Below are 134,751 nucleotides of genomic sequence, written 5' to 3'. Positions count from 1 at the left end.
TCTTAGAGGCAGTACCGTATACCCAGTCTCATACCCGAATTCTCCTGAAGGAGATTCTTTTTTAATGGAATCAGAATTCCGATTCCCTGGACAATCGGATCCGGTTGAGCGAGCGGACCAGGAAGTCTCCGATGCTCAACCAGGGGAAGTAATTTCTTCCGATAGTATCCAGATTACCAATAAGGGTATCGGAACTGAGAGCGATCAGATTTTGTCTGATTTACTGGATCGAGCAGCTCTAGAGCAGCCCGATTCGGATCCAATCGCATATGGCCTCTTCATCCAGAGGTTTTTTCCCTAGCTGTCCCTTCATTGGGACATCCCGGATGTGGATCTGTTGGCACCTTGGCCTAACAGGAAGGTGCGGAGGTTTGTAGCTCGCGCCACGATCCTCTAGCGGACGCAGCAGAAACGCTGATCGCCCCGTGGGGGCAGTATCAGCTACGGCATGCCTTCCATCCTCTCAAGTTGCTGCGGGAACTTCTTCGCAGGATAGAGGTGGAGGGAATTCCAGTTATTCTGGAAATTCTGGATTGACCTCGTCAAGCCTGGTATGCCGACTTGGCAAGGCTAGTCGCGGACGCTCCTTGGAGACTTCCTCTCAGGGAGGATTTGCGGTCTCAGGGACCGATATTCCATCTTGCTTTACAGTCGCTGGCTTAATGGCCTGGCCATTGAGACCCAGGTACTGAAGGACAAGGGAGTGTCAGCTTCAGTTATTCCTACCTCCAGTTAAAGCAAGGAAAGCGACTTCCAGCACATGGAAGTCTTATATTGCATGGTGTGAATCTATTGGATTTCCCCCACAGACCTATTCGGTGACCCGAATTTTGGTCTGTCTGCAACAAGGGGTTGAGCAGAAACTATCCTTGAGCACGATCAAGGGTCAGGTTTTCGGCGTTAGCAATCTTCTTTCAAGAAACCTTTGGCTAATCATTCCTTGGTGCGGAATTTCATCCAGGGGGTGCGACATCTGGCTCCGCCAGTGCGCGCACCCTTACCGCCTGGTATCTTAATTTAGTGTGGTCGGTTCTTCAGAAACTTCTCTTTGAAGATATTAGGGAGATTCCCTTGCTTACATTCCCAGAAGGTGGCCTTCTTGGTGGCCATTACTTCTCTACGCAGGGTGTCAGAACTGGCCGCATTATCCTGTCGTTCCCCAGATCTGGTGGTTCATAGGGATAAGGTGGTTCTTCTTCCGAATCCATCCTTCCTTCCTAAAGTGGTTTTCGTAAGACGGACTCACTTTTTGTGATCACGGATAGCCCTTGAAGGGGGTTGCCTGTGTCTGCCGCGACCATATCTACTTGGATCAGTCAGACGGTGGTACAGGCTTATTCTATTAAGGGTCGGAATCCTCCGTTCCCTGTTAGGGCGCACTTCACTCGAGCGCTCAGTACTTCCTGGGCCTTTCGCCATCAGGCGTCAGTGGTCCAGGTATGTAAAGCGGCCCTACAGAAAAGTTGGGGGGTAGAGGGGATAAAGATCCTCTCTAGAGGGTTGCAATAACTAGGCTCACTAATTGCTTTATGGTGCAAAATTAATTTTATTAGGTGATATCAAGTAACATATAATGACAAACAATTTAAAGAAGCTGCCTTTGCAGCAGATATAGTGTGAAGGTAAAATCGCAGGACCCTATGGACCAGGAAAGGTATACTGCTTTGTGAGCAGTATCCCTGCCTTACCAAGTCCACCCTGTGGAAGTAATCTTAAAGTGGTAAGATTCTTTAGAAGCTTGGGTGATCGATCTCTAAGGATCCTATTCACCTCTGCTTGAGTTTAGTCTTTAGGTATGCAGATATGCCTATAAAAGTGCACTATACAGTGTATATTGATTTATGCATAATTTATGCATAATTTATACCATTTGTACTCCATGGTACCCCAAGCCGCTGCATAGTGTCATACCTCCGGATACAACTAATCCGGATTACAAATATATTTATATTTCTCTATTAACGAGCTCCAACGATTATACCCATGTGCATTTGAGATATATATAAACACTCACCTTTTTCAAGGGACATTTTTTGATCCCCTACTTAAAAATAACAACATTTATCTATTGCGCATACTACTTTCTGGATTCAAAACCAGCAACATTCCTTATTACTCCAAGGTCGGAAGAAGCTTTATGCCTATGATTTAATGCACATAATGTGAATATGTATCTGACTAATTCTGTATAAATTATGCATAAATCAATATACACTGTATAGTGCACTTTTATAGGCATATCTGCATACCTAAAGACTAAACTCAAGCAGAGGTGAATAGGATCCTTAGAGATCGATCACCCAAGCTTCTAAAGAATCTTACCACTTTAAGATTACTTCCACAGGGTGGACTTGGTAAGGCAGGGATACTGCTCACAAAGCAGTATACCTTTCCTGGTCCATAGGGTCCTGCGATTTTACCTTCACACTATATCTGCTGCAAAGGCAGCTTCTTTAAATTGTTTGTCATTATATGTTACTTGATATCACCTAATAAAATTAATTTTGCACCATAAAGCAATTAGTGAGCCTAGTTATTGCAACCCTCTAGAGAGGATCTTTATCCCCTCTACCCCCCAACTTTTCTGTAGAGTCTTTCTTTGGTTGCCTGTGGTTCCTGGTATATACTACCAATTAATTGTGTTTACTTTCCCATTATAAGGAAAATTATTTCCTAGACACTCTGTGATCTTCCGGTTTCCCTGGATTTTATTCTTTCTTTTATGTAAAGCGGCCACCTGGTCGTCGGTACATACCTTTACAAAATTTTATAAAATTGATGTGATGGCATCGGCGGATGCCTCATTTGGCCGCAAGGTTTTGCAGGCCGCAATTTGAGGAGACCGGTGGTCTACCTCGAGGGTTTTTTTCTGTTTGAAATTTTTTTTGTTGAGTCTCATCATTAAGGATGAGCATTGTAAACTTCTAGTTGGCACCGGTTGGGCCTTCTAGATTTGGATTTGATTTCCATTTTCCCACCCCTCATTTGTGATACTGCTCTGGGACTTCCCGAAGGTGCTGTATCACCGAGGATTACGTCTGTCAATGAGCGATAGAGAAAAATGGATTTTTGTAAAATCTTACCGTAAAATCCTTTTCTCTTAGCTCATTGACAGACGTAGTACCCGCCCCTCTGTTTTTTTGAGTTGGGTTGGGTTAAATTCTCTAAAGACTGCTTTTATGACATAACTGATTTGCTGAGGCAGAGAGAGAGAGGATATACCCTCTGGGACTGCCCCTAGGGTGTGGCCAGAGCATTTTATTTCCTGTCTAGTCCTACTCCTGTGGAGGCAACATAACCCGAAGGTGCTGTATCACCGAGGACTACGTCTGTCAATGAGCTAAGAGAAAAGGATTTTACGGTAAGATTTTACAAAAATCCATTTATTTCATAGGAAAAACAACAGTGATTAGCCAATAAAATCCTGGACAATTTTACATACAAGAAGGGCAGGCCAGGAGATATCTTAAAATGTGTAGCAGAGCTCCATGTTTGCTTGTTTTGGAGTGGCTTCAGCAGTTGAGCTCTAGCCTCAGGTTTGCTCTGGAACCTAAGCAAACTTTCAATTCCAGGAACCCTAGCTCTGGCTCCAAAACGGCTCCAGAAATTACTGCTCAAGCTCAAAAATGATTCAAAGCATCTGTGCTCAGCTACAGCTGCCAAAGAAGGGGATGCTATTGGCCATTCCAGTTCAAGGGGTGGAGATTGGCATCCTTGTTAAAGGGTAACGCCACTTTCATAGGGAAAAGAAAATGGCAAAAATAAAATGCAAAATATACCATATGCAATTCCAACTCCAGTCATATTGTACTTGAATGTTGTTAAAAATTACCTTTCCTTTTCAATCTGCAGCTCTGTCATTTTCTGTAAAGTGTAATGCAGTATGGCTACCTGTAGGTGTTCTGTACACAGAATGTGTTAAGAACGCCCCCCAGAAACAAAATTTTCTGCTTGTGTGATTGGCTCATTGATTTTCCCACAAGTCTACACTAAGATACACTACAACTTGAAAGTCAAATATCAGGCATCCCCTGCAACAAAAATTTCATTTTTGGTGAGATACTCCCAATAGGAAATCACGTCTAAAGGGATGCAGACCCTGCAATTCTCCTCATTATGACAGCAGCTGGTTGATAATTATGAAACTACTCCCATTAGATTCACTTACCACATGGACGCAGAAGGTAGGGATCTACAACAGAGTTTGTTAAAATCCTTGTAATGCACATAGATCACCCAGAGGGAAATGTTTTTTTCCTCAACAAAAGTTGAGTTACTCTTTAAACTCTTAATTACCAGCCTGTTTTATACCCTTCCATTACCAGGCCACATTCAGTGCTGTGATAGTTTGATTGACCAATAATAGGTCCTTCAACGCTGTACCCAAATTAATTGTTGATCAGTTTTTGAAACATGACCTTCTTTTAGTGATATTAACCACTTGCTTGTTTTGTTTTTTTTTTTATATATCACGAGCTGATCCGCTTGGGGTACAAGATAGAATTCCGATCTTGATCGTCGGACAGGTTTTCCCCGTCCAATCTTCACCTATCTCCAGACTGGTTAAGGGACTTGGGAGGGGCGATACACGATTTGCTGTCGCAAGAAATAATTGTGCTGGTTCCTTCTCAGGAACACTTTTGAGGGTTTTATTCAAACCTGTTCACTGTGCCCAGAAAGGAGAGCAAGGTACGTCCAATCCTGGACCACAAGGCCCTGAACCGCTTTGTGCGAGTACAGAAGTTTTGGGTGGAATCTATCCGCTCAGTAGTGGCGTCGCTACATCAGGGAGATTTTTTTTGCCCTCAATGGATATCAAGGGCGCATATCTACACATCTCTATCTACACTGCACATCAGTGGTTTGTTCGCTTTGCAGTAACAGAAGAGCATTATCAATTTGTGGCATTACCATTTGGTCTCGCCTCCGCCCCCATTGTTTTTACCAAGGTACTAGCCCCAGTGTTGGCATTGCTGCGCCAACGGTGGATTGCAATACTGAGGTACTTAAACAATCTCCTATTGAGAGCGGACTCTCTTTCAGACCTGATGGGTGACCTAACGATCACTGTCCTAACCCTGCAGGAGTTTGGGTGGCCCATCAATTTCACAAAATCTGCCCTGATACCTTCTTCGAGACTGGATTATCTGGGCCTGACTCTGGACTCTTTCTTCGCCCGGACAAGCTGCAAATTTGCAGGACACGATTCGGTTGCTGTTGGGAACCGATCTACCCTCTCTGAGAACCTGCATGCGGGTATTGGGTCTGATGTTATCAACCTTCGAGGCAGTTCTGTTTGCTCAGTTCCATACAAGATCTTTGCGAAAGGAGATTCTTGTCAATTGGAACAAGAATCCAAAGTCCTTGGACACTGTGATTCGGTTGAGCCACAACACACAGTCTGCTCTGTTGTGGTGGCTTCAGTCACTGGCACTATGTCAGGGCTGGTCCTTCCTCCCATTTTGAACGGTGGTAACCACTGACGCCAGCCTGTCAGGCTGGGGCGAGGTGCTGAGGAAGCTCTGTGCCAAGGGAACCTGGACAGCAGAGGAGTCTTAACTGTCAAATGTTTTGGGGCTCAGAGTGATAAAGCTTTGTCTGCGACAACGGACGACTCGGCTGTGGCTTACATCAATCAGCAGGGGGACAACAAGAGTGTCTTGGCAGCCAAGGAGGTGGCCGAGATTCTGGCCTGGGCGGAACAGTTTGTTCCAGCTCTTTCTGCGGTGCACATCCCAGGTGTGGAAAACTGGCAAGCGGATTACCTGAGTAAAGTGTTGGACCAAGTGGAATGGTCCCTACACCCGGCGGTGTTTCATCTCCTGTGTGTTCGGTGGGGGGACACCCGAGGTTGATCTGTTTGTTTCTCATCTCAACAAGAAGGTGCAGAGGTTTGTAGCCAATGCCACAAACGCACTGGTGGCTCCTTGGGGTCAGTATCAGCTGATTTATGCCTCCCCTTCCTTAACACTTCTGCCAAGGCTTCTACTCAGGGTAGAGGTGGAAAGAATTCCAGTCATTCTGGTGGCCTCAGACTGGCCTTGCTGGTCTTGGTACACAGACCTGGTAAGGTTGGTCGCCAATGCTCCTTGGTTCCCCCCCCCGGGAAGATCAGCTGTCTCAAGGCCCGATCTTCCATCCTGCTTTACAGTCGCTGGCTTTAACAGCATGGCTGTTGAAATCCAGGTGTTGAGAGAGAGAGAGGTCTTTCTGACTCTGTAGATGTGTTGGCTGCTTCGGATGCCTCTTTTTGGCCGCAAGGTTTTGCAGGCTGCTGTTTAAAGAGAATCTTTTTGGTTCTCCTTTGAGGGTGTATGTTTTTTTTTCTGGGTGAGCTCCGGTTTTTCCTGGTTAAGCTCCTTTTTACCTGGTTGGCTAAGGTTAGCCTTTGGAAAATAACTTTATGCTTTGCATCGTTCTCCCACCCCTCATGACAATACTGCTTTGGGACATCCCAATGGTAATAAGAAACGGAGCTGCGTCTGTCGATGAACGATAGAGAAAACTGGACTTTTGTAAGCACTTACTGTAAAATCCTTTTCTCTGAAGTTCATCGGCAGATGCAGCACCCGCCCCTCTACTTTTGCGTTTTATGGTTTTTTTTTGTCTTCTAAACACTGCTTGCAACGAAACTGCAATCTGAAGCAGAGTGTGTGGGGTTATGCCTGCAGGGACAGCCCACATGGGCGTGGTAAATTTTTTTTTTTTTCCCTGCCTAGTGCCTATTCATGATTGGAGCTATGGAGCTGCGTCTGTCAATGAACTTCAGCGAAAAGGATTTTACAGTAAGTTCTTACAAATATCCAGTTTTCTTGGGCGACAGGCGTCGCACCACGTTTGGGGTGCCATTAAAAGTCACGGGAATGGTGCAGGCGTCCCGGGAATTGCGATGATTCTTGTCCTGCAGGGTTGCCATGGTTATGTTCCTCCCTTACTGGCAGATATATTTATATCTCTGGAAGGGCCTTGAAAGCATCCCATTCAATCTTTCACCTTAACTGACCCCTCATTTATCTGCCAAAACAAATATATGTGTGGTTTAAATATATCCTCCACCATAGGCTCCCCCACCCATCTAGCTGATAGTCTCCAAGACCTCTTTGATCTATGGCCCCCAATCTGTTAGATGACAGTCTCCAAGACAGTGACTTATGGACCCCAATCTTTAAGGTAATCTGAAGTGGGTTGCGGTCTGATACTCCCCCTGGAAGTTAAGTAACATCCTGCACCATACATAATAGATCCTCATTGGAAAAACCCAAATCTATTCTGGATGAGGAGTGAAGCACAGGGGATATATACGAGTAACATCTGTCCATGAGATTCTTCCTCCTCCATATTTTAGTGAAGCCAGCTGCCTCTGTAAACTGAGATAAGTCATGGTTAAGTGCTCATTGTGGATTAAAGGTATCAAGGGTGTAATCTAGGATATTGTTTAAATCACCTGCAATCAACAACCTGTAGGGGGAATGAGGTGCTAGCTTTTCCAAAATTTCATATAGAATGATACTGGAAAATGGAAGAGGAATATACATGTTCACCAGCGCTAGACGGTGGGTATACATTTCAATAATCACCATCACATAGCGGTCCCCTCAGGATCGGTTACCACTGTGTCTATAGAGCAAGGCAGAGACTTATGAAGTAAAATCAAAACCCTTCTGGCATACGAAGAGAATGTAGCATGTGTGGCTCGCTGGATCCAAGGAGGGTGCATTGCCAGTATTTTATTCTCCATCAAATGAGTCTCCTGCAGAAAAATGATTTGAGGGCAATGTTATTGTATGTATTTCAGCACTAGAACCCGTTTATATTTGGAGTTGATTCCTCTGACATTCCAGGAGAGAAACTTAATACTTCGTAGATCCTCAGAGCCATACAGTGCCACTGGTCATCCTGAAGCATTTCTCTACTTAAGTAACACTTAACACAGGCATGAAACCTAACAATAATGAAAAAATCCTTCTTCTGTGCCCAAAAGTAAAAGGTAAAAGAGTGCACAAAATATGAACGCACCCTTCTCCACTAGTGTGTCAAAAACTAAAAAAAAAAAAAACACAAAAACAATAAAAAAATTGTTTTGTAACTGAAAAAAAAATTCCCCAACTGAAAAATTGTAATTGCTGTCTCACCAGCATAACAAACATGGTATATCAAAACTGGCTGGAGTACTTTATTCCCATAAACTCTGAACTGTTCCTTTTTGGGATCAGTGCATGTACTCCACAGAAGATAAAGGGGAGGAATGCAAAGTTCTAGGGTCCATTCACTCCAAGACTCTAAAGAAGAACTTCCGGATCCCGCATTAGGTGTTGTAACAGAAGATTTAGGTAAGCTGCATTAAAAGGGGGAACATTTCTGACTTGAGGCATAACATGGGGCTTGAGGGATAGCTCCGTCGCAAGGCATAACATGGGGCTTGAGGGATAGCTCCATCGCAAGGCAACACCCCTCCTCTAACAGCTGTCAAAGGAGGGTCCCAACAGTAATAGAGGAATAAAGCTGCAAATTGCATGAGGATCAAGAAGGGGTATCATGCCACTCAGAGGCATCCGACGGATTCTCAAAGAATTTCACTGATCCCATATGCTCCACACATAACTTACTTGGGTACAGCATGCCATATCTGAGCCCCTTCTCCCTCAGCCGTTTCCTGACATCCACAAATGATCTCCGACGCCCCTGAAGCTCAGGAGAGAAATCCAGGGAAAAAATGCAGGGTGGTATTTTCATATTTTAAGCTGCGGTTGTATCCTTGCTTCAGCTAGGATGAGGTGTAGATTGTAATAATTGAGGAATCACACCAGGAACAGTCTGGGTGGTGCTCCCTGTGGCCTAAGCCCCGTTGGCACCCTGTGTGTACGCTCCATTATGTCTGCAGAGGATATTTGGGTCAGATTAAGGATGTCCTTGAAAAACCCCTCTGCAAAAACAGCAGGATTAGCCCCCTCAGAGCCCTCCAGGAGGCCCACCACTCCATTATTCCTGCGCAACCGGTTTTCAGCATCCTCTGATTTCGCCATTAGGAAGTTCACTGTGTTTTGTAGCTCAGAGACGCTGGGCCTGGAGGTGGCAGCAGCATCCTCGATATCCGATATGCGAGCCTCTGCTGCTGAAACCCTCCCTCTAAATTTCTCCATGTCTTGTCTGATGAGGCTGCACTCAATAACCAGAGTGTCGATCCTGCCCATCAGGGTAGTCTTACTAGCCTCTATAGCATCCAGGATGGCCGCAGTGGAGTAGTCACTCTCCGGGGGTCCGGAAACTAGGCTGTGAGGGCTCTCGCATGTCAGATGCCATATCCAGAAACAGCCTCTACAGATTCGCTCTCACTGCCTCTGCCTGGTCAGCCTCAGGAGAGAGAAGAACATCACACGTGTCTCCTCTGCTGAACTCCGAGGCCTAGGAGGCGGCTGTTTCTTGGCGGATCTCCCTTTGGATGGCATAGGGAGATCAGGGGAAATCCCCTACCTGGTAATCAGCAGCCCACACAGTAGGAAATCGCTCAGGAGTGAAGGATGGATCAGGATTCTGTGGCGGGGAAGCCAGAGCTCTCACTGAGACGTCTGCTCCCTTCTACATCCGGACACGCCCCCGATGCTGACTGTTTACATGGACTTTTAATATGTTTATTTCTTAATTGCTATTAGCACTGCACTTTTTTGAGTTTATGTTTATGTAATCCGGTGTCTGGATTGTGCACAGCTGCTGACAATTTATTGTATTTGTTTTCACCATTTGCGAAGATTTTGTTTTTTATATATAAAAAGTGAAACAATAAAAGAAATCCTAGTGTGAAAAACCTTGTGATGACTTTTACAGTGCTAATGAAACTGTAGCCCGGATGGGCAAATACCATATACATAGCGAGGGAAAAACTAAAGGAATGAAGAAGAAAGGTTAGGGAAAGCTATACAAGAAGATGCCTAGATTCCTACCTCTCTCACCATCCCACGAGTCCTATCAGGTATGCCAGTCAATGAAAAGGTAATGTATCCAAGGGTCCTTTGTTTTTCCAAATAGGGGAATCTTATCTTGTAAAGTAGCTGACATTTTCTCATTTATTATTATAACCTTAAAATGTATCAGAGGGAATAGGATAGAAGAGGACCTTCATGACATAACTATTCCTATCCTGGCAGCCAAAAATATGGGAGAGATCTGTATGCTGGTGTGTTTCAGGGCCTCCTCTAATGGTCGGCCTGGTAGTGCTTGCAATGGGGACTTTCTAGTGTTAGTCTTGGTCAAAGAGTATACAGAATTATAGACTTGAATCCAAAATCTCCTCACCCATGGGCATGTCCACCAAAAATGGTTGAATGTGCCATCCTGTACGCATCCCCTGAACTGTGATTTTGGTCTGTGGTTAGTTGGATACCTGTTAGTGTCAAGGTCATACCTTGCCCTCCTGTTGGCAGCCATCTTCGACATGTGCAGACTGCTGCCTCTTATAAACTCTGGTTAAATCATCACTTGCCTACTGCTTTGGTGTTGCACAGTGACGATGCTGCACACCTGACCATATCAATCATGTGATGGGTTGCAGTCCTTGCCTTTGCGTTTGCACTCCAAGGTGCATCTCTGCTAGCAGCCTTCTGTTTTCCGTGTACAACCAGGCTTGGCTGATGACTCTCCTGGCTCTCGACCCCCGCATTGGCAGACTACCCACTTCTGGACTCCACCCCGGCTTGGATGGCTACTTGTTCTGGACCCGACCCCGGCTTGGAAGACTACCCGCTCCTGGACTTACTCCGGCTTGTTCCTGATCTCGCTCCTCACTCTTGCTGTGCGTTTATTGTTATTTGCTCCAATAAAACTGCTTTATTTTATCTGCATCTCCATGTGGTCTGGTTTCCGAGTACACCTGACAGTTAGGAACTTGTGGTTAAGACAGGGCTGTCAGAACAGTGACTAGCACAGACTTTTACTCAAAATGTAAAATTGTTTAGTGTTGTGATGAAAGAAGTATGGTGCTTATTGTCCAATAAAGCTGTGGCCTTTCCCATTCCAAAGTAATCAGTTAAAGTCTTAACTAGACTCTCTGTAAATAATTATTTTTCATGCCTATGATTTTCAACCATCAGAAAATCTCCCTGTTGGGGAAATTTCACCGCAGTATTTGTCCCTGTGACAGGACAATGAGCTCAGGTCCACTTTTAATGATAGTCTCGTAAAGTAGCACTGAAAAGAGCAGCTAAACTCTGAAGCTTGGCTTCATTCTAATTACAACTCTGCTCTAGCTCCAGTCCAGTCCCAGTTCAGTGCTTATTAAAGAAAAACGTGATCAGCACTGCTCCAGTTTAAGGCAATGAAGCCAGCTCAGAACTCTGCTAAGCCATGTGCACAGACATACCAACCAGCCAAATCATAGTAACACATTTAAAGGGAAATTTATGCTTTACAGCATAACAAACTTTCACACAAGTGAGTTTATAATTTAATGTTATAAAAAATTAGATTTACGTTTCAATTGGAAGCCACTTTAATTTTCTAAAACTCTCCAAAAATGCTATACAAGATGGCAACCTGGTGGTGGTCTATACAACACCCCTAGAAATTTAATTTCCTGCTTGTGATTGGCTAACTGATTTTCTTAGACGTCTGTACTTAATTTCATTTTGGTGAGATAATTCTCAGGGTTTAATTACTCATAGTGTTATGTCAAACAAAATATTCTCTGTGCAACCCAATTAGTGCTTACAATAATTAAATCAATGGTGCAATCCTATTTACTGAAGTCATTTGTGTTGCTCCTTACACTGTGAAAACTAAATTACAACCTCGTATGCATCAATCTGTTAATCAAATAAAAAAAGTAAAAATAAAATGATCATAAAACAATAATATTGTGCTTCTTCTAATAATGATTCCTCTATGTGATAGATGCAATAAATACCAATAGATGCAGTGATTATATTGAACAAAAAATCTATAAATAAAAGTCCTTGATATACATTATCTCACAAAAGTGAGTACACCCCTCACATTTTTGTAAATATTTTATTATATCTTTTCATGTGACAACACGGAAGAAATGATACTTTGCTACAATGTAAAGTAGTGAGTGTACAGCTTGTATAACAGTATAAATTTGCTGTCCCCTCAAAATAACTCAACATACAGCCATTAATGTCTAAACCGCTGGCAACAAAAGTGAGTACACCTCTAAGTAAAAATGTCCAAATTGGGCCCAAAGTGTCACTATTTTGTGTGACTACCATTATTTTCCAGCACTGCCCTAACCCTCTTGGGTATGGAATTCGCCAGAGCTTCACAGGTTACCACTGGAGTCCTCTTCCACTCCTTCATGAAGACATCACAGAGCTGGTGGATGTTAGAGACCTTGCGTTTCTCCACCTTCCGTTTGAGGATGCCCCACAGATGCTCAACAGGGTTTAGGTCTGATTACATGCTTGGCCAGTCCATCACCTTTACCCTAAGCTTCTTTAGCAAGGCAGTGGTCATCTTGGAGGTGTGTTTGGGGTCGTTATCATGTTAGTATACTGCCCTGCAGCCCCGTCTCCAAAGGGAGGGGATCATGCTCTACTTCGATATGTCACATTACATGTAGGCATTCATGGTTCCCTCAATGAACTGTAGCTCCCCAGTGCCGGCAGCACTCATGTAGTCCCATACCATGACACTCCCACCACCATGCTTGACCGTAAGCAAGACACACTTGTCTTTGTATTCCTCACCTGGTTGCCTCCCCACACGATTGACACCATCTGAACCAAATAAGTTTTTCTTGGTCTCATCAAATCACAGGACATTGTTCCAGTAATCCATGTCCTTAGTCTGCTTGTCTTTAGCAAATTATTTGTGGACTTTCTTGTGCATCATCTTTAGAAAAGGCTTCCTTTTGGGACGACAGCCATGCAGACCAATTTGATGCAGTGTGCGGCGTATGGCCTGAGCGCTGACAGGCTGACCCCCCACCCCTTCAACCTCTGCAGCAATGCTGGCAGCACTCATACGTGTATTTCCCAAAGACAACCTCTGGATATGACGCTGAGCACGTGCACTCAACTTCTTTGGTCAACCATGGCGAGACCTGTTCTGAGTGGAACCTGTCCTGTTAAACCGCTGTATGGTCTTGGCCACCATGCTGCAGCTCAGTTTCAGGGTCTTGGCAATCTTCTTATAGCCTAGGCCATCTTTATGTAGAGCAACAATTCTTTTTTTTTTCAGATCCTCACAGAGTTATTTGCCATGAGGTACCATGTTGAACTTCCAGTGACCAGTATGAGAGAGTGAGAGTGATAACACCAAATTTAACACACCTGCTCCCCATTCACACCTGAGATCTTGTAACACTAACCAGTGACATGACACTGGGGAGGGAAAATGGCTAATTGGGCACAATTTGGACATTTTCACTTAAGGGTGTACTCATTTTTGTTGCTAGCAGTTTAGACATTAATGGCTGTGTGTTGGATTATTTTGAGGGGACAGCAAATTTACACTGTTATACAAGCTGTCCACTCACTACTTTACATTTGCTTTACTTTGTAGCAAAGTGTAATTTCTTCAGCGTTGTCGCATGAAAAGATTTATTAAAATTTTTACAAAAATGTGAGCGGTGTACTCACTTTTGTGAGATACTGTAAGTAAACTATAAAATCAAGTTTCTTGTACTTGGCCAGTATCCAAACGGAAAACTTGTGTTCTTGTTGAACAATGCAGTGGGAGTGCAACTGCAAATAAACCTTGTTAATAAAGTCGTTTCAGAAAGATCTACAATCTCTTCCTCTTTGCTGTTGTGTCACTTTCACGGTGTGCTGACTTGCCTCTCTAACAATGCTGTGCAGGAGGTGATACCATTCTGGAAACTGTACTGCTTATTTCCATCATTCTGGAGTTTAGGAATCAGAAGGCTGTATAATTCTAAAGGATGAAGCAGTGAAGTAAATGCCATCTCTGGCCAACATGTTCAAACACTGGTGCCTTGGTTGTTGTAGTACCATCTCACAGAGGGTAAAGCATTACTTTCATGAAAATGGCTTTGAGCTCAAGATGCTGTTATCATTTGCAGGGCCTCTGGTAAGTCAATGCTATATTATTATGCACTTTTTTAGATACTGATATTTTATGATGATTTATGTTTTTTTTATAACCCCACTATTATGTTTCCTTTGACTGTTAAGTTGTCCTACGCATCAGTTTCACCACATTTGGTAATATCATATAGAATTATTATAGAATACAAGCACCTTACTTTTTGCCTTTTTTAGTTTTTCATGAACTGTACCCATACCTGTTGTTTAAAAAAAAAAAAAAAAGATAATGCTAAACTTTCTTGTTACACTCTTATGGCCTTGGCTCTTGTCAATTTTCTTCTTTCTCCTTGAAGTCTAAAACCATGCAATTTAAAGCTCCTCTGAATACAGTAGAAATTCATGACAGATTATTATTATTATTATTATTATTATTTTTTGTTTTTACTGTAGTATCACAGCTGTTCAAATTCTTTACACTATTCTCTTTCAAGTTCAATGAAAATACATAGGTCTGAGAGTTACATAGCCCTGCCAGACAGCACAGTCAGCCTCTTGACCCAACTTTTCTCTACTGCAGATAAGCAAATGCATCCTAGTTACCCTCTTGCCTTCAACCTGTGGCTAGACAATGAACAAACAATAGCGAAATGTATAATAATAAAAGGAAGCAGTGATACATCAGTAAACGGGCGATTTAATCTTAAACCAATATTTGAGAATATTGAAAAAAATCAAATCTAAAAATGTGTTTAAAGTGACACCAAACTTATTTTGTGACAAACATAAAATATAAAGTGACACCAAATACTTTGTGACACCAAAATACTCCGTTTTGTGAGATACTGTATATGTTCTAGCGCAGGTTTTCCTTATAATTCTTGAAACAGCCAAAGCCTGGAAGGGCACAACTCTCCTTATTGCTTTGACTAGATCTAAAATCACTCAGGTAATGTTGCATGGACAAATCAAGGTCAAGATCTCACACACAATGCATAAACACTTAAGCCTTGTACACACAGTGAAAATATCAGACGAATGATAATCCGTTTTTTTTTTTTTTTTTTGCATGCTAGTCTCATCAAAAATGAAGAGGTTACTAAGCTTACAAAAATTTTCGTACGACCGAATACTACTTTGGATGTGATGTAATGTATCGTATTGTATTGTAATGTATTCTGAGCCTGTGTAGTCTTGTTCTTCTGATTTTGTTCAGGCGAACACTATACTGATTAACCACTTCTGGACCGGAAAGTTTTACCCCCTTAATGACCAGGCCATTTTTTGCAAAACAGCACTGCGTTATTTTAACTGACAATTGCGCAGTCGTGGGACGCTGTACCCAAATAAAATTGATGTACTTTTTTTTTCTACAAATAGAGCTTTCTTTTGGTGGTATTTGATCACCTCTGCGATTTTTTTTTTTGCGCTATAAACAAAAAAAGAGCAACACTTCTAAAAAACCTGTATTTTTTACTTTCTGCTATAAAATATTCCCAATAAAAAAAATTTAAAAATCAAATGTTTTCATCATTTTAGGCCAATATGTATTCTGCTACATATTTTTGGTATAAAAAATCCCAAAGAGTGTATATTGATTGGTTTGCGCAAAAGGTATTGCGTCTACAAACTAGGGGAAATATTTATGTCATTTTTATTTATATATATATATTTTTTTACAAGTAGTAGTGTTAAATAATTTCTTCTCTTCAGTCTTCACAAAAGAATTGGGGGGCTACACTAACCAAGCTTGTAAGGCCAAACTAAATAACACACCTCAGGAAGTACCGTCATGACTAACAGAAGATAGACTTAGAACTAAACTAGAGAAACTTAACATAAATAAATCACTGGGACCGGATGGCTTGCACCCGAGGGTTCTTAAAGAGCTCAGCCAGGTGATTGCCAGACCATTATTCTTGATCTTTAAGGATAGTTTACAGATGGGTATGGTGCCAGCTGATTGGAAAAAAGCCAACGTGGTACCAATATTTAAAAAAGGGCAGAAATATATCCCGGGTAACTATAGGCCGGACAGCCTAACATCAGTAGTCTGCAAGATTTTGGAGGGGATGTTAAGAGACTATCTACAAGACTTTAGTAATGAAAATGGTATTTTAGAAGTAATCAGCATGGATTCATGAAAAATCGTTCTTGCCAAACCAATCTATTAACCTTCTATGGTGAAGTGAGCTGCCACCTAGATAAAGGTAAGCCTGTGGATGTGGTGTATCTGGACTTTGCAAAGGCCTTTGACACCGTTCCACACAAACGCTTACTGTTCAAACTAAGGAAGGTAGGTATGGACCATAAGGTGAGTACCTGGATAGAGAACTGGCTCCAGGGGAGAGTGCAAAGGGTGGTGATAAATGGGGAGTACTCGGATTGGGCGGGTGTGGAAAGTGGGGTCCCCCAGGGTTCTGTCCTGGGGCCAATCCTGTTTAATTTATTCATAAATGATCTAGAGGAGGGGATATCTAGTTCAATCTCAGTATTTACGGATGATACTAAACTAAGCATGCCAATATCTTCTATGCAGGATGTGGAAACCTTACAAGCGGACCTGAACAAAATAATGGGGTGGGCAACTACATGGCAGATGAGGTTTAATGTTGAAAAATGTAAAGTAATGCACTTGGGTGCCAGAAACCAGAAAGCAAGCTACTCACTAGGGGGGAACCTCTGGGTGAGTCTAGGATGTAAAAGGACCTGGGAGTACTGGTAGACAACAGGCTTGGCAGTGGCATGCAATGCCAAGCCACTGCAAGCAAAGCCAACAGAATACTGGGATGTATAAAAAAGGGGATTCGCTCCAGAAATAAAGAGATTATTCTCCCTCTGGTCTGGCCACATCTGGAGTATGCTGTCCAGTTCTGGGCATGGGTCCTCAGGAAGGATGCGCTGGAACTGGAGAGAGTCCAGAGAAGGGCAACAAAAATAATTAGGGGAATGGAGGACATCAGCTATGAGGAAAGACTACAAGCACTGAACTTATTCTCTCTGGAGAAGAGACGATTGAGGGGGGATATGATATCAATGTACAAAAACTGTACTGGCAATCCTAGAATAAGGAACAAACTATTCAGAGAAAGGGAATACAATAAGACACGTGGCCACTCACTAAAACTAGAGGAAAGGCGGTTTAACCTTAAAATACGTAGGGGGTTCTTCACTGTAAGAGCAGTAAGGATGTGGAATTCTCTTCCGCAAACAGTCGTATCAGCAGGGAGCATCGATAGTTTCAAAAAACTATTAGATGGGCACCTTAAAGACCACAACATACAGGGGTATACAATGTACGGTTAACAGCAAACACACACACACATCATAGGTAGAACTGGATGGACTGATGTCTTTTTTCAACCTTACTAACTATCTAACTATGTATATATACACTAATATGTGTAATACAGTCTTGTGTTTCAATTCCTGTAAAATCAGGGAGAGAGTTCCACCACCACTAATATCCCGCACTTATGGAAACAATATACAACAACTACTTGGAATCTGCAAAGGCTTTTTATAACATGTGTTGCCATACACTTCCTTAAGTATAACTCCTAGTTAGTACCACCACCATTAACACTCTGTGCTTACTTCAATATAGTGACCTATTGGGGTTGATTTACTAAAATTGGAGAGTGCAAAATCTGGTGCAGCTCTGCGTAGAAACCAATCAGCTTCCAGGTTTTATTGTCTAAGCTTAACTGAACAAGCTGAAGTTAGAAGCTGATTGGCTACCATACACAGCTGCACCAGACTAGGATTACCACCTGGACACCTCCTCCTATCACGCTGATATGGACCATGGTATTCAAAGTACTTCCACTGACTCCTCTGCTCAAACAGGAATAAGAGCTCAACATGGTGTTTAAAACAAATGCAATTTTATTAAACATTTTTTTAGCAAAGACCCTGACATAAACAGGGTGTTACGAAACCGATTTCATGTGTTAACTACTTGCCGCTCGCTCACCGATAAATGACGACAGAGCGGTGCGGCTCTCGTTCTGGGAGTATGTCATATGACGGCGCCCCAGAACGGCGACCGCGGGGGCCCGCAGTGAGGAGATTGCTGCCGCGGCGGGTTCCTAGGAAACGGCGCAACCACGATCTTGGTAAAGAGCCAATGACGTGGCTCTTTACCCATGTGATCGGCTGTGTCCAATCACAGCTGGTCACATGTAAATGCGGAAGTGCCATTTATCAGCGCTCCTCTCCTCACACTGTCAAGAGTGTGTGTGGAGGAGAGCCGATCAGTGCCCTGATTACAGTAAAGAAAAAACAGTGCCCATCAGTGACCCCAATCAGTGCACATTAGTGATGCCAGTCAGTGCCCATTAGTGATGCCAGTGTCCATCAGTGTCGCCCGTCAGTGCTGCCCATCAGTACTGCCCATCAGTGCCGCCTATCAGTGCTCACCAGTGCCACCTATGAGTGCCCATCAGTGCAGCATATTAGTGCCATCTCAGCAGTGCCCATCAGTGCAGCCTATCAGTGCCCATCTGTGCCACCTCATCAGCACACATCAGTGTAGGAGAAAACTTACTTATTTACAAAATATATTGACAGAAATTAAGGAAAAATGTTGTGGTGATTAAATACCACCAAAAGAAAGCTCTATTTGTGGGAAAAAAAATAATAAAAATGTCATTTGGGTACAGTGTTGTATGACCGCGCAATTGTCATTCAAAATGTGACAGTGCTAAAAGCTGAAAATTGCCTGGGCAGGAGGAGGGTGAAAGTGCCCTGCATTGAAGTGGTTAATTTCTTCACTATGAAAACATATACTTTTGCGGCTTTATTATTTTAAATAAGTGAGCCAGAAAATCGAGTTTCTTGTACTTGGTTAGTATCCTCTTGTTGAACAATACAGTGGGAGAGCAACTGCAAATAAACCAGTCTTTCCAGTTTCAGAAAGTTCTACAATCTCTTCCTCTTTGCTGTTGTGTCACTTTCACGGTGTGCTGACTTGCCTCTCTAACAATGCTGTGTGGGAGGTGATACCATTCTGGAAACTGTACTGCTTATTTCCATCATTCTGGAGTTTAGGAATCAGAAGGCTGTATAATTCTAAAGGATGAAGCAGTGAAGTAAATACCACCTCTGCTCTGGCCAACATGTTCAAACACTGGTGCCTTGGTTGTTGTAGTACCATCTCACAGAGGGTAAAGCATTACTTTCATGAAAATGGCTATGAGCTCAAGATGCTGTTATCATTTGCAGGGCCTCTGGTAAGTCAATGCTATATTATTGAATTTTGTGAGTATTGATATTTTATGATGATGATCTATGTTTTTTTAATAACCTCCCTTTTATATTTCCTTCGACTGCTAAGTTGTCCTACTCATCAGTTTCACCACATTTGGTAATATCAGATAGAATTAACATAGAATACAAGCATTTTTTTTTTTGCCTTTTTAACATTTTATGAACTGTACCTGTTAAAAAAAAAAAAAGATAATGCCAAACTTTCTTTCAACACCCTAATGGCCTTGGCTCTCATGGTCAATTTTTTTCTTTCTCTTTGAAGTCTAAAACCATGCAATTTAAAGCTCATCTGAATACAGTAGGAATTCATGACCAATATATATATATATTTTTACTGTAGTATCACAGCTGTTCATTTTCTTTACATTATTCTCTTTCAAGTTCAATGAAAATACATAGGTCTGAGAGTGGCATAGCCCTGCCAGACAGCACAATAAACCTCTTGACCAGATTTTTCTCTACTGCAGATAACCAAATGCGTCCTAGTTACTCTTTTACCCCCAACCTGTGGCTAGACAATGATCAAACAATAGGCTAAGCCTGGAAGGGCACAACTCTCCCTATTGCTTTGACTAGCTCTAGAATCATTTAGGTAATGTTGCGTGAACAAATTGAGGTCAAGATCTCACACACAATGCATAAACACTTAAGCCTTGTACACACAATGAGAATGATTGTACGTTTTTATTTTTATTTTTTGCACGTTATGCCTCGTGCACGCGATCAGATAATCAAACGACTTATCGTTTGCATTTTGTTGCATGATACTAGCATTGAATTCAACAATGCGTACTAAAGGTATGATTTTTTTTTTGTACCATTCTGGAAAAGCTTCCTGGTTGCGCAGCTATGTGCAAAACAAAAACAATGGCAACCAGGCTTTGTCCGGGTTATTTCCGTGTTTCTGATCATGCGTGGTCTTTGTCTATCGATTTTTAGCGTACGCATACTGTACTGATTAAACGATTGTTGTTCGCTAGGCTATCGTACGACAAAAGTTTTCGTGTTTGTCCCTTCGGATTTTGTTGGACAAAATGTCTTGATCGGCTGTCAAAAGCTGTGTACTAACAATCAGATCATCATGTGATCAATTTGAAAGCAATTTTTTTCGTACGATTATCTGATCGTGTGTACGAGGCATTAGTCTCATACTGAAAATGAAGAGGTAACTAAACCCACAAAAATTCTGGTACGACAGAATAGAACTTCGGAATTGATGTAATTTATGGTATTGTATTGTAATGTATTTTGTTGTTTCTGAGTATGTGTAGTCTTGCTCTTCTGATTATTTTTGGACGAACACTATACTGTTTAAACGAAAATCGTACCATATGGTATCGTACAGAAACATTTTCGTGTTTTTCCCTTCAGATAATTTCAGATGAACTGTTGTGATGGGCTCATGAAAGTGGTGTACTAACGATCAAATTATCCTAGGATCATTTTGAAAAGCGGTATTTTTTGTCCAACTTTCTAAACGTGTGTACTAGGGTTTAGCAACATGGCACCCTGTTTTCATCCTCCAGGCTTTGAGCAGTTTCTTGACTTGTGACATAGAAGTTACTTGCGGAAACTTAACTCTCTTCTATCCCTCACAGAGATAATTGATTGGGTTAGATAATCCCTTGAAATATCACAGTTGGGTCATTGATTGTGTAGCAACAAAACATATTCTCCATTTGGAAGCAACTAGTTACCTTTAGTATCATTGTTCATCCAAATTGAATGAAAACTGTACTTATTTAATCCAATTACATGTGCAAGTGCTTTGTAAAACTGTACTTATTTAATCCAATTACATGTGCAAGTGCTTCGTAAAAGAAAAGGAAAAATAGCAAGATAAAAGAAAGGTTTTAGCTTTAGAAATACTTTAAATATCAGACAACATGGAGCAAACAGTTGGCAGAGTGAATGCAGACATCTCTGTCACTGTCCTTATCTCAGGGAGAATAAGCAGTCAGTTTAATAAAAAAAGAATGACTTTTGATGGCTTGACACTCAGAAAAACAGGACAACTGAAAGCTATGAAAAACTTTTGGAATAACTACAGCATATGGACAGTATATAGAAAAGCCTAAACGTTTACTGCGTAGTACAAAACTGAAAAATAAAGAATATAAGTTTCCATGAGACGCTGCTATATGTAATGTAATTTATTGATGATGTTGCTATTTATTTTAAAGGCCATTATACATTTTATGGATTTTGCTATGAGACGCTGCTATATGTAATGTATTTTAATCATGATGTTGCTATTTATTTTAAAGGCCATTATAAATTTTATGGATTTTGTACCAATCATCGTAACTGCCATGTTTGTTGGACATATTGGAAAATTACAGCTGGATGCAATCATGCTCGCAGTAGCGGTAAGTATAACTTACTATCTATGCCTTTTACTTTAGCAAGAACATTGGCAACAAAATTGGCTTTTAAATCTGTGTTTTAGTATTTTTCATATAATTTATATGATATTGAGCTATGGAAACTAATCCCTGTTATACAAATCTTCTTCTCATCCCCATTAGTATACCTCAGTGTTTGGAGTTGCGGTGGGACTTGGTTTAAATGCCGCCTGCGATACACTCCTTTCCCAGGTAAATAAAAATATATTGTAGCTTGTAAATATAAATGACAAGAAATTTAAAAGAAATTGTGTCACTGTCTTAAAATGGTGAAAAATAAGGCTTACCTGCAAAAAATAATAATAGTAATATTTACCTGTTCCCATTGCCTGCACCACCTGCCCCTATCTCACTACTTGCATTGACAGCAGTGAAAATCATACAGCAGTGCCGGGATTGCCAGCATACAGCAAAAGAAGAAGAATAGAATGCAGAACCTTCTATAATATGCTTGGATATTCAATACACAGGCAGTGGGATAGCTAAGAACTGACTGCTTTGTTTGCAAGAATGCCATTTTTTTCACTTTTTTAACATAGAAACAAAAGTCACTTTAAAATATAATGGTGGAAAACAAAATATACTAACCCAATATTTGTTTATCTTAGTACAGTCACTCTATTCGTGTCAAACATAAGTTTAATTTTATGTAACTGGTTCAATAAAGACTGAAATGTTCGCTTTTAAGGCCGTATATATTTTGCTGGTTGTCTGCTCTGTAAATTGCAGTGAAGTGAATCTGTGTTCACATTACACATTAAGGGTCCTTTCACACGAGCGCTCCGATCAGATCCACCTGTCAGTTTTTTAAGCGGATCTGATCGGATCCTCCATGGATCCCTATGGAGCAGCGGATGTCAGTGGAGACATGTCCACTGACACCCGCTTGAAGCAAAAAGAGATGACCGCACTCCGATGTAAATCAAAAATTGGAGTAAATTTATTCCACATCAAACAATAGGCAAACTGGAACAACACACTGTGGATGCAGGACACAAAGGCAGACGCGTTTCACGACTTAGAGATGTCGCTTACTCATTGCCAACTCTAAGAGTTGCCAATGAGTAAGCGACATCTCTAAGAGTTGGCAATGAGTAAGCGACATCTCTAAGTCGTGAAACGCGTCTGCCTTTGTGTCCTGCATCCACAGTGTGTTGTTCCAGTTTGCCTATTGTTTGATGTGGAATAAATTTACTCCAATTTTTGATTTACATCGGAGTGCGGTCATCTCTTTTTGCTTCATGTGATTCTGGATTGACGGATCCGACCGGCACCTGATACCTAGCCCACCTGGAGCGGTCTTTTCCCAATTGGATTTCAGCGCTGACACCCGCTGCTATCCGATTCCGATCCTGTCCGTGAAATCCGGACGGATGGAAACCCTATTTTCCATCCGTCCAGGGGATCGGATCGGATGGGATCGGATGAGAGCGGACAGGCGGTCCGCTCTCATCCAATTCCCCATAGAGAGAAGCAGGGCTCTGACACCTCCCTCTCCGCACGGAGAGGGAGCTGTCATCTGCCGGCTCAGCGGGGAATGGCATTCACTGCTAAACAGCTTCTGGGAAGTGACGAGCGGGGCCTGTGCAGTGCATTGTGGGACTCCGACGTCACAAAGAGGACACACGGACGAGGACACGAAGAGGGACGCTGCGGCTTCAGCTGCCCACACCTGAGATGGCAGTGCTGGAGAAGAAATTTTCAAGGTAAGTATTTCTTCTTACAGGTAAGTGTGACCCGGGACAGTTCAGAATCCATTATGGAATGTACTAGCCCTGACTGTCCCGGGGGTATTTTTAGCTCAAATTGACCCCCGAGGCCGGAACTCCGCTTTAACCACTTAAGCCCCGGAAGATTTTACCCCCTTCCTGACCAGGGCCTATTTTGCGATTCAGCATTGCGTGACTTTAACGGACAATTGCGCGGTCGTGCGACGCTGTACCTAAACAAATTTGGCGTCCTTTTTTCACACAAACAGTGCTTTCTTTTGGTGGTATTTGATCACCTGTGCGATTTTTTTGATCATGCGCTATAAACAAAAAAATAGCGTAAATTTTGCAAAAATAACAATATTTTTCACATTTTTTTATATGAAATTCCCCAAAAATTTTTTTTAACATTTTAGGCCAATTTTTTTTTTTTACCATATGTTTGGTAAAAAAAAATCGCAAAAAGCGTATTTTGATTGGTTTGCGCAAAAGTTATTGCGTTTACTAACAAAGGGAAAGATTTTTGTCATTTTTGTTGTTTTTTTTTTTAACGCTTTTGGGGTTACCAGTGACATTTCTACAGTAATCAGTGCTATACATATGCACTGTTACTGTAAAAATGACACTGGCAGTGAAGGGGTTAACTTTTTTTTGAGAGGGAGGGGTTAAGTGTGTCCCTAGGGGCGTGTTTCTAACTGTGATTGGCTGTGGCTTGAGCTGTAAGAACAGTGATCAACGGTCCTACATAGTAGAACCGTTTGATCGCCATTCTTACACAGGGGAGACTGACAGGCGGCTTTGTTTACACTAGCCGCCTGTCTTTCTCCCACTGTCACGGACGATCGCGAGTACCCGGCGGACATCGGGTCCGCTGGGCACACGCGCAGGGGGGTCCATGACCGAGCGGGAGTGGGAGCGCGCCTCCGGCGGCGCGCGCTCGCTCCCAAAACCCTTACAGGCTAGCGACGTAGCCCTACGTCGCTTTGCCTGTGAGGGGCTGACTGCCGACGTAAATAGTCGTGCGGCAGTCGGCAAGTGGTTAAACCATGCTGGCCAAAACCACTTCCTTTATTAAATGTCTGCGCTGTATAAACAGTATGAAGCATCAGTTAGACACTGTACACAATGCTGTGTTCCGGCATCAGAGCAAAGATTTTCCCATACCGTTCCCTGAACAAAAAGTCGAGTCAGGCTGAGCACTGCGCAGCCATTTACAGGAAACCTTGTAATTTATCAGTAAATGCAACACTTCCTCTGATTGGCTGAGGTGGAGAGGCAGGCAGATGACATCATGATCTCCACCTCAACCACTTAGAGTTTGCATTCATTGATAAAAAATACAAGACTCTCTGTAAATGGCTGAGCAGTGCTTAGGCTGTCTTGATTTTGCTCCAGCAGTAGATGGGAAGTCCCTGTTTTGCTGCCAGAACACAGCACTGTATACTGTGATAGTGGATGCTATATACAGTTTATACAATGCTGACAAGGTCACAAAACTTAGTAAAGGAAATAGTTGGCCCAAACAAACCTTTTAAAGTGATTGCAAAGCTAAAGTTAGGTTTTAAATGCGCCCCTTACTCTTAACCACTCAATCCTATCTAAAAAAAAATGTTGCTGAAGTCGGGCTTTAAAAAAATTCAGACCAGATTTACTTCACTAAGGGCTTGTTCACACTTGACTAAATTTTGAATGCCTAACCAGTGTTATTGTAGTGTTAGTATGGGCATTGAACTCGCGTTAATGAGCTTAAGTATGGGCATTAGACTGGTGTTTGACAAACGCTAATGACGTGTTAAAAATGCTCCCCAAACGCCCTATGGGCAGTTTTGAAGCGTTCGATGAGCGTTAAGGCCCGTTAAAACTGCTCCACAAACGCCTATTCTATTACAGTTAATAAACGAATCTTAACGTGCCGCAAGCGCACCGCAACTGCCTGCCAGAGCATTTGTGAAGTGTTACCATAGACTTAAATGGGAGGTGTTGAAAGGCAACAAATGCCTCATGACTCGACATGAGGCTTCAATTTTTGATAGTGTGAACAGCCCTGTGTGCTGTCCATTGTATCATTTGCATAGGCATTTGAGGGGCAGTGTGACGCCAGTGTGAACTCCGCCTTAACCTTACTTACAGTATACAAATTTATGCTCACTTTCACTTCACTCCTTCACTTGCACACTGGTTGAGCCCCCTAAAGAAAAAGGTCTGCCTCATCAGAGCTTTACACCTGCAGCTGGTCAAAGCAAAGTTTTTTTACTCATAGCTGTTTCCTGTGGACTATGAATTAATCATTTCAAACTGAATAATACAGTTTACCGAGTCCTTCCCATCTTAACACTTTGCTTTTTATGAATCTTAGCAAGCCTGATATTAAAGTACAATACAGGTACCCCTGGCATTCATATAAAGAAAATAAATGCAAATAACTCACCTTAAGATGCTCATCTTGTGGTTTAAATAAAACATGAATTATTTGTGCATAACATTTTTATACAACTAACCTTTTGTATGTATTTAAGATTTATGGAGGAAAAAATTTGAAATACATTGGGGTCGTTGTCCAGCGAGCAATCCTCATCCTGTCTCTGGCATGTTTTCCCTGCTGGGCCTTCTATATCAATACTGAGAACATCCTTCTGCTTTGTGGACAGGACAAACACTTAGCAAGGTACTGTTATTTACTTTAGAAGGACATATTGGATAATTACAAATATAGCAATACATGCTTTATTTCTTTAAAAACATTCCCAATCTAGCATAAGTTTGTTGGAAAATGTATCTGCCCTCATAGGCTTACTCAAATAATATATACAGTCAGGTCCATAAATATTGGGACATCAACACAATTCTAATCTTTTTTGGCTCTATACACCACCACAATGGATTTTAAATAAAACAAATAAGATGTTTTTAACCACTTGCCGCCCGCCCGCCGTCAAATGACGGCGGGACGGTGCGGCCATTATTCTGGGCGGACGTCATATGATGTGATCCCAGTAATGCAGGGCAGGCGCGCGATCGCGTGCGCCCCGCCGTGCACTGCCGGTGTCGGCGTGTCCCCGGGACACACCCCGTCACCGGCAGGGGGGAAACAGCCAATGGGCATGGCTGTTTCCCACGTGATCGGTTATGTTTCAATGACATAGCCGATCACAACAGTAACTCCCGGAAGAAGACCGCGCATGCGCGATCGGGAGCGCGCAGCGCGGTCATGTCGGTGGCTATGTGTTCCCTAGGAACACAGCTAGTCACCGACAGTGTAAAACAGCCAATGACAGTGGCTGTTTACCACGTGATGGGCTGTGAATCCATTCACAGCCCATCACAAATGTAAACACAGAGCAGTAACTGACTGTTACTAGCTCTTCTCCCCTCACACACCATTTCCAGTGTGAGGAGAGCAGAGCCAGAAACAGTGAGTTACTGATCTGTGTACCTGTCAGTGTAAAAGCACAAAAAAAAAGTGTTATCAGCCCCCCCCCCCCCAATTGCACCTGTCACCCAACACCATCAGTGCCCAAAAATCGCTACCTATAAAGTGCACCTGTCACCAGAGACTGCCATCAGTATCGCCAGCGGTGCACCTGTCACCCATCGGTGACCAGCGCCCGTCACCTGTCACCCCATCAATCACCGTCACCTGTCACCCCATCAGTCATTGTCACTTGTCACCCCATCAGTGATCGTCATCTGTCATCCCATCAATCATCGTCACCTGTCATCCCATCAGTGATCGTCATCTGTCACCCTATCAGTCATCGTCACCTGTCACCCCATCAGTCATCGTCACCTGTCAACCCATCAGTCCTCGTCATCTGTCAGCCCATCAGTGACCGTCACCTGCCACCTATCAGTCACCTGCCACCTATCATTCACCTGCCACCCATCAGTGATCATCCGCAGTCAACCGTCACCCGTCGCACAGCCCATCACAGCCAGAATGTCAAAAAGGATGTACACCAGCGAGGAGGCGTTTCAGATCCTCTCTATGACTAATGAGAGCACCGGGGCGCTCTCATCAGTATCTGAGTCCAATTCCGAATCTGATTCGGAATTTGAAGTCGCAAATAGTAGCGGATCGGAGATGGACTCGGAGGAAGAATGGGTCCCTCCCAAAAGGGCACGGCGCTCTGGAAACCAGGCAGCCACAAGGGATACACGCCAGGATCCTATGCCCAGTACCAGCACTGCCACCACCAGTACACCCCAGGATCCTATGCCCAGACCCAGTACCCGCACTGCCGCCAGCGAAACACCCCAGGAGCAAAGGCCCAGCACCAGCGCTGCGGCATCACTCCCAATTTCAAATCCCCCTTCTACCAGCACTGGAGTGTCACATCCCCCAAGAGCCAGGGCCACTACCCACCTCCCAGATGGTCTTGCCAACCCAAGATGCCTGCCCTCCAACTCGGGATCAGCAAATATTCCCCCTTTTCACTCATTTCAGTGACAACAGCCAGTGCCCCCCCCACCCAAATCATCCAAATTTTGACAAGCTATATAAAATTTGCCCCCTCATAAATTTTCTTTCCCAAAGTTTTGCAGAACTTTACGTCCCTGATCAAAACATATGTGTAGATGAGGCCCTGCTACACTTCACAGGCCGGCTAGGAATAAAGCAATACATTCCGAGCAAAAGGTCCAAATATGGGGTCAAATTATACAAAGCTACGGGATATCTGTATGCGTTCCGCATTTACGAAGGAAGAGATTCCCAGCTCGATCCCCCTGATTGCCCGGCCTACATCGGCACAAACGGAAAGGTTGTATGGGACCTGGCGTACCCACTGCTGAGGAAAGGCTACCACATATACCTGGATAATTATTATACCAGCCTGCCCCTTTTCAGACATCTGTACTTTGAAGGAACCCTGGCCTGCGGAACCACCAGGAAGAACAGGAAGGGCTTCCCACAGTCCTTGGTGAATAAAAAAATGAGAAAGGGGGAAATAGCAGCCTTGAGAAACAACGAAGTGCTGGCCTTGAGATAGAAGGATAACAGAAATGTGTACATGATGTCCACCATTCATAACGACACCACAGTTGAGGTTCGAAGAAGAAGAGGTCCCATTGAAAAGCCAAAGTGTGTCCAGGATTACAATCTTTACATGGGGGGGGGGGGTGGATTTTAAAGACCAAATGATTCAGCCCTACTTAGCCACAAGGAAATCCCGATTCTGGTATAAGAAAGTTGCAATTTATTTATTTCAATTGGCCTTTTATAACGCTTATGTAATCTACACCAAATCCACTGAAAGCCCCATCTCCTTCCTAAAATTCATTGAGGAAAATGTCACGACCCTCATCTACCCACAAGGACTCCCCTGAGAAAACCTTCGCTCTGAGGCTGTTAGCCGACTTAGTGAGCGCCACTTCCCAGACTACCTTCCACCGTCTGAAGCAGGCCGAAGACGCCAAAAAAGATGCTGTGTATGCAGCAGAAGGGGGTTTCGTAAAGATACCAGCTTCTATTGTCGGTACTGTCCCTCCCAACCTGGCCTGTGCATTGGAGAATGCTTCACACGTTACCATACATTCGTAAATTACTAGCCCATTTCCCCGTTTTCATCTGTGCTGACCAATTTTCCTTATATAACCATGCCACTGCCTTCCACATAAACTGACCCTGGCCTGTTTTTCCACTATGTATCACGTACCTGGAGGTGAGCCTGAACGGTGAGGAAGGCCTCTCTTACGCCTCTGACTCGGGACCCCTGATAGTGCAGACAGGAGGTGCCGAGTATAGAGTAGCACGAGTGCCTGATGTAGCTGGAAGCAGGCTGATGTCCACAGACAGGGATAGCCGGGTAGGTCCAGAGCAGGTATGCAGGCAACTGGTGCTGGTAGCAGGAGCGTAGTGAGACAAGCCGGGTCAGAAGCCAAACGGTCATACAGGAGCCAGAAGGAACAGACTGGAGCGGAGGTCAAGGGACAAGCCGAGGTCGGTGCAGGCGGAGAGCAGAGGATAGTCAGGACAAGCCGGGTCTGGTACTGGTAAACAGGATACAGGTAGCAGGTTCAAGTCAACAAGGCTGAAGACAAAGCAGCACTGAACCTGTGTGCTGATCCAGCTTAAATAGTGCTCTTCCTTGATGAGAAGGGTGTAGCCAGGATTAGCCTGTGAGTTTAACTCATCTTCTGCCAGAGCCTGTCTGACAAAACCTCTTCTTACATTGCCCCCTCCCAATGGGCAGCCTCCGGATGCCCAAACGGGCTAGTTTCTCAGGGTGATTACGTTTGAATGCTTGGATTAGGTCCTTTGCATGAATATTGGTTACTGGCTCCCAGGAATTATCTTCAGGTCCATAACCTTTCCATTTAATTAAGTATTGGACTAGGTTGCCTCTTTTCCTGCAATCAATAATGGATTCTACTTCAAATTCCTCTTCTCCATAGATTAGCATGGGTTCAGGAGGCCCATTGATCCGTCCAGGGAAAGGGTCTGGAAATGTAGATTTCAGCAATGATACGTGGAAGACAGGGTGGATTTTAAAAGACTCAGGTAACAGTAATTCATAGGTCACATCATTAATTTTCCTTTTAACTGGAAAGGGGCCTATGAACTTGGGCCCAAGTTTTCTTGATGGGCAGGTTAGTTTTAGGTTGGTTGTGGCCAGCCATACCTTGTCACCAGGTTCCTAGATCAGTTCTCCTCTTCTCTTTCTGTCATAGAACCTCTTGTTACATTCTTGAGCTTTGGCCATAGTTTCCTGTAGTAATCTGTTATTGGAAGTAAAAAAATTAACCGTGTCCTGGACAGCAGGAACAGGCCCTTCGGGAACTGTGGTGACCAAGAAGGAAGGATGGTAGCCATAATTGGCAAAGAACGGGGTTTGCTTAATAGCAGAATGTTCGGAATTATTGTAGGCAAACTCGGCCAGTGGTAACAGCGTTACCCAATCATCCTGTGAATAAGAGGAAAAACAGCGTAAATACTGCTCCAAGGTCTGATTAGTCCTTTCTGTCTGGCCATTGGTCTGTGGGTGGTAAGCTGAAGAAAAGGATAGTTGAATTCTCAATTTTTCACAAAGGGATTTCCAAAACTTGGAGGTAAATTGGACCCCACGATCAGACACTATGTTAGTAGGAACTCCATGCAATCTTACAATCTCCTTGATGAACATTTTGGCAGTATCTGCGGCTGATGGTGTACCCTTCATTGGCAGGAAATGTGCCATCTTGGATAGTCGATCTACGACCACAAAGATGGTAGTGTGACCCTCGGATGGGGGCAGTTCCACAATGAAATCCATGGATATCATTTTCCAGGCCCTGTCTGGAATTGGCAAAGGTCTGAGTAGACCCCAAGACTTAGTTCTGGTTGTCTTGTTCCGAATGCAGGTGACACAGGTCTCAACATATTTCCTACAGTCCTTCTCCAGGCTAGGCCACCAGAAGGTACGCTGGAGCAGTTCAGTAGTCTTGTGGATACCAAAGTGACCAGCGAGTGTGTGATCGTGGCAGAGGCCCAGAATATTGACCCGGAATCTTTCGGGAATAAAGATTTTATTGTTGTGCCAAAGAAGTCCATCCTTAATTTGTAGAGTAACTCCGGGAAGAGGTGGCATTCCTCTAGACGCCTGTTTGATTTGGGATAGTAAGTCTTCTTGTAGCAACAGGAAGTTCCCCGAAGACAGGATCGTATCTGGAATCACAGATTCTTCCGCCTCACAGAACATGCGGGAGAGCGCATCAGGTTTAGTGTTCTTTGATCCCGGCCTATAGGTAACGTGGAAAGAAAATCTTGAAAAAAAAAGAGCCCACCTGGCCTGACGTGGTCTTAAACGTTTCGCAGCTCGCAGGTATTCCAGATTTTTATGGTATGTGTATACCAGGATTGGATGAGCTGCTCCTTCTAGAAGGTACCTCCATTCTTCTAGAGCTGCTTTAATTGCCAAGAGTTCACGATCACCCACGTCGTAATTCCTCTCTGCAGGAGACAGTTTACGTGAGAAAAAGGCAACAGGATGCAAGAGGGCCTTGGCTCCTTGGCGTTGGGATAATACTGCTCCAACCGCTGACTCGGAAGCGTCTACCTCCAGGACATAAGGTAGAGCGGGGTCAGGATGTCGGAGCACAGGTGCGGAGGTAAACAGGGTCTTCAGGGTTTCAAAAGCGGCTTGTGCCTCAGGAGTCCACTGAAACCGAATACCCTGTCTGGTCAACTGGGTGATAGGAGAAATAATTGCAGAAAAGTTCTTGATGAATTTCCGATAAAAGTTTGCAAAACCGACAAACCGCTGTACCCCTTTCTTGTCTGTGGGGGCTGGCCAGTCTAAAATGGCAGACACTTTTTGCGGATCCATCTTGATGCCCTCTGTGGAAAGAACCAGACCCAAGAATTGAATGTCCTGTCGGCTAAACTCACATTTTTCGGGTTTTGCATATAAGCCATGTTGCCTAAGTCGGGCCAAAACACTCCTTACATGCCCATGATGATCCTCCAAGGTAACAGAAAAGATCAGGATATCATCAAGATATACAATGACAAATAAGTCCAGAAAGTCTCGAAAAATGTCATTTATGAAATGCTGGAAGGTGGCCGGGGCATTACAGAGTCCGAAGGGCATTACAAGGTACTCGAAGTGCCCAAAACGAGTGCGAAATGCAGTCTTCCACTCGTCACCTTCCCGGATTCGCACCAGATTATATGCTCCACGTAGATCCAACTTGGTAAACACGGTAGCAGAACAAAGTCTCTGGAATAGTTCTGGTACCAGGGGTAAGGGATAACGGTTTTTGATTGTGATCTTATTTAAGTCCCGATAATCCACACAGGGTCGGAGAGAGTGGTCTTTCTTCTCCACAAAGAAAATCCCTGCTCCTGCCGGGGACGTGGAAGGGCGAATAAAACCTTTCCTTAGGCTGTCATCGATGTACCCCTTTAAAGCTGTGAGTTCAAGCTCTGTGAGGGGAAAAATTCATCCAAAAGGTATTTCGGCTCCAGGGAGGAGCTCGATTGGACAGTCGTATGGTCTGTGGGGAGGAAGAGTCTCTGCTCCTTTTTTACTGAAGACGTCTAGAAAGTCATGATAGATCACAGGAACAGAGGAACGAACTTCATCATCAGACTCCATGCATAGCAGTGAAGGTGGTTGAAGAGGTTGTTGGAAGAAGCAAAGCTGTCGACAGTAAGGGGATAGGAACTCAATTTCTCCTGTTTTCCAGTTGATACAGGGGTTGTGCGCCTGTAGCCATGGCATTCCCAAAATGATAGGAAATAAGGGGGAAGTGATAACATCCAGGCGTAGAAGTTCCTTGTGGTTGCCAGATATGGTGGCAGGTAAGGGAAGAGTCTCTTGAGTGACAGGCCCAGATTTTATACGTGACCCATCTGCCAACTGGATTGCCATTCCATTAGATCTCAGCTTTAAAGGGACCTTGAGTTGGTTAGCAAACTCTTGGTCGATGAAGCAGTTACAGGCTCCAGAGTCAATAATGGCGGGTACCCGGATAGCCCCTTCTGGAAGCTGTAAGGAGACAAGGACAGTCAGGTGAGAGGAGTTATGGGAACTCGATTCCTGGTTGATAGAAGAGAGAGTTAAGCACTTACGGCTCTTGGCGGGGCAGGAACTCACATAGTGTCCACTCTCTCCGCAGTACAGGCATAGATCGTTCAACCAACGGCGTTGGCGTTCTTCTGGAGAGAGAGAAGGCCGAAGCATGCCGAGCTGCATCGGCTCTGGAGTGTCAGCAGTAGGTGGGGCAGAGACTGAGGGTGTAGGCCCTGAAGGGCGGTAGACTCGCGGCATTATTCACATAGGTCGAAGTTGCTCACCAGCCCTTTCTGAACGGCGTTCTCTTAGGCGCCGATCGATTTGGATAGCCAGATTAATTAGAGCTTCCAGAGAACCTGGCACCCCCACACGGGCCAATTCGTCCTTTAGAGGATTGGAAAGTCCCAATTGGAATTGATAGCGAAGGGCGGCGTCATTCCAATCGGTGTCAGCACTCCAGCGTCTGAAGTCTGACGCATAATCTTCTGCCGTTCTGCGGCCTTGCTGAAGGGTATGAAGGGCCGCTTCGGCAGTATTGGTCTTCTGAGGGTCCTCATACAACTCAGCCATAGCTCCGAAGAATAAGTTCAGATTTGATAGGCAAGGATCCTTATGTTCAAGTAGACGGTGGGCCCAGGACTGGGGTTCTCCTTGCAGAAGAGAAATAACATAGCCTACTTTGGTAGCCTCCAGGGAGAAGGTACGGGGCTGTAGGGCAAAGTATAGCTCACAGGCATTATGGAAGGATCTAAATTTGCTGCGATCGCCTGAAAACCTTTCCGGGGTTGGTACCCGGGGTTCAGGTGGCAAAAACATTACAGCCGGTGAGGCAGAAGATCCTCCAGGAGCAGGAGATGCAGGAGCTGCAGGAGATGACAAGGTTAATGACTGGACACGTCCCTCAAGTCGGTTATAACCCTCTTGCAGGTCCTTGACAGACTGTGTAAGTGCTGCCAGGTGATGGCATAATTCGTCCATTGGAGAGGTTCCTCGTTCAGGCTCTGACATTGGCTGCTTTGTACTATCACGTACCTGGAGGTGAGCCTGAACGGTGAGGAAGGCCTCTCTTACGCCTCTGACTCGGGACCCCTGATAGTGCAGACAGGAGGTGCCGAGTATAGAGTAGCACGAGTGCCTGATGTAGCTGGAAGCAGGCTGATGTCCACAGACAGGGATAGCCGGGTAGGTCCAGAGCAGGTATGCAGGCAACTGGTGCTGGTAGCAGGAGCGTAGTGAGACAAGCCGGGTCAGAAGCCAAACGGTCATACAGGAGCCAGAAGGAACAGACTGGAGCGGAGGTCAAGGGACAAGCCGAGGTCGGTGCAGGCGGAGAGCAGAGGATAGTCAGGACAAGCCGGGTCTGGTACTGGTAAACAGGATACAGGTAGCAGGTTCAAGTCAACAAGGCTGAAGACAAAGCAGCACTGAACCTGTGTGCTGATCCAGCTTAAATAGTGCTCTTCCTTGATGAGAAGGGTGGAGCCAGGATTAGCCTGTGAGTTTAACTCATCTTCTGCCAGAGCCTGTCTGACAAAACCTCTTCTTACACTATGCCTCTGCCTACTGTTTGGACTGCTTTCACGTGAACTGACCCTGGCTTGTTTTACCGATTACGCTTCTTCTTACTGTTTGGATTGCTTCCCTGTGAACTGACCCTGGCCTGTTTTTTCAACTACGCTTCTGCCTGCCGCTTGGATTGCTTGCACGTGAACTGACCCTGGCTTGTTTTACCGACTATGCTTCTGCCTACCGCTTGAACTGATCTGTTGCCCCCTGCTACTGTAGTACACAGGGGTCTCACATATGTGAGGGGCTCCAGAGTTGTTTTTCCGGATAGAGAAAACCAATTTTTTTGGTTCTCTCTGGGTTTCGTAAATTCCAGATTAGGATCTGGAGTCCGGAGGCTTCAAAGAGATTTGGGTGGGAGAAGCCTCTACCCCTGTCCCCAGGTCTCACCTGACCAAGGCCCTCAGCTGACTTACTACCATCATGCCTCTGCCTGCTGCATGATATTCGCTGGAGAGTGGTACAATGATTGTCTGCAGTGTACCGGGACCAATAGCTGTGCTGACCATGTCTCTGCCTGGAAAATTCCTTTGGACAAATGCTGCGGCAGTGCTGACAATATCCCAGTATTGACTATAGACTATATTCCTGCCTGCTGCCTGGAAAATTGATATTGTCGTCGCTAAGCATGTTCCTGCCTGCTGCCTGGACTAATGCTCTCCTCTGTGGACAACTGCACTACTAAAACCACAGGTAATAATTTTTTTTACACTTTCCTTTATAGAATGTATTTTGTAATGTATTTCTTGCTATGTACATGCTATGTGTTAAAAATGTGAGGGGCCTTCAAAAATGATAGGTTGTCAGGAAATTAGATGTGCATTTTATGTTCTCAGAATTCCTGACGGTGCTACTTGAATGTTGGGCCTCTGTATGTGGTCAGGCTATGTAAAAGTCTCACACGTGTGGTATTGCCATAATTAGGAGGAGTAGCAGAATGTATTTTGGGGTACAATTTTTGCTATATACATGCAACCACTTACCGACCGCCTAACAACTATATACATCGGCCATTTAAAGCTAAATACTGGGGTTATGGCAGCAGATAGCTGCCATAACCCCGGTATTTTTTTAAACGGCGGGCGGTCGGCTTTCAGATAAGGGTGGTCCCAGTGGCAGATTCGCCGCCGAATCTGCCGCAACGGTGCATGGGAAGAGGTGCCCCCCCCTCCCGCCGCGTCCTAGACGATTTCCCAGCTTACCGGACCCGCCGGCAGCGGGGAAAACTATCCGGTCCCGGATCCTCAGAGACAGGAAGTTGAGTGAGGGCAAGATGGCCCTCACTTGACTCTATGGTCTTGGAGGACCGGAGCTACGTCAAAAGTCGTTGCCTAGCAACCGGTTTAAAGGGCCGTTTTTTTTTCTTTTTTTTTTCTTTTTCAACAATTTTTTTTGTTTTTTTGTTTTTTAGTGTAGTTGTGAGGTGTGAGGTCTTTTTGACCCCAGATCTCACAATAAAGAGGACCTGTCATGCCTATTTCTATTACAAGGGATGTTTACATTCCTTGTGATAGGAATAAAAATGATCAAAACATTTTTTTTTTAAAAACTTTTTAAAAATAAAAAATGATTAAATAAAATAAATAGGAAAAAAAAATTAAAGCGCCCTGTCCCCGTTAGCTCGCGCGCAGAAGCGAACGCATACGCAAGTCCCGCACACATATGTAAACGGTGTTCAAACCACACATGTGAGGTATCGCCGCGATCATTAGAGCGAGAGCAATAATTTGAGCCATAGACCTCCTCTGTAACTCTAAGCTGGTAACCTGTAGAATTTTTTTAAATGTTGCCTATGGGGATTTTTAAGTACCAATGTTTGGCGCCATTCGGCGAGCATGTGCAATTTTGAAGCATGACATGTTGGGTATCTAATTACACGGCGTAACATTATCTTTCACATTATGGAAAAAAATTGGGCTAAATTTACTGGTTTCTTGTTTTTTAATTAAAAAAAGTGAATTTTTTTCAAAAAAATTGCATTTGGAAGACTGCTGCGCAAATATGGTGTGATAAAAAATATTGCATTGATCTCCATTTTATTCTCTAGGGTCTCTGCTAAAAAAAAATATATAATGTTTGGGGTTTCTATGTAGTTTTCTAGCAAAAAAATGATTTAGCTTATAAACACCAAGTGTCAAAAATAGGCCCAGTCTTAAAGTGGATAAATGGACAACTTTGTGTAAAGAGCTACTTGGATGTTGGGCCTCTGTATGTGGCTAGGCTGTGTAAAAGTATTACACATGTGGTATCTCCATACTCAGGAGGAATAGCAGAATGTATTTTGGGGTGAAATTTCTGCTATGTACATGCTATGTGTTAGAAATATTGCATAAATGGACAACTTTGTGTAAAAAAAATGCGTTTTTATTTTCTTTCCACATTTTCCAAAAACTTGTGGAAAAAAAATGAAATGTTCAAAAGACTCATTATGCCTCACAAATTATACGCTGGGGTGTTTGCTTTCCAAAATGGGGTCATTTTATGGGAGTTTCCATTGTCCTGGTGCTCCAGGGCCTTCAAAAGTGCGATAGGTTGTCATGAAATTATATGTGTAATTTCTGCTTCTAGAATGCCGGACGGTGCTACTTGAATGTTGGGCCTCTGTATGTGGCCAGGCTGTGAAAAAGTCTCACACATGTGTTATCAGCATACTCAGGAGGAGTAGCAGAATGTATTTTGGGGTGCAATTTTTGCTATGTACATGCTATGTGTTAGAAATATTGCATAAATGGACAACTTTGTGTAAAAAAAAAAAGCATTTTCATTTTCTTTCCACATTTTCCAAAAACTTGTGGAAAAAAATGACATGTTCAAAAGACTCATTATGCCTCAAAGATTATACGTTGGGGTGTTTGCTTTCCAAAATGGGGTCATTTTATGGGGGTTTCCATTGTCCTGGTGCTCCAGGGCCTTCAAAAGTGCGATAGGTTGTCAGGAAATTATATGTGTAATTTATGCTCCTAGAATGCCGGACGGTGCTACTTGGATGTTAGGCCTCTGTATATGGCTAGGCTGTGAAAAAGTCTCACACATGTGGTATCGACATACTCAGGAGGAGTAGTAGAATGTGTTTTGGGGTGTAGTTGCAAGTATACATGTGCTGTGTGAGAGAAATAACCTGTTAATACGGCAATTTGTAAAAAAAAAAAAAAAAAATCTTCATTTTGCAAAGCATTGTGGGAAAAAATTACAACTTCAAAAAACTCACCATGCCCCTTATTAAATACCTTGGAATGTCTACTTTCCAAAAAGGGGTCATTTGGGGGGTATTTGTACTTTCCTGACTTTTTAGTGTCTCAAGAAATGAGATAGGCCTGCAGTACATCAGGTGTGATCAAGTGTGATCAATTTTCAATGATACGCACCATAGCTTGTGGACTCTATAACTTTCACAAAGACCAAATAATATACACTTACTTGGGTTATTTTTACCAAAGATAAGTAGCAGTATAAATTCTGGTGAAAATTTGTGAAGAAAAATGACTAATTTGCAAAATTTTATGACAGAAACAAAGAAAAATGTGTTTTTTCACGATATTTTCAGTCTTTTTTTAGTTATAGCACAAAAAATAAAAAACCCAGTATTGATTAAATACCATCAAAAGAAAGCTCTATTTGTGTGAAAAAAAGGACACAATTTTTCTATGGGTACAGTGTTGCATGACTGAGTAATTCTCAGTCAAAGTGTGAGAGCGCTGAAAGCTGAAAATCGGTCTGGGCAGGAATGGGGTGAAAGTGCACTGTAGGCAAGTGGTTAAGGGACCAAAAGTAATGGGACAGATTAACAATCATAAATCAAACTTTCACTTTTTAATACTTGGTTGCAAATCCTTTGCAGTCAATTACAGCCTGAAGTCTGGAACGTATAGATATCACCAGACAATGGGTTTCATCCCTGGTGATGCTTTGCCAGGCCTCTACTGCAACTGTCTTCAGTTCCTGCTTGTTCTTGGGGAATTTTCCCTTCAGTTTTGTCTTCAGCAAGTGAAATGTATGCTCAATCGGATTCAGGTCAGGTGATTGACCTGGCCATTGCATAACATTCCACTTCTTTCCATTAAAAAACTCTTTGGTTGCTTTCGCAGTATGCTTCGGGTCATTGTCCATCTGTACTGTGAAGCGCCGTCCAATGAGTTCTGAAGCATTTGGCTGAATATGAGCAGATAATATTGCCCGAAACACTTCAGAATTCATTCTGCTGCTTTTGTCAGCAGTCACATCATCAATAAATACAAGAGAACCAGCTCCATTGGCAGCCATACATGCCCACGCCATGACACTACCACCACCATGCTTCACTGATGAGGTGGTATGCTTTGGATCATGAGCAGTTCCTTTGCTTCTCCATACTCTTCTCTTCCCATCACTCTAGTACAAGTTGATCTTGGTCTCATCTGTCCATAGGATGTTGTTCCAGAACTGTGAAGGCTTTTTTAGATGTTGTTTGGCAAACTCTAATCTGGCCTTCCTGTTTTTGAGGCTCACAATGGTTAACATCTTGTGGTGAACCCTCTGTATTCACTCTGGTGAAGTCTTCTCTTGATTGTTGACTTTGACATGCATACACCTACCTCCTTGAGAGTGTTCTTGATCTGGCCAACTGTTGTGAAAGGTGTTTCCTTCACCAGGGAAAGAATTCTTCGGTCATCCACCACAGTTGTTTTCCGTGGTCTTCCGGGTCTTTTGGTGTTACTGAGCACACCGGTGCTTTCTTTCTTTTTAAGGATGTTCCAAACAGTTGATTTGGCCACACCTAATGTTTTTGCTATCTCTTTGATGGGTTTGTTTTGTTTTTTCAGCCTAATGATGGCTTGCTTCACTGATCGTGACAGCTCTTTGGATCTCATATTGAGAGTTGACAGCAACAGATTCCAAATGCAAATAGCACACTTGAAATGAACTCTGGACCTTTTATCTGCTCCTTGTAAATGGGATAATGAGGGAAGAACATACACCTGGCCATGGAACAGCTGAGCAGCCAATTGTCCCATTACTTTTGGTCCCTTAAAAGTGGGAGGCACATATACAAACTGTTGTAATTCCTACATCTTTCACCTGATTTGGATGTAAATACCTTCAAATTAAAGCTGAACGTCTGCAGTTAAAGCACATCTTGTTTGTTTCATTTCAAATCCATTGTGGTGGTGTATAGAGCGGTGTATAGAGCCAAAAAGATTAGAATTGTGTCGATGTCCCAATATTTATGGACCTGAGTGTATGTTGTATAAACAAGTTTTTATAAGATCCATTAGTGTTCATATACAAAAATGTTCTAGAGGTGAAATAAAAATGAGTGTCCTGAAACATCTTCTGATGTTATACAGTATAGGCAAAGACTTAGCAGGCATTCCTTTAGAACTGGGGTGTCCAACCTACGGCTCTAGTGCTGCAGATGGTCCAAGATGGCTATAAATGCTGCGCAACACAAAATTCTAAACTTACTTAAAAATGTAGTTTTTTTTTTTTTTTTAAATGCATTTGCATTTAGCAAACGTGGCTAATATATGTAATGTGTGTCTTTTTTACTGGACTTTTAGAAGTTTTATCTTACCAAAGAAAAATATCCCACTCTTCACAATCACTCGCCGTCTGTTTTCGGCAGCACTTATATATGTGAGCAAGTATTTCCAAGGATGAAGCACACAAAGGGCAAAACTAGAACCACAATATCAGATGAACACCTTGAGAATTCACTTTTTTATTATTACTACAGTATCTCACAAACGTACACCCCTCACATTTATGTAAATATTTTATTATATCTTTTTCATGTGACAACACTGAAGAAATTACACTTTGCTACAACGTAAAGTAGTGAGTGTACAGCTCGTATAACAGTGTAAATTTGCTGTCCCCTCAAAATAACTCAACACACAGCCATTAATGTCTAAACCGCTGCCAACAAAAGTGAGTACACCCCTAAGTTGAATTGTCGAAATTTGGCCCAAAGTGTCAATATTTTGTGTGGCCACCATTATTTTCCAGCACTGCCTTAACCCTCTTGGGCATAGAGTTCACCAGAGCATCACAGGTTGCAACTGGAGTCCTCTTTCACTCCTCCATGACAACATCACGGAGCTGGTGGATGTTAGAGGCCTTGCGCTCCTCCACCTTCCGTTTGAGAATGCCCCACAGATGCTCAATAGGGTTTAGGTCTGGAGACATGCTTGGCCAGTCCATCACCTATGCCCTCAGCTTCATTAGCCAAGGCAGTGGTCGTCTTGGAGGTGTGTTTGGGGTTGTTATCATGTTGGAATACTGCCCTGCCACCCAGTCCCTGAAGGTAGGGGATCATGCTCTGCTTCAGTATGTCACAGTTCATGTTGGCATTCATGGTTCCCTCAATGAACTGTAGCTCCCCAGTGCTGCTGGCAGCACTCAGGCAGCCCCAGACCATGACACTCCCACCACCATGCTTGACTGTAGGCAAGACACACTTGTCTTTGTACTCCTCACCTGGTTGCCGTCACACACGCTTGACACCATCTGAACCAAATAAGTTTATCTTGGTCTCATCAGACCACAGGATATGGTTCCAGTAATATATGTCCTTAACCTGCTTGTCTTCAGCTAACTGTTTGCGGGTTTTCTTGTGCATCATCTTTAGAAGAGGCTTCCTTCTGGGATTACAGCCATGCAGACTAAATTTGATGCAGTGTGCGGCGTATGGTCTGAGCACTGACAGGCTGACCCCCCACCCCTTCAACCTCTGCAGCAATGCTGGCAGCACTCATATGTCTATTTCCCACAGACAACCTCTGTATATGACACTGAGCACGTGCACTCAACTCCATTGGTCAACCATAGCGAGGCCTTTTCTGAATGAAACCTGTCCTGTTAAACCGCTGTATGGTCTTGGCCACCATGCTGCAGCTCAGTTTCAGGGTCTTGGCAATCTTCTTATAAAGGAAAATGGACCGCACTCAGAAGTAAATGAAATTAGAAGTGTCTTTTATTCCTCATGAAGAATCAATACAGACAGTGCATCACAGGGATATGCGACAGGTTGACGCGTTTCACGATACAGAAGATCGCTTACTGGTTATGAGTAAGCGATCTTCTGTATCGTGAAACGCGTCAACCTGTCGAATGTCCCTGTGATGCACTGTCTGTATTGATTCTTCATGAGGAATAAAGGACACTTCTAATTTCATTTACTTCTGAGTGCAGTCCATTTACCTTTTGGTTTATCGAGTTGTGGATGGCGGATCCGACCTGCACCGGAGTGCTTTGTCTCATCTGAGCGGCTTTCCTTCTCAGCTTTTGCAATCTTCTTATAGCCTAAGCCATTTTTATGTAGAGCAACAATAGTTTTTTTACCATGAGGTGCCATGTTGAACTTCCAACGATCAGTATGAGAGAGTGAGATTGATAACACCAAATTTAACACACCCGCGCCCCATTCACACCCGAGACCTTGTAACACTAATGAGTCACATGACACCAGGGAGGGAAAATGGCTAATTGGGCCCAATTTGGACATTTTCACTTAGGGGTGCACTCACTTTTGTTGCCAGCGGTTTAGACACTAATGGCTGTTTGTTGAGTTGTTTTGAGGGGACAGCAAATTTACATTGTTATACAAGCTGTACACTCACTACGTTACGTTGTAGCAAAGTGTCATTTTTTCAGTGTTGTCACATGAAAAGATATAATGAAATATTTACATAAATGTGAGGGGTGTACTCACTTTTGTGAGATACTGTGTACAGGGTTTATATAGCTGCGCAAACTGTTGGCGCAATAATACACTGTATAATATTAATAATGATGACAGCTGAACAAGAAGATAGCTTTAGGCTCGGTTCACAGATATGTGAATCGGATGCATTTTGAACCGCATACGATTCGCATAACATGTGAACCGAACTGTCTTTTAAAAGGAGCACATGCCTGGGGTGGCGCGGTCTGTTTTTAAAGAGAGTCCTGTTTGATTTTAGGTCAGGTTCAGGTGCGAATCCAAGTAAAAATTTGCACCTGATTTGCACCTGCACCGGACTCCTTTTAAAAACTGACTGAAAGGCACAGCCAGACATGTGTGAATCTAGCTTTAAGGAGAGCTTAGCAATGACCCCCCCCCCTTTTGGGCGGATGGTGTGCTGGATGATCGGGCTACATGGTAGCTGTCAGCCTACAGCTGTCTTCTATGTGGCTTGACGCGTCTGGGCAAAGCTCCTTCCTCATTTATATGCAGTGAGGGGCAGAGCCCAGCAGCAGTCTGCCAAAAACAGAGATCCCGGAAATAAGTTAACCCTTCCCTTTCTGCCGGGCAGCAGCTGTGTAGCACTTTCCAACCTGCTTACAAGTAGGCACTGCTTTGTCACAGAATTTACAATGCCTGCCTTTTGAACTATAAAGTTGCTAAGAGGAGGATTTTCAGGAAGTAAAGTCAGTAAAAGAATCCCTTTGTGCAGGCAGCAATGTACAATGGGATATATAGTCCTTAGAACTGTAAAATAAAAAAGAGAGGAGACACTGCACAGCTTGCAGAGAATCCAGGAAGTTGTGGAAAGAGATTAATATATTATATATAAATATAGGTAAATTGTACATTCTGGAAATGTAGATTATTTGTGGTGTATATAATGTAAAGTAGTGCAAGACCTATAAGGTTGGGTTCTTTAACGGTTAATTAATTGTCTCCCACATGCAAGAAATTATCTGTGGGTGGTGATCCTTTTCAGAAATAATATTTGATTCCAGTATGATGCCCCATTTTTTCAGCAAAGAGAAGCTCTATTATAGGGTTTCAATTACCTCATTCATGCTTTTTTTTGTCACAAGGAGCTTAATCTGGTATCCCCACTTGTAAAGGATTTGGTTGTTTTCAAGGTCAGAAAAAAAGTGCTATTCCTGCATATTAGCAAGAAATAGGGATTTCCCAATCATTTTAGCAGTTGTTCTTTGACATGGTAAAACTGGATGTGTGTTAGAACATCATATGGGAGTTTTTGAGGAGAAAATTTGCTAATTATTTCTTCAGGTGGCAGAGAGATATAATTGTACCAATTAAACCATGTAGATATTGTATTAGTTCTGATGGGACAACAGATTCTGGGATGCCACCTATTTTTACTTGAGGTGAGACCAAGTCTACAAGCTTGAATTGATCCATGTAATGTCATTGTCCCATTTATTATGCACATCCACCATGTCATTAAATGTTAGGAAAATGCTCCCATTTGTTTTTCAATGTGGCTTACCCTGTTGACACTCATTCATTGATTCATTCAGGCGCAAAACTACAGGGTTTGCAATTGCAACCGAGCCCTTTGCTCCAGGGGGCCTGTGCGACTCCCCTGTACACATCTGTACACCTGGATCGGAGGGGCGGCGGGGGCAGCATGTAGAGAATTCACCGTCCTCCTTTTTCCTCCTGTAGCTGCAGGAGGAAAATGGAGGAGATTGGTTCCTCTGTATGCTGCCCCCGCCACTCCTACTATCCAGTTCACTTGTGTTCTGCTGTCTCTGGGCCCCTGTGTGCTCCCCTGGTCCCCCCACTGTGCTGCCTCCCCCCACTGTGCTCCTTCTCCTCTCCTGCCGGCTGCTGCAGGGGATGTGTCACAATAGAGAACCAGAAAGGGGTCGGTAAATATGTAATTTACCAGCTCCTTCCTTTTCTAAATGGACAGAGTATAGTCAGTGACATTGTAAAAAAAATAAAATAAAATGATAAAAAATAATACAATTAAAATACCAAAAAATAAAAACTACTGACACCAGTGGGTGAACTTCCAGGATCACAAAGGTCACACTTGCAACCGGGCCCTAGCATTCCACCACCGTGGGAAGGCCCTAAGATGGCAAGAAGGGGGCCCACTGCAGAACTTGTGAAAGGGTCCTGCTGCGGGACCATAATAATGGGCCCCGCAACTGGAGTAAAGGGCCTCAGGATCAGTGGGAAGAGCCCCAGGCGTGAAGGGAAGGGCCCTGGCCAGGGGTCTGGGGGGCCCTTCATGTTTTCTTGCACCGGGGCCCTGAAGGTTCTAGTTACGCCTCTGGATTCATTGTAGGGAATTCATTTATGAAGTCTGCAAAGCTCTTTGGTGTCCCAAAAAAAATTATTTGGTAGGGCTTACCCCTGCATATATGGCTTTCCAGGGTTTAGATTTTGCCAAGCTGCCTGTGGTAGATGAAGCAGGACAGGTGGTTGCTGCTCTGGAAGCTGGCCAAAAAACTGCATCAATTATTGGTATCTCTTCTGCTGCTTCCTATTTCTGGACATGCTGGCTGAGGTGGGGGGATATTGCCTTGGATGCACAGTGTCCCAGACCTGCTGTGCTTACCCTCTGGCACAGTTTAGGACAGAGAGCTCTGTTACTGTGCAGCCATCTCACATGGCAGTTGCCCATGCCGCAATTATGCCATTTTCAGAGTATGCTAAGTTAGACTTTGAAACCATTTAGTTTTATCTATTTACCTACAGAAATGTTGCATACCTGTCCACATAACATTCTTTTCCAATGGAAAAAGAAAAAAGTGTGGCTTGAGCAACAGCTTACCTACACAAAAATAGTGGCCTTTAACAGCTCAACATCATAGACATTATCTTCATTAAAAAAAAGTACAAAATTTTATTACAAACAGATTTGTTCTAAAAAAGTTAAAATGCCCCCCACATAATGGACTGATTTGCCATTAAATGGAGATGCAAAGTGATGCCCGCATCTCTAGTAACTAAATAGTATGGACAAATGACCCTCTAGTGGGATTTTTTTAGGGCATGAGTACAGTCATAGTTTAAAAGGTTTCAACAATATTTTATTAACAAGTGAGCATAAAGAAAAAGACAAAAAAGACGTTTGTACATCATAAAAAATGTGCAGTTGGACAAAATAGTGTGGGTAGATAAACAGGGATAACAATATTCAACTGTCAAAGATGCATATGATAGAAGAAATACCAACGCGTTTCGAAAATTTAAATTTTCTTTTTCAGTGGTACAGTGGGGCGAACAAGTATTTGATACACTGCCGATTTTGCAGGTTTTCCTACTTACAAAGCATGTAGAGGTCTGTAGTTTTTTTTATTATAGGTACTCCAACTGTGAGAGACAGAATCTAAAACAAAAATCCAGTCACATTGTATGATTTTTAAGTAATTAATTTGCATTTTATTGCATGACATAAGTATTTGATACATCAGAAAAGCAGAACATTTGGTACAGAAACCTTTGTTTGCAATTACAGAGATCATATGATTCCTGTAGTTCTTGACCAGGTTTGCACACACTGCAGCAGGGATTTTGGCCCATTCCTCCATACAGAGCTTCTCCAGATCCTTCAGGTTTCGGGGGTGCCGCTGGGCAATACGAACTTTCATGATCTACAAAGATTTTCTATTGGGTTCAGGTCTGGAGACTGGCTAGGCCACTCCAGGACTTTGAGATGCTTCTTACGGAGCCACTCCTTAGTTGCCCTGGCTGGGTGTTTTGGGTCGTTGTCAGGCTGGAAGACCCAGCCACGACCCATCTTCAATGCTCTTACTGAGGGAAGGAGGTTCTTGGCCAAGATCTCACAATACATGGTCCCATTCATCCTCCCCTCAATATGGTGCAGTCGTCCTGTCCCCTTTGCAGAAGAGCATCCCCAAAGAATGATGTTTCCACCTCCATGCTTCACGGTTGGGATGGTGTTCTTGGGGTTGCACTTATACTTCTTCCTCCAAACACGGTGAGTGGAGTTTAGACCAAAAAGCTCTATTTTTGTCTCATCAGACCACATAACCTTCTCCCATTCCTCCTCTGGATCATCCAGATGGTCATTGGCAAACTTCAGACGGGCCTGGACATGTGCTGGCTTGAGCAGGGGGATCTGCATGTGCTGCAGGATTTTAATCCATGACGGCGTAGTGTGTTACTAATAGTTTTATTTGAGACTGTGGTCCCAGCTCTCTTCGGGTCATTGCCGTGTAGTTCTGGGCTGATCCCTCACCTTCCTCATGATCATTGATGCCCCACAAGTGAAATCTTGCATGGAGACCCAGACCGAGGGAGATTGACCGTCATCTTGAACTTCTTCCGTTTTCTAATAATTCTCACCGAGCTGCTTGCCTATTGTCCTGTAGCCCATCCCAGCCTTGTGCAGGTCTACCATTTTATCCCTGATGTCCTTACACAGCTCTCTGGTCTTGGCCATTGTGGAGAGGTTGGAGTCTGTTTGATTGAGTGTGTGGACAGGTGTCTTTTATACAGGTAAAAGTTCAAACAGGTGCAGTTAATACAGGTAATGAGTGGAGAACAGGAGGGCTTCTTAAAGAAAAAATAACAGGTCTGTGAGAGCCAGAATTCTTACTGGTTGGTAGGTGAGCAAATACTTATGTCATGCAATAAAAGGAAAATTAATTATTTAAAAATCATACAATGTGATTTTCTGTTTTTTTGTTTTAGATAACGTCTCTCAAAGTTGAAGAGTACCTATGATAAAAATTACAGACCTCTATATGCCTGCAAAATCGGCAGTGTATCAAATACTTGTTCTCCCCACTGTAGATGGTTATAGTAAAAGACTTTTCAACAAATGTAGAGAGGTTACAGTTAGACATCATGTAACTATATTCATACAAAAATGGAACCCTTATGTGGGTATTTAAATACTGACCTTGTAAGTATAAACCAAACTCATGAAAATCACATCATTTAAAAATATTAAGATAAGTTTGCTGCTGCGTGCTACCAAAAGCTTGGCTATCAAGGACACTCGAACCCTCATCACTCCGCCCACAAGGGGCTAGGGGGGAAGACCCAATGATGACCGTTGGCCACCAAAAGACTAGTCTGCCAAAAATAGGCAGGGTGGTCACAAATAAAGTGCAGTATTAAACAGATGGATGCCAAATGGGTTTAACCCTTCCAACCCTTTGCCTACCTAAATTTCACCGTGGCTGTCAGTCAGAGGGGACCAGGAGAGAATAGGAGGATGAGAAGAGGGGAAAACACCAGGAGGAGGGGATCTTGCAAATGAATGGCTGGATAGATATCTATAAAGCAGGTAAATATCAGAGAACTAGGTTTATACAGTGGTCATGTCTGAAATCAACAAATATGCATCACAGGCTTCCTTAGATGTTAGGATTAGCCACTCAGGCTAGCCCCCCGATAAAAGGGTGAGACTATACAGGTATTTATTTGCCCCAGGTGGATTTAAGGTCCAAATTGTCTATAAAAGAAAAGGCCAATAGGTTGGGGTTATGAAGTATATGGCCTAAGTAGGCAATGAAGCATTAATCCATTCTTTCAGACACAGGTATATTCTGTGTATTACCTGATACTATTCAGTGTGGCCTTGCAGCAGTCAAATGAGTTGTTGCAGCTGGATTGTCATAGCCCCCTGGGCATTTATAGGGAGGCTGGAAGGAGATGGATGTGCCTCTCAATTGCCATCATCACAATGGGGGCCCCTCACGCCCCCTGAGCTGGCAGTGCCCGGCGCCTCCCCCACACACAAGTCCGCCAAAGAAATGATTGTGGCCAGTGTGAAAGACGCTGAGCACTCGAGCTGCGATGACATTATCGACCGGCCTGAGCATGTGCCCATCAACCGGGGGAGTGTCGTCCTGGGTCGGCTGCTCACCGATCAACAGATGGTCCAATGGCAATTGGAAAGCTACCCGGCTTGCTAGGCCTGGAGAGAGGCCGAGAGTGCTTACCTACACAAAAATAGCAGCCTTTACCAGCTCAACATCATAGACATTATCTTCATAAAAAATCCATAATTTTATTACAGGTAGATAGGACACATATATAAATAGACTTGTTCTAAAAAAAGTTAAAATGCCCCCCATATAATGGAAGAAAACAAAGAGATAGATACATTCCAGGTAATAAAGAATTCTCAATAAACGGGAGATACAAGCACTAATCACCTATTCTTAATTTCAGGATTGACAGAATGTTTCATATATTGATTGTGCTTTCCCAGTCGTAAGGTCAATGTGTTTCGTGAAACAATGGCTTCTTCAGGATCCAGTAGATTGAGAAGGCATCACTGTACTATATATAGAAAAATATAATAATAAATTCATATATAAGCACACATTTTCATTTGATGCACATAGTAAGACCTCTATGGAACAAGTAAATGTTTGTTTATATATGTGTCCTATCTACTTGTAAAAAAATTACGGATTTTTATAAAGATAATGATTTTTATAAAGAAAAGTCCGCTATTTTTGTGTAGGTGAGCTGTTGCTCAACCCGCAGTCTTTCTCTAGTTTCTGGATGTGGCTTTTGGATGTCTATATTTTTGATAATTTTTTTTCCAACCGTTTTTATTAAGTATTTAAAATGAAGTACAAAAGCCAAACATTGAAACATATGGCAAAGAGTATGCTCCAGTTGTATGCATAAGTATAAGACTGTAAAGAAATTAAATGTTTTCCAATGTGTACAGGTTTCCCCAGAGTGCAATGCAAGAAATATAAGTATTAAATCAGGGCTCAAAATTTAAAGTCCTGAGCTACTAGCCAGGCCTTAAGGGTTACTCGCCACCAGTTGCCCCACCCAACTCCTACCCTGCCCCGCCCCGCCCCTAATTCCGCCCCTAAACACGCCATAAAATTATACTGTTAAATGTTTTTGCAATAATGCAGAAGTTACAAAAATAAATATTAATAACAACGTTTTCATTGCCCATCAGTGCAGCCTAATCAGTGCCCATCAAGGGTCTGGAACCCCCACATCACCATCCTAGTACCCCCCCCCCCCAAATTTCACCTCCTAGAACAAATCCTACCCGTCAAATCCTCCCCCCATCAAAATTTTCCCCCTAGCACAAAAAAACCCATTATTCCTACTTACACAACCCCCCCCCCCCAATACCCCTTTTTAACAGCCCCAAGACTTCCTGTTCTGGCACAAATCCATCCCCCCACCCCATTCCAATAATCTCTATAAGGGCAATCCCCAAATCCCCACTCCTGGCACAAATCCTCACCCCCCCCAGCACAAATCACTCCTCCTAGCACCCTCCCCCCCAATTCCCCTGCTAGAAGAAATCTTATATTGTCACCTCTCAAATTCCCCATCCCAGCACAACCCCGCTCCCCCCCATATCGATCCCACTTAGAAGTAATCATCTTCTCCCCACCCCTCCTAGTACAAATACTTTTTGGGGGATTGTCCCTGGGGGGAGGGGGTTGGAATAAGAGAATTTGTAGCATGAGGGGTGGGGAGAAGATGATTACTTCTAGGTGGGATCAATATGGGAGGGGGGTTGTGCTAAGAGGGGGGGGGACTGTGCTGAGATGGGGGGGTTGTGCTAGGAGGGGGGATTGTGCTGAGATGGGGGGATTGTGCTAGGAGGGGAGGGACTGTGCTGAGATGGGGGGATTGTGCTAGGAGGGGGGGGCTGTGCTGAGATGGGGGGCTTATGCTAGGAGGGGGGGATTGTGCTGAGATGGGGGGGACTGTGCTGAGATGGGGGGGTTGTGCTAGGAGGGGGGGGGACTGTGCTGAGATGGGGGGGTTGTGCTAGGAGGGGGGGGGGCTGTGCTGAGATGGGGGGTTGTGCTAGGAGGGGGGGGGACTGTGCTGAGATGGGGGGGGTTGTGCTAGGAGGGGGGGGACTGTGCTGAGATGGGGGGGCTGTGCTAGGAGGGAGGGGGGGGATTGTGCTGAGATGGGAATTTGGGAGGTGACAGGATAAGATTTGTACCCCAGTGTAGTTCACCCTTTCCTCCAGCATGTCACAGACCTCAGATACAGCACCTGTGATACCAGATACATCGCTCTGTGATCCTCCTCTTCTTATGTCAGAGCGGAGGAGGAGCGGAGGAGAAGCCTATTCCTATTCCTAAAGCTTTGCACGGACAGCTGGCGGGAGAGATGCGGCTGCAGAAGCAGAAGGGGAAGAAGATTGCAGCTCAGGAAGGACACTGCATGTCAGATCGGGACTACGTATACAGAGTTTGTTACCCGCCCCCTTTCCACATTGCTTGCTTTGACTCGGAGGACAGGGGATAACAAACTCTGTATAGTCCCGATCTGACATCCAGTGTCCTTCCTGAGCCGCAATCTTCTTCCCCTTCTGCAGCCGCATCTCTCCCGAGCTGTCCGTGCAAAGCTTTAGGAATTAATTGTCTTCTCCTCCGCTCCACCTCCACTCTGACTCAGGGGAGAAGTCCCGATCTGACAGGAGTGTGTGAAGCCCGGCAAGAAGACAGAGAGAGCGCATCCCGCTCTCTCCTGTCACAGAAACACTCCTGGCAGCGCCCCTCCACCTCCCATGACACAGACGCCCAGCCAGAGCAGCCATCCATCCATCCATCCCACCCTACCTTGTACCGATGTACTGCCGATTTTTCCAACTTGGGCTTGAACCCCTCCATCAGTCCTGCTGGCCGGATAATGTCGGAGCGGCGGATCATCCCGCTCAGCTTTAATTGTAATTGGCGGGCGCTCGCTGACATACACAGTCCCGCCTCCTAGCCCGGCTTCTTTGATAGACAGAACACGTCCTGGTTGGCCAGGTGTTCTGTCTATCAAAGAAGCCGCGCTAGGAGACGGAACTGTGTATGTCGGCGAGCGCCCGGCCATTACAATTAAAGCTGAGCGGGATGATCCGCCGCTGACATTATCCAATCCTTCGGCGGCTTTCCTCTCCTCTCTTCCCCTGGCAGTAGCTCGCCATACATAATTTTCCACTCGCAAAATGCGAGTAGGCGAGTGGAAAATTTGAGGGCTGTATTAAACAATTAGGTTATTAAAACACAGACAGAAATCTACCCCACCTCTCAAAAAGTGTCACAGATGTGGGTACGGTATTAAACTGGAACAGAATTGTGGCAGAAATAGTCCTTCTCATGCTTTGCTCATTTAGTGTGTGAAAGGCAGAGCAAAATATATATCTAATGTAACTGCAATAAATAGGCTTCACATCCACTGTATGCAGGCCTATATCCATCACATGCTTCACAGTGTGCGGTAATTGTTCGCCTAAGAGCCATATAAATAAATCAGGAAGAAGAAAGGACAGAGAAAGAAACTGTTAAAGAAAATAGGAGGAAAAAGTGCACCCTATCTGGCCAAAATATGGGTCTCCTGAACCTTCCCAAGAGGGATCTGAAAGGTATATAATCCAGGGAACCCATATTTTGTCAAAAAAGGCCATCTTATCATGCAAAATTGCCAAAAATTGTTCGTTCACCATAATCCATGGCAAATTGGCCTTCAGTAGACCAAATAGAATCAGGGATTTCCATGACTTAGCGATAGAGATTCTGGCTGCTACAAAGATAAATGCTATCAGTCTTCTTGTGTGTCACGGTGTCCAATCCACTCCCAAAAGAGCCTGTTGTGGAGATTTAATAAGGTTAACCTGGGTAAGGGAATAAATCTAAGGCATTTAGGAGTGAAACATATTGGAAAATATTACTTCTCCTAAAGTTTACATTGCTAGTTTACTGTGAGTTTGCTGCTGGCAACTTCGAAATTTCTGCTACCAACACCCTACAGTTCTTCAGATTCCATGTCAGTTTTTCTTGTTCACTGGAATGGGGAAATTGTCTTTAACACTCAGCTCTGTTGCATAACAGAATTAAAACATACATAAGCAATATTTTTAAATGTTTTGTTTCTAATTTCCATTCAACCAAAACTCACAGATGGACCAGTATCTGGGTTGATACTACGATCGTTATAGCAATAATCCCTAGTTCTAAGTTTTAAGCTTTCACATTAGTCCCTTCTGTACTTTATTCAACATGTAAAGGTTAGAAAAATATCAGTGCTAAAAATATACTTTATTGAGTCCCTACATTTTACATGCTGAGCTGAAGGGTTGTGCCCAGCCCTAGGGCCATCTGGTGAGCTTTATTGGCTTAGATTAGATCTGCTGTACATATTTTACATAGTGCTAAAATGTCATCATTGAAAGTATTATTCTACTTTCTTGTCTATTGCTACATGTAAAATGCCGTGTAGCACCTGGGAATGCTTCATGAGAACACACCTTGGATCCTAGGATCATTGTTTATAGCGTCTGGAATGGTGAAAACCCTGTATTTGCTCTGTGTCCCATCTGTGCAAATTTCTCTGAAGTGTATTTTATCTAAAGTGAATTGAAAATAGGTTGCCACACTTGAACTGTTGATTTTACCTCATGCTTTGACTTCCTAAAGGATAGGTTCAACTTTAGCAACATGTTACATGTTACACCCATATTTGGGGTGTAACATATATAATGTTGCAAAGCTTCAGCCTCTAGCACACCTCACTCTCCATCCCCCCGTGACAGCAGGTGGAGGTTTTCATTCCCTTAAAGCCGCTCTGTCCGCACAGTCGCATCCTTCATTCACAGTGATCTGTGAATGAGTAAACTCTTGTAGGCCATTGACACTACCTGCCGCTGAGTAACTGAAAACCCATACAGAGGTATGGGTAGAGAGTTGTAGCAATTTCTGCAGAAGCCCGACATTGCACTAATAATCCACTAATTGCATGCACATCTTACTTCCAAAAACATGTGCATTTATTACTTTATTTACAAAGCTGAACTTATCCTTTAATCCCAGCTGAAGTCACAGAAATAGATATGCAGTCATACATTTTACTAACAACCCTCATTTAACATAAGAAAGTCTTGTCCAATTTCTTGTTAAACCAGTTCTGCAGGGTGTCTAAATATGATTGTGCAATACAGTTAGATGGAATCCACTCAGTAGTTCACAAAGACCTGGTTAAACATGACCCCCCTTTTTCTCTTCAATACAAGTCTGTATAGTGGCCAAGTCTGTATAGTGGCCAGTGGCATATCTGGGGATGGGGAAAGGATGAATGTGGTTGCTAGACAAATAGTTTATTGTTGGTGAGAGGGCTTTACTGATGGGGTTTGCTGGGGAGAAAGGGGATTTTTGCTGGTTGGGGTTTTCCTGGAGGAGAGGGAGATTTTGCTTGGGAGGAGGGTTCTGGATACGTTTTTACTTTTCTTGCTGTGGGGGCTGGAGGGGTTTTAGCTAGGGGTGGTGAGTGGGATGAGGGAGGGTTTTTTGCTATGGCAGGGCAGTTTAATAAGAGAAAATAGGCCTATAGCTGGCAATATATGGATCTACATTTAGCCAGTTCAGCAGGAACCAATCAAATTTCATTCTATCTAGGGCCATTCCTGCTCCAGAGAAGTCAACTTAATGATCTACATCTCTCGAACGGGACTATTGGAAAATGTTCATTTCATCAACGTATGCAGTCATTCGACTTCAGCGCTGATTAATGTATTCTGGTAGTAACATTCTAAACGTGACTTCTGACAAAAGCACATCAGGGCAGATTCCCCCAACCACTTCGATTGTGTGGATGGGAAATCTGTTCATGTTTGTTTTTTGATCAGTCGCTGGCTGATCAAATTATTATGTCCATGTGCAACTAGCCTTAGGTACTATGAATATATTAGCATAGTTTGTTTTATATCTTTGATTCAAGATCAGAGATCTCCAGGGTTCTAAAATGTGTCTCTCAGGGATGCCTTTAATAACACACTAGTAACAATGTAATGAACCTGCATAAGGCATTATACCTTTAGCCTAGTGTAAAAAAAAAAAGGTATTCGGGGCAGCTCCAACATTTTATTTATTTATTTATTTTGGCTGGTGTTGTGTTGGCATGCCATGTTGTGCAGAAAATTAAGGGGAAGAGAAGGGAAGGGAAGCTGTGGTACATAGAGTAGCTGTTGCAAGGTACATGCATGACCACATCAACCTAAAAAGTAGGCATGGTTTTAAGAGGCATGGTTGATAAGAGGATGAGCCTATTCACTGTATAAACTGCAATATGTGTTACAGTATATACTGCACTGTATATACTGTATCACAGCCACAGTCAATCTTCCCACAAAATATGCTTTAACCACTTTCCCACAGAGCCATTTTTTCAGTTTTTGCATGTGTAAGACCTGAAGATTAGTTAAACCCCCCCCCCCCCCAAACAATATAAAATTACTGAGAGCAAAGACCCTGGAAATTAAAATGGTGGCAGGTGCAATGTTTTGTTTCACATATTAATGCACATTTATCAAACACAAATTTTTAGTAAAACTACGGTACACTTAAGCTAATTCTAGTGCATACACACACAATATATTACCCATTTTTTTGTAAAACATAAAATAGACATTCTATCCAAAGCCAGAACCATGGATGCGGCTTTAGCAACTCCAAAATTTCTCTATTCCCTAATTTTTCTGCCAAAGTCCAGAAACAGAAGGCTCAATTCACTGATGTCAAAAAACAGCTGCGAGCATTGGAATGACAATACGACATGTTGTACCCAACCAGGCTGCAAGTAGTGGCAAAGGGAGAGATTCACTTTTTAGAGAAATCATCCTTGGCTCTGCAGTGGCTAGATCGTGAGGAGAACGCCCTCTGGGAATTTGCCGCAAAACTTTGCTTACCTACATGAGGATGGTACCTTTCTACAGTTTCACACTACCTTTATGTTTGTGCCCTAGACTCTTTTTTTGAGGCGGATATAAACCAGAGCCTGGCGATCTTCTACTGAATTGACAGCTGTATTGCACTCCATCACTGTGAGGCTAAATATACAGAGTAGGCTAGATAATATGTTGACCCCCCAAAGTTATCTCACGTGGATGTTGCAATGTGCTTTTCTCAATGTTTTGGGCCTGGTTGGTACGAAAGTTCTTTTTGTTCCTGGTTCTATATGCCTGTGAATTATCCCTCACTTTTCTGTTGCTTTACTCACCATGGATTTGGGATGCCCATGTATGTGCCCTGGTCTTCTCCAGTATTCCAGAATGGACCTACCCTGCAATATGTGGCTGCCTGGCCTGTGAACTGGGTCATGGGGAGATAAACTGTATGTGGTTTAGCTGGGTAAATCATTTTTCATATGAACCTGATGTCGAAATATTATATTATCTTTTCCTGGAATTGAAGAGGTCTGGGTAATCGGGTGAAGTGCCTGGCTGTTCAACGCTTTGCAAAATATCTTTGGTCCTCTGTGATTTGTCTCCAGGAGACCTGGTGGAGATTCTCTATTCTCTCAAAGACAGTACCACCATCAGTTTCATTCCACTTACTCCTCTTATGCTAGAGGAGTAAGTGTCTTGATCCCTCAGGGCATTCAATTCTCGTACATACAACAAGCCATAGATTTATTGGGTCGATATGTATTTTTACGTTGTGTACTGAAGGGTCTGCACTGTGTTTTGATAAACCTGTACATCCCTCCACCTTTCTCCGCAGAGGTATTAAGGTTGGTGGCCTCATTATTGGTGTGTCACCCTAGTGTCCCCACCCTAGTAGTGGGTGACTTTAATAATGTCCTAGATCTTTTCCTGGACAAATTTTCACCCACTGCCCTGTCAGGATCCACACCTTGGGGCCCAATGCCTTTCTCTAGACTTCTGGCAGAGATGGGGTTGAGGGATGTCTGGAGGACTCCAAACCCTATTGTTAAGCAATTTTCCTGGTATTCTATGACACATGGCGGTCTTTCTAGAATTGACCTTGGCCTGGCTAACAAAGCGATGCTCTGAGTGGTTTCATCTGCCAATTATGAGCCACAAACCATTTCTGACCTCCCTTATAGGTAAAACTGGATATGCTGGGAAAAGTGTGTTGGAGGATCAATCCTTTTTGGCTTGAATTTTTTTCCTGATCCTGTAATAGAAGCAGTATCTAATTTCTTTACTGTTAATCAGAACACTGCTTCTGCAGGTATGCTGTGGAATATACTCAAAACTTTCCTAGTAGGACAGTTTTTGTCAAACTTATTTCTACTAATAAAAATGGAACCAAAGAATGGGAAACTAAAGTTTTTGAGAAGCTGCTAGGGCAGAATCGAATTATGTAGCGCAACCAGCTGATAGAACTAGACGGTCTTGGTTAGAAGCACAAGCCATGGCACGGCAGGTTTCCTTAACGAAAGCTGAGAACAAACGTTTTTTCCAACTGCAAATATTCTTTGAGGAAGGAGAGGGTATGAGTTATATAAACCAAAAAGTAGTGTTATGCCAGTCATGTGCACACATAGTGTAATAAAACTCACAATCAGTGTCCATACATGTTCCAATGTTCATACAATCAATCAAATAAATGGTGAATCCACGTGTCCAAAAGAATTTTGTGCAAAACTTAATTAGTGCTTTCGTGATTAGTGCAATCCCACCACCAGGTGAATTGGTCTCTCACCTCCACTATAGACCCACTGCTGGGTCAATCACAGCGTTGTATATACACAGGGACCTTCAGATAGTAAAGGCTATGGATAGCCTATCACCTTCAGAGGGATTCTCACCGATAGACATATACATGGGGACCAATCTGGGCTATACTGACCAGATCCACTGCCTTAAAAATTTGACGTCTGTTTCTAAATCTCCAAATTCCTGTCCATAGCCCTGGCAAGCGTGCGATTTTACCGCTAGAGGCAGCCAAGGCCTTCGACAGCATCGAATTTACTTATCTTTGGGAGACGGGTTTGTTAATTGGGTAAAATTTGTTCTGTTTGCCCCAATAGCCTGGGTTTGTATTAATAGATATCTTATGGATCCTTTCCCACTTCATAAAGGGCACACAGTAGGGGTGCCCGTTGTCGTCTTTGCTGTTTGTGTTGGCCTTAGAGCCCCTAGCTGCTGCTATAAGAGCTTCTCCACATATAGTAGGGTTTAGAGGGGGTTTACGAGAGGATAAGGTGTCCATGTACACAGATAACACCCTATTATATTTGGGAGATATGGATGCCTCCCTTAGCAATGTCATGGCACTGATCACTAGATTTGGTGCCCTATCTGGTTACCCCATCAATTGGAGTAAATCTGTTTTACTCCCTTTAGATGGGCCAATCTTTCCCACCCACTTGTTACCCATGAACTTAAAATAGTCAAATTCTTTAGATATCTTGGGGTAAGGATTAAAGTAAACCCAACAGAATACTTGCAGTTGAATCTGCTTCCCCTCCTTAGGCAACTCCAACTTAAACGCTCTGCATGGTGTAAGCTTCCTCTAACTGTAATTGGTACATTGAGTAAATCTGATAAAAATGGCATTCCAAGACCTCTTTTGGTGGAAAAAGGCAGCCAGAATAAAACAAACTACTTTGCAATATAGTAAAGATCGGGGGGCTAGCGGTACCTATTCCTAAAATGTTTTTTTTAGCCTCTCCGCTCCAACACTTAGGGGTTGGGGGGCTACTTGATCCCGAAGAACCCATAGGCTTGTTCTGGGTAACTCCCAAAGTCAGTGCTTCTGTCGCATCTAGAAAGCTAATTTTTTACCATCCCACAGGGTGGTCCTACCTTCACGCTGATACAGAAATTATCGTCTACAGCTAAAAAAATGTTTAGGCATTATAGGGTTTCCTAAAAAAACTCCTCTGTGGCAAAACCCCTCCTATAGGGAGCTCCTTAAACTTGAAGGCTTCCAAACCTTGGAGGCTATGGGAATAAAGTACATTTCTCAAGTATATTATCAGAATGTGTTGAAGTCCTTTATGGAACTGCAGGAGGAATTTGCCTTACCTAGGCAACAATTTTATCAATATCTTCAGCTAAGGCATGCTTTTCAGGCTCAGGCCCGAGCTCAGGCTCTGTCTGGCCCTCGTATAAATTGTCACAACTGTTTATATTACACCGAACTTACCGTACGCTGCTGCAGTTATTGGGCTGATGGGAGTCTTCTCTTTGCCCTAAATGTGAGAGACAGGATGGTGACCTGATTCACTTGTTGTGGAAATGCCTGAAGCGTCTTAGGCCACCTAAAAGTTGCGCGATTTTGACTGGACTTGAAGCAATGCCTGTGTAATCTTGAGGTCTATGGACCTCAAAACGCATCAAAGTCAGACTAAAGTAGTGCAGGGACTACTTGAAGTGACACAGATATGTACTCAATAGAAATCATGGAGTACGACTTGTCATGCGACTTAGCGCTCCCAAGTCGCAAGACAAGTCTCACAAGTGTGAAAGGGGCCTTAGGTACTGGAGTGGGGTCACAGATACTATTTCCACTGCATTTACGCTTAAAGTACCCATGGACCCGTTGGTGTGTATTCTGGGAGCAATAATGAGGAAATATTTCCTACTCCACTCCACATTAGTGATTAGGCTACTGTATAAAGCCCGTAATCAGATTGCTAGACTATGGTTATCCCACCACGATCCCACAATCAAACAATGCATTGACCAGATCAATTTATTGCTGGTATGTGAAAAGCTGACGTACCAACACAGGTGGGTGCACCGCAAGTTTTTTTCGATATGGCATGCCTGGCTTGAAACACCAGGACTTGCTCCTCCTCAGTTGGTACTGGACCAACTGTTACTGCTGTAAGAACAGGGTGTATTATAGTATATTCAGGTTTTCCTTTTTCTGTGTGGATTGCAACACTAGTTGAATAGATTGTCTCTGAGTTATCTCCATTAAACGGTGTCTTTGGTGAGGAATGTTAACCAATCCTTATGTATGGAAAAGCAGGTGATAGGACTGTTACTAGCCTAGGGCTGGTAATTTTTTTTCTGGTTTACTTCTGGTTTTCTTTATTTTTAATTGTTAGTTTTCTTTGTGATCCTGCCTGATGTAATGTTAATGCCACCAAGCAGAAACGTATTGCAATCTATGACTTCTTACACTCCGCCTAATGTTTAAATGTCCTTTTATTTTATGATCTCTATTGCATATTTTTTTAAATTTTTCACAAAGTGCAAATACATCTCTGCTGTAAGATGATATCATTATGTATGCCTTTTGTGGCTTAACCACTTGCCGACCGGGCCATAGCCGAATGATGGCTACAGCTCGGTCTGCTTATTCTGGGAGGGGGTACTATGACGCCCCCTGGGGCACGCACAAGGAAGTGTCCGTGCTCGCCGGGTCCTGGGGACCCAGTGCATCACGGATCGTGGTAAAGGGCCAATGACATCGGCCCTTTACCACGTGATGGTCTGTCCAATGATGGAGCGATCTCTTGTCAACAAATTGGCGCATATTCGGTTAATTTCTCACAGCGTGTACAGCGTGTGAGGAGAGAAACTACAGCTGCACCCATCCTCTGCCCCCTCCATACCTTAATTATGCCCATCTGTGTCACATCCATGCCTCATCCATGCACATCTGTGCCACATACATGCCACATATGTGCCCATCCATGCCACCTCAGTGCTCGTCCGTGGCTCATCTATGCCACATCAGTGCTCATACATGCCACGCCATGCCACATCAGTGCTCATCAATGCCACATCAGTGCTCATCTGTGCCACATCCATGCCACGTCAGTGCTCATCCATGCCATGTCAGTGCTCATCTGTGCCACATTCATGCTACGTCAGTGCTCACCCATGCCACATCCATGCCACATCAGTGCTCATCTGTGCTATATCAGTGTCACTACAGTGCTTATCAGTGCGCTACAGTGCCTCACAAAATTGTAATGGGAAGTCAGAAAATGACGGTGCTCCCTGCATGTTGGCCCTTGTATCTGGCCAGGCTGTGTAAAAGTCTCACACATGTGGTATCGCCATACTCAGGTGGAGTTGCAGAATGTATTTTGGGGTGTCATTTTTGCTATGTACATGCTATGTGTTAGAAATATCTTATAAATGGACAACTTTGTGTGAAAAAAATGCGTTTTCATTTTCTTTCCACATTTTCCAAAAACTTGTGGAAAAAAATTACATGTTCAAAAGACGCATTATGCCTCCTAGATTATGTGTTGGGGTGTTTGTTTTCCAAAATGGGGTCATTTTGTGGGCGTTTCCTTTGTCCTGGTGCTCCAGGGCCTTCAAAATTGTGATAAGTTGTCAGGAAATGATAAGTGTAGATTTTGCTCATAGGACACCTGGAGGTGCTACTTGGATGTTGGACCTCTGTATGTGGTCAGGCTGTGGAAAAGTCCCACACATGTGGTATCGCCATACTCAGGAGGAGTAGCAGAATGTATTTTGGTGTGTAGTTCCAAGTATGCAAATAAAGTGTGTGAGAAATAACTTTGTAAAAAAGTTTGAAAAAAAAAATCTTAATTTTGCAAAGAATTGTGGGAAAAAATTACAACTTCAAAAACTCACCATGCCTCTTACTAAATACCTTGGAATGTCTACTTTCCAAAAATGGGTCATTTGGGGGGTATTTGTACTTTCCTGGCTTGTTAAGGTCTCAAGAAATGAGCTAGGTCATCAGTACATCAGGTGTGATCAATTTTCAATGATTGCCACCATAGCTTGTAGACTCTATCACCTTCACAAAGACCAAAAAATGTACACTTATTTGGGTTATTTTTACTGAAGATATGTAGCAGTATAAATTATGGCCAAAATTTATGAAGAAAAATTACTAAATTTGCAAAATTTTAAAACCAAAACGAAGAAAAATGCATTTTCGGTCTATTTTAATTTATTGAGCAAAAAATACAAAACCCAATGATGATTAAATACCACCAAAAGAAAGCTCTATGTGTGTAAAAAAAAAAAAAAAAGGACGAAAATTTCATATGGGTACAGTGTTGCATGACATTGTCATTCAAAATGTCATTTAAAATGTGAGAGCACTGAAAGCTGAAAATTGGTCTGGTTAGGAAGGGGGTTTAGGTGCCCAGTGGGTAAGTGTGTTAGAAAACTATTTTCTGGTAAAAAAAATATATATATAAAATAGACGTCAAGCCTTTTTTTAAAAATTGCATGCACCCATAAAACAGCTGCAGACTTTGCTACTCAAAATTGTCCATAGGCATCCCTTTAGAAGCCTTTACAAGTTATAAGTTTAGAAGTAACGGTAAATGATGGCCCTGTAATTATTGTTCTCACTCCGACGTTCGCAAGTGGTTGATACCAGATCAAAATCATTTATGTAAACTGCTTGCAATAAAAAATAAACAATGATGTATTAATGACAGAGCTGCATTTATTTGGCTATTTGTATATCTGTCTGGAATTCAGCTTTAATATGTTTTAGGTCAATAACTGAGTAGAGTAATAGAGATGAGCATATCAATCTGGCATGCTTTTGAGTGATTTATTAAGAGTAGATGTCTAAAAATGTCAACTAGCCCCATTAAACTAGGCTTGTTGTAATATTTCCTATAAATCAAAACAATGAATTGAGCTATTCTAGCATGAATATGTTCCAGTACTTAAGTAAATAGAGTAAACTAATGGAGCATTTTTAAGGCTAAGTTCACCATTTCCAGAAAATAGCCTATGCAGTCAAGGGGCCCTTAGTAGATGTTAAAAATCTGTGCCGCTTTAAAAAAAAAGATCTTTAATTTTATTGGTTTATCTGTAGGTCATTTTGGTCTCCTCGGAAGCTTGGCTAACAAAACTCCTAGTTACCAACTCTCAAATCCTGACTTGTTGCTAGGATGTGAAAATCGTTGGATGCTCCCTTCTAGAATGGCAGAACTGAGAAACAGTTTTCGTGTCCTAGCAATGAGACAGGATGTGGCGTTTGCTAACTAGGAATTTTTTTAGCCAGCCTTCTAGGGGACCCAAAAGGCCTACGGGTAAAACAATGAATATATGAATGATCGTTTTAGAAAGCTGCAGATTTGTATTATATACTGGGGCTCCTTCACTGCATAGGCTATTTCTGGAAAAGCTGAACTTAGCCTTAAAGTTGGGTTATCTAATGTGACACCAACCAGACAGAATACTCAGTAGGTTTTATTTTTAACACATTTGAAAGTTGAGGGTGGGATTTCTATATTCTTAATTCTGCTGTGGTTCGTTTTTGCACTTTAAACTAAAAAGTTTGAATATTTGAATATAAACTATTTATTACATCTTTATCCTAATAGGGAAACAGAATTATGTGTTTTGGTCCTAATTCCAGCCCTTCCTGTAAGTATTAACGGATATCGTTGATATTTAAATACGGATATAAAGACTGTTTACAATTACACCTCCCAAAATCTTTCCAAGACTTGGCCCAAATGTTTATATTTCAGAAAGACCTGGGACATATTATTAAAGCAGTGAATGTGACATTGGCAATTAATGTAGCACTTTATATACTGAACATTCATATCAGTCCTTGCCCTCAAGGACAAACACGGTCCCTATCTGACATGCATACAATGTACATACAAACACATATGCAAGGACTAAGTTAGACAGGAGCAGTTACCTACCAGCTTGTCTTTGGAGTGTGAAAGGAAACCACAGGTACCAGTAAGATACACCTGCAATAAATGTTTGATGAATGTCACATTTGCTGCTTTATAAATATACTCTGCTGTATTTTTGATCAGACCCTTTGATGCTTAAAAAAATCAGGACTTTGTACATTGTTACAGTAGTTACTTGTATATTCTTTATAGCCAAACTGTATATAGTTGACTTTTGGTCTACTGATCCTTTTAGAGCTGCCATTAAAACAAGGGTCCCCAACCCCCTCTTACCCTAGATACTTACCTCTGTGCCACAGAAAGACTCCCCTGCAGTCTGAGCAACAACAATCCCACCTATTTTTAACTTTGTCAGACATTATATTCTTGTGAAGTGAACACTTTAATCGGCTGCCATTGCCTAAACAGAGTTTTTAAAAGTCTCTGCTGTCACTAGGGAAATCGGCCTCAATTCTTAGTCTGCCGTGCCTACTGAGGGTCCCTGGACCTTTCCTGGCCCCCTACAATACAACCATTCATACGTTTACCAAAGTCTGTGAATATGATTCAACAAGTGAATGGCTCAACACATGCAAGCATGAGAAGCTAGTTACCTTGATGCAATTAACGTACCAAACGTGTCCAGGTAGCTGATGATGCATGCACTTGTTGAATAAACCTATTGTCTGAAGTAGGTCATATTCATGGACTTGTTTGTTTTCTTTGAAAGCAGTTTGGTTGAAGGATCAGCAGCCTTAATATTCAACTTTAGGTTTGCTTTAAAGCCTATCTCCATGTGTTTTTTTTTTTTAGTTAGTATGAGAAATAGTTAAAATTTCTGTAAGCTTTTTTTTTTTCAGTCGGTGACGCCATTGTTTCTTACCTTCTGTCCCTGTGATGCTTGAACAGTGAATTGGGGCTTTCATAGTTACTGGGATGACAAGGCAAAGGTGACAATAAAAAAAATTGCCAGAAATTCTAACAATTTCTCTCTAAATTTCTTCACTAAAAATGTGTTTTGTTTTGAGTTTTCACAGTGCCCCCCAATGCTGCATAGCACCCCCTAGCTTACCGCAGAGCCTCCAGCCCCCTATAGTGTCCCCAACAGTGTCCCAACAAGCCTCCTTAGAGCCTTCTGGCCACATTGCACCTGCAAAGCCCACAGCCTCCATGAGAGAACCCATGTCTAATGGAAAAAACAGGGACAACCTATATATAGTCTGTTTTTCACTGTGATCAAGGGGAAGGTTCGGTTCCTTTTTTTCTTTCACATTGGATTACATTGTATTTCTAATAAATTATTGTCATTTTGATACATTTCTGTGTCAGTATTTTTTGTTAGGGAACTATTTCATTTATACCCCGTTTACTCTTATATGGTGCTTTAGGGCCTTCCCCCTCTTTGGTTCTGGTTGTCCCTGTTTTTTCTATATGCCTTTTACCATTAAGAGTATCACTCATTTGCGCTGTACAATTGACACCGTTGTGAGTGAAGGGGTTTACCAGGACACCTCTATTTACACAATTTCCTAATTCTGTGTCCGTGGTACTGCTATTTGTGCTTGTGACTTTCCACTTTTTTCTTTTTTTGTTTGTGGAGAACCCATGTCTCCTCCAGGGATCCTATCCCCCACAGTTGCCCCAAGCTACCCCCCAGAATCATCACTCCCTACAGTGCTGTCAGGTCTGTTGCAGAGTCCCCTAAACCCCCTCCAGAACCTCCATCCCCCCATAGTCACATCTAGAGCCTTCCAGCATTTCAATACATACTTTGCATCCACGTATTTTTATTGTGTGAGTATAACTTTTTTTTTATAAAAAAACGAGGACCAATGCGCTACCTGAGGAGTTCAATATCAAGCGGACAAAACTAATAAAATAATGAAAAAAAAAAATATATATATAGTAACGAAAAAGTTGCCAATCGAAATCGGTGTCCCCACCGTGAATTGTACTGTGTATGGTGAATATGATCGGCGCTATTTCAAAGTGATCAAATTATATAAACATACAAAATAAAAACATAGATGTCTGTGAATCGCTGTGACCAAGTGTGTCTCCAAAAAAATTTCCCAAAATGAATAAAAAAATCTAGAAAAATCAATAATGCAATCAATCGCGAAAAAATATCCACAAAATGAATAAAGTCCCAAATCGATGAACAAGTTCAATAAATGCTGTGAATCATAATGCTGAAGTGTGACTATGTGATCAAACAAAGAAAAAGTCCCAAAATACACAATCCTAGACCATAAATCCTATTGCTGTGAAAAAATCTTCAAAAAGGTATTCAAATCAACCAATCGTGGAGTGTAACATAACAGGCTGGATACCGATCCAATCTCAGACACAAAGGGTGTGTAACTTTTTTTTTTTTACTGTTGGGCCATGAAAGATTTTGAAAGAACTGGGCCCTAGTCTTAATAAAGTTGTAAGAATACTGTATGTTTAGACAATTGATAATTTTAAATAACAGCACTTCGCTATTGTTTTTTTAATGCAGGCATTCTTCTTTTTCCAACTTGAGCTTCGTTACTTGCAAAACCAGGTACCTCTTGCTTCAAATGTTGTATACAGTAGCTTTATATTTTCCTGATGCCACCAAGCACGGTTTGCATCTTAACCAAATACAAAAAATAATTCCTTTGCTATTCAAAAGAAATGTGTGAAACATTGTGTATCATATTTCCTTACTTTTCTAAGGTCAGACTCAGGACTGCAAATTCATTTTAACTTTTTTTTTATTTATTTTTTTGGGTCATGTAAACATGAACTATTGCTTTAGGTTGTGAGAACATGTATTACTGTATCTCTTTACCTGCTGTTTACAGAGATCAATAGCTGAAACTGAGACACACAAGTGTCCTCCCCTTGTCTCTGAAAGGCTCCATCTGATGTTTCAGTCAAAGACAAGAATGTGGAATAGCAAGTTGTAAATTGCGAAAAACAACATTGACAGCTACGATATACCTTCATGCAACTGTCATGCAAGCCCTCTATCTGTCAAAAGTCTAAAGTCAATTGATCTTTGGGTCCCAATGCTGTCTTGCAATGCTGTTTCTCTTTCTTCAGTCAATGTACTGTGCATGTTTCAGTCTGTAACTTGGACTTCCATGGAGAGCCCATTTTACACAGACCTGAAAGAGAGGGGCAGCATGAGGCCCAGGGATGGGCTGATCAGATGTAGTGTTATTATAGACAAGAGGATGAGGCATTTGGGTAGCAATTGGACCCATCCTATAATAAGGTGAAATCACTGCAGTCTTATTATAACACTTGATGCACAGAGTATTTTTATGATAAAAGGATTGCTATGTACTACAAAAGTTGGCATTGTTCTAAACCCAAACAAGTTTCCCTGTATGGTATTGCAGTATTGCTTGTACTAGGATTATTTATAATGTATATGATTGTTTTGTTTACTCTTTTTTTTATAGGAGATAATGTGGCCTCAAATCCTAATAAGTTTATTGGGATGCATTGTCAATGCCATTGCAAATTACCTGATGCTTTTTGTTCTAAAGATTGGAGTCATGTAAGTGCTTTTACTACTGTTTTTTGCAGTTCATTAAAGAGTATAAAAATGTGAGGCTTACACGGCCAGAAAAAAACACTGTTTTGTATAGTTATGTGATAAATAATTGCAATACGTCATACTGGAAATGATGAAGGGAATATGCACTCAGATAGCAGCAATCTGAGCATATGGAATATATACTGATGGTGCCAAATCCTTAAAATATTTGAAAGAAGGAAGGATTGGGAGACCAGGATTTTTTGGCACAACAAGGTTACTAAAATTAATTTTTATTCATGAATTCATATAAAACCAGGAGAAAACATTCAATGTAAAAATATGACCTTATGGAAGGCCCAAAAATTATATACAAATTATGTAGCAGTTTGTTTAAATGTTGATTCCATATAGAATATACAGAGAGTATTGTAAACTTATATATAGGCAAATACTTGACATCAGAAGGATCTTGTCCAAGGATGACAGAGGTCAAGGACTGCCATCCAACCAGACCTGCTGATGCTGTATTCAGATGTTCATAAATACATATTCAACATTGCTCAACATGTTTCGCCTTTTTGAAAGCTTCATCTGGAGCATTTTAAATAGATACTCTGTATAGTATTATAGAACATGACATGCGCATCAACGTCATTCGTGACTAACGAGGAGGGTATCATGGATTTCAGGTGGATGGCTCATGTATTTAATAGAGGGTAGAAAACCTTGGAATTATAACAACCAAGGATTGACGAAAGCCTAGCTGGGGTCAATAGACCAAGCAGCAGTAATTTACTGTGGCTTAAGTCCAAACTGGAAACACATCAAATGGGTACATCCATAAACTCCTGAACAGGTAACCACAAAGTCCCTCCCCGGATGGTGGCGGTTCCCCATCCGGGAGGGGCTTTGTGGTTACCTGTTCAGGAGTTTATGGATGTACCCATTTGATGTGTTTCCAGTTTGGACTTAAGCCACAGTAAATTACTGCTGCTTGGTCTATTGACGCCAGCTAGGCTTTTGTCAATCCTTGGTTGTTATAATTCCAAGGTTTTCTACCCTCTATTAAATACATGAGCCATCCTCCTGAAATCCACGGTACCCTCCTCGTTAGTCACGAATGACGTTGATGCGCATGTCCTGTTCTATAATACTATACAGAGTATCTCTTTAAAATGCTCCAGATGAAGCTTTCAAAAATGCGAAACATGTTGAGCAATGTTGAATATGTATTTATGAACATCTGAATACAGCATCAGCAGGTCTGGTTGGACGGCAGTCCTTGACCTCTGTCATCCTTCGGCAAGATCCTTCTGATGTCAAGTATTTGCCTATATATAAGTTTACAATACTCTCTGTATATTCTGTATGGAATCAACATTTAAACAAACTGCTACATAATTTGTATATCATTTTTGGGCCTTCCATAAGGTCATATTTTTACATTGAATGTTTTCCCCTGGTTTTATATGAATTCATGAATAAAAATTAATTTTAGTAACCTTGTTGTGCCAAAAAATCCATGTCTCCCAATCCTTCCTTCTTTCCAATACGTCATACTGGTTGTAAAGTTATTAACCACAGAAAAAAACAAACCAATCGATCGGTCTTTTTAGGTACATAAATAAAAACAGCTATTTGAATATTAAAATTAAAAATTTTGATTTAGTACATGGAAAAAATGTTATAGAAATAAAAAACACATAAATTAGTGCATTATACCCATATAATCATATAACAAGGAATACAAGTATACCACCTGTATTAAAGTGTACTGTACTTGTACTGTCTACCCTCAAGTTGTAAAGAGCTGCGTAAACTGTCGGCGCTATATAAATCCTATATATAATAATACCACCTCAAAATTAGGCCTGGCCACACCTACGCTGTAAAAAATATACAAATCCAAACAGTATAATTACAATATGTTGACCTCTATTGGGCCGATAAACACTTTGACGCATTTTGTGGACAATCCACTTGTTCAGGAGGAATGTTGAGGGAGAATTCAGTCCTAAAAATGCACCCCTCTGTGGGTGTGATAAACACAGCAGGGACTCCAGAAGCTATAAAGGTAACTATGACCTAGCAATCAGTAGGAGGGCTAAGATGGATGACGTATACTAGAAAATAATGGCATTACTGTATATACAGTAAATGATGTGAGTTGAGGGGCTCCCAGGAACAAATGATCAAAGTAAAGAATATATGAAACCATTGACCACCAGTGCAAGAATATCTATCACTAAGTAGTAACTATGCCAGGTAATCCTCTATTCTAGTAAAACATGGCCAGACTATGGCAGCACAGGAGGATGTGATTGTTGATGGATGCTTGTGCGGACTTTGTTTTACGTTGGATTCTTCCTACTTTGAAGCTTGACTATATTATACTGTATATAAGGAATGTAACTTCATTTCTGCCTTATACTTATAATCTGACCATGGGAATAGAGTTGCATTTATTTGTGTATTTTAAATCTGTCTAGAGTTCAGCTTTAAGATTTAGCTATGTGGTCTCCTCTGCACAACAGCACTCAGAGTGCAAAAGGAAGGGTTAGTAGTCTTAGGCCCCTTTCACACTTGTGCAACTTGTCATGCAGCTTTGGACATCAGAGTTGCACGACATGTCAGTCCCCATGTTTTCCAGTGATACCCATTCATATATGTGAAACTTAAAATTCCAGCAACTTCAAATTAGTTCATGCACTACATTGGTCCAATTTTCACGCAACTTGAGGGCCATAGACTTCAATGTTAACCTTCAGAAGTTGCATGAAAGTCATACCTGAATGTTATACAATGCAACTTGTGTGCAACAGTTGTCCATTAAAACTGGTCAAAGGCAAAAGTCATGTCAAAGTTGCACCAAAGTTGCACTCCAAAGTCGGCGCAACTTTGGAGTCGTACAAGTGTGAAAGGGACCTTAGCCAATCAGGTCTCTGTTGCCAGCTTAGTACTGTCTAAACATGCTTACAAGGTGACACGATTACAAGATTACCAGTAAGCTACTGTTCCTTTAAGGCTTTTGCACATAGGCAAGTGAGCCTGTGCAACGTAAATGCCAATGCATTTCTCTCTTAGAAAGCCCACGGCTGTGCACACCCTCCCATGGACATCAATAGCTGGACTTGGCTTTACTATGATATATGCCAGTGCACACAAGTATAGTGTACAGGAGTATGCATAGAATAGAACATTTTCTATTTTTTGCGTATGCCTGTATACTGGATTCATGTTTACACAAACACTTGCATATACATGGGCGTCCGCATGGGGGGGCAAGCGTCCCCCCCCCCCCCTGGAATCTCAACTTTCCCTTTAAAGTGGTTGTTAAGCCACTTTATACTATCCTGTCTGGTCTGTTTAATATACCTGTGTGCCCGTGCCCTTGTGTCTGTGTTTTAGAAAAATAAGCCGTTCTTTACCAGTTTTCAGAGCGCTAATCGTCACTCACGTGACCCGCCAGCTCTCTCCTCTTCCTGTCTGACAGCTGCCTGCAGCGACGGGGCTGAGGATTCCCCACTGAAATCAGTTGGGAGGGGAGAACGAGAGTCCGAGAGGAGGAGAGAGGCAGCGGCGATGAGCGCTCTGAAAACTGGTAAAGAGCGGCTTATTTTTTCCCTTTAAAGATAGTTACTCGCGAGTCACGGCTTGCACAGTAACTGACATCAGCAGCCGCGCAGACCACTGTCCTCAGCCCCAGGCCCTGGTGCTATCATTCCAGGAAAGGAGGAGCCCGGGGCAAGGAAATTGAGATTTGTGGCCTCCGTGCACAGTGGCACGGCACGTGACGTCACAGCACGTACTGACGTCACGCCGCCTGCATGAACCCGGAACAGAGAGGGTCAGCTTTGCTTTTGCATCAGGTTTCTCAAACCTTTGAATGCATGCACTTTATGTAATAATGACTTAGCCCCTCCCCTTCATGACATTGTTGAAAAGGGGCGAAGCATGGCTGACCTTAAAATTATGCCCCCCCCCCCCTCCGGAAAAAGTTCTGCGGACGCCCATGTGCACATACCTACCTATAAGTACAGATACTAACAGCCATCTATTGGCGGAGGTACACAGCTCTTGGGCTTTCTGGGTGGAGCAAGTACATTAGAAAAGCAACAAGACTCCCTGTCACACTTTTGTAAAGCAGATTACTGTATACAATCAAATATAATTTGTTTGATATACCATGCACAGATGAGTAAAACCAAAAGGTTTGGCATTTACTTAACAATGGATTCCATTATAATTTTTTTTTTTTTTTTTGTAGAGAAAGCTTACTTTCTGTTTATGATTGCAATCTTTTAGGGGTGCTGCTTTGGCAATTACTATAGGAGCAGTTTTTGAATGCATCTTGTTGTTTATCTATATTCAAGTGAAAAAGCTGCATGTTAAATCCTGGCCAGGTAAGACATGTCTCATTTATGTGTACAGTTATATTACATCAATGAAATTAAAGGGTTAGTTCTCCTAATTCTTGCCCAAAACCTGCTTATGCATTACAGCATCCTCAATAAATTAACATGATGCACTCTGCAGCCCCAAAAACTCACAAACAAGCACTTTGCTTCGTTCCCTACCCACACATACGCAGTCCACTGTCTTTCACTCTTGCAGAATGCAGAGCTGCAAGAGAGAGCGGACTGCATGAGTTTCTGGGGCCATGCATCCAATGCTTGGTATTATCCTGCCATCTTCTGCCATCTGCAGGAGAGAAAGGGGAATGCAATGAAATGAGCATCTGAAAAAGTAAGCATTCTTTAAAAAAAAAATAAATAAGAGTACAGCATGTTACTGCATACCTCCCAACCATCCCGGAATGGGCAGGACTGTGCAGAGATATAATTGAAATGGTAGTGTCCCAGAGATCCAGGCAGAGATCCAGCAGTGGACTTCACTAATCCCCCTGCAGTGCAGCTGGCTTCTCCTTCTCTTCCTCCTGCTGGCTGCACTGCAGGGGGATCAGTTATTTACTATATTATACTGTATATAAGGAATGTAACTTCATTCCTGCCTTATACTTACAATCTGACCATGGGAATAGAGTATATCTGCACTCTGTATTACTGCCACCCTCATGCTCCTCCGCTCCCCCTGTGTGCCCCCCTGAAGTGCTGCTGGCTTCTCTTCTCCCTCCTGCCAGCTGCAGCTGTTGCAGGGAGATCCATAGGGGATCAGTTTTAGTTGTGCCACCCACCCCTTCCTGGCAATAACCTTCTTCACTTTCTGACCACCCCCCCCCCCCCCGCTTTATGCCCCCTTGGCAGCGCTACCGGCCTTTTCCTCTCCCTCACACTGGCAGAAGCTGCAGTGGGGCACGGGAAAATCGGGTTCAAGGTGGAGAGTGTTGGCCATGGCCAGCCCCATATTTGCAAGCCCCTACCTTTCCTGAATGAGCACAGAGAGCGACTGGCACCAATTGGTCCTGTATTCATTCATGTATATAATAAAAAAATCCTGTGCCTATCCCACTACCTCTCTATTGAATAATATAATCAATTAAGACAAGAAAATGACTTCAAACGTTATGAGAGCCGCACCTAGTGAGTCTGAACACAAGGCTCATCAAGAAAGAAATTAAGTAAAACTGGTACAATCCTCAAATAATTCAAATCATATGTGAAATGCCCAAAATCCTCAAATCAGTGTTAGGTATATAATCCAGAATCAAGTGAATGAGTAAAACATAAAAATTGTCCTTTATAACCAGAAAAAAAGTTCGTAAGTGACAATTCATGTGTATATATTTAAGCAAACGTCGGATGCTATAATGAATATCCAGTATGTGCCTGTGTCATAGACCAAACATGACAAATGGTGCTCATTTGAATGCCTTCACCACATATAGTGCACGCCTCTTACCAGACATATCTAATCTATATAATACAATTATAATTTATCTAACACAACCAAATTGAGCAAATCTATACATGGCACATTAGCTTTTCCATATTAAAAAAACACCTATAACATATCTTAGATTGAACAATTCAGAATGCAGGATATGCTATCCATGTTCTGCTAAAAGCTAAATCCTGTAACAATGAAATGATGTAACAAGGGGGTGGTTTGGTAGCTATGTGATTACACCAAATATAAATTTTCAATGCTTCAACTGATAAATAACCTATATATGTAATCATACACTTAGTTTCTTTTGTATGCAAGATTTTAAATCTCATTTTCATTTCTGTACAAGCAGGGTTTACATTTCTGTGTTTTATTTTTATTTACAGGTTGGACAACAGAATGTTTGAAAGACTGGTGGCCTTTCCTAGCATTGGGCATTCCCGGCATTCTGATAATGAGCTTTGAATTCTGGGCTTATGAAATTGCAATGATATTAGCAGGTAACCAAACAGTTTTGTTCAATTGCACACATTGGGGATTATTTACTAAAGGCAAATCCACTGTGCACTAGAAGAGCACGTGGAAGTGCAGTCGCTGTAGATCTGAGGGGGACATGCAAGGAAAATAAAAAACAGCATTTTTTATTGCACATGATTGGATGATAGAAGTCAGCAGAGCTTCCCCTCATTTCAGAAATTCCCTTCAGGATCAACAGTGACTGCACTTCCAAGTGCTCTACCAATGCACTTGTAGTGCACAGTGGATTTGCCATTAGTAAATCAACCCCATTGTAATAAGACTAACACAATCTCCTACACTGATGAAGATAATATACATTGTCCTTATTTTCTGTATACATCTAGGTCTTATTAACTTAGTGGAACTTGGAGGACAATCCATTCTATGTCAGTTAATATCCCTAGTCCAGAAGGTAAATGCCTACATTTATGTAAATGTGGACTGTTAAGTCTGTGTTCATTTTGCCTGTTTCTATATATATCTATTAATTTATAGCACTTTTCAGATTCCCTTTTCTGTTGGCATGGCTGCAAGCATCAGGGTTGGCATTTTCCTAGGAGCTGGAGAAACTGATCAAGCAAAGAGGTCTGCTAAATTAAGCATGGTTTTAGTAGGTATGTTTTCATGATAATTATGTTGACCATACACTGAATATAGTGATGCAGCCTTTAGATATAATAATCATTTCTACAAATCACTTGTACCTTTCAGAAATTTGATTGCAATAAATGGGTGGCGTTATTAATAAACAATCATCTTCATAGACTGGGCTTTAACCATTTGCTGACAGCCATATACAGCCTGTCAACAACTTTTTTACCATGATCTTGGTGTCATTTTTTTACAGCCAGCAATTGTCTATTTAGTAAAAGTGATCCAGACAGCTTTATAGCAGCCCAATCACTTTTACTGTACTAAGAAGCAACTCCCTCCTTCTCCCATGCTTTTCCCCTAGGGAGTCTGGGAATGTAATAAATGGCTGGCATCGCTTCACACAGAGGTGCTGTCTTGAGGGGAAAGTACTGACCCCCCTACTATTGGCCAGTGGCTTTCAGTGGTAAACAAAATCAAAGACTTGGAATGCCCATCGGCGGCTATGAAACATAAAGAGGAGCAATTGAATAAAACATGGTTTTATTGGCATGATTTCCAGTATTTATGGGATTATGCTTCATACATGTCTGGAGTAATTCCAAAGGCATCTTCTCAGTAACAGGTCTATGGTTATTTGGAAAGTTATCTAATGGCATAGTTTAGGTACCGGTTGTTAGAACTGCTCCCATTTGCTCTTTATCCTACCACCCAACCACCACCCTCTCCAGTCCCTTCCCCACATCTTTTTTATCCCCTCTCCCACTGTTTCCCTACCCTTGCTTTTATTTTGCCGCCCTTGGCTTTCTTCTTTTATTTTATACCTTTAGTCTAGTTTTTTTTTTTTTAAAAATAAAAAAAAGAGGGGAAAGCATCCAATGGGGGACACTAGTTCTGGTGACAACCCAGGACTCCCACACTTTGAAGGGATTTTCTCTATTTTCTGTTTTGACTATGAAATAGGAAAATCTCCACTATGGGACACAGATGTCAAAAAAAGGTGATAACCCTCTCTTGCTCTATCCAACACGAAAAAAAAAATGTTTTACCTATATGTACGCTTTAATAAAGGTCCGAAATGTCTGTATATTTGTGAAAGAAAGAATGGCTTAAATTCTTAAAGTATAACTAAATGCAAACCATGTTTTAGGTTTTTGAGTGGAGAGAGACTACAACAGTTATAAGGTTTTTATTGCTGTCAGTTCCGCTGCTAGGGAGATTCATCCTACCTATTTGTCCTATTTACCATTATTACAGAACGCAAAGTAAAAGAAAATTCAAAATTTAGAATTTTCCCTAGAACAGGAATAGTGAGGAAATCTTCCACTAGTTCTGGTGACCCTGGTGCAATCAGAAATTCTCTCACTCTCCTGTTCTGGTTACGAGACAGGGAGTGAAGGGAAATCTCCTTAATGGGACACAGATGTCAAAAATAAACCTTACAGCAGTGGCGGCCCGTCCATAGGGGACGCGGGGACGCAGGGACGCCCCCCCCCCCCCCCAAGGCTAGTCATCCTAGTCATCTTCAACAAAAAATAAATCAGTTCCCTTAGTGTGGGATCTTTTCCGTTAAGGCTCCATTCACACCTGGGCGTTTTTGAGCGTTTTTTCAGCTCCAAAAACGCTCAAAAAAGCGTTCCAAAACGCCCAAGTAAAACCTCATTCATTTAAATGGCCCCTGTTCACATCTGAGCATTTTAATGTCTGAAGCAAAACGCCTGTAGCTGAAAAAAGTACATGAGCTTCTTTTTGGGCTGATTACCAGCGTTTTTGATAGATGTCAATGCCTGCCTCCAAAAACGCCTGAAAAAAACGCCTGAAAATCACAGTAAAATTGCGGTAAAAATCGCTGTATAAAAAACGCGCGAAAACGCTAGGCTCAAGTGTGAATGCAGCCTAAGTGTGTGTGGGGCGCCGGACACACTGATGTCTATGGAAAGCGAGGGGTTTTGTTATCACGTGACTGGGTCTGGGAAGCTCATTGGCAGTCTTTAGACTGTCCTTGGGGCACAGAGCGATGCACCCCGAACACTCCCACTGTTGCATTGGCTTCCTGTGAATGGTCCATAGGACGTAGTAGGGCGGTGCTTTCAGCGGAAGCGTCACTTCTAGCTGGTGTGAGGCGCGCGTCACTGTCTTCTTCCCACTGTGGAACCGCAGCATTGAGTCTGCCTGTGCCTGACAGCCTCTGAGTCAGACAGTAGCACACCAGGCACCAGCAGTCACGCTCGCTTTTCCTGACTCCCTCCCTGTGTGTTGCTGCTGCAGCATCTTCTCGTGTGACTGATGTGTCTCAGACTCTGCACTTCTGTTCTTGACTGGTAAGTGACTTTCTTGTCTGTGTGCTCTCTCTGTGGGATAGGTGATGGGGAATATCTGAATATATTTGCATTGGGCAATTCTTGTACTAATGGGGAATATCTGAGAATATATTGAATGGGGCAATTCCTGTACTAATGCCCCATTAGTACAGAAATTGTCCCATGCAATCTATTCAGACATTCCCCATTAGTACAGGAATTGCCCTATGCTATATATTCATATATTACCTATTAGTGCAGGAATTGCCCCCTGCAAAATATTCAGATATTCCCCATTAGCTTGTGCATATCGATGGATCGGATCAGGCTCAGGTAAGAAAAAGGGGGGGGGGGGGGATCTGAGTGAAGCTGCAGTACAAAAGGTTTTTCAGCTTAATGCATAGAATCAGTGCTTTTTTTCAGCGGGAACGGGGGGGGGGGGGGGGGTGCAGTTCCGGCACCTCCAGCACTGAATGTATGTAATGGCAAGGAGTGCTGGGTTGTGCTACACTGTCTATTGATGCTGGCTGCTGAGGAACCTATTGTTGCTGGAGGGGATCTATTCCTGCAGGAGGATTTATTGCTGCTGGGGAGATCTAGTGTGGCTGCTGAGGGCCCATTGTTTCTGGCTGGATCTATTGTTGCTGGGGATCTATTGTTGTATTCCATACAAATTACTTAGTATTACAAATGTTGCTTTGTTCTGTATTTTCTAAAAGGGATGGTACTGGGAGGTGGGTAGTGGGTGGAACCAAGGAAAAGTTCACGGAGGTATGTAGGGGTGGAGACAAGGGGTAAGTCCAAAAGAGGGAGTTCCTGCACCTATTCTCTGAGAAAAAAAGCCCTGCATAGAATCCATTAGGGGGAAATACCTTGGGGCTTTACAACATTTTTAATGCATTCTTTCCCCTCCCAGTTGTATCTCCTCTTCCTTAGGGCTCTTTCACACGGTCCGCCTCCGTAGGCGGATCCGTGCTGCTCAGTGGGGATCGATCCGGGGAGGTGTCACAGCCCCCGCTGCTCTCTATGGGGAATCGGATGAGAGCGGACCACCTGTCCGCTCTCATCCGATCCGATCCCCAGGACGGATGGAAAATAGGGTTTCCATCCGTCCGGATTTCACGGACAGGATCGGATGCGGATGGTAGCGGGTGTCAGCGGACATGTCACTGCTGACATCCACTGCTCCATAAGGCTGAATGGGGCATCCGATCAGATCCGCCTAAAAAACTGACAGGCGGATCTGATCGGACCGCCCGTGTGTGAAAGAGCCCTTACGTTTACCTAATTTTAACATTCCTTTCTCTATCGCTCATTGACAGACGTAGTCTTCTTGATTCTCAAGAGCTGGGTTATGTTGTCTCCGCAGGAGTAGGACTAGGCAGAAAGACAAAATGTTCTGGCTCCACCTTAGGGGCAGTCCCTGAGGGTATATCCTCCCTCTCTCTGCTACAGGGAATCAGTTTTTTTCTGTCTAGTCAGGAGTAAGGACCTAAGTTCCTTGCTGGGATCTTTTGGTCCTGGCAAGATTTTTTTCTTTAGAAAAAACATTTTTTAGGTAGTTTTTCTCCAGTGTTTTTTCCTGTGAGATCTTCAAGCAAAAACGCCGGACTGGGCGACACTTGTGGTCACCCCAGCTGGCCTACGAGCGCGCGCAGACCATTGCATTGCGCTTGGTCGGCCGCGACACATTCAAGTAAGTATGCGGGGCCGGGCGACGGGCTGGATGTTGAGATCCAGTGGTCACCCCGGTTTCTGCCTACGAGCGCGTGCAGACCAGAGCTCCGCGCTGGGTCGGCCGCGACGGAGTCCCAGTGGAGGGACTGACCTTGCGAGTTAAAAGTCTCGCTTGGATGCCAGGAACCAGAGAGTCGAGGCGTCCGGAGTGGTCCACAACCCCCCACCCCGGTGGAGAGGGTATTGTGAAGAGAGGGTGCCTGTCGGTTTGGTATGGTGAGTAAACGTTCCCTTTTTTTCTTTCCTCGTTATGAGGCAGTATGAATTATGGGCCCCTCCATACATGGTCAGTATATATCTGACACTAAAAAGTCCCCCTTGTAAATACAGTATGTGTTTGTGGGAAGTGGACTTGGTTTGAGAGCTAACACTCTACCCAGCAGACTGTAACATTACAGCAGACATAGGAGGTATAATCCTACCTTATTTGTAGTGTATCTCCTGTAGATCCATAGATCGCCACTTAGCAGAGATGCAGGTGGATGTGCTGGGAAAACGATTTCGGCGGTCCGCCGCCATTTTGCCGTAGACCAAGTGCATGTATGTCCTCAGGTCACGCCGGCCGCCATGTTTTTGGAGTCTTATGTCTCTTGTATGGGGGCGGCCATGTTTCATGAGCCCAGCTACCTCGTGGAGAGCTGGGAACGCCGGAAGGCGTACACAGGGGGCGGAGCCACGTCCTTCTACCCGGGAAAAAGCAACAGCTCCTTCCAGTCTGTAAAAGACAGACGCTGACTGCAGTTGGTTGGAAACTTCACTGCATCGGTTGGTGAGCCTTGGGGGTCCCTCTCTCTCTCTGTGGGGAACGAGAAGCAGGTACTCTGAGGGGCGCTATTGCGCTAGGGGGAGACACATAAAAAAAAAAAAAAAGTTTTTTTGTTTTTTCTGGCAAAGGTGTCCTGAATTAACATGGACCCTGCCACTCATGTATCTCCTCCGGATCCCCTCGAGGGGTCTGCAGGATCCTCCAGCACCCCACTGACGATTGAATCATTGTCAGCTATTATGGAAACTTTTGTGTCCCGGGTGGAAGTGGCTTGTCAGGGACAGGGCGCAAGAAAGCGACCCCCGCCTAACCCCTTATTATCTGAAACCTCGGATTCAGACTCTGAGCCTATTTCTGCAGTTGCAGGTACTTCATCTGGGATTGGTGTCTCGGGTACTGTCTCTTCAGACAGTGAGGAGGATGTTTCGGCATCAGCCATAGCCAGAGAGGAAGCGTTGGTAAACGCACTCATTGTATCTGTTCAAGAAACCTTAAGATTACAGGGTATTCCGTCGGAAATAGCTGAAACTGAAATCCCTTTTGGGACTAAAAAACGCATCAAAGTGGCGAAGGTTTTCCATTGCCCAAATGTTTTGGCAATCCAATCGAAGAAGAATGGCGTCTGCCAAAACGCACTTTTACTATTTCTAAACGCATTAACAGGCGTTATCCGTTTGAGGAAACCCTCATTAAGAAATGGACAGAACCACCTGTGGTGGATTCACCAATCGCTAGATTGAATAAAGCCACGGTTATTCCTCTAGAAGACGCTCCGTCTTTTAAAGATCCAGTGGATCGCAAGATAGAAGCTATGTCTTGCACCATGTTTTCCTTGATTGGATCAGCTTTCAGACCTATAATAGCTATTGGTCTGGTTTCGCAGGCTGTAACTGAATGGACCAAGTGGTTACGCCGGGACTTAGAAGAGGTCCCTCAGGCGGTATCAGATTTGTTGGAACAAATGATACAGGGATTACAGTTTGTGTGTGATGCGGCGTTAGACGCCACTCCATTATTGGCGAGAGCATCAGTCTCAGCAGTGGTTCTCAGGCGTACACTGTGGCTAAAAGGTTGGTTAGCCGACCAAGGTTCCAAAAAAGCATTGGCCAATATCCCCTTTTTAGGAGAGCGTCTATTTGGAGCCAACTTAGATGAGATCATTAAGGATCTCACGGGTGGAAAGAGCACCTTTTTACCGCAAAATTTTAAAGGTAAAGGAACTCGTCAAAGACGAGGGCCTTCTTTTTCTGCTCACAAGAGGTTTTTTCGTCCCGCGGGTGAAAAAATTAAGTTCTCCAAAGCTCCTTCAGGAGGCGTCAGGGGTCGTTGGTCGGGCAAACAAAAGCCCGCCCCCGCCAGACCTGAAGATAAATCGTCCAAAGCCTGAAGGTGCGCCCCCACCCATAACTGGGGTGGGGGGACGTCTTCGCCGGTTCCCGGATCCATGGCTTTCCAGAATCCCGGACAAGTGGGTTTGCGAAGTCATAAGGTCAGGGTACAAGATCGAGTTTCGATCTCTCCCACCGGCGCGATTCTTCCCTTCCAATATTCGACTATCCCCGGATCGTTTAGAAGATCTGCGGAGAGCAGTCACAGATTTACTACAACAAGGAGTGGTAGTCCACGTTCCTTGGACAGAACGTTTTCAGGGGTTTTATTCAAACCTATTTACAATACCCAGGAAAGAGGGCAAAGTGCGTCCAATTCTGGACTTAAGGGCACTCAATTCTTTTGTCAACATAAGAAAATTCAGAATGGAGTCCATTCACACAGTAGCAGCCTTCCTGCATCCAGGGGATGTCCTAGCGTCCATAGACATCAAGGACGCATATCTTCACATTCCCATTTTCGCAGGACATCAGCGGTTTCTACGCTTTTCCGTAGAAGAGAACCACTATCAGTTTGTGGCGTTACCTTTCGGTCTCGCCACGGCTCCTCGGGTCTTCACGAAGGTGTTGGCCCCAATGTTGGCACTACTGCGCCAAAGAGGCATATCGATTCTTGGTTACCTAGACGATCTTCTGCTTCATGCAGAGTCTCCTCAGACCTTGCTACAAAACATAGAAATTACTATGATTTCTTTACAGGAATTCGGGTGGCTGGTGAACCAGCAAAAGTCATTTCTGGTTCCCACCCAGAGGCTCGAATATCTGGGTCTAATTCTAGACACAGTCAGGACAAGAGTTTTCCTTCCGGTAGGGAAACTCCGAAAGATTCAATCAGCAGTCCAGTTGTTACTATCCAACAGCTGGTCTTCCCTTCGGACTTGCATGAGGGTTCTGGGGTTGATGGTGGCTTCCTTCGAAGCAGTCCCATTTGCCCAGTCCCATACCCGAATTCTTCAGCAAGAGATTCTTCTCAGATGGAATCGGAATCCGGAATCCCTGGACAATCAGATCCGATTGAGCAAACAGACCAGAGAGTCTCTGGTCTGGTGGCTTCGGTCTCCGATGCTCAGCCAGGGAAAGTCATTTCTGCCAATATATTGGACGATAGTGACCACGGATGCCAGTCTATCCGGATGGGGAGGAATTCTCGGTCAGTTATCTGTCCAGGGACTTTGGTCCCCGGAAGTATCCAGGTTGCCGATAAATGTATTGGAACTGAGAGCGATCAGACTTTGTCTGATTCACTGGACCGAGCAGCTCCAGGGCAGCCCGGTTCGGATCCAGTCGGACAATGCCACGGCCGTGGCTTATGTCAATCACCAGGGGGGCACCAAGAGTGTCCGAGCGGCCAAAGAAGTGGCTTGCATTCTTCGCTGGGCGGAACGATTTGTTCCAGCGATCTCTGCGGTGTTCATTCCGGGGGTGGAGAATTGGCAGGCAGATTATCTCAGCCGTCAGACTCTGGATCAGGGGGAATGGTCCCTCCATCCAGACGTTTTCCACCAGTTGTGCCTACGGTGGGGCACCCCGGATGTGGATCTGTTGGCATCACGATTCAACAGGAAAGTACAGAGATTCGTGGCTCGCTCCCGCGATCCTCTAGCAGAGACCGCAGACGCACTGATCGCCCCGTGGGGGCAATACCAGCTAATGTATGCCTTCCCTCCTCTCGCGTTACTGCCAAGACTTCTTCGCAGGATAGAGGAGGAAGGAATTCCAGTAATTCTGGTAGCTCCGGACTGGCCTCGTCGAGCTTGGTATGCCGACGTGGTCAGACTGGTGGCGGACGTCCCGTGGAGACTTCCTCTCAGGGAGGACCTACTGTCTCAGGGACCGATCTTCCATCCTGCTTTACGATCGCTGGCTTTAACGGCCTGGCTATTGAGACCCAGGTGCTGAAGGACAAGGGATTGTCAGCTTCAGTTATTCCTACTCTAGTTGAAGCAAGGAAAGCGACTTCCAGAAAGATTTATCATCGTACATGGAAGTCCTACATTGCATGGTGTGAACCTCTGGGGTTCCGTCCACGGTCTTATTCGGTTAGTCGAATATTAGCTTTTCTGCAACAAGGGGTTGAGCAGAAACTGGCCTTGAGTACTATCAAGGGTCAGGTCTCAGCATTAGCTATCTTCTTTCAGAAGCCTTTGGCTACTCATTCCTTGGTGCGGAATTTCATCCAGGGGGTGCGACATCTTGCTCCGCCAGTGCGCGCGCCGTTACCACCCTGGGATCTTAATTTAGTATTGTCGGTTCTTCAGAAACCTCCCTTTGAAGATATTAGGGAGATTCCTCTACCTACGTTGTCCCAGAAGGTGGCCTTCTTGGGGGCTATTACTTCTGCACGCAGGGTGTCAGAACTGGCCGCATTATCTTGTCGTTCCCCATATCTGGTGGTTCATAGAGATAAGGTGGTTCTTCGTCCGAATCCATCCTTCCTACCAAAAGTGGTTTCAGAATTTCATCTGAATGAAGAAATTGTATTACCTTCCCTGTGTCCTAAGCCCAGTCATCCTCGGGAGTTTGCTTTACACTCCTTGGATGTGGTCCGGGCGATCAGGGTATACTTAAAAACGACAGACTCGTTTCGCAAGACGGATTCACTTTTTGTGATCCCGGATGGACCCAAAAAGGGGTTGCCTGCATCTGCCGCGACCATTTCCAAATGGATCAGACAAACGGTGGTACAGGCTTATTCTATTAAGGGTCGGGAGCCCCCGTTCCCTGTTAAGGCGCACTCCACTCGGGCGCTTAGTGCGTCATGGGCCTTTCGCCATCAGGCGTCAGTGGTCCAGGTGTGCAAGGCGGCTACCTGGTCGTCGGTGCATACCTTTACAAAACATTATAAAGTTGATGTAATGGCATCATCTGATGCCGTGTTTGGCCGCAAGGTTTTGCAGGCCGCCATTTGAGGAGACCAGTGGTCTGCCTCGAGGGTTTTTTCCGTTGGAAATTTTTCTTTTAGTCTCATTCTTTGTTTATAATGAGCCTTTAAAACTTCTAGTTTGGCACCGGTTGGGCCTTCTAGATTGGATTTGATTTTTGTCAATCCCACCCCTCATTTGTGGCACTGCTTCTGGATGTCCCAGCTCTTGAGAATCAAGAAGACTACGTCTGTCAATGAGCGATAGAGAAAAATGGATTTTTGTAAGATCCTACCGTAAAATCCTTTTCTCTTAAGCTCATTGACAGACGTAGTACCCGCCCCTCTATCATTGAGTTGGGTTGGGTTAAATTCTCTGTTACTGCTTTAGAACAGAACTGATTCCCTGTAGCAGAGAGAGGGAGGATATACCCTCAGGGACTGCCCCTAAGGTGGAGCCAGAACGTTTTGTCTTTCTGCCTAGTCCTACTCCTGCGGAGACAACATAACCCAGCTCTTGAGAATCAAGAAGACTACGTCTGTCAATGAGCTTAAGAGAAAAGGATTTTACGGTAAGATCTTACAAAAATCCATTTTTTCCTCTCCATTTGCTTTTCTTGTTGTTTCTGTACATGTTATATTGGCATCACTGTGCATGAAAACATTTGTAAGATTATATCTGTGTAACACTTGTTTTCACTTCCCTGCGCTCTGGAAAGACACATGAATGAAGAAATATTTATACTAAACATTGTCAGAAATTGTAGTTCATGCTGAAAAATAGCTTTTATTTTTTTTCTATGTCCCTGTGCCCCTGTGTCTGAGATTTTCTTCTCTCCTGGCAAAAAGCGAGGATACATCTCACTATCACGGACACAGACAGAAATACAAACCAAACAGAGGCTCTAATCCACCTTCTTCTACCCAAAATAAAATGTAGCACCCTCCTAGGTAGGTGTTAGGAAAACACATTTGGTGGCTCTGTTCTGCTTATCAGGAGAGCCAGATCTGTTAGTTTAGCCTGTCACATGCTTCCAGGTGAGATTTATTGGGTCTAAGGGAGTCTCCCCACTTGATCCAATAAGGGAGCTTGTTGGACAGTGGAGGAAACCTAACCAATGGCGCACCAGAGTTTATGTGGGTGGACATTGTGGCAGTGCATCCTGGGATTGCCCATAAATACGGAGGGAGCATGTGACAGGGCATCTTTTGGCGGGAGCAAAGTCCCAGGAGGAGGTGGACGGCTGTCTCTCCTCCTGCTGATGTGAGGAAGGTGGTTCAGGCAGTCGGCCTGTTGATGCCTGAAGTTGGTTCAGGCAGTTGGCCTGTTTGGTGTGGAGCTGGGCTGCAGAGGATCCAGTGTGCTGACCAGTGGAGCTGTTGGACAGAAGACTTTGGGAAAAACAGTATTGTGAGTACTGAGGGATCTGCTCAAGGGTCTGCCTAGGAGAGGAGACCACTCCAGAGAAGTCAGGGGATCTAGGAGCCAGCTCACACAGATTATTACAGGAAAGGGGGTGCCAAGTAGTTAACCCTGAAGATTAGGGACAAAGGGGGTGCCAGGAAGGGCCCTGAAGTTTTTCAGCAGTACAGTCTACCTCAGAGTACAGCTTAACTCAGGATACATTTTACCTCAGGAAGCTCTATTACTTCATTCACAGCCAAGGGAAAATTGAAGCAGCGGCCTAGCCGCGACTAGCTCTATTCATCGTTACTCAGCGTTATACAGGATTAATCAGCGCTATTCAGCTCTATTCAAGTTGTCCCAGCCTATTGTTCATAGTTCTTTACGTTGGAGTATCCCACTCATTCCTTTCTCCTATCCAAGTTCCAAATAAAACTTAAAAACCAAAGATAATGGACTGCTTCTTGTTTGAGGTAAAACACTTGGAAAAATGCCAGACTGTTCTGTTGTTGGTAATGGTAACCCAGGGGAACCCACACACAGCAGCTCCCATGGGAGTAGTGCTACAAAAATAAAATGTTTTAGCTGGATTTGGGATTTAAATTGCCCCGATTGCCACACTTACATATTTCTGATTGCCCCATTTCAAATATTGTGTTGTACTTGACATGATCAAGACCACCTAACTTTATACTCTGTTAAAAAATAAAATAATAAAAGTGCAAGTAGCTGAAATCTGGTCCCAGCATGTAACAATTTATTAGTCTTATGTGAGTAAGAAAAAAAAAAACTATACATTTAGCAATGTATAAAATGCTGAAATAATTGTAATTCTTTAAAGTTCTGTTGTGGCAGAGCATCCTAAATGTTGTCGTATATTAGAGAGTTCTTTGTAGACTTGTTTGACTGTGGAATCCAGCACTTCATGTACTTTGTATAATCTTTGTTTCTTCCAGCTTTATTTACACTGATAATCTTCATTTTATTCCTTGTCCTGAAGAAACCACTTGGAGAAATATTTACCAATGATAAGTATGTGATACTGGTATAATTTTATAAAAAAAAAGAACACTGTTTTAAGGGTGTTTTTTTTTTTTTTTTTTAAGGATAACTAAAATTAATGCCACTGCTTTTGATTCCTTTATATTGAAAGTCCAACCAAAAATTAAGTTTATTATGTATTATATCTGAACAGCCAAGCCATACTAAAAGATTTTAGCCTAATAAATGTGATTTCCTTGTAGACATTTTGGGGTATATTTATAAGGGATTTACTGGCAAATTCACACAGTGAGTTTCTTACTGCTATTTATCCAAGGGACATTCAAACAGTATTTATTTGGCATACTACAATCACATTTACCTTGTTTACAAAATGTGTAGCTGGTGAACGGTCACCAAATTTCACAAATAAAATGAAATATAAAAGAGAAATATAAAACATCCGCGCTTAGGATAATTTTAGGCTTCTAATAAAATATTTGATACTGGCTGCAGCCCACCTGTGCACTATATTCCTGAAAATATAGTAAGAATAAAGGTAAAGAGAAGGTGTATGGCGCTGCCAAAGTATACTGATGGTTCCGTATGTCCAACAACGATGCTAAATATGTATTCAATATGTATCTCCACTGTGGATTCTAAATTAATAAAGTGTCAAGTGCATCATATATGTGACAAGTAAAATTATGTAGTGAGTGCAATAATATAGGGGATCCAACCCTGTGAGGGGTTTCTAATAGTGCTAAAACCGTGAGGAAATATATAAAAATATATAGAAATGTGTGAGAAATAGGATGTGGGTAAAAATATAAAATGTGGGTGATGTCTGAACAATGAATAAGGAAAATAAGTAAAAAACGTAAAATCAATTGGATCCACTTAAATGAACTGTGAAAATCTGGAAGAATGTTCACAAATCTTGCTTCACTAATAGAGAGAAAGTTGCTCAAAGAATTCTGGTTGAATGTCAGGCAAAATTGCCCATCAAATCTTTTATAAGAAAAGACCCATCTTTCTTTTCTTTTTGAAAATTGTCTTTCATCTCCATGTTAGACCTAAAGTATATGTAAACCCTTGCCTTCAGTTTAAAATAGGATACATAGATAGACAGACAGACAGACAAACGTGAAAAAATGCTGTAAATAAACCACTTGCCCCCCTGAAGAGTTACCTTCCTTCATGACCAGGCCATTTTTTGCTTTTTGGCACTGCGGTATTTTTTTTTTTTGAAAAATTCTTTTTATTGTTTTATAACAAGAAAAAAATACAGACAGTGACAAACACCAGTCCCTAACATGGCGGGACGGCACAACAACCCTTCCCAACCCACCCCTCCCACCCTCCCAACCCTGGCAGCCTACCTATAGAACCGAGTAAAGCATAGGGGGCCGGGGGCGGCCGGGACAGCATAACCCGTCCAGACCGCCCCCCCCCAGGCCCAGGGGTACAGGACAAAAAAAAAAAAATACATGACAACTGGATCAGAACACAAAGTTACAGGTCAGAAATAGCAGAGGTTTCCTGACTGAAAGAAAAGAACCAGTGAGAGTGCGGGCCCAAATAAACCATAAGATACAGACACTTCCCATTCACAATTAGCCCGCCGTCTCGGTGGATTCCACCCATGCCTTCCACACCTTCTCGAACTTCCGGAGACAACCACGGGACTCGTAAGTGGCTTTATACAAAGGCAAAACAGCGTTCACCAGCCCCTTCCAGAAGGGTATCGAAGGGGGTGACACTTTTTTCCAGTGTAGTAGGATGGCCTTCTTGGCATAAAACAGTAGTATAATCAACAGCGTCCTATGAGCCACCGAGGGGACCACCTCCTCCACCAGGCCCAGGAGACAGACGCTCTGGGTCAGCGGAACCGGAGTCATAAGCACCCTTCCAAGGCAGGAGACGACCTCCGACCAGTAGCGCTGAACCAGAGCACAGTCCCAAAATACATGTCGGGCATCCGCTGGGGCAGCCGAACATCGCCAACACTCAGCGGACACCGACGGAAAGATCCTGGCCAGGCGGGCAGGCGTATAATACACTCTGTGGAGAAATTTAAATTGGATGAACTTATCTCTAGCCGCCACCAGGTGTTTAAAGGGATCTGTCCACAGGTCATCCCAGTCGTCCCCCTGCAAGTCAGGAATATCCTCCGTCCAGCGCTGCTTGCAGCGCACAATCCCCGGAGGGGTGAGGCGGAACAGTTCCTTGTAGACAGTAGACAGTGTTTTACTAAGGTCAGGGTTAGTCAACATCAATTCCAGGTCCGACGGCACTGGCTCGATCCGGAGATCTGCAAACTGACTCTGGAAAGAGTGCCGCAGCTGTAAGAAACGGAAGAAATAAGTCGTGGGTAAGTCATGTCGGGAACGTAAGGTGTCAAAGGGGACCAGTGCACCCTCGGTGGTAACGTCCCCCAACGTCTTTATACCAACAGCAGCCCATACCCCAGGGTCCGGGAGGTGGTAAAAATGGGGAAGTCTGGGATTCATCCACAAGGGGGCAGAAGGTGAGAAACCAAGGTAACTAGGGCACGCCAGCTTCACCGTCTGGCCCCACGCCTTGATCGTAGCCTTCATGGAGTCGGTCAACGGCAGATCGGTGCTCACCCCTCAAAATAATGCCAGGCGTAAACTCTCATAGGACCCCAGGTGTGCAGCCTCCAGAACCGTAGCCGAATCCTCCGCATCCGCCCTCAACCAACGTCTCGCAAATACCATCTGCCCAGCTAGGTAATATTTATGCCAATCAGGAAGAGCAAGCCCACCACTGGCCTTGGGCTCCTGGAGGGCCCGCAGGCCTATCCCAGGGGGCCCAGGGGACCACAAAAAGGATCCGATGATGCCATCCAACTTGCGAAAAAAGGCTCGGGGGACCCAGGTAGGGGAGTGCCTCAAAAAATACAATACCACGGGAAGAAACTTCATCTTCAATAAGGCAATACGCCCAAGCAACGAGAGCGGGAGCCTCCTCCACACCTGTACCAGCTGTTGTAGCCTAGGCACAAGCGGGAGGAGATTCAGGGAGTAATAATCCCCCGGGCACCGCGTGACTTTAACCCCCAGGTACGTGAAGGAGTCCACCCAACATAGGGGAGGATCAGCAGGGGAGACCGCCACCGGCGCCCCAGTAAGGGATAGTACGGAAGATTTCCCCCAATTCACCCGGAGCCCGGAGTAGGAGCCGAAAGTGTCCAGGATGCGTAAGGCACTGCGGTATTTTAACTGACATTTGCACAGTCATGCAAAGCTGTACATAAACATAATGTGTATCCTTTTTTACCCACAAATAGAGCTTTGTTTAGGTGACATTTGAGCACCTCTGTTTTTTTTTTTTTTTTTTGCGCTATAAACAAAAAAAAGGCTGACAATTTTTGAAAAAACAAAAAAATATTTTTACCATCCAGAAAGCACTTAATCCGTATCATTGGCATCAGGTGCCTGATAGCTGCTGCTAATCCAGGACTGATTCATTTTGATAAATGTCAGCTGCTCCACAGAGTCTGTGGACAGACGCACACTCTGTCAAAAAACCTCCAGCAGAACTGAATGCCCATTTGGAAAGCACGCAGAATGCAGGGCAGCCTAGCAGCTCAGTTGCATAATGGGCAAGTTCTGGCCAGTCGTCGATTCTCATGACCCAGTAACCCAGTGGATCATAAACTGGAAAGCTCTCCATGTCTGTTTTAGCTCCTAGATAATCTCCCACCATATGATGCAGACGCTGCCGATGGGATGTGGAAGCTGACAGCCCTGGGCGCTGAGGACTAAAAACATTTTGAAATGCATTACTGAGGCAGCCCCCTTCTCCACCGCTCCTCTCTTGACTAACAGAAACTATGAACAGAAACAGAACTAACTTCAAAACTATGTTTTCCACCAGACTGTAACCTGCCAGAGTTAGAAAAGGCATTTGTCAGGGACTCAGACGCCGCTGTGCAGCCTACGATCCATCTAGGCGAGTGCGCATCTGCGTGCATCATGACGCACATTGTACCAACCCAGCCTCCTCTTAAGGATCGCTCACCCTCTCATCCAGTGCTGGATTATCGTCGGCTTCCTGCTTCCTGTTTCCTGCTTCCTGTTTCCTGTTGTGACCTCGGCTTGCTCCATGGACTTGTCTCTGCCTGATAACCTGTGTACTGACCCCGGCTTGTTCCACGGACCTGCTTCTGCCTGATAAACCTGTGCACTGTCCCCGGCTTGCTCCACGGATCTGCTTCTGCCTGATAACTTGTGTACTGACCCCGGCTTGCTGTTACTTGGACTGACCATATGTGTATGACCCCCGGCCTGGCATTTACCACTGCACTGCTTGCTTTCACTGGAGCTTCTCAGAAGGGACCCGGATATCCCTCTCAGCCATCCACCTGCACCACCACAAACATCCAGTGCTACTTGGGTCGCGTCACCTCCTGTCTCACTTCCAGGGGTGATTCGCTCCGAGCTGCAAGGGAAGCCCTCTCAGCACTTTGGCCTCCATCCAGTGATCTGACAGTATAATCCAGCCATGTCAGAGGCCGACAGAGGCGCTTCCCAGCTCGAGGCACTGTGTCAGCAAGTTTCCAGTCTGACCCAAGCAGTTCAAAGACTGCAGGATGGCTACTTCCAGCTGGAGGGTCGAGTATTAAATCTCACAGGCTCACCACCTCCTGCTGACCCCAATCAACCTCCTGCCAGCTCGGTGCCTGTCTCCTCTCCGCGAGGACCAGTTATGGCTACTGCACCTGAACCCAGGGTCCCCACTCCTGAACGCTTTCGTGGGGAGCGAAGAAAATTCAGGCCTTTTAAAAACGCATGTCTTCTGTACTTGGCACTTCAACCTAGAACCTTCTCTTCTGAGACGGTCAAAGTGGGGTTTATAATCTCTCTGCTGGCTGAAGAGCCCCAGACTTGGGCTCATAACCTCCTGGAGCAAAAGAGTCCAGCCCTGAATTCCGTGACCTCTTTCTTTGAGGCCATGGCCCAACTATATGAGGATCCGCAACGCACAGTCACGGCTGAATCCGCTCTGCACGCCTTACAACAGAATAAACGTCCTGTGGAGGATTACACCGTGGACTTTCGCAGATGGGCCGTGGACACGGACTGGAATGAGGCAGCCCTTAAGTACCAGTACCGACACGGACTGTCTGAAGCCCTTAAGGATGAACTGGCTCGGGTAGAGGCCCCCGCATCTTTGGAAGACCTGATCTCACTAGCAATTCAGCTGGACAGGCGCTTGCGGGAGAGACGCTCGGAGCATCTTCAAGGGGCTCGACCCACTTGGGTACTGCCCAAGGTTCCAGTTGCTGCCGCACTGCATCCTGGGCCTCCCGCCACCACGGGAACTGAGGGGGAGCCTATGCAAATAGGGCTGATCCGTTCCTCTTTGACCCCTGAAGAGAGGCAACGTCGACGCCAGGCCAATCTCTGCCTTTACTGTGGGGAATCCGGCCACTTCTTGCGCAGCTGCCCAGTAAGGCCCAGTAAGTGCTACACCCGACCTCTGCTGAGTTGTCAAATTGCCAAACCATCTCCTGCTCATCTTGTTCTCCCTGTCTCCCTACAGGTAGCAGAAGAGAAGATTCCACTCCTGGCAATCATTGACTCTGGGGCAAGTAGCTGCTTCTTGGTCCACTCACTAGCCACGAGATTCGGTGTCCCTCTGCAAGCCAAGAAGCAACAACTCCATATCCTGTTAGCGGATGGCACCCTGCCCAGTTCTGGACCAGTCATTGAAGAGACACACCCCATCTTCACCACAACGGACTCCCATCACCAAGAGTTCCTTTGCTTTGATGTCCTGTCCTCACCTATGTTTCCTATCATCGTAGGACTTCCTTGGCTTCAGGCCCATAATCCGCAAATTGATTGGGTTAATAAAAAGATCGCCTTTACCTCTAACTATTGTCTGAATCATTGCCTCCCTTCAGGATTCAATATTCCTGCTGCCTGCCTGGCCGTCGGTCCAGTATTGGATCTTCCCGAGAACGTTCCCACAGTCTATGGGGAATTCACAGACGTTTTCGACAAGAAAAAGGCCGAAGCTCTTCCTCCGCACAGACCCTACAACTGTCCTATCGAGCTTCTTCCAGGTGCAGAGATTCTTTTCGGGAGGATATTCCCTCTGTCAGAAAAAGAATTGGAGACCCTCCGAGTCTATGTTAATGAAAACCTGGAAAAAGGTTTTATTCGCCCCTCTTCTTCACCAGCAGGAGCCGGCATATTCTTTGTGGAGAAGAAGGACGGTACCCTAAGACCCTGTGTGGACTACCGGGAACTTAATAAGGTCACTATTAAAAATCAGTACCCTCTACCCCTTATTCCAGAACTGTTCCAACGCTTCCGCTCAGCCCGGATCTTCACAAAATTGGATCTTTGCGGAGCTTACAACCTAGTCCGCATCCGGAAGGGGGATGAATGGAAAACGGCCTTTAGAACTCGTTTGGCCATTTCGAGTACTTGGTCATGCCTTCGGGCTATGTAATGCTCCGGCCACCTTCCAACATCTGGTCAACGATATCTTCCGGGAATTTCTGGATAACTTTCTCATCGTCTACCTGGACGATATACTCATCTTTTCTCCCAACCTTGAGCTCCACCGAGTTCATGTTAAGAGAGTACTGTCTACCCTAAGGGAACATAGTCTTTATGTAAAGGCAGAAAAGTGTGAGTTCGAAAAGAGCTCCATCCAATTCCTGGGGTTTATTATTTCCACCAACGGCATTTCCATGGACCCACAAAAGGTGAAGTCCATCCTGGAATGGCCAGCTTCCACCGATAAGAAGGGGGTCCAACGATTCGTGGGGTTTGCCAACTTCTATAGAAGATTTATAAAAGGATTCTCCACAATTATTTCACCTATTACCCAGCTGACTCATCAACAGGTCCGTTTTTATTGGTCACAAGAGGCTCAAATGGCTTTCGACAAGTTAAAAAACCTTGTTTATCTCGGCACCTATTCTTCAGCATCCTGATTCAGCCATACCTTATGTGCTTGAAGTAGATGCATCCGAAATAGCCACTGGAGCAATTTTGTCTCAACGTATAGGCCCAAAGGCCCTTCTTCACCCCGTTGCCTTTTTCTCCTGGAAAATGACTCCTCCTGAGAGGAATTATGATGTGGGGGACCGGGAACTTCTGGCCATAAAATGTTTTGGAGGAATGGCGATACCTACTGGAAGGGGCTGCTCATCCCATCATGATTTACACAAACCACAAAAACCTGGAATATCTCAGGACAGCTAAATTCCTGAGACCCCGTCAGGCCCGATGGGCCTTGTTCTTTTCTCGATTTAACTTTCACCTAACCTACAGACCAGGATCAAAGAATGGGAAGGCAGACGCCCTTTCCCGGATGTTTCCAGACATTCCAAATATGACTGAGCCTAACACCATTCTTTCGGCTCAAAATTTTTTACTTATCCAGACCGATTTACGGTCAGCAATCCAGCCAGCTTCCATTCAATGTATAGAGCCGGGTGTCTCTTCCTTGAGACGACAAGAAGGATTCTTATGGTACCATAAAAAGATCTTTGTCCCAGCACAGGCTAGACTACGGGTCTTGGAATCTTTACACGACCACAAGCTGGCCGGCCATTTCGGGGTCAAGAAGACGTGTGAGCTCATTCAGCGTCTCTTCTGGTGGCCAAATCTGGTCCGGGACTGTACCAACTATGTAAGTTCATGTGTCACGTGCCAGCGGAATAAGAGAGCTAAAACTAAATCCTGGGGTCTACTGAGACCACTGCCAATCCCTGAACAACCATGGAAGGGAATCTCTATGGACTTCATAGTGGAACTGCCACTCTCGGAAGGGTTTACCACCGTTCTGGTAGTCGTAGACCGTCTCTCTAAGATGGCTCACTTTCTGCCCATGATGGGCACACCCTCTGCAGTTGACACAGCCAATGCCTTTATAAAAGAAGTAGTCAGGCTACACGGACTCCCGGACAGCATAGTCTCAGATAGAGGTGTTCAATTCACTTCCAAGTTCTGGAGAGAACTCTGTAAGTCTCTGTCTATTGAGGTTTGCCTATCGTCTGCCTATCATCCGCAGAGTAATGGGCAAACCGAATGAACCAATCAGACCCTTGAACAGTATCTGCGTTGCTTCTGTACCTGCTCTCAAGATAACTGGGTCCCGCTTCTTCCCTGCGCGGAGTTTGCATATAACAACTCTTTGCACTCTGCAACTAACCAGACTCCGTTTTGGGCAAACTACGGGTTCCATCCCTCCTTTTTGCCCAACATCTTACCTGAGTCATCAGTTCCTGCAGTACAGGACCGGATAGCTACCATTAAAACCAATTATCGACTGCTACAGGATAACATCACAAAAGCAGGAGTACAAAAGATTCCACGATCTCGGGAAAAAGGAGAATCCTGCATTTAAGATTGGGGATGAAGTCTGGCTCTCCTCAATCAACTTAAAGATCTCGTGCCCTTCTAAGAAATTAGGACCAAGGTTTATCGGACCCTTCAAGATCAGGAGGATCATCAACCCTGTGGCCTTTGAACTGGCCCTACCAGGCTCCAACAAGTTTCATCCTGTGTTCCATGCTTCCCTGCTGAAGCCTGCAGTGCCTAGTCCCTTTCCAGTCCCAATCACGATGGAGGGGGAAACAGAATTCAAGGTCGAGTCCATCCTGGATTGTCGGAAGAAGGGTAATTCTACACAATACCTAATCAAATGGAAAGGATACCCCCCTGAGGACAATTCGTGGGAACCTGTAAGTAACATTCACGCCCCTAAACTCATAAAAGAATTCCATGACAAATTCCCTGAAAAACAAGCCCAGTTGGGCATCCGGAGGCTGCCCTTTGGGGGGGGCACTGTCAGGGACTCAGACGCCGCTGTGCAGCCTACGATCCATCTAGGCGAGTGCGCATGTCCGTGCGTCATGGCGCACATTGTACCAACCCAGCCTCCTCTTAAGGATCGCTCACCCTCTAATCCAGTGCTGGATTATCGTCAGCTTCCTGTTTCCTGCTTCCTACTGTGACCTCGGCTTGCTCCACTGACTTGTCTCTGCCTGATAACCTGTGTACTGACCCCGGCTTGTTCCACGGACCTGCTTCTGCCTGTTAACTTGTGTACCGACCCCGGCTTGCTCCACGGATCTGCTTCTGCTTGATAACTTGTGTACTGACCCCGGCTTGCTGTTACTTGGACTGACCACATGTGTATGACCCCCGGCCTGGCATTTACCACTGCACTGCTTGCTTTCACTGGAGCTTCTCAGAAGGGACCCGGATATCCCTCTCAGCCATCCACCTGCACCACCACAAGCATCCAGTGCTACTTGGGTCGCGTCACCTCCTGTCTCACTTCCAGGGGTGATTCGCACCGAGCTGCAAGGGAAGCCCTCTCAGCACTTTGGCCTCCATCCAGTGATCTGACAGCATTGCATAAACTCCTCTTTAAAGTGTCCTCAAGAGATTAAATTGGGGGTTTGGGATGAGTTCTGAGACTTTCCCTTTGTAACGGTGGTCAAGGAAGGTGGCCAACCAATAGTGATCCTTCTCTTTGATACCACGTATTCTCAGGTCCTTTCTCAAGCTTTGAAGAGTGAGGGAGCCCATGCACCTCAAGTTTGCGGAGGCATGAGAAGTAGACTCCTCCCTAGGGTTCTGGGGATGGAAAACCATCTGTTAAGAGTTGACATATGTTTTACTCTGCTTCAATGTCTCCAAAACTGCCAGAATACTCCTCCTCCCTCTCCACTCCTGTGTTCTGTGGCATTGCAAGAATGGTATCTGCATAAAGTGGGCCTTGAGAAGTCCTCCTCTTCCTCCCGCTGCCCTGCCTTGAGTGCCCTGTCCATAATGCCACACAGAGTCTGCTCCAGCAGGAACATAACAGGGATTGTGTCACTGATGCATGCATGCATGCATTGTCACGGTTTACCATCCTTGTGGGCTCCTCAAATGATGACATTACAGTGCATACATCCTTTATCAGCAGCCATTGATGTGGGGAATACAAGCAGAGCCGGCCTGACCCTGTCATTGTGCCATACTGACACAGGTATTTGTTGATGACCCTCTGCTGCATGTGCAGCTGCTGCAGCATTGCCAAAGTCTAGTCACAAAACAGGTGGTTTATGAGCAGGTGAAATTTCGGCTAAATTTCAGCCAAGCACTGGCTGTGTATGACCCCCAGAAATGGCTACAGACTCTTTTGGCCTGCTTTAGCAGATCTTCCTACCTCGGATACCTATTTAAGAAACACTGCACCACCAAGTTGAGGACAGTCAACTTTCCCTGTCTAGGAGCGGACAGGTGGTTTGTGCCATTGTCGCACACAACTATTCCTGGCTTCAGCTGGCATGGCGTAAACAACCTCTGGGCCTGCAGCTGCAAGAATCTCTGCTCCGATGTGGCTCCTGTCCCCTAGACAGACCAGCTGAAGTACTGCATGGCACCTTTTAGCCCAACTCATTAAAAAGCCCCTTGAATGCTTTGGGGGTACTTGTGGTTCACAGGACAACTCAGCAGAGGAGGGCATGGAGAAGGAGGAGGGTTAGGAGCTTAGGCATCATCACCAATAGCTGTATGGAGGCGTGGTGGCACAACAAGCTGAAGCACTGAGTCCTGTCCTGCATCCTCCTTACTCAGTGTTCTGTGAACTAGATATATCATCCCTGACCATGCTTGCTGTCCCACGTGTCAAAAGTAAAGTGGACCTTATGGCTGACTGCCATGCCCAACAATGCCACAACATTGCCTTCCACGTGATGTTAGAGAGCTGGAATGACCTTACATAAAAAAAAATGGCGACTGGGAACCTGCTCTTGTGGTACAGCACATTCTGCAAATTCACAGAAGGGGGCAGAATCCACCAGACCGAAAGGCAGGAGTTGTAAAGCCAGCAGGTTTGACAAGCTCTAATTTAGACGCTGGGCATGTGGGTGGCAGTGACTATTTTTTTTCCGCTGCAGCAGATGGGGCAGAGGAATGTTCCTGTTATATTCTACAGCTGTTTATGTGATACTGGCAGACGTACTGCAAGGACATGGGACACCCTGCGCTATACCATCATCCTGTATAGTTGAGGTTGGTGCAAGGTAATGGGGTATAGCGGGGGTAGATCGGAAAGGTGAGGAGTGAGGAGTAGCAGAATTGTGTCCCTTTTGTGTGGCTTTCAGGTGCTTTTGCCAACGGTGGGCTGGTGACTGGTGGGCGGTAAATGCACTATGTTAAACGTGCACTAATGCACTGAAATATACTGCGTTAAATGTGCAGTAATGCACTAGAATGTACAGCATTAAACGTGCAGTAACGCACTAAAATGTACTGCAGTAAACCTGCCCTGATAAAAACAACTGACACTAGTAAAAATGAATGGTCACACTACACCCACACTGCACTATCACTAGATTCACACTAAAGCTTTGTTTACACGTCAGAGGTATGGCTTTTGGCTGCAATTCTTCCATGAAGACCACTTCTGGCCAGATTCTCCGGTCAGTAAATGGGTGTACCTGGGTCATGAAGACCACTTCTGGCCAGACTTCTGTGGACAGTAGATGTGTGTACTGGGTCCAACTGGTTTCCGCCACTTCTGAGTTGATGGCACTGCTGGATATCTTTTAATGTTGAAGGGAAGTCAGCATTTGTTCCATTACGTTTCCTTGGCCAACCATGTCTACAGTCCCCAGTATTGCCCATTTCTTTGTGCTTGAACAGCACGTCTTGAAACCCCAGTCTGCTTCGATATCTTTGCCTGGGAAAGACCTTGCTAATGCAGTATAACTACCTTGCGTCTTGTTTCTGTGCTTAGTCTTGCCATGGTGTATGTCCTATGACATAAAACTGTCTTCCGCAACCTCACCTTATTAGCAGAGTTTGGCTGTTTCTCACCCAATTTTAAGCCTACACAACTGTTTATATTTCAGTTAACAGCTTAACGACCCCCAGCCGCAGTTATACTGCGGCAGGCAGCCGCTCCTGCATAGGTATACTTCGTTCGCATGCAGGCAGCTAGGGGACGAGTGCGTGCCACCATGCTCCTGCTCGTCAGCGGGAAAGCCGATGCACGGGGCAGGCGGCTCTGATTTGCTGCCTGACACCCGCTGAAAGAGAAGAACGGTCAGCTGTTTTAAACACAACTGACCGTTCTTCTCCATAGAATGATCACAGAGCTCCTGTGATCCTTCTATATAGGAACACAGGTCTCTGTGATCATTTCACAAGCCACGCCCCCCCCACAGTTAGAAACACACCCCTAGGTACACATTTAAACCCTTGATCACCCACAGTGTTAACCCTTTCCCTGCCAGTGTCATTATTACAGTGACAGTGCATATTTTTAGCACTGATTACAGTAGTAATGTCACTGGTCCCCCCAAAAGTCTCTAAAATGTTAGTCAGGGGTCCGATCTGTCCGCCGCAATGTTGCAGCCCCAAAAAAATCGCAGATAACCTCCATTACTAGTAAAAAAAAATAAAAACTGACATAAATCTTTCCCATAGGTAGTAGACGCGATAACTTTGCGTAAACCAATCAAAATACGTTTATTGCCATTTTTTTACCAAAAATATGTAGCAGAAAACAAGTTAGCCTAAAATGTTAAAAAAGTTTTATTTTTAATTTTTTTTTTTGGGAATGTTATATAGCAGAATGTGAAAAAATATTGTTTTTTTTTTTTTTTTTTAGAATTGTTGTTCTTTTTTTGTTTATAGCTCAAAAAATAAAAATCGCACAGGTGAGCAAATACCACCAAAAGAAAGCTCTATTTGTGGGAAAAAAAGGACATCAATTTTATTTAGGTACCGTGTCGCACGACCGCGCAATTGTCCGTTAAAGTAATGCCGTTGCCGAATCCAAAATATGGCCTGGTCATTAAGGGGGCAAATTCTTCCGGTCCAGAAGTGGTTAATGACTGCCTTTCGACCCACATATGAAATTGATCATTAGAACCTGATTGGTATAATTAGTTAATCATACAAAATCACAGACTTTGTGCAAGTGTAAGAATTGATGCTGGGTTGAAGCCAAAGGGTTGTCACACCAAATATTGGTTTAATTTAGATTTTTCTTCTGTTTGCTCACTTTACTTTTTCTAAATTGATAAAAATAAACAATTAAAATAAATATTTCTTTAAGCATTCTCACTTTACAACATTTCTTCACACCTTTATTTTTTTTATAAGTGATCACATAATCCCTGTTCTCATCTGCATAAAGTGCTTGGATAAACAGCAGTACATTGATCTTCCCAGTGAATGGCTGTGCAGGGGGGGGGGGCATGTCAGCACAGGTCTTATTTCTGGACGACAGGCAGGCTGTTTTCCCTGGGCAGCTATGAAACTGGCCACCCTGAGATGAATATGCTGTCATGCCTAGTGTGGTCAGTTTGACATAGGAAAGCAGAGGTACTGGCAGGATAACCAGGTATTTTAGGCAAAGGAAGCAATACAAAGAGTACGGGGTACTTTTTAACACAAGTACATGGTACAAAAGACACATGTCAGGGATATTAAATGTTGGGGTGAGCAAATATTTGAGTGAAGTAGCACAGCCAGGGCCGTCTCTACCGCAGGGCAAAAGAGGCAGCTGCCCAGGGCCCTGTCAACCTTTAGGGGCCCAAAGCAGAGCTGCCCCTTAAGCCACAAATCGGCGCTGACCGCTGTATTATAAATCTTCTGTTCCAAACTTCCGGTCCGTGGACCGCGGCGCTGCGTCTAGACAGTCTCAGACTGTCAGTGACTTACTTTCTGTGCGAAGAAGCCGGCATCCGTCTGGACCTGGCATCGGCGCCGCGGCTGCGCACTGAGCATTGCTGTCATGAAATGTAGCCTAGGACGGAGCAAGCAGAGAGGAGTGGGCAGGGCCTTGAGCTCAATGACACCGTAGCCCCGCCCCTTGGTGTGTCATGTGACGGAGGGCCTCGGGGACGGGGTAGGAGAAGGAGTAGACAGCAGGACTGCACAGTGGAGCCGACAGCAGAGTGCTCCTGTCCTGGCTGTCACGCAGGCCGCAGCTACAACAACTTACAGGCAGCCACTGATCAATGATCACAGCGGAGCTGGCCAGGACCAGACCAGGTAGGTCTTTCTCCTCTCTAGGCTCCCCATAGGAAGTAGTGATATCCCAATAGCCCAATATCAACTGTGGTCAGGGCATCAGTTGCAGTTGCACAGATACAAAGTGGAGGGGGGGGGTGGGGGGGCTAAACATGACAGCATTTAATACAGACTGTATTAAATGCTGTCATGTTTAAACCCCCCCCCCCATCCACTTTGTATCTGTGCAACTGCAACTGATGCCCTGACCACAGTTGATACAGTTAGTTAGTAAATCCTGACCATTTCAGGCTGTGTCCAGAAGGATTTATTTATAAAACCCCTTTCACACAGGCGGACCATTCAGACCCGCCTGTCTGGTTTTTTGGCAGATCTGAACGGTCCCCCCATGCATCTCTATGGGGCATCAGATGTCAGCGGAGACATGTCCACTGACATCCGATCTGATCCGTCAAATCTGAACGGATGGAAACCCTATTTTCCATCCGTCCAGCGGATCGGATGGGATCGGATGAGAACGGACCGACGGTCCGTTCCCATCCAATTTCCCCATAGAGATGCATGGAGATCTGAGAGCTGTGCCTCCGCACACAGCACGGAGACACAGCTGTCATCCTCCTGCTCAGCAGGGGATCGGCGGATCAATCCCCCGCTGAGATAAGCGGAGTCCGTCCGACGGACTCCATGTGTGAAAGGGGCCTTAGAGAGCACGCTGCATGGCACTGGGCCACCACCAGACCAGACACTGCTTGATGGGCCTACTTTAGGCCTGATTCACATGTATGCAGGTTGGGGGCCCACATTTTCAAAGATAATAATAAAAGTGTGCAGGATCAGCGCTAATTCATAAAAACTATGATGTGCAAATGAAATCAATGGTGGATGCAAAAAAAAGGGGTGATGTGTAATCACTACAATAGTGTCACACGGAAATATCACAAAGAAAATATCAAATAATTTAATAAAATCGATCGTGCTTCTAACAAAATGAATGTCCAAATCAATCAAATAAGATGAATCACTGTGTGAAACAACATGCACTCCTATGTGCAAAAAAAACTTTCACAAAAGAGTCCAAAATCAGGTGTGATGACTAAAGAAAGCGAAATCCAAAACTTGATGCTCTACAGTGTGCAGTGGCCGCTTACCTCAAACACACAGGGAAAACGCATGTGTGTAATCCATTATACAGGCAGAGATGTATAGTAACTAAGTAGAACTACTTCACTACTGTACTTAAGTACTGAAAGGCAGTATCTGTACTTTCCTAGAGTAGAATTTTTTTCTCCTACTTCTACTTTTACTTCACTACATTTTTTCAATGATTTCAATACTTCTACTCCAATATTTTTTTTTTTTGTGCTGCATAGTTACTTGTTACAATTATAAAAATTACCACTGCCAGAACAGTAGATGGCAGGTTTCATGAAGCTCGAAACATGTGTATTATCAGCGCATACGAAAATAAATGCTACTGTATGTATAAATAAAAGCTGCATTTGAAATAATAAAAAACAATAGGATGTTCAAACTTTTGACTTCTTTCTTGAATAACTACATAACACAGTACTTGTACTTTTACTTTCAGTACTTGAGTAGCAATTTTTTTTTTCAAAACTACTGGTACTTTTAATAGCAGGGGGGGAGTACCGCGCTTTAAAGGTGCTTAGTGAAAATAAATTAGTGCGTATTATTCATATAGATAAAATTGCTTTCAGTGCTTCCAAATATATTAATCATATAAATCCCTATGTGCTTGAATAAAATACTGTTGACTAATAAATAAATAAATTTATCTCAGTGCATAAATAATATCTAATAAGTGATGTAAATATAAATGAATAAATTAATTTTCTCTTCAATACATAAATGTTATCTTATAGGTCATGTAAAAATTAGTGCTTAATATAATCCGCAATCCTTATATAAAAAATTGTTATAAAAATTATTAATAAAGTGCCAGTGATAAAGTTGTATAATAGTGCTTTTTAAAATTATATAATTCAAAAGGTGGTAAAGTGCTAGAGTGTCCTTGAAATAAATTAAATAAATAAATAAAGCGGTGTGTGTTCAAAAAACTCTTCTTTTCCAATTCTCATGCAGGTGCTCTTCCACGCAGTGGCCACTAGGTGTCCTAAGCGCTCACCTCAATTGCCTTTACAATAAGCCTTGTGTTATTTGTTTTTGTATGGTATTTCCTCCTTCTCTATGGCGCGTAGGTCCCGCTAGTAATACCCGAAAACTCTCCTTTGTGGACCGGTATTCCAGGGGGTATGTGTGGTACCGTTGTATCTCCAAAAACAAATGGGCCACAATAGTGAAGTACCGTTGATAATTTATTAAAATAGATTTTGAAATCAAACTCACATTATATTCCGTCTTTCCAATTGCATAACACTCGTATGTGTAGGTTACCAATAACAGTACCTGCAGCATTAAAGGAGATAAGGAGTTCATAAAGAGTGACAGCGCGAGAATTTCACCAACCCATTACATACTGGTACTTTTACTTTCAGTACTTGAGTAGCAAATTTTTTAAAAAAACTACTTGCAATACTTAAGTACAAAAAATGTTGAATACTTTAGTACTTCTACCCTGGAAGAAGCTGTGTGGGCACGCAGCGTAACGCGTAGGACGACAAACTGGAAGTGACGTAGCGGCAATTGGAAAGACGGAATATAATGTGAGTTTGATTTCAAAATCTATTTTAATAAATTATCAACGGTACTTCACTATTGTGGCCCATTTGTTTTTGGAGATACAACGGTACCACACATACCCCCTGGAATACCGGGCCACAAAGGAGAGTTTTCGGGTATTACTAGCGGGACCTACACGCCATAGAGAAGGAGGAAATACCATACAAAAACAAATAACACAAGGCTTATTGTAAAGGCAATTGAGGTGAGCGCATAGGACACCTAGTGGCCACTGCATGGAAGAGCACCTGCATGAGAATTGGAAAAGAAGAGTTTTTTGAACACACCGCTTTTATTTATTTAATTTATTTCAAGGACACTCTAGCACTTTACCACCTTTTGAATTATATAATTTTAAAAAGCACTATTATACAACTTTATCACTGGCACTTTATTAATAATTTTTATAACAATTTTTTATATAAGGATTGCGGATTATATTAAGCACTAATTTTTACATCACCTATAAGATAACATTTATGTATTGAAGAGAAAATGTATTTATTCATTTATATTTACATCACTTATTAGATATTATTTATGCACTGAGATAATTTATTTATTTATTAGTCAACAGTATTTTATTCAAGCACATAGGGATTTATATGATTAATATATTTGGAAGCACTGAAAGCAATTTTATCTGTATGAATAATACGCACTAATTTATTTTCACTAAGCACCTTTAAAGCGAGCTACTCCCCCCCTGCTATTAATATCTGTATTGTGTAGGTTACCAATAACAGTACCTGCAGCATTAAAGGAGATAAGGAGTTCAAAAAGAGTGACAGCGCGAAAATTTCACCAACCCATTACATACTGGTACTTTTACTTTCAGTACGTGAGTAGCAAAATTTTTAAAAAAACTACTTGCAATACTTAAGTACAAAAAATGTTGAATACTTTAGTACTTCTACTCAAGTCACTTTTTGATCGAGCACTTCCACTTCTACTTAAGTCACTTTTTGATCGAGCACTTGTACTTTTACTCAAGTATGGGTTTCGAGTACTTTATACAACTCTGTATACAGGTAGTGTATTCCAGAAACGCTAATAAGGCAGCCCTCCTCGGATGGATGGATGGCGGGATCTCTGTAGTCACTGATCGACGATGGATCCTGCGCTACAGCCTCTCATATCATAGGCACATAGGAGTGCATGTTGTTTCACACAGTGATTCATCTTATTTGATTGATTTGGACATTCGTTTTGCAGCACCATTGTATTTTTGTAATTATGGATTTATTTATATTGTAATTGTGATATTGGCACTCTCGGATTACATTGCACACCAGCACATTTTGATTCATCACTGTTAGAAGCACGATCGATTTTATTATATTATTTGATATTTTCTGAAATTGCATGGGCGGGGGGGCCCCAAGAAAATGTTTGCCCAGGGTCCAATCCATATTAAAGACGGCCCTGAGCACAGCTCAACGATCAGTGCTTAGATGCATGCCAGCAGATAAAAAAACTGCCTCTGTTCACCTATATGGTTGATGAAGACATTGTACCTCAGGTCAGTACTGTAACACATTGCAGGAAATTGAGTTTGAAGGGAAGTTTGTTTCTATGTTGGTAAAGTTCCAACCCGCACTTTGTGTAACTATAAATACTATTTATTTACCATAGATAAATGGATGTCATAATCTGTTAGAATGCATTAGAGCACTGTGTATCAAGCTGTGTCTCTATGCTGGTCGTTGTCTTTCTAAAACGGTTTTACGCTCTTACTTGCCTATTCTTGTCTATAAATTGCAATTAAACATTTCCTTTTTTACATTTGATCTGTCCTGCATTGACCTGAAATTGTACTGGTGTCATGATTCATGTATTTCTTTTTTAGGGCTATTATAGTTCTGGTGTCCCAAACCATGCCAATCTGTGCCTTTTTTTATGTTGTTTGTTCACCGGCTGTAAGTATATACTTATCTTTGGCATTTTTACTTCTAGGGTACATAAGGGTGAGATGCACTTCTCTGCTATTTACTCTATTTAACATATGTAACATACACTACATTGTCAAAAGTATTGGGACACCTGCTTTTACACTCACATGAACTGTAATGGCATCCCAGTCTTAGTCTGTAGGGTTCAATACTGAGTTGGCCCACCCTTTGCAGCTATAACAGCTTCAACTCTTCAGTGAAGGCTGTCCACAAGGTTTAGGAGTGTGTCTATGGGAATGTTTGACCATTCTTCCAGAAGCACATTTGTGAGGTCAGGCACTGATGTTGTACAAGAAGGCCTGGCTCACAGTCTCCACTCTAATTCATCCCAAAGGTGTTCTATCGGATTGAGGTCAGGACTCTGTGCAGGCCAATCAAGTTTCTCCAAGTTTGTCTCGGTATGATGACGCCTTAAAGGAGTTGTGAAGTCAGAACGTTTTTTAAACCTAATGCATTTTATGTATTAAGATAAAAAGCATTCTGTGTGCAGCAGCCTTCTCAGCACCCCCTAATAATTACCTGAGCCCCATCTCTGTCCAGTGATGTCCACGAGTCCCTCAGTCACCTGGGACTCTCTCTGTCCTGATTGGCTGAGACACAGCAGCGGTGCCATTGGCTCCCCCGGCTGTCAATCAAAGTCAGTTAGCCAATCAGGGGAGAGAGGGGGCGTGGCTGAAGGGCAGGTTCAAGGGAACCTGTTGAGGGAACAGTCTGACACTGTTGGGGGTAGCTTTTAGTAAAAGACTGAGAGAAGAAAAGAAGAAGAAGAGGAGAAAGAATGGAGATAGGTTTAGTTCAGCTGGGACCTATTCCATATTTCTACTGTATATGTCTATAATGATGCCTACTGCTCCAAAGTCCATGCTTTGCTGTTTCCTTGTTTCATACTGGGTGTCTTACTTCTCTGAGTATGTTGACATATATCGTAAGTGTCTAGGAAGCTTTATTAGACCAGTGGTCCCCAACCTTTCGGACCTCATGGACCACTAAACTCACAATATTGAATCCCTCAGACCACTAACATGAATTTTACATGCCCTATACAGGCCTGGCTAAAAGTTTTGAGAATGTCTGCTGCTTTAGTCTTTGTTGATCTTTTTGTAAGATGTTACAATGGTATACTGAAGTATAATTACAAGCATTTCATAAGTGTTTAAGGGCTTTATTGACAATTACATAAAGTTTATGTAAAGAGTCAATATTGCAGTGTTGACCCTTCTTTTTCAAGACCTCTACTATTTGCCCCGTCATGCTGTCCATCAACTTCAAGGGCCACATCCTGACTGATGGCAGCCCATTCTTGCATAATGAATGCTTGGAGTTTGGAACAAATCCTTCATATAGATTGACCACAAAGCAGTGAGGCAGAGGAACCTGCCAGTAGGGGGCAAGGGAACCTGACTCACCCAACCAAAACCACGGGAGCAGAGAGCCAACACTGCATGAGTGTCAAAACAATGAAAGGAAAAAATTGGGCCATGGGGAGCACTTTGGAGTTTGTCAGAAAGTGGTCCATCATGCTGGAAAAGGCATTGTTTATCACCAAACTGTTCTTGGATAGTTGGGAGAAGTTGCTTTTGGAGGATATTTTTGTAACATTCTTTATTCATGGCTTTGGTCATAGGCAAAATTGTGAATGAGCCCACTCCCTTGGCCGAGAAGCAACCCCACGCACGAGTGGTCTCAGGATGCTTTACTGTTGGTATGACACAGGACTGATGGTAGCGCTCACCTTTTTCTTCTCTGGACAAGGGTTTTTCTGGATGCCCCAAACAATTGGAAAGGGTATTCATCAGAGAAAATGAATTTACTCCAGTCCTCAGCAGTCCAATCCCTTTACCTTTTGCAGAATATCAGTCTGTCCCTGATGTTTTTTTCTGGAGAGAAGTGGCTCCTTTGCTGCCTTTCTTGACACCAGGCCCTCCTCTAAAAGTCTTTGCCTCACTGTGTATGCAGATGCACTCACACCTGCCTGCTGCCATTCCAAAGCAAGCTCTGCACTGGTGGTGCCCCTTTCCTGCAGCTGAATCAACTGTAGGAGATGGTCTTGGTGCTTGCTGGACATTCTTGGGTGCCCTGAAGCCTTCTGAAGCCTTCTTTACAACAATTGAACCTCTCTCCTTGAAGTTCTTGATAATCTGATAAATGGTTGATTTGGGTGCAATCTTAGTAGCAGCAATATCCTTGCCTGTGAATCCCTTTTTGTGCAAAGCAATGATGACTACACACGTTTCCTTGCAGGTAACCATGGTTAACAGAGGAAGAACAAGCACCACCCTCCTTTTAAGGCCCCTTTCACACTATCCGTCCGTCGGACGGATTCCGTTTTTCTAAGCGGGGGATCGAGCCGCCGATCCCCCGCTGAGCAGGAGGATGACAGCTGTGTCTCCGCGCTGTGTGCGGAGACACAGCTCTGAGTTCCCCATGCATCTCTATGGGGGAAATCGGATGGGAACGGACCGTCGGTCCGTTCTCATCCGATCCGATCCGCTGGACGGATGGAAAATAGGGTTTCCATCCGTCCAGATTTGACGGATCGGATCGGGTCGGATGTCAGCGGACATGTCTCCGCTGACATCCGACGCCCCATAGGAATGCATGGGGGGACCGTTCAGATCCGCCAAAAAAACGAACAGGCGGATCTGAACGGTCCACCTGTGTGAAAGGGGCCTAAAGCTTCAAGTCTTTTATTCTAACTCAATCAGCATTACAGAGTGATTTCCAGCCTTGTCCTCGTCAACACTGACACCTGTGTTAACGAGAGAATCACGAACATGTCAGCTGGTCTTTTTGTGGCAGGGCTGAAATGCAGTGTAAATGTTTATTTTTTTGGATTAAGTTAATTTTCATGGCAAAGAGAGACATTAAGTAATTGCAATTCATCTGATCACTCTTCATAATATTCTGGAGAGTATGCAAATTGCCATCATAAAAACTGAGGCAGCAGACTTTGCGAAAATGAATTAGTCTCATCCTCAAAACTTTTGGCTAGGGCTGAAAACACAATGCTCCAACCCTCTTCCCCACTTCCCCTGAATCACACTACTGCTTTATACACACAATGCTCCGGCTCTCTTATCCCCTCCCCCCGCATCACACTGCTGCCTTACACAGACTTATCACTGGATATCACCCCCTTATCCAGCCATGTGCTTGAGTTCAGTGCTCCCTCCCACAGTCTGTGATCAGCTCTGCCATTGGAAGTCCCCTCCATCACCTCCAGCTCTCTGCACTACCCCCAGCACCTCCCTATGAGTTCACTGGAGTTGAAATTACAGAGGAGATATCGGGTATCAATGTGCGCTGACCGAATTGACTGTCAGCTCACATTGATAATAACACTGGAAACAACATTGGGCAGTTTACATCTGGCATGATGTTGATTTTCGGCAGAACCCCTGGGGACCACTAACATTTTCTCATGACAATTAGTGGTCCAGGGACCACTGGTTGGTGACCAGTGTATTAGACTAAAGGGGAATGCAGATGTTTTGCTGTAGTCTTGACACATTTTGTGTAAATCTTTTCATTTCTTTAAAGATTATTGCACTGCTATGGAGAAAGAACAGCTATTACCAAACAGAAGTTTACCTTAAAGTTTCACTAAATCCACATCATAAAAAAATATCAATAAATGGAGTACTACATGCTGTTCATACTCACTCCGTCAGCATGAGATTCGTTTCCTGTATTCTGCAAAAAAACCTGGTTGAATCTGCTGTTATTTATCTCCACCTTTTGTTCAAGTCCCCAATTCAGTTAGGTACTTTGCAGCTGTGGTGGAAACTCTACACATGCTCAGTTTTCAGTGAGTTTCTATCCTGAGCATTTCCTGCCTATTACATCTGAGCAGCCCATGTTACTATAGAGTCACATAAGTGGGTGTATACACAGTGGTAAATGACAGCCCACTACCTCCCTCCTCCTCCATGCCCACTAACCAGCTAGACACAAATGGGGGTGGGATATGTAGATTAATGGTGGCTTCACCCCCTCTTATTCTAAGGCTGGAGGGAGGAGGTGACTGGAGGGGAGTGACACAGCCTGTGACTTGCAGAAATCTGCCTACACCCTGGTATTTATAAATAATAAAGATTTAAAGATAAAGATCTGGTCAGTTAAGTAGCGGAGGGGGTTGTAATCAGCTTCAGCTGCTTTGATGTTAATTAAATTAACAGGTGCACTAGATGGCCAACAATGAGACAACCTCCAAAACGGGAATGGTTTTACAGGTGGAGGCCACTGCAATTTTCCCCACCAATTTTTTCTGACTGTTTTCTAACTAGTTTTGCATTTGGCTAGGGTCAATGTCACTACTGGTAGCATGAGATGATGAAGAAAGGAAAACGCTGCTCCAGGTGTATAGTGTGTAGTAATTGCCAGGAGATAGGATATCCCATAGAGTGCTGGCCCCGGCCCGCCTCCGTGGGAACACTTTATATTCTAATCACCACTGAGATGCTCTTTGGGGCTGAGGCTAGGTGATTAATTGAGTTGTGCACAACTGCTGATCGTCATCGCCCCCGGTGCATCTGTTTTCATTGGGGCGGTCTATTTAAGATCTATAGTCAGCTACTGTCATTGTAATGATTAAGCACAAGATGTATGTGTGAAACGCGTCTACAAGACTTCATGTTGGTGTCTTTGGTGTCATCACTTGCAACTTTTTGGAATTAAAGGTATTTGAAACTTATTGGAATCCCTGGATGTGCGGCTATCTCTTTTTCTACAAGCATGAGATGATAATTGGACCCTATAGAGGTGGCACAGGCAGTCCAACTCCTCCAGGATGGCACATCAATACGTGCCATTGCCAGGTTTACTGTGTCTCCCAGCACAGTCTCAAGAGTATGGAGGAGATTCCAGGAGACAGGCAGTTACTCTAGGAGAGCTGGACGGGGCGGTAGAAGGTCCCTAACCCACCAGCAGGACTGGTATCTGCTCCTTTGTGCATGGAGGAACAGGATGAGCACTGCCAGAGCCCTACACAATTACTTCCAGAAGGCCACTGATGTGAATGTCTCTGACCAATCAAAAACAGACTTTATGAAGGTGGCCTGAGGGCCCCCAACTCCTCTAGTGGGCCCTGTGCTCACTGCTCAGCACCGTGGAGCTCGATTGGCATTTGCCATTGAACACCAGAATTGGCAGGTTCATCACAGGGGCCCTGTGCTTTTCACAGATGAGCGCAGGTTCATCCTGAGCACATGTGACAGATGTGAAATGGTCTAGAGAAGCCGGGGGGAAGGTTATGCCGCCTGTAACATCGTTCAGCACGACCAGTTTGGTGGTGGGTCAGTGATGGTCTGAGGTGGCATATCCATGGAGGGAAGCACAAACCTCTACAAGTTAGACAATGGCACCTTGATGACCATAAGGAATTGGGATGAAATCCTTGAATCCATTGTCAAACCCTATACTGGTGCAGTGGGTCCTGGGTTCCTACTGGTACACGACAATGCCCGGCCTTATGTGGTGAGAGCAGGGCTTTTTTTCACCACCTCCAGAACTGAATGTATGTATGTATGTATGTTGCTGGGTCAGTTGTTGCTGAGAGGGAGGTACTTTAGAGGAAGGGGTCTATTGATGCTGGCAACTGAGGAAACTTTTGTTGCTGGAAGGGATCTATTTTTGCAGGGGGGTGGTCTATTGTTGCTGGTAGGGATCCATTGTTGCTGGGGGTGAAACTTATGTTGCAGGGGGTCAATTGTTGCTGGGAGGGATGTACTTTTGAGGGAGGGGTCTTTGTTGCTGGCTGCTGGAGGGTCTATTAATGTTGGCTGTTGGGAGTCTATTGTTGCTGGGGTGGATATATTGTCGTTGGAGTGTCCATTGTTGCTAGATCTATTTTACTGTCTTTCTTGTTATCATTAACAAATTCTATACAAAATACTTAGCACCACAAAATAATACTTGGGTTTGTATTCACTAAAAGGGGCAGTATTGGGAGGTGGGTAAGGGGTGGAACCAAGGAACGGTTCTTGGAAGTGGGTAAGGGGCAGAGGCGAAGGGTGACTTAAAAGAGAAGAGTTCCTGAACCTATTCTCTGAGAAAAAAAGCCCTGGGTGAGAGTATGCAGTCAGTTTCTGCAGAATGAAGGAATTCAATCATTGAATGGCCCCCACACTCGCCTGGACTAAATCCAATAGAACACCTCTGGGACCTTATGTTTTGGTCAACCCGACGCCACCAGGTTGCACCTCAGTCTGGTTAGGAGCTCAGTGATGCCCTGGTCCAGATATGGGAGGAAATACCCCAGGACACCATCCATCGTCTCATTAAGAGCATGCCCCAACGTTGTGAGCACATAGGGGCACATACAAATACAACATACACATACAAGCACATAGGGGCCGTACAAACTACTGAGTACCATTTTGAGTTACTGCAATGAAATTTCAGCAAAGTGGACTAGCCTGCTGCATCATTTTTGCACTTTGATTTTTGGGGTTGTCTTTGAGTTAAGCCCTCTGTAGGTTGATCATTTTAATTTCCATCAAATGTTGTGGCATCATTTTGTTCCTAACACATTACCCAGGCCATATCAGTATAGATATCCAGCATAATATTTTTCCCCATTGAGACCTGATGTGTTTTCAGAGTGTTCCTTTAATTTTTTTGAGCAGTGTATATTTGTATGACAATTTAAAACAGTTTATTGATATTAATTATTTTTACTCTCTAAATGCTGTTTTTTTATGAACATGTGACCAGCAGCAGAGGACTAGAAGCTCCTCTTGCTTTTGTTTCTCAGCAGACAGGCTGGTAAATAGCTGGGTCATGTGACAGCTGTATATCAGTTAGGAAAAAGGGTAAAATTACTACAGTGCCATTATCCATATACAGAAATAGAAGACACAATGTAAATTAAACAGTGTGTGTTTAGTATCACTTTAAATGTGCCATGTGTATATGTATTTTATGGCTCACTGCCAAAACCATAATGTATTTTAATATTATCTGACCAAACGTATAGCATTCCTTCAATTCTGTATGTTCTCTTTTGTACAGGGTGTTTTCAATGGACTGCTTAGAGGCATTGGGAAGCCAGAAATTGGGGCATTGGCATTTTTTGTAGGTTACTGCATTATCTGTTTTCCAGTTGGTGTACCCCTCATGTTTCCATTGAAACTAGGTATAAAAGGTAATTAAGAAGTAATTTTATTAATTCTATTACCATTTTACTGTAACTTGCAGCATTATTCAAGCACTTCATTACCGTGCACTTTTACCCCTTCCTGCCCAGGCTAATTTTCAGCTTTCAGGGCTCTAACACTTTGAATGACAATTAGGCGATCATGCAACACTGTACCTATAAGAAATGGTTATCATTTCTACACCAATTTAGCTTGCACTGGGTTTTTATTTTTGTTAAATAAACAAAAAAGTCGTGAAATTTTGAAAAAAAAAAAAGCATTTCTGTTATTAACATTTTGCAACTAAATAATCTTTCTTCATAAATTTAGGTCAAAATGTATTCTGCTACTTTTCTTTGGTGAAAATAACCCAAATCAGTGTTTATTATTTAGTTTGTAGGAAAGTTATAGAGTTCACAAACTATGGTATATATACTTTATCTGAAAATTGATCAATCCTGATGTACTGACACCCTATCTCATTTCTCGAGGCCTGAATATGCCAGGACAATAAAAAAAAAAAAAAAAAAAATTACCTCTTTTTGAAAAGTAGATAGTCAAAGGTATTTAGTAAGAGGCATGGTGGGTTTCTTGAAGTTGTAATTTTTTGTCACAATTATTTGGAAAATGAAGAAATTAAAAAAAAAAACAAAAAAAAAAACAGTGCACTACAGTATTATCAAGTACCAGGGACACTGGGTGGTAACAGTATGTATATATAATAATAAAAAAAAAAAAATATATATATATATATATATATATAGTTGTGAGTCAAAGCTAATCACATGGTACAGATGGGCTGTGATTAACCCTGTCTGTACAATGTGATCACTGTGACCAATCACAGTTAGCAACACAATTGTGTACAATGGATGCCATGAAAGGAAGTTATCCATTGTTTACAATTGTCATGTGATCTACTGTGATTGGTCACAGCGATCACATGACACTGGCAGCGGCCGATATAGTGATTAGTCATCAGCTGTGTCTGGTGGACACAGCCAGTGACAGATTGCCCTATTTTAGTGGTTGTAAACCCTTGCATATACCCAGTAAAATGAATAGCCGCAGGTGATGCACAGAGATAAAGAAAATCCAACTACATAAGTTGTACCTGTTTATCTGCTGCCATCTCTTCTCTAGAGCCTTCTAAAGCACACATTTTACATAGCATTTCTGACCTCTAGCAGGCAGGAAGTGGAGATCAAACACAGCCGAGCACATAGCAGGAAGCTGACTGGAACCTGAGTCCTAATTGGAGGGAAGATAGCACAGCAGGTAGACAGCAGACATAAATCACACTCAGTACTTTGGATTGAGGCAAGTACACAATCTAGAGGGCTTAGCTTTGTTCCTTTTTCATGTCAGAGGTTTACAACCACTTTAACTTCAGGTGCTTTTTTTTTATAATAGAGACTGAGAAACAAGCCTACCACAGCCCTAAGTTCCCTTGTGTCTTAGTAATCAGGGATATGACTGGACGTAAGTTATTTCCTGAATTATTGGTGCAGTTGAAGTGGAAGACACAGTGAGGGGAATTTATCAAACTACAGCAGCCAGAATCTGGAACAGCTGTACATGGCAACCAATCAACTTCTATCTTTCATTTTCAAAGCTTACTGAACAAGCTGAAGACAGAAGCTGATTGGTTGCCATGCACAGCTGCTCCAGATTCTGATTGCCCCAGTGTTGATAAAGTGCCCCATAAAATAAAAGCGGGCAGAGCTATCAAAAAGCTACTAGCAGCTAGAAATGTCTGAGAGAAGTTCCATAGCTCCCAGATCTAAAAGAAACTAATCAGGTGTCTTGGAGAGCAAATTGGAGAATGAGCTATTGGCTTCAAGAAAGACCAATAAACTTATTCACAGCTATAAAAGTGTGAATCCGACACTGACAATAGGAATTCTGAAGTTTATTTCCAGCCAAGAATTGGTCAAGAATTTAGATTCAGTGTAAGAACAACATGTTTAACTTCAAAGAGAGGAAATCATGCATGACTTGGTACAATAGGGTATTTTTCCTAAATGAGGCATCAATAGAACATGCCCTACAGCATTAATTGGATACACATAACATAATGTGCTTTCTTACCTTCAAAAATTGATTGCACAGATGATCATTTTGATCAGTAAATTATTGTTTTCACTTAAAGGGACCAAATTGGTCTTGGTGAAAAATGCATTAGAATCCGATAAAATGTGTCTTTTTTTTTTCTGTGTTGAACAATAATTTCCAAGTGAAAAATTGTTCATAAAAATTAAATCTACGGTCGATGGATCATTTATCACTATGCACAAGATAAATGAACATGTGAAAATGTGAGATTTATTTGTTGTAGCCAAAAAGAAGAAGTCATGCATGTTGTATTGGTATATTTTGTCTATTACATATGGTATGTATTCAGCAATGTAATTGAAAATTCCCTTTTTTAAATTAGAAAAGTAAAGGTTAATATTTTCTTTAACAGGTTTTTGGATTGGAATGATTGCTGGGTTTGCTTGTATTGATATCTTCTTTTCTATATATTTCTGGAAATTAAACTGGAACCTCATGACAGAGAAGGTATTTATATTTTATAATCTTTACATGGTATTTAGACTTTGTATTAGAGACCGTCAGGTCTTTTAAAGGATAAGTTCATCTTTTGGGAGAAAATAATAAATGCACATATGTTTTCAGAGAAAAAGTCCTTTTGCCATTATCATCACCCCAGAGCCTGGAAAGCATTGCACCTGCAAAAAGTGGAACGTAGGTGTAATGTCAGGCTCCTGCAGACAAACCCTACAAATTTCAGCTTGTCTGTTTAAAAGCTGCAGGGCTTGTGAATGAACTACGGAAGTACTCATCAGTACCCTCACAGTTCATTGAGAACCACAAGCTGTCTTCTGTGATGACAGACAGCACTTGTAGTTCTCTCTTTCACAGATTGCTCTTCCTGCACAGCCGTGCTGTTTTTAACAAGTCACAGTGGACTTCCAATGTGTTCATTTGTGTATGATTTTTCTGTATCTCTGTTATACAACTTACAAAAACCCAATAACACCCTTGTAAAATTAAAAAGTCACAGTGACAGCGGATCCGGGGAGAAGAACCCCCACTCCTGTCAATGGGGGGGATCAGGGGGGGGGGACTGCTGGAGTATTTTACACATTATACCTTGAATACAGGTGTAAATTGTAACTTGCTCCAAAAGGTGAACTTATCCATTAACTAACAGTTTGCCAAACTGTTGGTGCTCCTCTGCGATACGAGTTGTAGGGATCAGAACACAGACCCTGAATCTGCCATGTCCTGTTTGGATGTGGGGCTCAATAGGTTTGATGTAATTTTGTTTTTGGTCCATTATTGATTTTCTTTTTCCTTAACAGTTTTATTATTAGTTTTGATAATCTTTTATGCAGGCTGCATATCATCAATTGCCAAACGATGTGCACTGCAGTTGTTTAGAATGTCTTAAAACCCATGGTCTGTGGGCCTCTGCTCTATTTTAAAACCCTTTTTGGACCATTGTCTGTATATTTTTCAGTAAAAAAAAAAAAAACAGCTGACAGATGCTGCATGTTCTGTCACCCAGAACAAACCTACACCTGTTACCTTCTGCACTGTGCCTGAAATGCCAGCAGCAGAAAAAAAATATCTATAAATATATATCTATATAAGATGAATTATTTAAAATACCTGCAGTGTAAAAAAATATTAATATTTTTTGTAGAGTACAATAAGATAAATATTTACTATGATTTATTGTGACTGCTTCAGCATCATTGTATTTCTCCTAGCAGTGCTCCTTGCAAATAAACAGGCTCAATAATTATTAAGCAAAAACCTGACTGCATCGATTTTTTGTTCCTACAGTGTATGTGTCTGCAGTGCCCTGGCTTACACTGTATATGTACAATTCTCATATTGGCCACACTTATACATTACATTTCAAAATTAGTTTTGAATACTCCTGTTTGCCAGTTGTTCTTATGCCCCGTCCTCCTGTCATGTTAATTTCCAGTGACCATAATCAGCCATGCCAACGCTCACTGTGCAAGCATGGTCCACTGCTGTCACCATAATGATACTCGTCTTTAGAAACACAATACAGCCATTGCTGGAGGTTATGCATGAAGACAAGAAGAAACTGCAAATAAACTTAAGGAGATCAACAGCACTGTAATGCAAAAATGGATAAAAAAAAAGTAAAATTGTTAAGTAAATATATATCCAGCACTATAACTGCAACCTGTATTTACTTAGGCGTCTATATATATAAGAAAGTATTGTGAATATTTCAGTATTTGAGCAAAAATCACAAATAATATCTGTAATGTTTGTGATATGTGTGAAATGCCAGTTCATAGTTATTGCCCTTTGCAGGGCAAATGTAATATTTCCTAACATTTGATTCTAAGAACGGCTGAAGAATATTTGACCAATAAAGAAAATAGCCTAATGCTGCAGATTAAGACGGGGGTCCACAACCCATTGATCGCAAGCTACCTGTCGTCTGCCAACAGGTAATTTGCAAACATGCTTCAGTGTTGCTGACTCTGTCTTCTACTCAGAGCTCCAGAACAGCGCAGGCACAGGCTTACCCAATCTTTGGCTGCAGAGGCAGCCCCCGCCTCTTGAATACGTGCAGCTACGGAGCGGGAAAGCCTCCGGGCATAGTTTGGACAGGTTCAGGCTCTTCTCTGAACATGCCCAAGCTCTTCCTCTTCCGCCATCATCCCCACTGGCCCTCCTCCCCAATCCAAGGGGCTTGTGGGTGATACCAGGTGAAGGCTAAATATGATTGCTGGCAGGATGCAAATCCAGGACATGTAGGTTTGCCACTGCACCTTCCTTGCACCACTCTGCATTAAAAAAAAAAAAACACTTCTGTGCCCTCCTAACACCCCAGCCCTAGCCCAGTACCATGCCTTCCTGATCCCTCGGCACCATGCTGCCCTCCTTACTCTCCAGCACCAAGCCCACCTGACACCCCAGCCCTCCTGATCCCCCAGTACCATGCCCTCCTGACACCCCAGTACTGTTCCCGCCTAAACCTCCAGTGTCATGTCCTCCTGATACCCCAGTACTGTGCTCTCCTGACCCTCAAGTACCATGCCTTCCTGATACTCTCCAGTATCGTGCCCTCCTGACACTTCAGTACTATATCCTCTTTGCACCCCAGCCCTCCTGATCTCCCCAATACCATACCTCAGTACTGTGCCTGCCTGACCCTCCAGTACCATATTCTCCTGATACCTCAATACTGTGCCCTCTTTACTCTCCAGTACCATGCCCTCCTGGTACCACAGTACAATGCCCTTCTGATACCCCAACACTGTACCCTCCTGACCCTCCAGTACCATGCCCTTCTAAACCTCCAGTACCATGTCTTCATGGTACCCTGGTATTTTGCCCTCCTGACACCCCAGTGCTGTGCCCTCCAGGTACCGTGCCCTCTTGACCCTCCAGTACCATACCCTCCTGACACCCCAGACCTCCTGATCTCCCCAATACCATAGCCTCCTGTCCCCCAGTGCCATGCCCTCTTGACACTCCAGCCATCCTAATCCCCCTGTATTGTGCCCTCCTGATCTCCCAGTATCATATCCTCCTGACCCCCCCTTGCACCATGCCCCCCTGACCCCCCTATACCCTGCTCTCCTGACACTAGCCCTACATACTAATGACCTCTGTACACTGCCCTATATGCTACTGACCTCTGTACGTTGACCTACATTCTACTGCCCTCTGTACGCTACTCTACCTACTACTGACCTCTGTACGCTGCTCTACATCTTACTGACCCTCTACATTGGCGGGGTGTGGGATAGGTTACAACCTGTCAGGAATTTTACCATAGGAGCCCAAAGTTTGTCTTTAACATGGTGATGCCAATCAAGGATTCTCTGCAAGGCAATCGCCTCATAATATCGGTGTATGGCCGAAACACCAAAGCCACCTGACCGTTTGGGGCGCTGCAAAAGGCGTAAAGCCAGTTGTAGTCGATGGTTGTTTCAGATAAACCAAATGAGGAGGCTGTTGAGGCTCGAAAAGAAGGACCAGGGCAGTGAAATAGGTATCATTTAAAAGTAAAAGAGGATCCTGGGCAGGATGTTCATTTTCAAAATGTTCAAACGACCTATCCATGAAAAAGAGGTTTTGTTCCAGCTATGCCCCATACACACGTGCAGATTATCAAACCTAAACACTTTCAATTTGTATGCAATCCGGCAGGCCCTTGCACTACATAGAAAAGGTAAGTCTGCAGACAATCTGCACGTGTGTATGGGGCATTAGACAAATCAGTGGCAGGGGTGGTGGGCGGGGGGGGTGATGGGATCAGTGGCAGGGGTGGTGGGGGGGGGATGGGATCGGTGGCAGTGGTGGTGGTGAGGGGGATGGGATCAGTAGCAGGGGTGATGGGGGGGGGGTGATGGTATCAGTGGCAGGGGTGGTGGCATCAGTGGCAGGGGTGGGGGGGGGAAATCAGTGGGGGTGGTGAGACCAGCAGGGGCCAGGGGGTAGTGGTGGCCTGGTGGAGGTCAGAGGATGGGACCAATAATTGCACTGCTGCTAATTTTTATTACTAACTTGGTCCGTGGATCATGCTGCTGGCGTCTGTGTGTGTACTGACACAGACAGTACTGGATGTGGGACTCTCGGCGCCGTGACGGTCCGTCTTGCTGAGCCTGGGTCACATGATCCACCGCCGGTGTTCTAAAATGTTCTCGCCGCGCAGCCCGCTCCCGCCAGATGTGATGTCATGCCGCTCATAGCGGCTGACGTCACGTTGGAAAGACTTCACCGGGGCGGGGCTGCAGCGGCCATCACAGCGCGGCCGCCGCACGGTCCCAATAGCGGCTGCGTCTTAAAGCGGCCAAATGAATCTTTAAGTGGCCCCAATCTTAAGCGGCCCCAGGGCCGGCGGCCCACCAGGAATTTTCCCGGTATCCCGGTCGGCCAGTCCGGTATATTGTGTTTTTTTTCTGTAGACCTATTAATATTATTTTACTAATTATATCATTGTTAATTAAATATTTTTGTGTTTTCCATTGCTCTTACTCTGTCTCTCAGTATCTTTTATGTGTTTAAATGTGTTTCTATTGTTTTAAAAGTGTGTTTAAAGACCTTAAAATGCTTCTAAAAGTACAGTGAAAGTTATAAAAACATGCCTAGAGTGTATTTAAATAGGGTCTTTCTATTTTGCGGATTTTCACTTTTCGCGGCGGGTCCGGAACGTCACCCCCACGATGGAGGGGGGTTTACTGTATACCTAAATATTTCAGGGAGGTCTGGCACCATGTGAAATAAAATGATGTTTGTAACTATACGCATAGCAGAGGGGACATTAAGGGCTAAGATATCAGATTTGCTATAGTTGATCTTGAAATTACAGAGCAGGTGGAATTCCTGCAGTTCTGCCATGATGTTAGGCAAAGATATCAATGGATTGGTCACATAAAATAATACGTCGTCTGCATGGGCTGAGAGTTTATGTTCAGCTGAACCTATTGTGGCTCCTTGAATGTTTGGGTTCAGTCTAATTCTGGATAGCAGGGGCTCCAAGATGAGGGCAAAAATAAGAGGGGACAAGGGACAGCCCTGTTGCGTCCCATTCCTAATGGGGAATGGCCACGAAAGGGTTCTGCCTACCCTGACCTGGGCTTCCAGAAAGTCATACAGAGCTGCAATTCATAGAAGCATATTTGGGCCCAGCGCTAGGCGACTGAGGTCAGTCCAATCCATCCTGTTGAATGCCTTCTGGGCATCAGTGGAGAGTAACAGACAGGGCAGATGGTTGGCCTGCGAGCGGACCCAGTGAACATTTGCATAGCTTTATTTGAGTTACCTCTGGCTTCCCTCCCTGCTATGAATCCTGTTTGGTCAAGGTGGATAACCTTCTGCAGGACAGTCTTTAAGCGGTTTGCCAGGATTCTTGCTACCATTTTTATGTCCGTGTTCAGGAGGGAGATTGGCCTATAGTTACTGGGTAAAGTGTGGTCTTTTCCTTCTTTAGGGAGAACTTTGACATAACCCAGCAGGGATTCCCAAGGCATGTGGGATCCTTTAGCTAGAGCATTGAAAAAAGAACACATCAGGGAAGAAAGAAGTGAATGGAATTTTTCATAGCAGAGTTTGTAAAGCCATCTGGGCCCAGACTTTTCTTCTTGGGAAGCTCTTTAATCACCGCTGTCAACTCTGCCAAAGTAATGAGGGCATCTAATTTACCTTTCTCCTGAGCTGTGAGCTTCGGAAATCCCATCTCCTCCAAATATTGGAGAATACGCAAAGTTTCCCGGACTGGCAAAGCCCCAGGGAATGTTTCCGGTAGATTGTAAAGCTGTAGGTAATAGTCGCAGAATGCTTCTGCTATTTTGGAGGGATGTAAAGCCCGAGTGCCCGAAGCGGTTTGGATCTTGTGTATGTGTGTGGTAGCATGTTGGTGCCTCAGGGCCCTGGCCTGCAGTTTTCCACACTTATTTCCAAATTCTGAACATTTGTGAGAAACATGCCCTAAGCGTGCTCGGATTCAGACTTCTAAAGCGCTATAGAGCTCAGTGCGAAGGGACTGGAGCAGAGACAGAGCCTCAGTCAGAAGACAATGCTTATGACTAAGCACCACTTGTCACAGATGAAGCTCACTAGTGCATTCCCGTTTCAAGCAGGTGGGAGATAAGTTTGCCCCTGACAACCGCTTTATGGCCTTCCCAGATGGAGGTGGGTCCTACTTCTGACGTGTTTTTGACAAAATATTGAGAGATAGCGTCTGAGATTTTCTGGAGCACTACATCGTCATCTAATAATTTGTCGTTTAATTGCCATGTCCATTGTCTGGTGTCTAATGACAGAGGTGTAAAGGAAAGGGAAATAGGCACATGGTCAGAGAGTGTAAGGGAGCCTATTGACGTACCTGAGAGCGAGTTCAAAAAAGATTGGTCTATTAGGAGTAGGTCAATACGTGTATAGACGTCATGGGTGGCTGAGTATTAGCTGCAGTCTCTGGCAGAGGGGTGTAAAGTACTTCAACAGTCTACTAGGTGGTGAGCATGTAGGGATTTCTAAGTGTTTGAAGAAGGAGAAAGAGTGAACCGAGTGACCAGAGGATGCATCAATGCGAGGATCTGGGCTCACGTTAAAATCCCCCCCCTAAAATCAGTTGTCCCTTACGGAACGAGGATAGGGATTCAGAAAGCCAGCTGTCCTGTGTTCGGTGCATACACAGTTGCGAAGGTAAGTTTGCAGTCATACATGGTGCCTTTGAGGAACAAAAATCTCCCATGAGGATCTGCATAATGGTCTACTGGAACAAAAGGGTAATTTTTATGCATGGCGATGGCAGCCCCTCCTGACTTTGCACAAGGGGAATTGCTAAGGAACCACTGACTATATAAGTGGGTAGGCAGGCAGAGAATTTCATGCAGGAGGAGAAGATTTGCACCCAGTCTCCTCGATTTGAGCCGCAACTTACCATGTTTACAGGGGGAACCTAGACCATGCACGTTGTATGACACTACCTTCAGAGAAGCCATGACCGTCTGAAATCATATGGCAACAAATGTCACCATGGGTGGGGTGAGAGAGATCCGCAGCAGTCCAAGACAAGTCCCAAGCAGCACTGAGGAAACAAGGTCAAAACACAGAAAATAAACAAACATATAATAGAACCAAATGCCCAGAGGGCCAATATTTACAGCCAGTAGTAGCCAGTAGTAGCCATTAGAGGGACCTCTCCAGGCCAGCAGACTTGCCTCAAGGAAGGAAGAGAGGTCTGTCGGAGGGCTAGGGGACCCAATCAGGATCAAAGACTCTCAAGAGTCAGCCTATTTGTGGGAAAGTGATAAGGCAGCAAGCATGAGCCGTGTGGCAACTTCACTTTAGCAGTAATAATGCACACTATCTGTGCATTGATTAAAGTACCGAAGGGCTAAGGGGAAGGGGTGAAGGTATATTATAACATCAGTCAGCAGGATAGTAGAGTCCGTGAAAAATCAAGCAAGCTTGAGGTGAAAAAAGATCTCCGGGGAAGTACGGTAAGTCACAACTTCACAATAGAGGAAAAACTATTTAGGTGTTTCTAGGAGAGAGTGCTCGTTGTGGAGCTTGATGGGATGATCCTGATCTTGGGCGATTCTGGGCACATCTACAGACTGGTTGCCAGGATGGAGGACGAGTAGGTACCGGAATATCCGAAGAGGAGCGCCAGTCAGGTACATCAACCTGGGGGAGGTTGAGTTGAGCCAAAAATTTAGGCAGGTCATCTCTGTCCCGCAGAGAGATCTGTTTGCCATCCTAATGGACGGAGAGGCTGAATGGAAAACCCCATGTGAGGTCAGCATCTTGGAGGGCTTCCAACAGTGGCTTCATTGCTTTGCGTTACATCAACGTGCGACGAGAGAGGTCAGCATAGAGAGATAATTTGGCGTTATCAGAGTTCACATGGGGAACACCATGCATATGAGACATGATACGTTCTTTCAGAGAATATTTATGTAGCTTGCATATGATGTCTCTGGGCTTGTCAGGGTCATCTGATAGTGGTCGCAGGGCCCTGTGAGCGCGATCAATCTCAATATGGTCAGGGGCATCTTGACCTACAATTTGCTTGAAAATGCCTTGTACGGTGGGGACAATATCCTTTGACAAGGTAGCTTCTGGTAGGCCCCTGATCTGTACGTTCACTCTGCAACTCCGGTTTTCAAAATTGTCCTACTGATCTAGTGGCGAATCGATCCATTAATCTTGTGCTCTGCAATGGTCTTTCAAGGCCTGCATAGAGGGGACCATGTCATCTGCTCTGCTTTCAAGGGATTCCACTCTGCTCCCAATCTGTTTAGTTTCTGCTTGTCAGTTTTCAATGTCCTGGTGCAGGGCCCTTTCCACTCTCGTGGCAAATCTCTCTAGGTCCTCCTTAGTGGGGAGAGATATGATGTGAGAGTGAAGGTCTCTATCCTCCAGGACCCCCTCAACATCATCACTCCTGTCCTGACTGTGCGACGAGCTAGGAGAGGAATGGAGAGTTATTGAGGCCGGTACTAACCTCGGTAAAAGGATAGGAGAAACCGCGTGGGAGACAGAGAGATCCCGCTCCGGTGCCATCTTGGAATGCTCGGCGGGTCCCTGACTGCTCCCGGAGAAGTAGGCATCTATGGAGCTGGACTGTGTCCAAGGGGTCCGCTGGGGTTGAGGAGACTGTCGCCGTTTTGGAGGCATCCAGTGGGCGTGAGGAATCCGCTGCGGGTGTGTATTCTGAAGCTGTGTGCCCAGAGCTCAAGGTCCACATGTCCTCATGCTCGCATGCTGAGACCACGTCCCCAGGCTGTCCATTTTCTTCCGATCTCCCCATAGAGGAGAGTGGGACTCTGACAGGTCCGTCTCTGCACAGTGAGTGGAGACGGACCTGTAATGCGACTGCTAAGTGGGGATCAGCAGAGCTATCCCTGCTGAGCAAGGTGAGTCTGTCCAAACGGATTTGCCCCGTGTGAAAGGGGCCTTTGGCAGAAAATACAGTAACTGCTGGCGCAAAGACAATGTATACATGTAGACTAATAGTAATAAGGCACTTTCAGAACATATAATATTGTAGTCCATAAGCAGTAGTACGAAAACGATTACTGTCACTCAGGTCTCTCCCCTTACATCCTCACACTGTATCCACAGGCTGTAGAGGGAGGCCTGTAGTCTGTCCTGTGACCACCAGGAAGTCCAACAATTTTGGACCAGGTTAGACTTCCTGGTGGCCACAGGAAGGACCACAGACCTCCATTTACCTCTACAGCCCGTGGATACAGTGCGGGGACGTTAGGAGAGACCTGAGTGACACCTCACTACAGCTGAGCATTTTGTAAGACTATATCTTGTGTTTTGTATCTTGACAATGAAATTGTCCATACTAATATTCCATTTAGGTGGTGCTTCCTGTCTTTCCCTCCACAAATCTTAGGCAGGCTTTTTCTTCCATATTGCACAAATCCAGTCAGTCCCACATGAACTTCATGAGCCATAAGAGATATACAGTAATGTATATACAGAGCTGACACTATAGCACTATGCACTTCACAAATCTCACCACTATTGTTGGGTTTTGTGAACTCATATGCCTAGATGGACATAAGACAATTGTCCATGCTGTAAATACAGTATATTAACCACAAGGTCACAGCAGTGAATTTTACAGTGCACTGCATGCAAGTGTGGTCCTAAAAAGGTACACTGCAATTTCAAAATTAAAAATTCTAACTTCTCTTAGTTGCGTCTTTTATTGATCTGTTAAATATACTATGGAAAGTGTTTTATTATTTCTGTTTGTTAAGGCAGAAAAATACCTTACTGAAGTCTGTTGAGTTTATAACTTCTGTTGCTGCATATCTGTTACATTATTCCTGACTATAGACTACAGAATCCCTTCCCCTAGAGATGGATATGATGAAAGTGGAAGGTGTTCTGTAGTAATGTCCTGTCACCAATTTCAATTTCAGCTTTTTCAAAGTACCTATTAACTGGTTTTGCTGCCCCCCTTCATAATGAAGTAGTATGATTCAGAACTAATATCATTTCAACCTACACATCTCATCTACAGGCTGACTTGTCAGTGTTGATTTCTTTCTAGATGTGGAATATTATTGTCAGTTTGTATTTTACTATATCGTGCATTCTTTGCTTTTTAGGCTCAGGAACTTATAGGCTTGAGAAAGAACCTTGGCGTTTTTGAGCATAGTATTGATGCCCCAGGTATGTAATTTTGTAATATTTTGACACTGGCCAAACAAAACAATACATAAAGCATTTAAAGTAGAACTAAAGGCAAACCTTTTTTCCTCATTTTGGATAGAGCAGCAGAGGGTTATAACCCCTGTCAGGATTTTTTTTGCCATCTGTGTCCCATTGGGGAGACTTTCTTTCACTTCTCATCCCATAGTCAAAACAGGAAGTGAGAGGAAATTCCTCCAAAGTGATGGAATCCCTGGTTGTCACCAGAACTAGCATCCCAAGTGGGGGATTTCTCCTCTATTACTTTTCTGGGGACAACCCAAAATTTGGGATTTTATTTTCACTATCGATTATGGTAAACAGTAGGCGTGCGTACGGGGGTCGGCAGCCCGTTGATCACGGACAGATAATTGCAATTCCTCCTTGCTGACCCATGGAAAGGAGGGATGGCGGGGGCAGCTTACACTGGAACTTATCCTATGAATTCTCCTCCTGCAGCAGCTGAAAGTAGACTTCTCCTCCTCTCCCATCTTGGCAGCATTCAGCTGTCATAGGAGGAAAATACAGGCCTACCAGTATACGCTTCACCCACCATCCCTCCTGTTCCCTACTTTTGCCCCTGCCGCGCCCCCCCCCTTCTAATTTCAGAGTGGAGAGCGGGAAAGGGGTTAATAACTATGTAATTTACTGGCCCCTTCCTTTCCTGAATGAACAAAGGTACCGATCACTCACTGGGTTCATGTATAAATGAGTCAAAGTAAACTTTGTTTACTATGCTTCTATATGTGACCAGGAAGCCAATCTGCACAGAACACTTCCCATACTTTAACTGCCCAGTGCAGCTTAGGCTGCAGAGAAAAGGACTGGGGAATCTCTGTACTCGGTCCCTTTCTCTGTCTGAAAAGTAAGATTTCACCAAAGCCTCCCAACGGGGCTCCTAAAAAGAAACTAATTACACTGTCCTCTGCCATCCTGACACGTTCACTGCTCTATTGACATATTGACACCTTCCATGTTGTAACCACTTAAGCCCCGGAGGATTTGGCTGCTCAAAGACCAGGGCCTATTTTGCGATTCAGCACTGTGTGAATTTAACAGACAATTGCACGGTCGTGCGACGCTGTACCCAAATGAAATTGACGTCCTTTTTTTCCCATAAACAGAGCTTTCTTTTGGTGGCATTTGATCACCTGTGCAATTTTTAATTTTTGCGCTATAAACAAAAAGAGCGACAATTTTGAAAAAATAATATTTTTCACATTTTTTTTTATATGAAATTCTCCCCAAAAAAATGTAAAAATCAAAATTTTTTAACATTTTAGGCCAATTTGTTTTCTGCTACATGTTTTTGGTAAAAAAAAAAAAAAAAAAATCGAATAAGCATTTTGATTGGTTTGCGCAAAAGTTATTGCGTTTACTAACTACGGGAAAGATTTATGTCATTTTTATTGTTTTTTTTTTTAACTAGTAATGGCAGCGATCTGCGATTTTTTTTGCGGGACTGCGACATTGCGGCGGACAGATTGGACCCTTGACTGACATTTTTGACACTTTTGGGAGTACCAGTGACATTACTACAGTAATCAGTGCTATACATATGCACTGTTACTGTAAAAATGACATTGGCAAGGAAGGAGTTAACTTTATTAGTGATCAGTGGGTTAAATGTATCCCTAGGGGCGTGATTCTAACTGTGGGGGGCGTGGCTTGTGATGTAACCACAGAGACATACGATCCTACATAGCAGGATTGTGTAGTTTCTGCAGTTAGATCAGGGAGAATGACAGACGGCTTTGTTTACATTAGCCACCTGCCTTTCTCCCTATCCAGCGGGAGATCGCGAGTGACCGGCAGACATCGGAGCCGCCGGTCCCTCGCGCGGGGATGTCAGGGACGAGCGGGGGCGGGAGCGTGCCTCTGGCGGCACACGCTCGCCCCCTAGTGGCTCCTGGGTGAGTGACGTAGCCCTACGTCGGTTTGCCCAGAAGAGCCAGACTGCCACAGTAAATAGTTGTGCGGCGGTCGACAAGTGGTTAATACATTTCAAAATGTTTGTTCACATTTGTTTATAGGTGTGTGTGTGTATATACACACACGGCTTTTTTTCAGCAGGAACACGGTGGAACTCAGTTCCACCATCTTTGGCTCAGGCCCTCTGCTTCCTTCTCATTACTATCACTTGAAAAACACAGAGGTCTGACTTCCTGTGTTTTCAAAGTGCAGTATGGGGACAAAGGAGATGCTGGTGCCTCACCTTTTCACAGATCCTCCACCTCCCCCATCTCTCACCTTTTCACAGATCCCCCCCTCTCACCTTTTCACAGATCCTCCCCCATCTCTCACCTTTTCACAGATCCTCCCCCTCCCCAATCTCTCACCTTTTCACAGATCCTCCACCCCCCCCCCCCCTGCAGAGGAGGAGTTTCACACCACTTCACTTGGCTCTGTGCTGCACACAGTTGTAACAGGCGGCAGGTGGAGAAAGAAGCTGCCTCCCCAAGCCCCATATTTAAAAAAAATTATTTAAAGTGTTAAAAAAAAAAAAAAAAAGAAAAAACAGTTTCCTTTTAATAATGCCTAATGGACATCATATATTGTGCCATTCCAATAGTGAGGATTTTTACACTAACCCAATTTTGAGCTGCCTCCGAGGTAAAAATTAGCAAACTTCAGTGTGGTTTTGCACCCAATTTGGACTTTGTTGTGCCAGTCTAAACATATTCTGGTAGATTAGGGGCAAAGATCAAAAATTACTTTCAAAATGTTGGCAGTTCTACTGTTTGAATATGTGATTGCAGTCCAAGGATATTCAGCAGAAAATTTGCCAGGTTGCAGAAATCCATTCATCTGCATATGCGGTCCATCCTTGGGAGTGGAAGACATGCAAAAAAAATAAGTAATTCTGCCTTCTGTTTATTTTTTTAATACTATCATGGATTATATAGTTAACTATCTCCATTATTCCTGACAGATGACAGGGAATTGACCGACTATGCTGCCCTACATTCCAGCAGTAGTGAAACTGAGCTCCAACAAAAAGATACTTCAGATGTGGCAGAGGACAGGCAAGCTTTGAAGTGGCTCATCATCAGACGGAGTTTAGAGGCACTTGTAGTTATTTCAACTTTGTTTATTGGACTTATAATAAAATTCACTGTTAAACAGCACTAGTTGCAATCCCACCAGCAACAGTGCAGTTATGCATGCCATACTGTATACTAAGGTTCTTTTTATACTAGTGCACTTTATTCCTGTGCAATAAAAAAAAAAATGTACACACACTGACAGGCTTGAGATATAAAAGCTTAAGCTTGGCTGTCTAAAATTCTTTGTGTCTTGGGTCAAAACTAGGCTCTCTTGAACTCTACTCAATGAAGAACTAACAACAAAACTCTGAGGCACCCATGGCCAAATTCAAAACAGTTTGGAAATCTTACCCGTTTTGCCTGCTGTTCTTCACCAATGCTTACATGAACTATGATATGGCTACTATACCCCTACTCTATGAACTTGGCTAATCTACACCCCATACCTCATTGTACACTTAAAATAATATTGACTTTGTAAAATTTACTCCAGCAAACAGTGTGCTTCTTTCCTTAAGATGATTTTTGTTGCAGTTTTCAGCAAGAGCATATTCCATATAGGTGACTGGTCATATATGTAAAATACAGAGCACAAAAGACAAACCCTCTATGGTGGGATTTTAATAGGGCAAAAAAAATAAAATAAAATGTTTTTTAAAATCCCACCATAGAGGGTTTGTTTTTTGTGTATAGTAGGCAGGGATGTGGGCTTAAAAAGTTCCCTATCAACAGAGCTCCCACTAAATGAGATATGGCTTTTACTGCGGAACATTTTACTTCTGATTTTCAATAAATTGTAATGATTTTAACAGTTGTATCGGTCATCAAAAGCACCATTAAACTCCCCAAATCTATACTTTTCAGTAGCAAATTTACTTTAATTGGGTTGTGGTGCAATTATATGTTTATCAACTACCCATCCCTCTAACAAAGTAACCTTGAACAGAAAGTCTGCACTGAAGAATGTGAAGCAATCGGTCTCTGAACAGCCAAGGCCAATATTTGACTCATGACTCGAGGCCACTCCCTCACCTACTTCTGATGGAAGGAAAGGCAGACTAGGACTAACCACATACCTACAAGTGTGAAATCTCTGAGTCTCACACCAAGAGAAAAATGTTACGCAGGTTCTATTGTAAATTTCCCTGGAAGTTAGCCACTTTAATGCAGAGCACTGCATTAAACGGTGCAAGCATAACTCTGAAGATGCTCTATGTCCAGAGGTATGATAGAAAAATTGGATTTTTGTACTTACCGTAAAATCTATTTCTCCGTGTTCATTGACAGACACAACGCTCCATAAATCATAACTAGTGGGTTATATTGCCTCCTCCAGGAGTAGGAGTAGGACTAGGCAGAACAAAAAACACCTGGCTATGCACATGGGCCGTCCTCAGCTGTTATATAGCCCTCCCTCTCTGCTGTAGGTAATCAGTTTAGTAGCAAGCAGTATTAGAAGTATCAGAACTCCATAGAGGGGTGGGTGCTGTGTCTGTCGATGAACTCCGAGAAATGGATTTTACAGTAAGTACAAAAATCCCATTTTCTTTTTCGTTCGACAGACACAGCACTCCAAAAGTCATAACTAGTGGGACATTCAAAAGCAGTGGCAAAAGGAAAATGAGGGGTGGGAAAATAAACCAAGGCTAAAAACATAAGAGCTCTTAACCAGGACACAGGAGCCCCGTCTAAAAAAAAAAAAAAAAAAAAAGGTTTAAAGAAAAAAGCGCCCCTCTTAAACAGCAGCCTGCAAAACTTTGCGGCCAAAAGAAGCATCCGCAGATGCGTAAGTATCTACCTTATAGAATTTTGTGAAGGTATGCACCGACGACCAAGTGCCACCTCGCACACTTGTGATGATATTGAAACCTGATGACAGAAGGCCCAAGAAGCACTCAGCGCCCGAGTAGAATGCGCAGTGACAGGGAAAGGTGGAACCTGACCTTTAATGGAAAAGGGCCGAGTCATCTGGAGATGGTAGCCTAAGAAGCAGCCAGCCCTTTTCTTGGTCCGTTCGTAACCACAAAAAGCAAGTCTGACCCCTGAAAAGACTTCAGATACACCTGAATCACACAAACCACATCCACGGTATGCAAAGCAAATTCCTTAGGATGAGCCGCCTTGGGACACAAGGCAGGCAGCACAATATCCTCATTCAAATGGAAGTGAGAGACAACTTTGGGCAGGAATGATGGACAGGGACGAAAAACCACTTTATCCCTATAGACCACTAAATAAGGACTGCGACAGGACAATGCCGCCAATTCCAATACCCTGCAGGCTGAGATAATAGCCACCAAGAATGTCACCTTCTGGAATAACGCAGGCAAGGGAATTTCCTGAATTTTCTCAAATGGAGGTTTCTGGAGAAGCGAACGTACTAAATTTAAATCCCATGGCGGCAAAAGAGACTGTACAGGTGGAGCCACCTGTCGAACCCCCTGAATGAAGGTACAAACTAAAGACTGCATGGCTAGGGGTCGCTGAAAGAAGATTGCCAGGGTAGACAAGGCCCTTGATGGTACTCAAGACCAACTTCTGATCAATGCCCTGTTGAAGAAAAGTTAAAATCCGAGCCACAGAAAAGGATCGAAGATGAGCTCCAATCGACTTACACCAAGAAATGTACGCTTTCCACGAACGATGGTATATCCTACTGGAAGACTTCCTCCTCACCTTCACCATAGTAGGGATCACTGATCCAGACAAACCTCTATCCCTCAGTACCTGGCTTTCAATAGCTAAGCCATTAAAACCAGTGACTGTAAAGCAGGATGGTAGATTAGCCCTTGGGACAACTGGTCTTCTCTGAGAGGAAGCCCCCAAGCGACGTTTACAGCCACCAGGCTGATCCTCGCTCTTGGTTCCTCACAGGAACTGCAGAATAAGCCTTAGCCGAGGATGATACTGGCCTTACCGTGGCCCTTGGACGCCTGCGGCGTCTGTCAGAAGACCCTGTGACCTCGTCACAAACTTCGGTATCCTCCTGTGGAGCTAAACCTGCTATAAGGAGCTGCATGTAAGACTGTGCAAGGATAACCGTCTTGAAGGTGGAAACCCCGGGACTCAGAATCTGTATGCAAAATTGAGGAGAGCACTATCTGTGTGACAGCAGCTGGTGAATCATGGCCTGTGGTCCCTGAAGTTTGTGCAGAGGAAGGACCACCCTGGTCAGAAATAGAATCAGACCTAGGAAAATCAATTCCCTGGACAGGGGGGACCTTAGGTAGTTTGGACATCACCTGAACCTTTGCAGGAATTAAATCCTCCTGAGACTCAGGGACCCCCAAAGGCTCACCCTACTGACCGGAGAAGCGCCGGACCCAGCATCATCATGGACGCTATCCCTGTTCATATGTCCCGGGCACAGGAAGAGGAATCTAAGGAGAAAGAGGAGGTGCTTCGGCATCTCCACGAGGCCTCAATACTCCAGCATTCCCGAGACATCATCTGCTACACAAACATGGTCGCCAACCAGAGACCAGCTAAACTAAAGGGAAAATGGCCCCCATCAGCTACACTGATGCATACTGCCAGGATCTTCCCTGCACCCTCTGCAAGAGGACCCCTTCCGAAGATAGGACACACATTCAGGGGAGACTCTGCTGTGAACTCTGCACTGGGACCCCCCTGCACTATACCCACACTGCAAACAGCAGGTCATGCACCTACGGGTCTCCTACACCTGTTTTATCAAGTCCAAAGTCAGTGCAGCCCACTACTAGGAAATTTTAGAGCATTTCATGCTTCCCTATTGCTGACCAGCTTTATGGAGAAGCGGATTTCTTTTTCCAGCAGGACTGGGCACCTGCCCACTGCCAAAAGTAGCAATGCCTGGTTTAATTTTCATGGTATCACTGTGCTTGATTTGCCAGAAAACTCACCTGACCTAAACCCCATAGGCGAATCTGTGGGGTATTGTCAAGAGGAAGATGAGACACAACAGACCCAACAATGCAGATGAGCTGAAGGCCCCTATCAAAGCAACCTGGGCTTCCATAACACCTCAGCAGTGCCACAGGCAGATCGCCTCCATGCCACGCCACATTGATGCAGTAATTCATGCAAAAGGAGCCCCGACCAAGTTATAAGTGCATACTATACTGTACATCAGTGTTATTTTATCAACTAAAACGTTTGTCAGCAGCAATTTTACAGTGACGAAAACTAAACAAAAAAGTACAACACATTTTCGTCCACAGACGAAAACTATGACCAAAATCAAATCCATTTTCGTTAACAAATGAAAACTAAATGAAAATGTGAGGCAGGGACATTACCCCTGTGAACTAACTTCCGTTTTTCATGGAGCTCCGCCTGCTTCCGCTCCCATCAAGCGTGTTGAAATGACTGTGTGCACCGTGACGACTGCCAGAGACCAGAGCAGCACTGTGCAATAAAGCTAGGCCTCCCGAGTCCCGACAAGAGTCCCACTCCCGACTCGCGAGACGACTGTCCATGTCCAGAGCGGAGACAGCACACAGAGCACCCGCTGTGAGGGTAGTGTACATTACAACTACAGCAGGCCTGAGGCCTCCCCTTAGAACCACTATCCGTCCAGATCACTGTGCAGCTTTACAGGCCTCTCAGACCACTGTCCAGACCACTGTGCAGCATAACAGGCCTCCTAACACCATGGGCCAGAGCACTATTTGGCATTACAGGCCTCCTCAGACCACCGTCCACGTCCAGAGCACTATGCAGCATTACAGGCCTCCTCAGACCACCTTCCAGATCAAATACCACCAAAAGAAAGCTCTGTTTGTGGGGAAAAAAGGACGTCAACTTCATTTGGGTATAGCGTCGCACGACCGCGCAATTGTCCGTTAAAGTTACGCAGTGCCGAATTGCAAAATAGGCCCTGGTCAGGAAGGGGGTAAAATCTTGCGGGGCTTAAGTGGTTAAGTGTTTCAAAACACAAAATGGACTCTAAGGAACAACAGGCCACTGAGAAGGCCATAGCAAAATGGATTGTGTGCACCGGATTACCAGTTAGACTGATCTGCTCTATGCTGCCTGTTTGGGGACTGGGAGATGCTCTGCCTGGGTATTTTGCAGCATTTTGAAAGAAACCGAAAGACTGGCTGCTTTGATGTGGATAGTGCTTCTTCCACTTCCTGTGGTTTTTCAATATTCTTCTCTTCTTACACATCATCTTCAGAGTCAGACAGATCCTCATCATATCAGTGGGGCAATGTGGATTTTCTTACGGCATGGGGATACTCCTCTGCCTTCTTAAGCAGTTCCTGAATATGCTCATCCGCCACATCAACAAGGGTTTTCACAGATAGCAGAACTGACAAAAAAACAAGCCGCTGCTGCAAGCACTGATGATAACATTTCATCAGTTAGTTGGATCGAAGAATGAATGAAGCAAATCACTGGTTCACATTTTCTTTTATTTTCTGTACAATTGTGGCAAGGTCTTGGCAGCTAGTGTTCTGTTTAACCACTTTACCACCGGAGGATTTTGCTGTCTTACGTCCAGGCCACTTTTTGCGATTCGGCACTGTGCGAATTTAACTGACAATTGCGTGGTCATGCAACGCCGTACCCAAACGAAATTTACGTCCTTTTTTTTCCCACAAACAGAGCTTTCTTTTGATGGTATTTGATCACCTCTGCGCTTTTTATTTTTTGCGATATTAATAAAAAAATGTGAGCATTTTGAAAAAATAACAATATTTTTCTACTTTGACAGTTAAAAAATATCCAATATATTCAATTTTTGTCATATATTTAGGCCAAAATGTATTTAGCTACATGTCTTTGACAAAAAATTGTCAATGAGCGTATTTTTAACCGCTTTAAGATCGGATAATTTTACCCCCTTCCTGACCAGGCCATATTTTGTGATTTGGCACTGCGTTACTTTAACGGACAATTGCGCGGTCATGCGATGCTGTACCCAAATTAAATGTATGTCCTTTTTTTTCCCACAAATAGAGCTATCTTTTGGTGGTATTTGATCACCTGTGCGATTTTTACTTTTTGCACTATATACAAAAAAAGAGCGACAATTTTGAAAAAAATAACAATATTTTTCAAATTTTTTTTATATGAAATTCCCCCCACAAAAAATGTAAAAATCAAAATTTTTTAACTTTTTTTGCCAATTTGTTTCCTGCTACATATTTTTGGTAAAAAAAAAATTGCAATAAGGATATTTTGATTGGTTTGCGCAAAAGTTATCGCAGCTACTAACTACGGGAAATTTATGTCATTTTTATTTATTTTTTTTTAAACTAGTAATGGCGGCGATCTGCGATTTTTTTTTGCGGGACTGCGACATTGCGGCAGACAGATCGGACCCTTGACTAACATTTTTGACACTTTTGGGGGTACCAGTGACATTACTACAGTAATCAGTGCTATAAATATGCACTGTTACTGTAAAAATGACACTGGCTGGGAAGGGGTTAATTTTTATTGGTGATCAAGGGGTTAATGTATGACTGGTGCTTACTGACGTGTGAGGGGGGAGGGGACTGTGTGACACAGGGACAGATCGCAGGTTCAGCTATGCTGAGTCCTGCAATCTGACCCTGCCTGTCACTTAGGAGATCCGCCCGCTTTGTTTACACAAGCGGGCGGATCTCCACACTCAATCCCCGACGATCGGGGAAGAGTAGCGGTGATCACCGCCGCTCCTCCCCTGGCCCGACTCCCGCGAGCCTCCAGCGACGTGCGCGCGCCGCCCACAAGGGGAGGAGTCCATCGACGTAGGTCTACGTCGCTGGACGGAATCAAGCCACTTTGCCGCAGTAGCACCCATGTGAGCGGTCGGCAAGTGGTTAAAGTTGTCAAGGTGGCTGAGTAGAGGGTAAATCAAAGAGGGCAGGGACATGGACATGGTGTCACTCTGGAAGGTTTTAGTATGTTCCGCTCCGCAAAAGGCAGCAGTAGATCATGCAATGTAGTGAGCTTTTTCGATTTAACTAGGGAGCAAGCTGTGTCCCATCCAATAATATTTGTGATTTGGCAGACCGACTCTTTCAATCATGTTGAATGTACTAGCAGTATTACTTTACCAGCGTGTGGGGGAGTCATTTAAAAGAGTAAGGCCAGCTGGCTTGATGGCTTAGCTTGTAGAGTAACGGACTTGCAAATAAAAGAGTAAGGCCACAGTGCTCCAATATGTTCAGTGTTGCAATGGAATGGAAGACTTGAAGATGCTCACTACTGATCTTGCTTTATCAAAGATACTCTTAACACTTGCCTTTTTCTGCTGCACCATGTGGACCACAGGGTATGCACCAGACGAGACCACAGACGGTGTCTGGTTCAACATTTCATGGAAATAGTTTTACAGGAGATATAAAAAGTGGAAAAATAACAAAGATACACCAGCAGAGCAGACAGCCCCAAGATCATTCATCTCATATCTATTTGATAATTGACTGTAGTGTTATCATGTAAACAAATAAATAAAATAAAGGCTCACCAACCGCAGATCATTAATTTTGTACTCGGTCTCTCAGTCACTTTCTGTCATGGGGGAGTCTTCCTCACTAGATCTGGGTGGTTCTTCTGCTGCTGCTGTGGTTTGTTTAAATGCTGCCACAATATTACCCCTATTGTCTGTTATAACTCGTAGAATCTTCCTCTTCGTTATGTTCCACTCGTACAAGCATTTGTTCACACAGTGATTTAATTGACTGTGCAGTGTGTGGGTGGGCTTTGGGCTACTTGTTCTCAACAACAGAAAAGTAGCATGCACTTAAAGCAAGGAATAAAGCTGTGACTCAAAAAAGCTATATTTTTGTAACAAAACATGGTTTTACAGAGTAAGGGCGTTATATAACGGCTAAATCTGTGTCTGTGTAGTTTGTTCAAACAATAAATAATAACATGATATTAGATGGGTTTTTTTTTTTTACTCCAGCAGTGTATAATAAGTTTTGAAATTCTAGAGAAATGCCTTAAGAATGCATTTTCTAACTAAACACATTTAATTTTAGTTGACTAAAATGTACTGGAGATTTAGTCAACTAAATATTACTAAAACACTTACAGAAGACTAAAATGGGAATAAAATGAAAATGCCACTTTAGTCCAAAGACGAAGAATAAAACTAAATTGAAATTTGCTGCCACAATTAACAATGCTGTACATGGACATACAGAAATGTTGGCTTACTGAAAAGTATTAAAAATCCTTTATTTGTCTTATGTAATATTTGAATTTTCTGAGATACTGGATTTTGGGTTTTCACTAGCTGTCAGTCATAATCATCAAAATTAAAAGAAAGAAATGCTTGAAATAGATCAATCTATGTGTAACGCATCTATAAAATTTAGGAGTTTCACTTTTTGAATTGAAATGCTTAAATTAACTTTTTGATGATATTCTAATTTTATGAGATGCACCTGTATATACACACACACACACACACACTACATACATATATTTAGAGTAATTTGATTTGATGCATCTATTCACACCCCCAACCCATTTCATTTTTTAAGCTAAATTGTAACATTCATCAGACACGATAAATGAAAACAGAGACAACCACAGTTGTGACAAACTTTACTTTTAAAATGTTGAAATCTTATAACAATAATCAATAAAATACTCTTATTTATATTACATTGTAGTAAAACACTCTGAGTGTAGATATTAAATACATTTATATTCAATTAAGGTCATCAGGCTGAAGTTCATTGACAGCAGGAATGTTATATTGTTAGACTACAAAAAATGATGAATAATGAAATTCCTTGTATTTATAGTGGAAGGAAGGCTTTTTATTTTGA

General features: G+C 43.6%; 1 protein-coding gene across 2 annotated transcripts; it reads left to right on the top strand.

Annotated features, from left to right (window-relative positions):
* Nucleotides 1–13,666: 13,666 nt before the first annotated feature.
* On the top strand, nucleotides 13,667–126,171 carry LOC309546467 (multidrug and toxin extrusion protein 1-like). 2 transcript variants are annotated; one of them, XM_082246178.1, is made up of 17 exons: nucleotides 13,667–14,043; nucleotides 21,536–21,637; nucleotides 21,797–21,865; nucleotides 25,899–26,047; nucleotides 62,176–62,218; nucleotides 64,988–65,032; nucleotides 65,922–66,019; nucleotides 70,307–70,404; nucleotides 72,235–72,348; nucleotides 72,712–72,779; nucleotides 72,873–72,981; nucleotides 84,371–84,446; nucleotides 102,978–103,047; nucleotides 110,092–110,224; nucleotides 112,684–112,778; nucleotides 122,864–122,927; nucleotides 125,878–126,171. In XM_082246178.1, the coding sequence occupies exons 1-17, from the start codon at nucleotides 13,912–13,914 to the stop codon at nucleotides 126,075–126,077; spliced, it is 1,665 nt and encodes a 554-aa protein (XP_082102304.1). In that variant the 5' UTR covers nucleotides 13,667–13,911; the 3' UTR covers nucleotides 126,078–126,171. The 2 variants fall into 2 exon arrangements, with proteins under 2 accessions (XP_082102304.1, XP_082102305.1); XM_082246179.1 differs by lacking the exon at nucleotides 13,667–14,043 and adding an exon at nucleotides 18,954–19,231.
* The last annotated feature ends 8,580 nt before the right edge of the window (nucleotides 126,172–134,751 follow it).

This window comes from Pelophylax lessonae (genome assembly GCF_965119305.1).
Source record: "Pelophylax lessonae genome assembly, chromosome: 2".
Lineage (NCBI taxonomy): Eukaryota > Metazoa > Chordata > Amphibia > Anura > Ranidae > Pelophylax > Pelophylax lessonae.
Note: the sequence above shows the minus strand (reverse complement) of the source record. Positions and strands in the feature narration are given on the sequence as shown.

Excerpts from the sequence above, each read along its gene's own strand:
- LOC309546467 (XM_082246178.1), top strand. The coding sequence starts at position 13,912 with ATGCCATCTCTGGCCAACATGTTCAAACACTGGTGCCTTGGTTGTTGT. Across the intron at positions 21,638-21,796 it reads CAATCATGCTCGCAGTAGCG|TATACCTCAGTGTTTGGAGT; the intron begins GTAAGTATAACT and ends CATCCCCATTAG. Across the intron at positions 65,033-65,921 it reads TTCGTTACTTGCAAAACCAG|GAGATAATGTGGCCTCAAAT; the intron begins GTACCTCTTGCT and ends TTTTTTTTATAG.